Source organism: Phlebotomus papatasi, chromosome 2, assembly GCF_024763615.1.
Source record: "Phlebotomus papatasi isolate M1 chromosome 2, Ppap_2.1, whole genome shotgun sequence".
In the NCBI taxonomy this organism is placed as follows: Eukaryota; Metazoa; Arthropoda; class Insecta; order Diptera; family Psychodidae; genus Phlebotomus; species Phlebotomus papatasi.
Window position 1 is genome coordinate 65061851 of NC_077223.1, and position 144179 is coordinate 65206029.

At 32.9% G+C, this 144179-nt stretch overlaps 2 protein-coding genes across 41 annotated transcripts in view; both read right to left on the minus strand.

Annotated features, from left to right (window-relative positions):
- Positions 1–13816: 13816 nt before the first annotated feature.
- LOC129803875 (serine/threonine-protein kinase mig-15) lies at positions 13817–93627 on the minus strand. 40 transcript variants are annotated; one of them, XM_055850704.1, is made up of 18 exons: positions 93315–93627; positions 73164–73229; positions 60331–60775; positions 56127–56369; positions 52623–53167; positions 49725–49745; positions 48835–49124; positions 44805–44964; positions 43258–43974; positions 37561–37689; positions 28429–28923; positions 24482–24637; positions 24239–24406; positions 24000–24149; positions 19983–20117; positions 19842–19916; positions 19571–19740; positions 13817–14896 (listed from the first exon to the last, which is right to left on the minus strand). In XM_055850704.1, exons 1-18 carry the CDS (start codon positions 93378–93380, stop codon positions 14887–14889), a joined length of 4041 nt encoding a protein of 1346 aa, XP_055706679.1. In that variant the 5' UTR covers positions 93381–93627; the 3' UTR covers positions 13817–14886. The 40 variants fall into 40 exon arrangements, with proteins under 40 accessions (XP_055706679.1, XP_055706695.1, XP_055706677.1 ...); XM_055850720.1 differs by having other exon boundaries at positions 28429–28671; positions 43258–43980; XM_055850702.1 differs by having other exon boundaries at positions 43258–43980.
- Positions 93628–104760: 11133 nt separating this feature from the next.
- Positions 104761–144179, minus strand: part of LOC129803897 (calcium uniporter protein, mitochondrial) — a 178787-nt gene continuing 139368 nt past the window's right edge. Inside the window, exons 5-7 of the mRNA XM_055850773.1 lie at positions 122061–122162; positions 117949–118152; positions 104761–110266 (exon numbers count right to left, since the gene is read on the minus strand). Of these exons, the coding sequence (XP_055706748.1) occupies positions 109982–110266; positions 117949–118152; positions 122061–122162 (591 nt within the window). The 3' untranslated portion in view covers positions 104761–109981. The remainder of the gene's footprint in view (positions 110267–117948; positions 118153–122060; positions 122163–144179) is intronic.

Sequence of the window (144179 nt, forward strand, 5' to 3'; positions counted from 1 at the left end):
CTGTGCGATCTGCATTTACTTTTTATTGATTGCTAATGATTTATCGGATTTATCGTTTGTTGTTTGCGAAAAATGTATATAGCAAATGCAAAAAAATGCAGTTAGCATAGCTAATGATACGATCGACGATATCGCCGTTCGGAAAAAAATCAAGCCTAAATAATTCTCCAAAAGTATCGCGGAAGGATCAAATTAAGCTTTCTTTTAGTGTTTTCTTGCAAACTTTTTTCTTTAAAATCCCTAAATATTGCAAAAAAAGAAAATACCTAATTTAGGAATTCAATAGCCTTATTTTTAAGCTTTCTGGTTATAGTTTAGCCACAATAGTAGGTTTAACAAACTTAATTTTGGTGCCTAACTGGTGTCTTCTCTAGTGGATGACAATTTATGAAATGTGAGACAGTGAATGGAAAAGGAGTTCTTGATCATAAAATTAAACACGCCAGAGACAGTGGGAATTTTCACGATGAAAAATCCATAGAACAAAAAAAATGTAATGAAGGGAGAAAGAAAAGTGAGACATGTGAAGATCAAACGTTTGGGCACGTTGATTATTTTAGTAATTGATGATGGGGAAGTCATCGTTTCTCTTTTCCACCGACGATGTACACAAAAGATCCCAAAAAGCCACACGCATGAGACTCTGTGCCTTCCTCCTGCTCCCCCTCCAAAAAGACGTCTCGATCTTGTGTTTATATCAAGAAAAGTGGAGAGGGATTCAATATGCACCAAAGGAGATGATCACACGATCGCGCCTTTTTTCAACTCCCATGGAAATCTTTTATGCTGGGAGGAAAGGTCAATGTTTCGAAGCGATCTTACACAGTGCAGATGATCACATGTCTCATGATCTCTTTGACTTCCTGAACCGAAAGACTTTTTTTTCTGCTGTTTGTGGAAATTCCTGGATATCATAGTTAAGTGATTGACAATAACCTTCCGGATCATCATGCATATTACGGAGAAATGATTTTGATTGAGTTTATGGTTAAACATGTTCATGAATGACATTCTAAAAACTGATCTAAAATTATCAAATTTTCGCATGATTTCTCTACCATGGATTTCCTGGCTGCCACCGAGGCGCAAAAAAGCCCAGACACTATGTGGTGCCAATTCAGTCCACCAATGAAATCAAACTCACTTCAACTTCATCAAATCACTGAATATCTCTCTATTGATCGCGAGCCAGTATTTTTCCCGCAATTCCGTAATGATCAGGTGAAAGATGATTGTCAGATCACTCATGATCATACGCAATCTTATCGCATGATCAAAAATTCTAAAAAAAAAGTTGAAAAAAAATTGTCTCAAAAGCCAGAAGAGGAAGCAATTTTTCATGCAGGATCTTAAGTGGAAAACACCAAAATCGAGAGGCTTCTTGAGCCATGAATATTCCCTCAATTGCACAAAGTTCAGAGTTTTTCCTATATGCGTTAAATTGAATGTGTTGATTGAGACAAACAAGAGATGATTTAACATTTTATCACCATTTCACCTCGCATTGGAGTGCCGTTTTTCATCTCCATTCTTGACTACCAAATTCGATTATTTATCTTTCTTCGCCACACTTAAAAATATTTCTGACTCATTGGGTATTTATACAATTAGTTAATGAATTTTACCATTTATACATACGAAATTGAAATGGAGAGAAATAGTATTTTTCTCACTATCAAGAGATTTAATTGCCAAAATTACAGGGTTTGGAAGTAAATAAAATTTAATTGGCTGTTTTCTTTAGTATTCGTTATTGCTAGTTGCTGTACAACTTCAATAACTTCTTAATTTTACAAATTACCTGTGTATTGATAGAAAACCTTTGAAATGTACGGACTTTAAACGTACATAGGGTTTTTAGTCAAATGAACGTATCAGGCAAGATTTTTATGAATTTATTGCCTTAAGCGACTAAAGATTGATTATTAAGGGAAAACGGTCTATTTGATTTTGATAAACCACTAAAAATGTTTGTTATTTAGGATTTTGAGAGTCCGACCAGGCTAAACCTTCAGTTTAAAATCCGTGTTATACGGTCTTCAAACTAGAGGTTTAGCCTAGTTCCCGTAAAGTGGTCTTCAGACTACACGGTAAAAAATTTCGGCAGATATTTTTTCTAAAATTAGCTCGTCTACGGACACCCAAATTTTTGGGACAAATTTGTGTCTATTTTGGACAAATTTGAATGTATTTGGGATTAAAATGTCTTCTTCAGATACAATTTTGTTTCAAAAATATTTGTTCCAAAGTAAATTTATTCCAATATTTCGGTCAGTGGCCGAAAATTTTCACCGTGTAGAGCTATAGCCTAGTTCCCATAGGTCTCAAATTGGTTTTTGAGAGCTTAATAGGTTATTTATCTTTAACAATCCAATCCTATGTTAAACTTTTCCAAAAAATCATGATGGATAAGAAATTAGAGCAGTTAACCAATTTGGCTAACCCTTAAGTCTGAAGCCTATATAAGTCTCACCTTTCTAAAAAGCAAATAATTTTATTGCAAAATTTTGCAAGAAAAATTGAATGATAAGAAATTAGGAAAAATAAGTTTAGGGTAAAGTATGATATTTCAGGACATTTTTTTTTATCACTTTACAGTTTCAAACATCTTAACGACTTCTCAAATTATTTTTTGAAATAAATATGAAAAATGTATATTTCTTTATATTTACAATATCGCAAAAGATTGTGGAAACTGCTCTCTCTCTTGGAGTTCGGGCACTTAAAATGTCAAGAAGTAAAACTGGTATATTTCGGAACAAACAAAACTGGCTGTCATGCAAATATATTCCAATGAATCTGATTACTTCCTTTCGAGTAGAAGGTCTAAACTTCACTCTTTTATAATTTTTTTAATTTCACATGTAAAGAGGCTTAAATCGAAAAGAAAAACACTTAATAATATTACTTATTGATGGTCTTCGCCGATCCGGTTTACCATGTCAAAGTATATAGGGATATCATTTACCAAGAAATGTACAAGGATCCTAAGAGGATACTTGTAGTTTCAGTCATATTCAATAAAATGCAAATAGCGGTATTTTGCAAAAAACGACTTTGTGAAAATGTTATCTTAAAGTATATAATTCCAAAACCGGTTTTAGAGTAGTAAATTGTCGAAATTGTCTAAATCTGTTCTCAATTTATGTGGATAGAATCTATTTCGGTTCTGTTAAATTTTTTTATTAAAATACCTTTTTCACTAAGGAACGCAACGGTCTTTCTAAAGTTTTTATTAGAAAAGTACTTGAATAAAAATTATAATATGGTGCCTTAAGGTAATATGGCCGAGATCTATAAGATGGCATGGCCGCCATTTTGATTTGATATTTTTGTTCGCCATTTTGAATAACTGTCAAAACCAAAAACTCAACCGATTGAGCTGAAATTTTAGTATGTATTAGCTGATGTCAAGACCTTTTCAGAACAATATAATCCGACCTAGATCAAGGGACTGTCTAGATACAAGAGCTGAAAGTTAAAAATCTTGACACTCTCTTGAACACATAATTAAGGGGCACTTCCTTTATTGAGATCATCATAATAATGTCATAATAATAATAATAATCACAATAACAATCAAAATAACGTTAGGCGATAGGTCTATAATACAAAGAATGAGAAAAGAAATGTTTTTGCTTATAACTACTGGATAGGTATTATTTAAGGATCTGAAAAACTGTTGTTACATAGATTAAAAAATGATTATATATTTTTTCGCTTATATTTCTTTATTTAAATAAGAGAAAATAAATATATAAAATAAAAGCCTCAACTATTTTTAATGCTTACTGAGACTTTTCGTTTAGGTCTCAAATATTCAAAATTAAAAAAAATAAAGACCACCAAAATATGAATATTTCAATATTTTAGACTTTGAGCCTTTGTATCTAGGTAAATGCTTGACGTAGACTGGAACATAGATTCGGTCTAAAAAGGTCTTGACATCGGCTACAACATCCTAAAAGTTTAGCGCAATCGAATGAGTTTTAGGTTTTGAAAGTAATTCAAAATGGTGGACAGAAACTTCAAATCAAAATGGCGACCACTTATCTTCTCTATCTCGTGAATCTTACTCTTAGGTTTGAAGATCTTCATTTTAATCTTTTTAATAGAAATTTTAGATTTTTTAGTATTTATTAAAAAGTGCAGTCACCCCTATTTTATTCCAAACGCAAGCTTTTTTCTTAATTTTTTTTAATATAATAAAATTTTATAAAATAAATACTAGTGGCACAAAATCCATTCACCAACAACTGAATACAAATAATTTTACCCATTCACCTTTCATTTTAATTTTTCTGGCGTTAAAGGGGTTCGAATTGCATGCAGTGAGCTTCACTGCACTTGATTCCACGGGCATGGGACTGACGACCCCATCCCTGTATAAGGAAAAACAATAATGGATGTCCCGAACTCCCATTGTGGGAAGGCTTAGTTTCTCTATGGAACGTTGTGCCACCATTATTATTATTATTAATATTGTAAAAAAATTATTAAATTAATATTAACGACTTACCACTAGCCTCAACCTTAATTCCATAATCTGTAAAGTACTTTAATGTCAATTTTCATAAAATCTTTCGGAATGTAGAATAGATACTAATTTAGTGCTATTTAGACAAATTGCAGAGGACCTCCCTCAATTTCGGAGGGACGGCAGCAATTTACTCTCATTAACTGAATCTTTAGTGTAGAGACACACTTGAGGAGAAATGCGCATAAATTAGAGGATTCAAGAGGATTCCTCAGGGGAGGACCCAGAAAATCACTCTCTCTTGGCTCAAATATTGTGACAAATTGGCCTCAAATTTCACAAGAACGAGTCCCAAGGATTGGCGCCATTGAACACTCTGTGGCCAGAGTATCAAGTTCAATTCTTCAGGCCAATCTTGAGTGTCTTGTTTTTTTTTTATCTGGGCTTCCACAGCCGAAACGATCTGGGTGATTGTTGACTTTGGCAGAAATTACACATGTTCACAATGTTTTCGAGAGGGTGGTCCTGGGTTCAAAATTAATTGGCAATGAGTAGAAATTCCTCAGTGGAATTTCTCTTCGGCCACTGCCCGTAATTTTCTGTTACACTCCACAAATTTTCTTCTGGGGGGCCATGAATCTGGCTTTTCTTCCTTCCCCCCATCTTGGCCCCCCTCAAAAAATAAAACGATCCCATAGTGATCCCCTGCTCCCGTGAAAAAGCAACTTCATTTGCCACGGTACGCATTTGGCTCATAAAAATAAGATCGTCTTGGCTTTTGCTCCCGAAAAGTCAATGAGGGAAGCCTCTCTGGGATCGTGAAAAACCTGATCCTCCATCTCCGAGGAGTAGTACAGAGATCTGGTACAAGAAAAAAAAAAGATTTTATGGTGATTTTTATTCTCTGCACACACAAAACACATGTTCACGATCTCTTTTTTATCTTCACATCTCATTTACATGTGTAAGCCCAAAAAAAAAAAACACAGAAAAAAGCATCGATGATCTCGCCCTAATATCTCTCCTTGCACCCGAAATTATGAAAAATTTTGAAGGATGTTTGGGAGCACTTGAGAGATGGCAAAACGTCTGCATTAGAGCCTTCCCACCCAAAAAAGATTCCTTATCAAAATTTTGAAAAAGAGGAAAAAACAAGTCATTGGGAAGCATTTACACGCATCATTTATTCACTTAGCACCTCAAAAAGGCTTCCATTTGACTCAATTAATGAGCTGCTGAGAGACTTTCCTCGATAAATTTTACCAAGAGAAGCTCTTGAGGCACAGACACCCAACACAAAAAAAATCAGGGCAAATTTCACAAGCAATTACCAACTTTGTGGCCATTTGGAATTTCATCTCTTTAGAAAAAGAACATCTATAATGCTTAAGTATCTAACTGTGGAAAATCTTGCTTCATTTCTTTTTTTTTTAGTGGAAATGTTCGGCAGTTTGAAACGTTGAAAATTCATCAAAAATTACATAAATTATTTTTCTGCCAATAGAGTTTGAAAAATGTTGTTTGGTTTTTTAAAATAAATAGGTGAGATTATTAAGAATTTCACCTGAAAACAGACGTTTAACCCATCTTTTCGATCAGCCTCCACTTCTACCCAAAAACGACCAAGTAGGGTAAATTAAGCTAATTCAAACCCTGCTCCAAATGGAAATTTTTCACTATTCCAAATGGAGACGTCATGGTTTTCATAATAAATACAGTACTAAATGATTATATTATTATATTTTCTATACCACAATTTCATTATTTAGTTAATTTTGCTCCAAATAAAGCAAAAATCCATTCATATTCCAAGATTTTAATTTGTTAATTTCTCAAAAAAATTAAAAGTGTACATTTTCACCATCGAATCTTTCATCGATCGACCAAGTTTTCCAGTGAAAAACACAATAAATTGACTGTTGTTTATTCGTTTTGTTTAACATTTATGTCATATTTATGGCTAATTTTAGTTAAATTAAGTGCTAATATTTATTGTTAACGGTACGTGAAGTTTTCAAATGAAATAATTACCTATTTCGTGAACAAAAAGGGTTTTTCTGAAGTGTCTGCAAATGCTTCAATAGGAAACCCTGGAAATATATTTTTTTTGGAAAGATTTTCTTATTGTTTTAGATGGGAAAGTTGAAAAGACCAGGAATAAGAACAAATCCTGCACTCAGGAGCAACTCAACAGGGTTTTGGAAGCCTTTCGTCGCGGTTTCACTTACACTGTTTGTCTCCAATTAGAAAATTTCCCTTGTCTCCATTTAAATTAATTTATTTCCAATAGAAGCATTTTACACTCGAGGAGCAAATTTATGTAAATCTCTTCAGAAAAAATATGAACTTAATGTGTTGAATCTTCTGTCGAAGTTAAAGCGTCTGGAAATGGTTTTGTATTAGGACATTTACCCTATGCATTATCCGCATGAATATTTATTTCCCAAAATATTTTATTTAGTTCAATAGCCCTGCATTCTAGAGATAATTGTTAATGTTTCATCTCTGCGATTACGAATAAACAAAATATAGAGTAATATTTTCACTTACTAATGTAGGGGAGGGTAAGGCAGTTTCAATTCTTACTAATTTTTTTTATTTCTTTGAAAGGAATGAGATAAGACATTTATGTCACTAAAGTAGTACTTAAAGCCGCATGTTCAAAAAATTATTAATTTCTCAAAGCTTCTCGTTTGAGTTCTATATAATTGATTTTATAAAACAGCAACAACGAGAAATTTTTTGGAATATATTGGGACATAATAATGTGGATTTTTTGCGGAATTTCCGTGGAGTTTCTACAAAATGTCTGTAGAATTTCTGCAGAATATCAGCGAGGTTTCTGCAGAATTTCTGCGGAATTTTTACAGAGTTTGAAAATGCTTTCGCACACTTGTAAAGGATAATTAAAACTGATAATATGCCAAATATGGAGACACTGCAACTAGTATTATGACAAGTTTTAACGACCTGTCGGGGAGTTCTGAAACAGTATGACAATGTTAGAAGATAAATTTTGAAACTTTTATGTGGTAAATTTGGCAATAATATTCAAAACTGTGAGCCATATCAACAATTGAGAGGATTATAGAGCTGCTTGTAATAGCAATTCGATACTCATTGGCCTTAAATGTCGTCTTGCTCTTGAATTTAACCACAAAAATTTGTCATATGACAATGTCATATTGTTATAGAATTCCCCTACTAAAGTTGGTTGTACTAGTTCCTCAATTTAAAATCCGCCGTTCACAGATGGATGGAGATTAGTTATCTGCCTACAATATCTAGTTACAATTCCTAGATATATCTCAACTCAAAACTAGTATTTGTTGGATGTGCTATTTTACCACTTTAACTAGTAAAAATAAATCAGCAAAGCACGTCATTTGATTAAAAACGTGTATAGGGGAAGTGAGGGATGCTTCGCACGCGCGAGCCTTCGAACAATCCGAGTTTTCTCTTTGTTTGAAAAGTGCTAGTTCCTCATTTCTTAGGCATTAGATAGATAATCATAAACCTCTTCTTCATTGCAAAAATAGGCAACCTAGCCCTTCTTTCCTAGGTTCTAGAATCACGAATGCAAAAATGGCCTAAACCGTGTAAACAGACGGAATTCCCACGGGAATTCCCATGAGATTTTCCATTCCGGATGGGAATTCCGGATGGAAATTCCCATATTGAACTGTCAAATTTTTACCATCCGCTCTATGCGCCTCTGGTGGACTTCAAGCGCAACACAAAAATGCTCCGAAGATTTGAATTTCAAATTGTGTTTTTTCCGAATATAAATAACGGAATGTGTATTTAGAAGATATTTTACGTACTTTATTTTATTAAAGTGGCTTTATTATACCACAAGGATATTAGTAATATTATCTATTAATACATTTCATGGAAAATCTTTTAAAATTTCTCGAGAAATGATTAGAAACGTTGTTATAGCGTAAATATCTTGTCAAAAACCCTCAATTAAAGTGGATAAATCAACGACAGGCTTTGGATATCTTTGCTGATAGGACCTATTGATTAATTTTCGTTTAATTGTAGTGCTGATAATTTAAAATTTTATAAAGTGTTGGAAGAAAATGTATAAAATATCCCTGGGTCACCAAGCAGTCAATATATTCGGAACAGAGATGTTTACAAAAATTAGTTAATTGTATAATAATTGAATACAAATTGTTTTAAAAAACAAGAAGACTGTAAAATATTTTAAAATTTTATTTCCAAAAAAAAGTAAACAATAAAAAATATTGAAGTAATATTTTATATCCGAAAAGGCAGTTTATACGGTTTCTGGCTATAATTTTCATCAGTGAACTTCGATAGTTCTTACTATTCTTTGTATTTCCTTATCTATATTATTATATTCTTTACATTTTTTAATAATGGGATTTATTGAAAAAGATAAATTTTGAATCTGCCTTTCCAATCATTTAAACCTCTTCTGAAATGTTATTGATGAATATTTAATTTAATCCAGAAACACTAATCCTTTCAAAATTATTATAAATATTATTATTCGATTTCAAATTTGCTTTTAAAATCAATGTTTTGATCACTACAGGAGATCTTACATGTTTTTTTCATATATTATTTGCTTAAAAACACTCCAAATTAAATTTTCGGAATTCTCCGGAAGCAAAAAGCTATCTCGAGCGAGATAGCTTTTTTCCATTTTAGAAAATTGAATATTTCACCCTCCAACGGAAAATTTCCATTTGAAATTCAAAATATTTCAAGACATTCGGGCAGTTTCGTGCACTTTTGCAGAGGGCGCTTGTATAGCAAATTTACCATTTGCTCGTGGGAATTCCCGTGGAAATTCCGTCTGTTTACACGGAAAATGGGAAATTTTGATGACTCACATTTCGTGCGATTTCTCACAGTTAAATTGATTTTCAGAAATAAACACTTACAGCAATAGATGAAGGGTTAATCTGGGTTGATATTTACGTAATATTTTTTGCATCGGAGGAAAATTATTTTCCGAGTGGCGAAAAAATCCTAAATTCTACACTACGTATTGGTTCAACCACTGAAAGTGTTATGGTTCGCCAACTCATCAGGTAACTCCAGCAGCTTAAAATCACTACATGACCTCAAAGAGGAAAACAAAGGAAAAGGAAGATGAAAAAAAGACAGCTGATAAATTTTTAGGGTTGTCACATTTGAAATTTTCATATTTCAGTCGATTTTTCAACATAAATTTGCAAGAAAAACAGTGCTTCAGAAAAATTAGAAGAAAACTGTTTTAGATACCTTCTTTTAGTAACATAATGGTTTCCTTGGATTCGTGGAACTTGAATCTTATAATCGGTAAATAATTTTTAATTGTGAGCAAGAGTTATTCCAGGAAAAAATGCAATGACGAACCTTAACAACCCATCGTGCGAATCTTGCCTCCACAGGCAAGGTTCGCACAAATCATCATACTTTTTTCATTTTCCTGTCCAGGAAGAAGAACAGATTTTACGGCAGTGAATGAGGCACGCATAGAAAGTTAAAAGACCACAGATTCTTGTGGTGTAGCGCAATTGATTGTCCATTTTACCGTTCAGCCAGAAAAAAATCTTAAATATTGACTTCCAAAAAGCGTGCGAACCATCCCTCACTTCCCCTAACGAACAAGTTATCGAAAACCACCCAAGATAATTGATTAGATGCGTCATAAATGGCGATTTCCACGCAAAGAACAATCAAGGGCACCGACCTGGAGACGTTTTTGGATTAAGATCATAATATTAGCTTTCGGAGTCATTAAACATGGACTCAGTAAAATATTTTGAAACATATACAGGGGAGTTTAGGCATGGTTCGCACACGGTGAACCCTAAAACGATACAAATTTTCTCTTTGCAAAGAGCTAGTTCGGCATTTCTTAGCCATAAGAAATCTTTATTAACCTCATAAAACGAAACCAACTCTTTGCAAACAAGGAAAAAATTCGCATCGTTTGAAGGTTTACTGTGTGCAAACCATGCCTACGTTCTCCTACCATTGGAAATACTAAAATGAAGGAAAATGGGCGGCGCATGACTTGACTAAAAAAAAAAACAGACTAAAATTGAAAAAAAGAAATGTTTCCGATATTTTGGCGTTGCGGTATGAAAGAAGGATTTCTCAGCATCGAAGTGGTACAGGTGATGAGAAATGGCTATTGTTTTTCGAGTATCCTACACCCAAAATGTTGTAGCTCTCGCCATATGAAGGATCAAAATCGTGAAAATGACCAAATAACTCTAGAGAGAAAACAATACTCATCAGTTTGTTTAGCTAAGCAGCACTTTATCAATTTCAAGGAAATGTAAAATTGAGTGTGTTATTAGTTTTGATCCATGAATCACTACTAGGTGAGATTCTTAACAATCTGACCTCAATCCTACCAAAATTTCATGTTCTCTGATCGAGCCCAAACTTTGCCAAAATGTGTTTCACTTAGTAGCAGTTTTCCGAGTAAATAGGGTAAAGTGGTACAAGTTGGTCAGAATGGTACAATTTGGACGGGGCTTTTTGTCTTGATAAATTTAATACTTCATTTTTATTTGTATATTCTTAATGTTTTAGTTTTATAATTTGGTTCCTTGTGCTTAAAAACAAATTTTGTACTGTATTTATCAAGAGAAAAGCCATGTCCAACTTGTACCGGCGAATTGTCCAACTTGTAGCACTAATTCTAAATTATATCACTTTACCCCATAGCTTTTTATTCTATTTCTAAGTGGATTTTGACGAATTTGAACAAGTTTTACAAATACGTTCTCATGGACCTGAGTAACTTTTTACTAGAGCAAATTGAATTTTAAGCTTGAGAACAATTTCCCAAAACGATATTCTGACTTAGACCAAAATGCCCTAAATCAGAAAAAATCTTATTTTAATTTGATTTTGACGATGTTATATGGTTCGAATAGATAATAAGCAGCTTTGATTCGTTTTTCAAAAGGATTTTTTTTAAGGAAAAGGGATCAAGAGCAGCTTCAATTTTAATTTAATATTTTTTCTGCTTGAAATTCGTCATGAATTTTCACATGTGGGAAAAAACTCTAGAACGTCTAAAACACTTCCAAACGGGTTGTTCCTGGGTTGGAAATTCCGATAAAAAAATCTTTTCTATTTTTTTTAATTTAAAAATAAAATTTAAATTGAATTTTTCGGCGAATTTTGTAAGCTAAGAGCTTACTAAAACCACCAAGAAGACATTTCCTTCAAGAAAATAGTGAGAATTTGATCAAAAATGGAATGAAAAACATTCTCTACGAATCTCAGAAGGTTCTTGAAAGTTTCTTTCAAAAATTCAATGCTAAATCTAATTTGATTATTTTGGGGCCTGATGTACAAAGGCTTTAGCTACACTGAGAAAAAATGAGGGTGCGATTAACTTTTTTTCTCGTAACTTTAACACTTTTTAGGTGTAAAGATATATCAACATTTTTTAATATTAATTTTACACCTTTTAAAGGTAAAATAGGCATGAAAAAGGGTAAGTTTAACCCCTAATACACCTAAAAAGCGTAATATTTACACCGATTTCAGATCAATACTGCAGGGTAACATTAACATTTCCGGAATGTTATTTTAACATTTTCGGATTTCTCTCAGTGTATGTGCTTTCCTCAATTCTTCCGGTATTCGTCAGAAAATATTCCTCTTTCAAATCAAAAGAATCAGGTTTTTCTCCAAAGCTTTCGACCCTTGGTGTAGGTCTTCTTCAGTGGGTCAATTTAAAAACTTTCAAAAATTTGAAAAACGTCTATCGCCTAATTAACAATTACGCTTCGCCAAATTTGCTCTTAATTTCCCGGGGAAATTTACTATTTTCTTCATTTAATTTCTAATAATTTATTTTCATTTTTTTTAGACTTTATTTTTAAAGCATTATTCTTGGGTGCAATTTTAACGTGCGCACGCTTTATAATCCGCCACTGGGGATGGGTTAGATTAGAACTTTAGTAATGGTAAAGAATGTTACCTGTGATAATGAATGATAATGTTTCTGCGATAAGTATGAGTGATAACCAAAAGGAGTCCCTGGACAAACCTGTGATAGATTTATAGAGATTAATATTCGGCGAAAAAGACCGATTTTCACGTTCTTCGGTTCAAATATTTTATTTCACTTATAAATTAACACTAGGTTAATAAAATTGTAATTATAAATTAATTCAAAGATGCCTGATGGCCAAGATGATGTGTGATATCTTGTGTGAATGATAAAAAATGCGTGTTGATTGATAGTGAATGTGTTGAAGAGATTTTTACGGTGTGAAGTTGTCTTAATGTTGAAATTGGAACAGTGATGTGAAGTTAGATGATTGTGGTTTTTAAATATTAGTGAAAGTAAACCAAGTAAACTGATTCTTTAGTATTTCATGGAGCTTCGTTTCCAAGTAAAGAGAACATAACAATATTATGATTTCTGCTATGAAGGCAGAGGTATCAGAGATCATTTGCTTTTATGTCGTCCCTGTAGCTGTTTTATAGGACAAACCCGTTTCAAGTTCTTACCTTATAATAGCCTTTTACAAGGCTTACAAAATGTGCATTTTAGAACTTTAATTCTTGGGGAAGTTTCCGGTCCTCGAGCCCCTAAGAAAGGGTAATATGATCGAAGGAGTAATAATCTAGCTTGTGTAATAATCTAGCCTAGATTAAAAATAAAAGAACATTCTCAGACCATTTTTCCGGAAGTTTTCTTAAGATAGCGCGTGTTGTGTCTTTAGCTGTTTTTTAGGATGAAAAAGTGCACAAGTGCACAATAAAAAGACAATGAGAAGATACAGATTGAAAATCTTATCTCAATGTGCCGAATGAGCGTCTCGCACAGACTCTCTTCGTTTGTTTGTTTTCGCTGCAGACAAATTACAATCTCACATAGAAGAAATAATAAATAGTGACGATTCTGTGTTTGTGTCTTCCTCTCAAAATCCTCCACAATTGATTCTTCCACTCACACTCAATTGTCTGCATTTTCTCAAGTGCCTTCAAAGTTGGGAGGAAAATATGGCTTTTTAGCCATTTGGTCAGCGTTTTTTTTGGGTAGTGTTTAACAACAAAGATTAAATAAAATTGAAGAATAACAGGAGGAAAATTTTGATAAAGAATAAACGAATACTTGCAGAAATGACGGAGTCAGAAATCCGTTGGAGGTAATTCACTTTGAAATGGAAATTTGCCTAATTCCAGGAGTTTTTCGATGTATTCCCTGAAATTCATCGATTCTTCATGTGTCTCAGCTGTGAAAAAATAGAAAATTTTAAAATAAAAAAATAAATAAAAATAAAACCAGAAAAGAACAACTCAATGAATATTCTTACAGGAAGAAAAAACATACAAAAATATCCTTGAATACTTTTATTTTGTTCATCAAGTATTGCATTCATAACATTTTATAAAAAAAATCGATTTTAAATTAAATTCACCATCATAATACACTATTTTTATACTGTATGTTTTTTCTCATGTATTTTTTTCTTTATCATCTAAAAGAATATATATATTTTTTTTAATTATTATCATCAAAATACTAAATAATAAAAAACTGACTAATTTTTTTTAATTATCGTATAAATTATAGCAATAAAAAATTCAATTAGGAAAATGCGGTAAATACATTTTCAGAGAAAAGTATAAGATTTTTTCATTAATTTCTTTCACGTTTACACCAAAAAAATTGTTTTTTTTTTTTGTTAGCAATGTAGCGAATTTTTTCCATGCTTTTTTTTAATGCGAATTTTCCTTGCTCATTGCGTGTTCTTCCATTCTTTGTTATTCTCACCAATCTAAGTGACGTAATAATACGAAACAGCCATTGTATTTTTTTCGCTAATAATTTTTTGTTCTCGGTATAAAACACGTTCAATTCTAAATTGAATTGGGCGTCATTTTGAGGTTTACTTAAGAATTTTAATCGGTTTTTTTTTCACTGTGCAAAAGTTATATCTTTCTAGTTAGGGTTTTTTGTTCTAATAATTATTTTCTCTTTTTTTTTTAGAAAAAGTTTCCTCGTCCACAATATTTTTTTGTAGGTTTGTTACTATTATTTTTCACGTTTTTTTAAAACTATTTTTTTTTACTAGTAAATTTTACTGAACTGTTTCTTGTTTTTTTTTTACTATTATTCCTTATATTTTTTTATTTTTTATTTCTTTCAAATGAAAGAATATTTTTATGCGTTTTTTTCCATCATTATAATTGTTCATCCGGCAGTAAATAAAATACTTGAGCAATATTTCTACAGAAATTTACTTCATTATCTTTCTTTTTTTTTGATCTTTTACTTTAAAAATGCTTCTTAAAATTCTATTCAAATGATTTTATCAGTTTTTTTGTCAACTTTCAATGTGTTGAGGCTGTCTTTATAAATTTGAGTGTGTGGGAAATCATTTTGACGATGATCCGCCAAAAGTTTATGCGCACCTGTTTGAAGAGAAAAAGAACAAGAGAAAAAAAGAAGAATTTTAATTAATATGCTTCTCTCTTCTCTTCTAAAAAAAAAATATGAAAAACAAATAAAAATCACTTTAAATATGATTCTATTCTGTTTTAAATTGAAATTCTATGGCAAATGAATTCTTTTGTCAGTGGATGATGAGAATGATTTTTTTTTAAATAGAAAATGTAGAGATGCTATAATTTATTTGAGGCGGAATTGTGAGTTACATTCATTGCTCTTGTGCATAATGAAAAACAAAAGTTGCCAAATAAAATATAAGACAGTGAACAATAAATGAATAAAATTCTAACTTGGCAAATGTTGTTCCCAAATCAAGTGATACAACTACAAATTTCCTTTTACTTGAGAATTTATTTAATTTTTCTTTTTTTTCTTTAATGGTCTACTTATTAAAGTACGATTTTTCTGTAATTATATCTTTTATATTTCTTCATTTTGTTTATTTACACGTTTATAAAGAGGGGATAAATGCATTGCTAAATTTACTCTAAAATACCCATTTTTAAACTTCACAATGGAAACACATTAATATAGAACTTGAAAATTAGAATTTTTTTTTGGAAAATAGGGAACAAAAGGACCCTTTTGAGCCTATGTACTTGCTTTCTTGCCCAAGTCTACTCTGAAAAGAAAAAGATTAAGCGAACAAACGGATTTTGTTAAAATCTTATTTGACAATTTCACAATTTTTTTTAACATTTTGTATGGAAAAACCCCGTTTTGACAAACTTTTAACAAGATCCAGTTGACCGCTGTTTTAACAAAACTTTCCCATGTATGGAAGAATATCTTTTTGACAAACATTTCTTGTAAATTTGACAAAACTTTTTTCCTTTAAAGCACAAAGCCTTATCGATCTTTCTCAACTAAAAGAGTCGAATTGACCTATGTTTGAATGCACGGATTTTACTGAGTAATATTCATTTCGAAAATATTCTCCGTTATTTCGATTCAGGAACAGCACTGAAGCAGTTCTCTCATGAAAAATTGGCCACGCCCCTTTCAAAATTTTTGTTTGAATTACGTAAGGGAAACTCGGTAGTTGCAAAAAAAGGGGCGGTTTTAATTACTGCGTTTTTTTTTTAATTAGATATTATAAACTTCAGAGAACGAGACCTATATAAATTCCTAGATACTATAGGAATCTTTGTCCACTTAAGTTGACCTAAATTCAAGTACTACGGACCTAAAAGGGGGTGGCAAAGCGTCCCAGGCTTTGCGAAATGCTCGAACTCGTGACTGAGATGCTATACCTCAAAAATACTTTCGCATCATTATTATTCACTGGTTCTCAGCCGATTTTAACCGATTTATAAATCATTCAAAAGATCCTCCAAAATTGATTTAAAAATAAATAGAATTGATTTTCGTATAAAAATTATTTATCGGTTATGAACCGGTTCATTATCGATTCAAAACCGATTGAAACCGGTTCAGTTTTGTCGGAAATTCCAAGACCTTTCCAACGAGCCCAAACGTGAACCCATTCGCTTGATAAATGCGCTCTCTAGTGTCTTTTTAACCTTTGACCTTGAAAAATCGTTATTAGGAATGATTCAACGGTATTTTCGTATATAGACGAAATGTCCGCCTGGGTAATCTCTAAAACATATCCAAAAATGAAAAAAATTGCACTACACGTATTCAAACAATCCTAAAAAACATGGTTTTGGAGGGGAAAAGGAAGGGTGAGGGGTAAAATAAGGGCATGTTAACGATCCTTGGGTCGACTTATCCCTTTGAGAACGAGAAGGTCAAAATTTGGGGGTCAGAAAAAATAATTTTTTCTAACTTTTAAAAGCAAAATACAACTCTAAAAGGCCGTAGGAAGAATTTCATTTTTGGGTCACTGGTGACGCGGGTGACCCAATCATCCTTAAAAGGTTATGGTGGGTCCCCTGAAGGACCCAAGTCGCTATCTCTTACCGTTTGGCCTCTAGAGCTGGCGACAGCCAGACAAACAGCGTGGCGACTTTTTTCAGAAATCGTCTGATACGTGAAGATTTCTTGTGGAAGGTGGAAATTTTGGGAGCTGAAAAAAAATGAGGGATTACCTCTCTCTCCGTGGAGTTCGAGCAGTGAAATGTTTTTACTACCTCTAAAACTTTCATTCTAAAATTCTAAGCGTATGACCCCATTTCCATCATCGCATTTAATTGAGACTTGTTTTAGTTTTCATTTCACGTAAACGGCAAATTCAATATGATCCCTCGTATCCTATTGAACTGAATTTAATCTCCTATATACAGTAGAGTCTCGCTATAGGCCATCGCTCTATAGTCCACAATTTATTGACCGTTGATTTCAAAACACTGATTTTATGTTAGGTTATGTTTTTTAGTATGCGACATGCATAATTATTTTAATATTTTTGGCAAACTTTATTAAGTAGTTGTGATAATTGTGATCCACAATGAAGAGAGCAAGGACAAGTACCACAATCGCAAAGAAAGTGGAAGCCGTCGAGCAATTTCAATACTAAAAATCGTTGATAATTTTAAAAAATTACATGGACTATAGTGCGACCCAAGTGTCAAATTTGAAACCTAATATGGACTATAGCGAGACTCTACTGTATTCCAAAAATAGGGCTCAAAATTTCATTATTTTTTATTTTACATAATCCTTCATTTTTTCAATTTGACAAACTTTTTCGTTAAACTTTTGTAAATAGTTGATATTCTATTCCGAAGGAAAAGATCTGTAAACATGGCCAACTGAACCTTGCTAAGTTTTTCAAGAAGATTCTCGCAATTTAACAAACTTCCTATTGACAAACTTTGAAAAAAAATAGTGACATATCTTTTCATTACCATCTTGTTATGTTCTTTAAATAAATTACAAAATATTTCGGTAAAAAAATTGTCGGATTGTTACAAAAAAACAGATTTTTTGCCGGATTTTTGGAAAAGTTGCGTAAAAATTTTTCAAATTGGTTTCTAAGTAAACAAAAAACCATTTTTAGCAAAATAATTTGAAACTTTTTTGTAGTACACAGAAAAAATATTCTGTAAACTTGTTCGTAAATGTTTGTGGAATCTTTCTGGGAAATTCTGTGGCAATCTTTCGTAAGTCGGATAACTCAAAAAAAGTCCGAAAAAAATTGTATTTTTTCACAAACTTTGTTCGTAACATGATCACTTGATGAGCATTTTTTGTTCTTTGACAAACATTTGTTTGCAACAAAAAAAAAATTCTGAGTTCAAATTTTACTCTGTACAAAGAAAGATTTTCAGTAAATAGGCAATTTTCTTATAATTTTTTTAAGGGTGTTTAGGGGAGTCTGGGTAATTTTAGACAAGCACAACTTTAGAAACTCTTTCTTTTAGTTGAAAAAAATCTCGTAATAATGTAGGGAAATTGTGTTATGCATTTCCAATCAGCCAATACTCAAAGCGAATATGAAAAAATGTCCTGGAAGAAACTACCCCGTTTTTCCCTAAGGAATTAATATTGTCAATATTGTAAAAATGAGGCTAATTACTTTTTTAAACGTTATAACCTTTTCCGTAAGCAAAATTATCGTTATTTATGTTACTGTTTCACTATCTCAATAAATAAAATCCCATTTTATGTCGATGCTAAAATTCTATGTTAAGGTGTTTCCATTGTTAAGTAGCGAGTATAAAAGAGTTAAACTATTTTATTACTCAATTTATTCATTTCCTTTTCAGCTAAATACACCCATATTCACTGGAAAATTATTGTTTTTGTTTTATTTCTTGCGGTAAAAAAGAAATTTTAGCGAGTCTCCCTGATTTTTATTTATCTTGTCTAAAAAAGATATTCTTTTTTGTTCTTTTGCAAAATTTGTACACCAAAATTTCATGCTTTAGCAACTTTTCTAACCTCATTCACTCAAAAATTTTTCTTTTTTAAAATATTTTTATTACCTGCTTTTTTATTTTCTTAATTTCTTTTTCAAAAAAACAAAAAGAAAAACGAACTAAAATCCAATTTCACATGACTGGCATATAAAATAATTTAATTTTGCATTTTTTGTTTTTTTTTAATTAAATAATTAACATATACACAGGGTTCTCATTCCATTTTTTTTGTCCTTTCATCTTACTAACTGTACTTTATGGTTAAACATGTTCTATGCAAAAAATTGTAGTTAATTTACTTTATAAAATGCAGATTAAAAGTGATTATTGTGTTCTTTTTTTTTATACAGTGACATTCAAGTTTTAAAAAATGCATTATAAAAATTCTATATTTACGTTTTTTCTCAGTTTTTCTTTTCTTTTTTTCATTAATATTAGTTACTTATCTCATGCGGTTTGTTTTTTTATATTTCCCAAAATTGCATAGTATTTTTTGTAGTGTACTTTCCTAAATTTTATTATTATTTTTTTGTCTTGAGAAAATGCAGAAGGTTTTTCCTTGAAACTGATCAAGTAAAATTGAAAATTCAATGATAAAATCTCTTGAACCAAGAATTAATTTTTTGTGTATAATGTGTGAAAAAAAATGTTATGATATGAGAATATTAATATTTTCCTTTAAATATTATGTATTAAAAAAAAAGTCAAATATAGCAAATAAAGTGAGGGATGATGATCCAACCAAGAATGATTTTTTTTCTTTAATATTAAAAAGAAAAGAAATGTAATAATAATAAAGAAGATTTCTACCAGTTAGCCATTCCCGGTTTGTTCAGTGTCATAAAGTAAATTTGACACGACGAAGCACCTTTGGCACTGCTAAAGAACACTTTGTCGTTCCTTTCGCAAAGGAACTTGAGACGTTGAGCTTTCTTGTGCATAAAAACACCGTCCAAGTGTCCACTTTCCACTGATCGAATCTACATACACAAAAAACAAGAAAAAGAATAGAGAAAAACAATTCAACACTGTAAAAACAAATATCCTTAGACATATTTTTCTTTTTGGCTTCCTGACTCACTTCAATTGCTTTGTTGCCCCAGCCCATGATTTGTCCTGTTCCGATATAAGCCACAGAAGTCGGCATTTCTCCCCACTGAAAGACAAACACAAATGACTCAGCAGGAATGCCAAGACATTCTAAACAATCTGCACTACTCACTTGCAGAACAATATTCTTTGACACTTTCCCAATGGTATTCACATAGACGCCCTCATTGTCATAGCACAGAAGGAGTTGCATTCCATTCGAATTGGGGAGCGTAACAATGCAGTGTGGAATTATTGGGCCCTGAGTCTAAGTATACAAAAAAAATACAGAAAAAATTTACAATCAAAAAATTGAAAATTAAATTTCTTATTTAGGGTAAATTAAGCTAATTCAAAACCTGCTCCAAATGGAAATTTTTCGCTATTCCAAATGGAAACGTCATTGCATTCATGATAAATACAGTACTTAATTATTATATTTATATTTTTTCTATACCACAGTTTAATTATTTAGTTAATTTTGCTCCAAATGAAGCAAAAATCCATTCATATTCACAAATTTTAATTTATTAATTTCTCAGAAAAATTAAAAGTGTACCTTTTCACTATCGAATTTTTCATCGATCGACCATGTTTTCCAATGAAAAACACGATAAAGTGACTGTTGTTTATTCGTTTTGTTTAACATTTATGCCATATTTCTGGCTAGTTTTAGTTAAATTAAGTGCTACTCTTTATTGTTAACTCTCTTTACTCTTTATTTGTTATTTCGTGAGCAAAAAGGGTTTTCTGAAGTGTCTGCAAATGCTTCAATAGGAAACCCCGGAAGTATGATTTTTTTATTAGAGATTTTCTTATTGTATTAGATGGGAAAGAAGAAAATACCAGGAATAAGAACAAATTCTGCACTCAAGAGCAACTCAACAATTTTTTGGAAGCCTTTCGTCGCGGTTTCACTTACACTGTTTATCTCCAATTAGAAACTTTCCCTTGTCTCCATTTGGATTAATATGTTTCCAATAGAAGCATTTTACGCTCGCGTATTTTTCTTGTATTTAAGAAGTTTTCAAATTATATCTAAAGAATTTTCCCTAAACAGTAACATTCTAGAAGAGTTAAGGAGCAAATTTATGTAATTCTCTTCAGAAAAAATATGAACCTAATGTGTTGAATCTACTGTCAAAGTTAAAGCGTCTGGAAATGGCTTTGAATTAGGACATTTACCCTAGTGCTATTCAAATATTCAAATTCAAAGTTTTCACATAATGTTCATAAATAAAATAAAAACACAAAATAAAGCGTTAAATTTTAGTTAAACCTTAAATTGCAAAATATCAAATTTCTTTTAGTTCTCTTTGAACTAAGTTAGATGAGATTCCTTACAATCTCAGCTTTTATGGTCCTAGATGCAATCCGACCTCGTCAGATCGGGCCCAAATTCTAGATATACACGTGATCTATGAGATTGACACTCATAGATCACGAATATCATATGCGCTAAAAATAATTTTCGTGGACGTCTCGTCCCGTCCGTCCGTCCATCCGTCCGACCATCCGTCCGTCGTATAACCACTTCAGAAGAGAGAACGGAAAGAGATATCGACAAGCGGTTTTCGGCAAAGGTTAAATGGCGATGGGCGGCTAGAAGTAGGTGATATCAGATCCACCCCCCACCCCCTCTTACCACAATTTTGAAACACCACCAAATTTTGATTTTCTCAATAACTCAGCCCCTATGGCATCGATCAATCTCAAATTTTAGTATGTTATAGTTGGGCCTAAGAGCTTTCGATCAATATCAAACTTAAGGTCGCCCGACCCTCCTGACCCGAGCTAGAAGGGGTCAAAAATTTAATTTTCGAATGGCCATATCTTGGGTTCTAATTATCAGAACTTGAAAAATTTTAGTGTTTTGGAAAGCTCTCATTAAGTACTACAACCATTCTGATACCCCAATTTCATCCGATTTAATCGAAGGTGCGATTAATCGAAAATTCTATATTCGATTAATCGATCTCGAATATTTCGAAAACTAGAAGATGCTTTTTCTTTAAATTTTAATATTTTGTAGCTGAAGTCGAGACCTTTCCAACGGTAGATCGTTCTCCTCCTTCGATGTTTCCTGACCCGAGCTATAACTACAAATGTCATGACCGGACTGCATTTTTGGTGTTTTTGAAGCGATTTTGACAAAATTTTTTGTATAAATTATATCTGAGATCAAGATCTTTCTAACGATGGATCCCATCCGTCTTCATCCCAACCCACTGTACCCCGACCCTTACTATATCTATATGGACCGGACTCTGTCTCTAATATTTATTAACCGATTTCAATGAACTTTATTTTCTTTTGTTGGTCTTCCCCACTCAGACTATTTAAAATAGAAAATGACCAGTGATAAGCCCAGATAAGCTTATGGTAGCTGATATTCTTTACAGGTGACCTCGAAATGCGTGCAACTCGGGGTGCTTGCAACTCGGAATACGTGAAAATTCGATTGTGAGTTGAATTTTGTGGGTAAAGAAACGCGTCGAGCCAATTTTATTCATTTCGATCGACAAAAACAGTTTACTCGACGCGATTATTTACCCCCAAAATTCAGTTCACAATAGAATTTCCACGTATTCCGAGTTGCAAGCATCCCGAGTTGTACGCATTTAGAGGTCACCTGTAAAGAATCTCAGCTACCATAAGCTTATCTGGGCTTATCACTGGTCATTTTCTTTAAACGGCACAACTGGTTACGATTTTGTAATGTGCTGGACACACCTACGACTGAAGCCAAGAGACAGCTTAACGTAATAATCAAAATATTGATTAGACTACATTCTCATCAGTTTCCTACTAAGCCGCCTCTCAGCTTAACTCTTTCCGGACCATAACATGTCCAGAATTACAGAATTTATGTAATCTGTAATTGTTAGTTATCATACTTATTGGCCCCGAGAGGTTTTTTCTTATTCTGGTCTAAAAATATAAAAAAAAAAGTCAGGATATCTGCAAGAATATCTGCAAAAATATCTAAGCTCAGGAGTTAATTGGGATCCTGCAAAAAATATCCTAGATTTGGACATCCTTGTAGTTTGTAATCATCCAGAAGAATCGGATTTTTATCGATTCTAGATAGTCTAAAATAATTGTTGTTACCATGGGTACCAAGAGTCCCAAAGGAGACGAAAGAGTTAAAGTGTAAGGGCCTTGACAAACCTGAGGATTAGCCGAGAAACGGCTTAGCGTAATTATATTTGACATAATAGTTAAACTTCATTTCCATAATATTCCACTAATTTGTCCTTCGGCTTAAGTCGTAAGTGTGTCTAGGGCATAAGTCTGCCTAGGGCATAATAATGATACGACTTATTGGCCTTTAAATGACAACTGGATTAACATATGATAAGTTCAGATAAGGCTTAACTGCTCTGATATTATATTGATCAAGATTTTCTTTTTGGATTGGATTAAGGGCAAATGAAATATTCTGAAAAACTAATAAATTTAGTTGATATTCGAACATTAAAACCTTTGGGAACTGGGCCAAATCTCTGGTCTGAAGACCGTTTTAAGTCAATTTCGGAGATAAAGAAATGCATTGAGTTTCTGATCTGGACGATCAAAGTTAATAAAATTGGCATGGCGCAATTCTTTATATAGCCATGTAGAAAACTAACAAAAGGAAAAACCAGTAATAAGCCCAGATCGTCGAGCCAATGTTATCCGTCGCCGAGAACAGTTTGTTCGATACGATTCTTTGCCCCTAAAATTCGACTCACAATCGAATTTTCTCGCGTTCTAGGTTTAAAGGTACTCCAAGGTCGTCTGTAAAGATTCCTAGCTACTATAAGCTTATATAGGGTTCTTGATACCCTGAAGAAAGTCCTAAACAAGGACCGCAATGTCCGTCGAATAACAATCAAAGAACAGTAATAAAATACCGAAATTCTAAATTAATTAGAGGAAATTTAATTAATTAAAATTAAGTAGAAACACTTTGAAGAACCAAATAAAATTTGGAAATGATGGGAAAGTTTGTGTGAGAAATTTTATAAGTCCCTCATATTCTTCATATAAAATATATATTATAAAAAAACACTATTAAGATTATTAAACAAAACTTCCCCAACACACAAGAAAAGATCGATAGCAAACAACGCAAAAAAAAACGAAAGTAATAAAGACAAAAACTTACATGTTTAGGAAGATAAATGTCATAAACTGAAGCTGAATCCAAATCGACAGCATGGAAGCCTTCAGCAGATCCATATATCACTTTGAGACGCGATGACTCCTCAATAGTTAAGTCCACGAGTAATGGTCGATGATGGAGTTCTCCAAAACTCTGTTCATATAAAGTTTATTCCCATTGGAAATTTTCACATAATTTTCAAATACAAGAAAATGAATTTAGAAAGGGGAAGAGACACTTACCTTAAATGCCATGAATTTGTGATAGGGTTTGGGAGCCCATGCATAAATTTCTATCGAGTCTTTCAATGCAATCACTAAGAACTTGATTCGTTCATATTTAACGATTTTGAAATGAACAGCACCTTGTAAATCACCAACATTAATCCATCCATTGCGCCTCTCAACTTGCTGCAATTCCACATCAATGACATTTAAATAAATTTATTCAAGGACAATAAAAACAAAAAAGTATTGAAAACTTACATCTGAGAGACCATCTGTACGGAGGATCTTGGATTTCAGCCATGACAAATAGTAGACCCGAACACGATTCTTCTTTCCGGAAATTGTCACCAAGATATTTTGTCCCTCGAGCACTTCCATCTGCTGGAAGCGACGCCTCGAGATGAGTTGATAGACCTTCGAATTGAACAAATTATTTCTTTTTAAATAAATCCGTTTTTGATTCCTCCTTGTCGTCTACACATTGGTAGAATTTTTTTTTTAAAAAAATGCCTTTTTTAAAAAAAAAATCTGACGTTTCTACCTACAAGGATATGGGAAATTTGCTTTAAAAAGGCATTTAAAAAATATTCTACTAGTGAGTAGACGCCTAAAAATAGTTCGAGATTACATTTCCATCAGTTTTTGACTAATCCGTCTCTAGGTTTAGAGCCTAGAAACGGTTTAGTTAGTGGGAATGTGATGGGAATTTAGTCAAACCAATATATTGATTATAACAACGTTAAGCAGTCTCTGGATTTAAGTCGTAAGTGTGTCTAGGGCATAAAGCGTGTGCGCGAAGAGATTCCCCATCGCTTGACATAAAGTTTAACGTAGTAGGCTTTGGATTTTATTTATTTTCTTTATTGTCGTTTAAAGAAATTCTAATCAGCTTCATTTTGGTTAAATGCGTGTAAATATTGATTTGAGTAATTGGAAAAAGATGGAGAACTTTCGGAGATTAAGAGTTGACAGACAACTTAAGAATCCAAATGCGAATTATGTTGACAATGAGAAATTAACCGGGATGTGTGCCACTCTATCACCCGGAAGACTATAATACGGTTCTAAAGGAACTCAATAGTCAAGACTGTTGCTCAGAATCCAGAAGTATAAGGCCGAAAGCCTGGGATTCAGGTTGATAATCAGCTTTCTAAGCTCTTTATACTTTTGACTTTGAAAAACCGTTAATAGGAATGATTCAATGTTTTCGTATATGAGCGAAATGTACAAAAACATGTCCAAAAATAATGAATTAAATCACTGGAATGATTTCCATTAGTTTTGCATGTATTTTGGAAGTAGGTCATACGAATATGACCATAGACACCCATAATCGAAAAATTTTCGATATCGAATTTTCGAAAAGTTCAAAGTCAAGCCATTTGGGTCGGTCTGTTTCACAGTCGATTTGTTTAAATTTGAAAGTAAAGCGAAGTAAAGTTTAATGGACAAAAAATAGCACGAGAAGGTGATGCACGGAAAGCTCTATCAAGTGAGTTCGAGTATTCCGCAAAGCGGAGAAGCTCTTCCACCTCTTTTCTTCTTATTTCAGATATTTTACAAACCTTTTTGTTTGGAAATAGTGACAACTCGAATATCTCAAGACTCCTTGAGATAATTCTATATCAAAAGATTATAGAAATAATTGATTGGTAATTTGTAGGGGAAAATATTCTCCCTTCGAACGTTCATGCGTTCGAATAATGTGAATTTTCTTATAGTTTTTAAGAGACTTACACTTTTCCATTAAATATTAGTTGGCTTATGATGAATTGTTGATAATTCCGTGATAATTCAGTGTAAATCTCTTACGAAAAGCAAAAAAAAAAAACATATTCACATTCTTCAAAGGCATGAACGTTCGAAGGGAGAGCACTTTCCCCTATATACTATGAAAAAATTCTAATAGTTAAGGTATCGATAATGATTATTATATTTGTTTGTGCTGTTTTGGGAAAGAAATTACCTTTATTTATCTTTTATCCATCGCATCACAATTTTTAATTTTTTTGTGTATTTGCTATTTTGTTTTTCATTTTAATCAGATTTCCGATTCTAGTGAAAAAAAATCCTCTAGAAAAGTCCCAAAAACATGCTTAAGAGTGACAGTCCTGTGACCAGAAATTTTGAAATTTTGAATTTTTTAAGGTTCAGCCACACTTGGTGGACTGCCTATTTTCCAACCGATTTGATTAAATTTAGATGTTTTGGAAAGGTCTTTAAATTTACATCCTGGGTGCACCTTTTTCAAACGGTAATTAATCGGCAAAGTACCTACTCGTAATTGATTTATTTTAAATAAATATTTTTTTGTTACTTTTCATATATTTTTTTCGATCTAGAAACTGACCGGTGCCTCATATCAATTTCCGATCTTCCGTGGTCCCTCCCCCATAATCTATATTGCTAGAGGAGGAGTCTGTTTTCCTTTTTGTCCGCACCCCTGTCCTTCACTACACCAAAACCATGATTTTTTTTGGTTTTTTCGAAAATAGCTCTGACATTTTTTTTTTTTTTCATTTTTAGACATGTTTTGGAGATAGTCCAAGGGAACATTTCGTCCATTCCTGTCCGCAAAATTCGTCATTTTGAATTTTCGATAAGTTTTTAAGCTTTTGATAAGCTTTTTGTATGAGCTCATCAAAACAAAATCGAATTTAAACAGGATGATTTTTAAGTACGGTACAGTATTGGATAGATTTCAACTTTTCAAAAATTAGTTTTTAAAAAATGATTAAGCCTAAAAAATTAATGTAGAAAAACTTATAAAGTCACTGACAAAAATAAAAGGATCAAATTGATCCTTTTGCACAGGATGGATCAAATTAACATGCCCTATTATGATAAATGTGCATTCAGAGTTCGGAATTTGATCCATCCTTTGCAAAAGGATCAAATTTGGATCATTTTGATCCTTTTATTTTTACCAGTAGTGGTTCAATTTAAAGCCCTTTCTTCAAAAATGCAAATTTGTTAGTTGCATAACCGTGCTATCACACTAGGAATTTTTTCAATTTGTAAATTCAATTTAATTTTCAGATGAATTGTTCCTATGCGTTATTTTGCATTAAAAATAATTTGAATTAATAGATTTTCGCTTATTTATTGATATAAACTAATACTTGGACCACCAAAACATGTTTAAATATGCTAAAATAGCATAAATGTGGTTGCTCAAATTAATTTCAACTCAGCAAATTAAAATGTTAAAATTGCTCAACAATTCCAATTTTAGGCGATATAGGCACCCTCATTTTCGTTGTTTTTTTCTGCAAATGAGGTCTAACTGTGTGAAGTAGTTGCTCAAATTCTTCAGTAGCCATACAAAGAAAATTGTTGTGTCCAAAAAAATCACCAGTTGCGATATCATCATACATTTTTTTCAATGAATCCGTGGTCAGATCTCTCTTGGATCCATTTTCTGGCCCACAATCTCTTCCTTTTACCTTGAACCACATTTTTATTGAACATGTATCTTACATAAAGTACGAAAACTTCTTCCTCATCACTGGACTCAGTCATTTTTCTAATAATGTAACAAAATCACAAATGACAAAATAAAACAACTGGCAATCTGCGCGGCTTTTTTGAATTTAGCAAATTTCTCGCAGTGTGTTCTGGCTATGAAAAATTTCATGTGGTTCTCGGAATTTTAATGCTCAATTTGCTGAGTTGAATTTAAAATTAAATTGTGAAAAATCCTAGTGTGATAGCACTGTAACAGTAATTAATGGTTTCAAATAAACAAATTTGCGATATTATCTTGTATGAAAACTCGAATTATGACATCTTACGACCGTACGCACCGGTTTTAGAGATTCGTTATATTCGAAAGCTGAGATCAAATACATTAGAAAAACTATAATGGAACAGATTGTTCAGGGTAAATTCAGGACTTTTTTTTGTAAAAACGTGAAATTTAGCCATGAACAATACTAATTATCTCATACACCACACCATTTCCTTTTAATCCAAGACACTTTTCTCATCTCAAAAGAGGATTTAGCTACATAAAATACAAACATTATCTTGAAAAAAATTATTAGGTTAAACTTGTGAATTTGAACTCAGGACTATTTAAAACATCCACCGCGTGAATATGAGCTTTATCAAGGATAATTGACTTAATTACAGTATCACAATAAAAATGATAATGAAAGAATATCAACTAATTGCTTCAATGTATGCCTTTCAAAACTTCTTACCTTTCCCTGTCCGGATCTGTCAAGTAGCATCAATCCATTCTCCGATCCAATGAGCAAATTGACACCCCAGAGAGCAGCACAGAGGATCTCAGAATTGAAGCGTTTCTTGTACTTCCTGATTTCGGGCGTATCGCTGGCAGCATCATGTGATGTTGGCGTCACATTGACATTCACATGACTCTCGCGCCTCGACGGTCCCGAACCGCCAGCCCCAAAGCCAAATGTGAGAAAACTGCGCTGTTTCTGTTCCAACGCAATGGCATGGGGTGGTAAAGAAGGTGGTGAGAGATTATTTGATGAATTGCTATTGCTTATGCCACCATTCCCACCGCCCTGATGGTGATTTCGCACCATCGACTGACTCGGACTATGCTGCAAACCCTGACCGTGATGGTGAACAGAGGAATTGGACATTGTGGATTGTGGGGAGGAATTTGTGGTGGCAATAAAAGATTTTGAGGGTGTGGAATGAATTGAACTCACGGCTGCACGATACTGCAATGAGACAAGTCAAAATACAGAAACAAATATAAGTCACGTGATAACTCTGTAATCTGTAATTGGAATTTAGTAGGTCCCCAATAAAGTTGGTCTATTGCATTCGTGATATTACAAGATTTTTTTTGGATAATTGTATAAAATTTGAATGGTTTTTTTTTCTTAACTATACAACTTCAATATTTATAATGTATATCACATAACAAAATGTAAAGTGATGGAATAAAGTGTTTTAATCTTACCATGCACATAAAGAGTTTGCCCAAGAAAAAAGCCATTCGAAAATCTAAATCAAAATACACTTTTGTATTTCTCGTTTCGGCCGCGTAGTGGATCAAATATTTTCTGTGCGAATTTCGAATCGAGTCTCAATACACTGAGTGAGATCTTCGATATTCGGGTGATTTGGGCCGGGCCGAAAATGACAGATACACACGTGCAGAGATTTTTTTTGACTTCCAGTATTTGACAGCTAAAAAGTTAAAACAACTCTATGGCAGAGTTGAATTAACTCTACAAATATCGATGTAATTGTTACTCTTATTCGTTGTAAATTTTAGTAAATAGAGTTGAAACAACTCTTCGTGCGAGTTGAATTAATTCGGCGGATATCGATGTAATTATTACTCTTTTTCGATGTAAAATTTCATCTCGACTGAAGTATATGCTTAAGTGTTTTCGTTTTAAGAATATACTTCAGTCAAGAAGATTTTCGTGTGACAAATTTCATATGGAACATCAACTAGAAATATGCCTAACAGTGTTTTATGAAGGCATGTGCGTGCATTATATGTGATATTTCGCTCGAAACATAGGGAACTTGAGGTCAAGAAAATAATAATAAATTTATAAGATTAAAAAAAAACATAAAGTTTCAAAAATATTCATTTTGGGATTTGAAAGAGTTATTTTAACTCTAAAAACAATTTATTTAGCTCTTAAAATTAGTTATTTTAACTTTTAAAACGAGTTAGTTTCAGTCTTAAAAAGAGTTACTTACACTCTGTTGTCATGTAAATTTTAGGAAAAAAAAGTTAAAACAACTCTTCCGAATATTACACCTAAATAGAAGTAAAATCAACTCTAAAATATAGTTAATCGAAAATCAAAACGAAAAAGAATTAATTCAACATCGATTCGAGTAAGTTTTACTCGATTATTTTTCTGAGTGTAGCAAAATCGAAAAGCTGAATTTTGTAGAACTCTCTGTAACTGTTAGCGCTTTGTTTTTTTTTTGTTGTTGTAGGGAAAATCAAAGTAACAAGATTCTTAGTACATTGTGAGAAAACCGACGTTAGGGAAATTAGTAGAACGAAACCGGAGTTCGTCGGAAAGTGGAGTCACTCTTAGAAAAATGGCAACTCTTCCCAAAGCTTTCGGCTCGATCTCCAATCAGTTAAGTTTATCAGTGTTATACCCTGTAAACTTCTGGACAGATTGATATGACAAAACTATGGAAATTCCTTATTGATTCGACCACTGATGAAGGCTTGGAGACCGAGTCGAAAGCTTTGGGAAGTGTTGCCGTTTTTCTAAGAGTGACTCTACTCTCCGACGAACTCCGGTTCCGTTATTAGTACAATAAACTCTCTCAAATTCGGGCATTTGGAACAGAAATGTCAACCGAATTATGGAGAAATTCGAGTGTGGAACTCTTTGAAATTCAATGATTTTTGTTTATTTACATACATTTATATTAAATTTACACACTTATAACTGTTGTAAATTTCCTAAAAAAAAAAGAACCCTTATATTGAAAAATCATAATACAGGTAAGAAAAAGTTCAGGAAATACGAACGTGTATTTGCATCAAATAACAAGAACTTAACCACACCTGAAAATTGTCAACAAACTTTTTTCAAATGTAACTGCCGCCCAAATTGAAAAGGGGCCCGATCCGAATTATCGGGTCTGATGTAATAGTTCCCAGTTATAATTTCCCTCATGATCACTAAGGTCACTAAGTAATAATTTTAACAGGTCCCGATTAAAATTCTGAAATTCCTAATTACCGGAATACAAAATCACGAATAGGTCAAAATACCGAAAAACGAATATCCTGAAAAGGCCAATGTACCAAAACTCTAAATCCCGAAATTCCAATATCCCGAAAGATCAAAAATCTTGGAAGCCAAAGTCCCGAATGGGTCATAATCCCGAAAAGCGAATATTCTGAAAAGGCCAAAGTATCAAAAGCCCAAAATCCCGGACAGATCAAAATCCCGAAATTCTAAAATCCTGAAAGGGTCAAAATCCCGGAAGCCAAAATACAAAATGGGTTAAAATCCCGAAAAGCCCAAAGTACCAAAAGCCAAAATTCCGAATTAGTCAAAATCCCGAAAATGCGAAAATACCTAAAACCAAAATCCCGAATAGATCAATATCCTGAAAGAGCCCGAGAAGGGCAAAACACCTAAAACTAAAATTCCGGAAAACCAAAAATTCCGAATTCCTTAAAGTGTCATTCTTAATGTGATTCTGACCATTCGAGATTTTGATGTTCAGGATTTTGGCTTGCGGGATTTTGACACATTCGCCCAGTTTCAGTAATAAAACCTTTCGAAGAGATAAAGCCATTTCAAATCCAAGCCAAACCTGGCCAAACCTATTCGAAAATCTACCGGAAGTCTAAAGTGCAAGTTCATATACCCGCCAATTTAGTGCTGATTGTTCTTGCATTTTGAATTTCGATATTCTTGACACTTCAATCGTCAACAATGTGCAAACGTTTGCTGTAAAAAGTGAATTTTTGTGTAGTTTTGTGTAATTTCAGGATGGTAGAATGTTTTAATTGTAAATTTATTAAAACAAATGTCCTGTTGATGAACTTGCGTGTAACTTTTGTGTAACTCGTAGGTGTTTAAGCGTTCGAACTATTCTGCTGTTTCAGGACAAAATTGTCTTTCCGATATAGTGTCAAAAGCTCTGGAACCGTTTTTTTTAATTTTGGATTAAACCACCCCACCGACACTCACCGGAAGGACAATTTTGTCCTGAAATAGCAGAATAGAAGTCTCAACGTCGGTTTCACCTACCAGAAATTATAAACGTTCGAACTTCCAACGGGTTTTTAGGTAAGTTCTCTCTCTGATATACCTTCGAAACGGTAAAGGAAAAATCTCAACCGGAGAGATCTCTCAAATCGGGATGGTTATTACTGAACGAGAGGATTTGGGATTTTGACCCATTCAAAAATTTGGCTTGGTGGATTTTGGCTTTTTGGCAATTTGGTCTTATGGTATTTTGACCGGAATTCTGGATTTTCGTGATTTTTCCATAGGGGATTTCGATTTTTGAATTTCGATTTTGGGGATTTTGGTCAGTGCTGATTTTATCGACTTTTTAATGTGATTTCATAAACTTTCCCTACCTTGTGCGAAAAGGTTAATTTGAAAATTCGAAATTTACGTTTGAATTTTCGAACATCAACGACATTTTGTGCAAATAATGTTTTATCTGCCTTTTAGTTGGAGTATCAAACTCCACTTGCAAGCGCAAAAAATCAGAAAGGTTTATAAAGTATGGTCTCTTAAATGCAAACGTTTAGGGGGTGGTGATATAAATGACATTTCCTACTTCGCAAATTCAACAGATATTTTCAAAAAAAAACTCCTACTTATAAAAAAATATACACAGTATTCCATCACTTTGATATATGGTTAATAAGGAAAATTAACAGCTGCATGCTCTCCTCTCTTTCATCGTTGCAAAAAAAAAAATAATGTAACCTGGGAAAATTGGTGAAATTAATTAAATTACATCACTACGAGTAGCCTGTTAAAATTCTATTGATTTACACCGTATCAAAGTCATCATACAATAATTTTGTTATAATAATTAATTTATTATTTAAGGAGGGGAAACTAAAAAAAAAATAGATTAGTTTTTCCCATGTTATTTTGCCAAATTAATTTTCTACACTGAATAAAATTAATTATCTTTTTGCATTACCAACTAATAACAACTGATTATATTTTTGATTCATGCCAACAGAGTGGGTTATTCACATTCATTAAAACAAATTATTTTAAGGAAATACTGAAGAAAAGAAAATAATTTTAGTGCCTTAAAATAAAAGGTTAAAAAATGACAATTTCTGCTTCATTTTACAATTTTTTTAGAGGATGAAAAATAAAATACAGAATTTATCAAGACAAATGAATTCTTTTGCAGTAGCAATATTTTTCCAAATAAACCTTCTACTGTTACAATAAAAAAATGAACAAATAAAAATGTATTCACAGAAAAATTATTTTTTTTCAAAAGTTCAAAGAATAAATTGTAATAGCAATAGGAATAAAAAAAAATTGAGAAAAATAAATAAAATGTTATAGTCTCTCAAATAAAATGAAGTTTAAATTGAAAAATGAATTAGTTGTGTTTTTTTTTTTTTTGGTAAACCAAAATTAAAATAAAGAAGGAATATTAACAGAGAAAGTGTTTTTTGCTTTTCTTTATACGATGACATTAAAAAATTATGATGATGCTGAAGTAAATACTTACACAATGCTTTATAAAATTTTAAGAGCTAATACGTTGATGTACTTTTTATTTGAAGGCAGCCATCCGAGCTCATTCGATTTCCCAGGAAAGACAAAATACAATACAAATAACAGATTATATCTTTTCTTCCAAAAACGTTACTCTTCAAAAAACAATCTATCTATTGGCATTTTCATCTCTTTCTCTAAATATTACTGAAGTTATAAAAGAAAACTAATTTACTAATATAAAAAAAATACTATTTCTTTTAATATATCGAAAAACAAATCAAAGTTTTTTGCATTTTGTCCTACTTTTCAGAAACATTTCATCCCACTGAAATCTTATTGTTTTTTTTTGTCCCACTTTTGCAAGTCTGTGAATTAACATTTTTTGGAAGGAGTTGGACAAAAAAGTCTTAATTACTTTATTATACCGCAAAATATTCTTCGTCTACAGAAAGTAATTTGTATTCTCTTTTTTTTTGTTTTAGTTATAGATATACAAAGGAAAACATGTCTTTTAGTAAATGAGCAATATGCAAAAAATAAATAACAAAACTACAGCAAACAGTAATAAATGACAAACACAAAAGCCAAACTCCTTGGTAAATTATTTATTAAGAAAAAAAATGTTAATTCACACTCTCTGAAGATTATCGTTAGTCACAAATGTATCTTGAGTATAAAATTGATTTGACGCATAGAAAACAATTTGTAAATCAATATTAGCCTTTACAGGCAAATTCAACTTTCGAGATTTCTTGATTTATTAATTTTAAAATAAAACAATTAAAAAAAAAATACTGCTGCATAATATGCTAAGCACTATAAACTAGGCTTTTGAGTACGCAAGACTTCCGGACATGCATTATTATTTCTTCTTAAATACGAATCAAATTCGATCGCTTTCAATGAAAACATTCTGGATGATCTGAAAGAGATTCGACTCCGGTATACTTACAAGAACGAAAGCTCTTATACTTAACCCATTGTGTTGGGCTAACTTATAAAGAATTTACATGAGTAAGCCCCGCCGAAACCAAATTAGATTGAAAATATGGTCAAGCCCCCTTTACCCACAAAATAAATAATGAATAAAAATCGTTTAATTTCATTCAATAATTCAAACAGCATTTCTCTAAGTAACTCCTTGGAGCGTCGTTTATAATAGCAATCAAGGATTTCGGAAATCTGAAATAGTGGAAAATCTTCAATACAAACTTTTTGAAATAAAACCGGATTATAAAAATGAACAAAATTCTCTAATTCTGTAATAATCGAAAAATCCTTAAAATTGTGAAAGTGCGATATAATGAATCAGCATCAAATTTTAGTATATATTATAGCTCTGCATCTTATACATAAATATAAAAAAACTCATTCGATATTTGGACATGAACTATTGGGGTTCTAAGTAAATACATCCCATCATCATCGTTTTCTGTCCTTTTGGAACATCGCCAAATATTGTTCTCTCGATATTTCAGCCCCTATATGGCATAGATCGACCTCAAATCTTCGAATATTATGGTTAGGCTTAATACCTTTTGTTAAAAAAAAAAACTTGAACGCCCCTGAATCGGGCTATATGTCCTCTCCACACTAGAGAAATTTATATCCAAGTTGAAGCAAACTCCCTACGCTTGTGTAACAATAACTGTCAAATGTGGACATAAATTTCTCTACACAGAAAAAAAATATTTTGGAAAAATGTTCGTAAATGTTTGTGAATTCCTATGGGGAAGTTACGAAATGCTCGTAAATCGTATAACCCACAAACAAGTTCGTAAAAGTTTGTACTTTTTTTTCACAAACATTGTTCGTAAACATGATCACATGATCACATTTTTTGTACTTTTGCAAACGTTTTTTCGTAAATGTTCGTAAACACACAAAAAATGTTCGTAAAATTTTGTCATTTGTTCGTATTTTTTGTTTATCTGACGAATATTTTACGAACATTTACGAACAAATGACAAAGTTTTACGCATTTTTTGTGTGTTTACGAACATATGTTTGTATAAGTACAAAAAATGCTCGTCAAATGATCATGTTACGAACCATGTTTGTGAAAAAAGTACAAACTTTAACGAACTTGTTTATGGGTCATACGATTTACGAGCATTTCGTAACTCCCCCATAGGAATGCATAAACATTTACGAATATTTTTACAATATATTTTTTCCGTGTAGTGTGTAGAGGCCAATAAGGGGTCAAAAAGTCAATCTTAAAATTACTATAGCTCCGCTCCTAATTGACGGAATTTGATGATCTTGGGTGATTTGGAAAGGTCTAGTTAAATAATCGAAAATCGAAACTGTACGATCATCGCTAGGCACGCTAAAATCGAAAAATCGATTTTCCAAAATCTAATGTTTGATATCTCAAAACTTCCATTTCATTTTCGATAATTTTTTTGGTTGGTTGTATATCTGATAGTAGAGACCTTTCTAACGATCCTTTGTCCCAAAAAGTCAACTCACAATAATTGAATTTTAAAGCTCTCCGAGTTGCGAATAGTTTGATATCGAAAGTTAACAATTTCAACTTTCGTAGATTCGGGTGATTTTGCACCCTTGCTTTTTATAAGGTTTTCTTTTATTCTAGCACTTAGGGATGGTTTTTGCTCAATACTCCCCAACAATAGTTAGACTGGAACAGATTCTGATCTTGGGTTACCTTTTAGGTGAAATTTTAAATAAAATAGAACTTGTGAATGAACTTGTCCATTCAACTTCTTCTTGAATTCAAAAATCTTGAATTGAAATTGGTCTTGAATTTTGCTACCAGTTAGTAATAAAATTTGATGATTTTCTTGGCAATTCAAGCAAAAATTTTTTTGGTGCCTTAAGGAACTTTTCAGCTTACGAAGTACGCCAGATTTAGCAAGATCAGATTTACAAAAAAAAAAAACATTTCTAATTAACAGAATTTTCTCAATTTTTATTTCGTTTTCGTTGCCAATTTGTGCCAGTGAAAGCCAATTTGGAAATGTTTTAGAGAATTTGTGTGGAAATGTTTTCGTCTTTACAAATAATTTGTGATTACGAAAATCGTTATGGAAATGGAGTTAATACAGTGAATTTTTAACCAAAAGTTCTTGTAAAGTTTTGAAAGCTTTGCTTTCAATTCTTTTTTTTTTATAAAGATTACTATATTTGAAAAATTAATTAAAAAAAAGTGCTATCCAATACCACTTAAAATCATCAAAATCGGATTAAAATATAATTTATTCTGATTTTTCTCAACATTGTTCTTAAGTTTAATTGCGAATTCCTCCAACAAAAGCTACTCAGATCCATAAGAACGTTTTTGTGCTTTTGTCTAAATCCGGCAAAGATTATAGAAGTAAATTTCCCAAAAGGACAGTTCCGAATTGGAACTTTTTGTCCAAAACATCTAAGAGTTTTTTGATTTTTCAATAAGCTCAATTTCACGAAGAATGGATTAAAATTAGAATATAAGGTATTTTTCAAAAAAATTCTAGTGTTTTGCATTCGGAAACGGTTAAGTTTAATAGATAATTCTCTAAAAATATTCTCTGTAAATACCAACTGACATAATTTCAAATTTGGCCCGTCATTTTACCAAAATCCTGGTTACGCTTTTGGTTTACCACCGCTAAGACGGCGATGGACGTAATATAACAATTTTTACATAAACGATATTGTCACTATTGATTAAACAATAATTCAGAAATGGAAAAGTAACCTAAAGGTCTTTTTGGGCAAAGCTTACTCAAAAGTCAAATACAACCTCAATAATAAAAATAAAGTGCGGAAATTTAGGATTCCCACTTTTTTTCAATATCTTGAAAAATATTCCCATAATAAAAAATTAAAAACAAACTCTAGAAATATTAAAAAAAAATGAAATTTTATAATTACTCGCATGTATCATTTTCTACTGTAGAAATCTCGAAAATTGAAAATACCTGTTAGTTTAAAAATCAATTAATAAAAAAAGTTACAACAAAATAAAAATCTCTTTCAAATGCTTCTTGTTCTTTTAACTAAAAAATAAAATAATGAACCCTCCACATTTTCCGTGGGGGTTGATTGTCAGAGAAAAAACTAATTGTATAGTAAGTTATATAGCAAATCCTGGAGAAACTAACAATGATACAACAGAATAAGAATAAATCTTACCTCTTCACTTGATGATTTATCATGACGTGGGGGAGTTGCTGGTGAAGCTTGACTCAGAAGATCTGGCAAGACACTGCTAGTACGTGTACCAGGTGTTCCTAAACCTCCACTACTTTCACCTCCACGATTCTAAATGTAGAATAAATCACCATATGAGGTGGTGGAAGGAAGAAAAGAAGCCCAATTAGCATAATCCGAATCAAAAACAAGTATATTTCTCAAGATAATCTCAAAATTCTTTCTCTCTCTCTCTCTCACATTTTCACTCTCATCACAAATTATTTTTTCTTTAGCATCCAAAAGAAAGCCAAAAAAGAAATTTGTAATGAGATATCTCTATTTAAAATGATTATTTAACAAAGAAAAAAAAAGCCAGAAATCTATATTAATTACTTCGTCAAAATTCTTCTCACATTGCTTAATTTATTTTTAATCAGAATTTAAAGCAGATGCAATTGTATTAATTTTACTTGGTTAAAATAGTGATTGATGATTTATTGACAAAAAAATCTTGCTCAAAAAAGAACACGTGTTTTTTCTTTTAATTATATTCGGACAATTTCAAATTTTTAGACATTTTCTCTTGAAAAATCAGTGTCAAAATAAAACTTCTAATTACATAATTTTGATTTCTTTTTTTTTTATACAAATGGTGAAGGTTCGATTAATGAAGGGAGGAATAGGGAATTTTGTACTGCATGCCAAATCTCAGACAAAAATATATTTTTTTTAAACAAACTTCTACCAAACACATTTACATTTTCACACGCCTTATCTACAGCACTAAAAAAAAACAACAACATCTCACTATTGCAGACTCTTTTCACTTTCAACAAAGCACTTTTTCTTTCTACGCCACAAGTACTAAAAAAAAAACATGCATTCTCTGCAGAATAAAAAAAAAACTAAAATGAGTATCGTGCCTCACGCGACAAATTGCATTAAAAACCTACTTTATTTTACATATTGGCATGAATTAGAAGAGATTAAGGGTTTTAAGCTAAAGCACAATGTTTAAAATTCTACAAATAATTATCAGATTAAAGAAGACAAAAGCACAAATGTTTGTTTTTCAACAAAATATTGTACAATATGTTTAATTTATTTATGTGTTTGGCAATTTGATTTGTAAAATACAAAAACAAAATTTTAATAACAAAGTCTGTAAAATTGTTGGTGTTTTAATGTGAAGGTGTATGGATAAATAAATGTCATCACTACCAAGAGCAAAAAATTTAATTAAAATCGACAAAAAAAGTGAAATGAAAACAACAAAAAAATTAATTGATAAAATCAACATAGAAATTACGATCAAATAAAACTCCTATAAATAAATTTCTATTTGCAACGACTTTTTTTCAGTTAATATTGTTCCTCTTGTTCTATTTAACATCCTTTCAGCAATTAGAGGAGATGATATCATTAGAGTTCTCAACATTAGTTTCAATTTATCTTGCTAATGATTGCTGTTGAACAAATTCAAACTTCAAACTTTTGGCATACAATTAGGGTGTCTCTGAGGTATTACCCAGACAATCAACGCGACGACGTTGAGATGTGAATTTCACTTTGAAACAGCAATTATGGAAAAAAAGAAACAAATTTAACGTGAACTGACTTTTACGGCATAAAATAGCATCACAAACCGAAGGGGTGGCCTTTCCGATCGGTTTTAGAATTTTAGACTACTAAAATGAATTTTATAAAATACGAATAAAAGGGAGAGGTATACCGCTTGTCAAAATGACGATTGTCAGCAACGTCAGCAATCGTCAAAGCTTCAGCTACATCTCCAAATTTACGCCCCCTCATCGCAATTTCCAGAAATGTTCTCAATTCTTCAGTTTGCTTTATCATTGCATAGCATTGCAGAAAAAGAAGACGGCTTTGCTGTGACCAAGCTTAATGTCCTAGACTCACATACGACTTAAGCCGAAAGATGGTTTAACGTAATTATAATCAAAATAATGATCAAATTACATTTCCATTAGTTTCTGACTAATCCGTCCCTCGGCTTAAGCCGAGAAACAGATTAGTTAGTAGGAAACTGATGGGAATTTAGTCAAATCATTATTTCGAGTGGTGAGTTTCGAGTTAGTGGTGAGTATAATAATCTTCACCTTGCTTGATACGGGTAAATTCTGAGATTCCGAGAATACCGGAACCGTATAAATCCTAGGATCCCGAAAATTCAGAGATTCCGCAATATCTCAGGACCGAGTTAATTCAGGCATCCTGAATAACCTGAAATCACAATTTATTCCAGGGCTTCGAAAACTCAAAAATCCTCAAAATCCCAGGACTTCGAACATTCTAGGATCTAGAACATTCCATGATCCCAAATATCCCGGGATCCCGAAAACGTCGGGATCTTGAAAATCCCAGGACTACGAGTCGTATTCCGGTATCCTAAATAGGGAAAACTGGGGCAGCAGAACTTGGACTAATGTCGATTATTTATTCAGGAAACAAAGATCCCTATTCTGTCTACAAATTCATAAATTCTCGACCTCTGAAATTAAATACCCAATTAAAAACAGCGCAGTCTTTACAACTACCCCGTGTTTATTAATGACCCAGTTTTTCTTATCCCAGAATCTTGAAAGTCCGGACTCCGGCCCCTAAAATTCCCGGGATCTCAAAAACTCCTTAATTTTGAAAACCATGAGTTTCCGAATATTTCAGGATCCGTAAATCACAGGGTCCTGAAAATCCTGAGGTTCTGCCTATCTCAGGACCTCGAAAATTCCGGAACCCCGAAAAGTCCAGGAATCTTGTGATATTCGTGTCCTCAAAAGATTAAGATTTGTCTATGAGTTAGTTTTACTCATTTCAGAACCGCTGCACCCAGACCACTTATTTAGCCTCATTATGCCCTCCCCATTCTCCCTAAGGCGGTGAACCTGCTTTATATCACGGTACTCTGTATGCGTCCTGATACACACAATAATACCGTTTTATATAACGGTAGACCAACCCCGGATTGTGGATCTGGGCAATGAATGCGTATTTGTATTCGACTGAATACTACATGTCGAAACTCCTTTCTGTACCAACTTTTCTTTTTAAAAGGTTTCATTGCCAATTGCTTTTGGAATTACTTTTCTATTTAGTGGACAAATTCGAGACTTACAAGGAATCTGAAAAACCTGCAAGTGTCTAGATTCAAACCCGGGATCTTACAGTCATAGAGACACTACTCCATTCACTAATCTACTGGGGCCGCCGAAACCCCAAAAAATCCTGGGAAATCAAAAATCATGGGAGTCCGAAAATCTCGGTATCCTATGTGCTATTTTTTCGATATACATAAAACCGGTATCCTGAAATCTTAAATTTTCGTAATACCGAAATTTGGAATTAATGAAATGCTGAAATTTCAGGATTTCGAAATTTGGAAAACCTCTGAATTTAGGAAATTCTACTATGAAATGATATTAAGGATTTTAAACCCCTATGAACTTTGCAGTAAGTATTTCTAATAATTTGATGGACTGTAGCAGATAAAAATTAAAGATTTTGAGATATACTGTAGATGCAGATGATTGCAAACTTGCTTTTTGAACACCTTTTCTTTAAGTTTACCATTTAAGAATGATCTTTAGAACATCTTCAGGTGCCCTGTAGTCTCTGGATCATCCTTAAGTGCTAGAATTAAAGAAAAGCTCAGGAAAAGCAGAGGTGTAAAGTCACCCTCATCTATGGTACTTAACATTTTAAAACCCAAAGTGGCGTTTTACTCTAATTTTGAGTTTGGAGCTTCATGTTAAGAATTTTATTCAATATTATGCTAAAGCGATAACACGAATGTGTAGAGAATTTAATTAGCTTCCGTTTAGTCGAAAAAAATAGTTGACAACTTTTTTATTATTTAAAAAATAGGGAAAAAACCAAAAATGGGCGTAGAAGTAGAATACCAAATTGGCGTAAAATTTTTATATGGGGTTGACGTTAAAAATGGACATTTGAATAACTTGAAAAATGTGCACATTTTTTGAGATTTGCCACGATTCGAAAAAATCGCAAATTTTCGTGAAAATATTAAAAAAATTAAATAATATAAAACCTAGAATTGTTGTAAAGTGGAACTGTAGAGAAAAATATGGTGAAAATTCACTTTACGCCTTGTTTTTCTTTTTCGAATTCCTATTGGAATTTCACATATAATTTTCTTAAAAAAAAAAACAACGCAAACTATTGAAAATTTTACAGGAAAATATATTGATATTGGTCCTAAAATGCTTGCCAAATTGCTAGGAAAAATAAAATTCAATGGAAATAGACATTTTGCTACGAGAATATGCGAAAAATTCATTTTGGCATTTTTTGTCAATCTCATAAAATTTATAAGAAAATGGAAAAATATTTATTGGAAAATGAATTTATGAGTCCTAGAACTGCTGTAGAAGTCATACGGAACGAAAAACTATTGTAAAAATGCTATTTTTTTGTTGAAAATATCTGCACTGGCATTTTATGTCAGTTTGGTATTTTACGTGATTTTTTTGCTCGGATTTTAAAGTGTTAAAAATACAAGAGACCGTGGCTTCCTAGAGGAAGGTGAAAGGGCAACACCAGTATTTTTATTTTGACTTTCCACTACAATTTCAATAGAAGTACAGAGCACATAGTTTATATAGGTGGTTTAGGCATTGCACGCAATTGAATTTATAGAACTGTCTTTCCTTAAACGACAATAAAATTCCAAATTTTAATATTAAAATTTTTAAGCGTTACGTTTGAATTTTAGGTATAGCAGCACACATTTTATTCTCTACTTTTTCCCTCTGATACCAAGCTTTTTTCCTTTAGCTAGATTTTGTTGAATGTCTTATCAGTCTTTTAGAGAGGTAGGCGAAATTCTCTCATGGCATAGCCTCCTTTAGGCCCCGCCCCTTATCGAATTTGAGGAAGTAATTTATTTATTGTGTACCAGGAACTATCGTATAATAGGTCGTTTGGCATTGAATTTTAGGTAAAAGATGTTTAAAGTATTGTAGAGCACACAAATTGAATTGCATTGAGCAATTTCGCATTTTAACTGTAATACAATTAACAGCGAATGATGTCATTTAATTCAATTTAATTTAAAGAACATTTAATGGAAAACGGAATTCAATATCTCGAAATTCGCACGTTTTAAAAGAAAATATATATATTTTTTATATTTAGAGGAGTATGCGGAAAATGATTTCCCCGAAATTGTTCTTCGTGCCAGGCGAAACTGTACGCTAATCTTTACAAGAACAAACAGGTGTAAAGAGGGCGTGTGCTAATTCATTTTAGGGCAGGGCTTAAATTGTAAATCTATATAAACAAAACGACATGTAAATCTTCTAAATTGAATATGACTTTTTGCAATAAAGCTGTATAAACATAAAGGATACTTTACACAGAAAGCAAATTGTGAAAAGTGTATTATGTACAATGTTTTTTTTTTGCATAATGTTTTGAATAATATCAGTTGAGAAAACCCACAATACCATCTCATATCTTCTTCACAAACAAACAAATATACTTTTGAGAAAAAAAAAGGTCTTTAGATGGAACAGAGATGAAACAAAAAGAAAAATATCAACTGAGACTTTGTAAAAGAAATCAAAAGAAATAATAATAAAAATAAATATTTAAACAAAATATATAAAGGTCATATGTTTTTTTTTTAAAGAAGAAGAAGACATTGAGGAAATCCTTTACCTGCTGCTGGCCAAATAAAAGTTGCCGCGTGGCCGAATTGCGGATTATTATAACAGATTCAGTTTTTTCACGTCTCGGACGGAGAAAATCTAAGTGTCTTGATGGTGACGATGTTTTTGTGCTTGTTGTATTCTGTTTGGCATCTTTGGTTTGACTTTTGGCCGGTGATGACTCACGATAATCCGTGAGAATTGGTTCAGCACCAACTTTTGGACGTCTCTGAAAGATTCCACTTGATCTCTGAACAATACTCTGATCCCCACCACTATTATTGGTATTTCCACTAGCAATACGTTCACCCAGAATGGCTGAATGCCTCTTGGCCAGTGGGAAGAAATCTGTATTTTCACGCCTGAAGCCACGGACAAAGTTGAGAGAGAGCTTTGAATCACTATCTTGACGTTTGTGAGTGGCAACATTTTTGGTCATCTTTGCCAATGCTTCTTGTTTTGCCCTTGAATTATTGGCAAAAATTTCACTTTTCACCCGATCCTCCAGTTTCATCTTATTGGCATCATTTGTTCCCTTGGAATCATTTGACACATTTTCCAGGCACTTTTTCATCTCTTGCGGTTGCAGAGATATTCTATCACGTCCAGACGGATTCCCACCATTCTTACTCCTCTGCTCGAGTGTCCGAGAAGTTGGGAAAAATCTCTCAATATCCCATTCACGCAACAAGACTCTCTCCTCATTTTCCTGACCATCCGTGCCTTTCTGTTTCTATGCATCATGCCACATCCAATCCAAATGGCCACATTAGTGTTCATCATCACCGTGATTTTTGTTTTTTTTTAATCATTTTGTGAATTTTTAATTTTTTTGCAAATGAAGTGTGTGCAGAATTTGTGTAATAATTTGATTTGAGTGTTGTGTAACATTGAAAAGGATTTTTGTATAGACAGGAAAATTGTTTTTTGTTTTTAATAATATTTTTTTCAAGGATATTTTTTTCATATGTTAGGATGGTAGGAGTAAAAGAAAGAAAAAGAAAAAAAATACATAAAAATTAAAAAATGAACCATAACCATTTGTTTTTATAAAAAAAGCAAGTCTATATTTTTTTTAAATTAAAATTTTGGCGTATATTTCCGAACCGATTTTTGCTAACAAAATTCCGTCTCATCAAATTGAATTTTTCAAAATTCTACACATTAATAAATACAAAAGGAAAAAAAAATTATCAACATCTAAAAAAAACACCATATTTTGTTCTGTTTAGCCTAATCTAAATAAATTTTCCAACACCAATTAATTTGCTGGCATAGTGTAATAAATAAAATTGAAATTTTGCAATGTAAAACAATTAAAAATGTCAAATGTAAAAATTCCCATATTAATTGCAAGCTTTCTAACAAAAAAAACAATTATAATTAGGATACTGAGCAATAGAAAAAATATAATACGGACGTGTCTAACTAAATATATAGACATTATTTTGGGATATTTCGCACAAGACACGCATATCTTTCCTAAACACGGACTCACACTGAGAACTAGGAAGCAAATTGAGATAAACAGAAAAAAATAAATAAATTAACACTTACCCTCTTCATGATCAACGTACGATCACCCTGATTCTGATCATCGTCATCTGGAGTTGGTGGCAATGGCCTATTGGGTGGACCACCTGATCCATGACTTGGCACTGGAGCCGCAGAATCCTCCGAGAGGACACTCAAACCGGGCCTGTATGAAAATTCAGGACTAACAGAACCAAATTCACAAAACACAAAAAGAAACAATACATAGTGCGTTCCAAAGTAAAATCGAAGAATAAAATTAAAAATTTACATGAAAATATATAAAGCCATAAACCAAAAAAGTTTAAAAATTAAAAAATAAATAAATTTATAAATGGGATGAGAAAGAAAATGGTGAAAAATTTTGTTAGAATTTTCAAATTTATGTGAAATATGAAAAAATGAGTTATAGTACTCTATTTGTTTGGCTTTTATTCTAAAAATAAAACTATCTATTGATCTATAAAAAAAAAATAGGGATGAGTTTTCTAACAACTAACTCTAAAATAAATTTTCTAATAAAGAAAAACTTCTAAAAATACTTGTGTAATTTTTATAATATAATAAATTAATATAAAAAAAATAATATGAAAAATCTTACATCTTGCAAAATGCAAAAATTTTGTTTTTGATTTAAATTTAATTAAAAACACTTTTAAAATAAAATTGTTTTTAGTGATATCAGTATTCGAAACTTAAATCTGAACATTAAAAATTTACAAGTTATAAAGATATACTTATAATATTGACATGTTTTAAACGTTTTCAAAAGTCGTAGATTTACGAAAATATCTTTGCAAATTCGGAAGAAAATTATTTATTAATTAATTATTTCGGGTTAATAAATATTTCAAATATATTTATAACTAATTTAGAAAAAATAATAAAAAAAATAATTTTGAAATTTATTGTCGATCACTTTGCTAATTGAAATTTTTAAAACATTATCGAAAATAAATTTCGAAATTTGTCTGAATAGGGTAAGATTAGGTAATTCGGAATCATGTCTATTTTGGAATTTTGAGATTTTTTTTACTGTTTCAGATGGTTAAAGAAAAAAAGAAAATCACGAAGAAATACAAGACTTTACATCCAAGAGTACTTCTTAGCAGTTTTATTCACTTTGTCATCTAAAATTGTTAAAAAATCTTACTGTTCCAATTTAGACATGATTCCAAATTACCCCATCTTAACCTTAATCGTTTGAATCAAAAACATGTCAAAAATTTGTATTCCCAACCCCAACCTTTCAATTGAGAATTGAAAATCACAAATCGATGTTCTCTGTACAAAATACGAAAAAATAAAACTCAGTTCGTAAAATCTCATAATAAAATATTAAATTTCATTAAACTTTTTATAGCATGTAATTTCAGAAAAATATTGAGGTGTCTACTAAAATTATATTTTTAACAGATCATTTTTATTTTATTACTGTCTTAAGGGTTAGTTTTTACCAGCTAAACCTTTCAGTGTCTTTAGAAAATACATTTGCATCATCGAAAATCTTTTTCGAAAATTTATAATCTTGTGAAACACCATTATCACTTTTTTATACCGTAAATGTATCAGACATTAATTTTAATATCAATAAATTTCATAATTCTTTAAAATATATTATCTTAAATGAATGTTTTTGTTGGCTTGTGCAAACAATACGAAAATTCGAAAATCAAAATTCGAAATTGTCTTTCGAGTCTTTTTTTTAAGGTCTTTACAGATTTGAGAAAAAGTAGACAGATGTGTTTGTGCAAAATACTTGCTCCAAAATATTATTTTGTCGAAGACTTGTCAAAAAAATAGTTCAGCTTTATTTGAAAAATTGGTAAATTAGTTGTTTGTAAAAATTGGTTTCGAACTGAAATATTTTGTAAAAAGTTTGGTCAATATTTTGTCAATTTGTACTCTCATTCCCATTGATTATTAAGAGAAAATAAAGCAGAATATTCTTAATCTCATGATATGAGTTCTCAATTAGCGTACAATGCGGGGTAATTTTGAAATAAATCTATCTTTGAGTTTTGAGATTTCCTTATTGGTTCAGGTGGGCAAAGAGAGAACACCACAGGTATTTTTTTACCCATCGAAAACAATGAAAAAACCTCAAAATTCAAATTAGATTCTGTTTAAAATTACCAAAATGTACCCTGTCTTTATCCGTAAAAGTCCCAAATTTGTCTAAGAAAACTTTCAATGCTGCATATCCTTACAAGAATTTTACCCAATTTCAAGGAAACCAAAATAATTTTTTAAACTCCAAGAAAATTTCATAACATATTATATTTTTTAATCAAGACTGGAAGTTGATATATCTTACCGTTTAGCTTTACATTGAAAAAAAAACCAGTAAATAAAAGTTTTCCAACAAAATATGTCATTAACGAGTTCATTACCAATTGATTCCGGTGCAGTGGGATTAGAAATTTCAAGACCTTTTCAAAAAATCTAAATTTAAACAAATCAGTTGAGAAATAGGCCCTCTAGAGTGGTTTTAATTTAAGCTGCGAAAATTTGATGTCGAAAATTTTTTCGGTCATAGATGTCTATGGACGAAATGTTCGCCTGGACCACCTCCAAAACATATCCGCAAATAAAAGAAATCGCAATGTTGGTCAGGTAAACAAAAATTTACGAACAAATGACAACATTTTACGAACATTTTTTTGTGTTTACGAAGATTTACGAACAAATGTTTGTAAAAGTACAAAAAATGCTCGTCAAGTGATCATGTTACGAACAATGTTTGTGAAAAAGTACAAAATTTTACGAACTTATTTGTGGGTTATACGATTCACGAGGATTTTTACATTTTTACAAAATATTTTTTTCTGTGTAGGTACAAATTGATTCCAAAAAAATTTGTTCCAAGGAAAACTTGTTTCAATATTTTGGTCAGTGTCCAAAACTTTTTACCGTGTAATGTTTGAATCCAAGCTTGAACACCTTTTGACAAATTTTCATTTTTTGCGACTTGTTCTTAACAAAGTGGGAATGTACTGCAATCGTTAATTTAGTCATAATTATTCTGAACCGACTCTCAAGTTATCCTCAAGTCTGCACAAGCCTTAAAATTTACTAGCTCTCAGATTAGCTTTTTGTCTTATGACGTCTATATAGAACAATGAAAAAAAATTTGTAAAGTTGTTCGAAAATGTTTGTGAATTTCTATTGGGGACTTACGAAATGCTTGTTAATCGTATATCCCACAAACATTGTTCGTAACACTTCATTGTTGACTAATATTTTTTGTTCTTTTAAAAACATTTCTTCTAGATTTTTATTTGTCAGACAAAACTTTACGAATAAATGACAAAATTCTACGAACTTTTTTTGTGTGTTTACGAACATTAACGAACAAATGTTTGTAAAAGTACAAAAAATGCTTGTCAAATGATCATTTTATGCACAAAGTTTGTGAAAAAAGTACAAACTTTTACGAACTTGTTTGTTGTTTATACGATTTACGAAGATTTCCTAAGTCCCCAGTAGAAATTCACAAACATTTACAAATAATTCTACAAAATATTTTTTTCTGTATAAAAGCAATTTTCTAAAAAAATTCCTTTTAAAAAATAAATGTTTCTGCAGGGGCCTCTCGACATTTCATTTTTCCATACGTTTTTGCATAGAGGCACTGAAGACTATTGGCAAGTTTTTTCCTAAAGAGAATTGACTTATCAGTCTGATAAATTTCGAAATTGTGCATTAAAAGCTATCTAAAAATACATATTTCATAATGTTCGCCGAAATAATACAAGAACTAGGAGCAAATTGGTTTAAGTCGCGGTACAATATCTGCATAATTTTTACAAGAAAAAGTGAAAAATAGCTTCACTTTCTATTAGACTTGATGGGCCCCTGCGTTTCTGCCTAAATAGGTAGGGAATATTCTCTTTAAAAAAACACTTCTTTAATTGCTCCTAGTGTGTAGATGCCTTCAAAAATGCACAAGGGAAAGGGAGATCGGAACTACATTAATTAGGTAATAAAGTATTTAAACTTAGTTCCGCTTAGAAATTGGAAATATCACAGAAATCAATAGATTAGGACTTACAGTGGCTTGGGTGGATCACTGGCGAGGAGTGTTCCATCATTTCTGGTACCTCCATTGGCCTCCTCGGGTTCACTGTCCGTGTCCGAACTCTCAATCGGATCCAGCGGATTGACAATGGATTGTGCATGGTGATTATTGGGTGGCGCCGGTGCTGGCTTCGATGGCACAGATGATGATGAATTTGACCCCTGACGACTATTCCTTGGCGGTGCTTCTGGCTGCGCTTGTTGCTGCTGTGACTGTTGAGAGACGCCCAATTCATTTAATTGTGCTGCTATCATGTCCAAATCCTAAATTGTCACGATGGAATCCCCCGGTTGAGTGAATACAAAAGGTCTCCTTATTTTTCACATTTTCCAATTTTTAATGCAAGTATTTTTTTTTCTCTTAATTATTCTTTTTTATCAATGCAAAAGAATATGAAGCATTTTAATTTTGTTGAAAGTGTCTAAAAAAAAATAAAGCTAGAGACACTTTTCATGCAATTTTCTAAAAAAAAATCCTTCACAAAATGCAATTGTAGTATTTGTTTGTTTGTTTTTTTACAGAATGCTATAATTCTTGTTTAAGAAAATGCACCAATTTTTTTTATAGCGTTTTCCATCTGCAGCAGTATCATGAATAATTTATTATTTGACAAATAAAGAAGCAGTATAAGAGCGAAAATAAATATAGATTATTTCCGGTCATTTGTCACAAGAAGACCTTTTGATGCACAAATGTTTTATTTTGTCGGAAATTCTCATAGCAAAGTAATTTTTTTTGGGTAAATAAGAATGATAAAAAAGCAAGATAGAGATAGACTATGACTACATTAAAAAAAAATGCCAAGATAAAATTATGTGCAAAAAAAATTACATAAACATAAATCTAATTATTTGATAACATACCTCTGGTCGTCGTGGTGGAAGCTTTTGTGTATTTTTTCGTGTTATTTATCACAGAATATTTTTTTGACAATGACAAAAATAAACAAAAACGAAAATTGTGTATGTGCAAGAAAGGCATTCTCGAGCAAATTTTGTGTGTGCATAATTTTGGTTTAACAGCAAGAAGAAAATTTGTGAATGTGATTTGAATTTGTAATATTTTGTATGTGATATTTTTGACGACAACCACGAGATTTTTTTTTGCGTGTATGTGTGTTTTTTTTATCAATTTGTGCAGCAGGCAACAACATTAAAATATATTAATATTGTGGGTGCGTGTGATTTGAAGAACAAAACAGCCCAGGAATACATGGAACAAAAAAAAAAGACACAAGTGTAAAGAGCAACAAAATATGAGAAATAAAATTATTGTTCAAAAATTGTATACATCATAATTTATGGCTAACGTGAAAGTAATAAAAAAAAGAGAGTATACACAAAACGGAGAATGAGATTCAGGGAGAAATTCGTACACATTCAGTCTATTTTTTTTTAACCTTGTGCATCTATCAATTTGGTTCTTATTTCACTTGCATCCAGATTGAATTCAATTGCAATGGAATCTAAATTTTATATACTTGGAAAAAATATATTCATTTCCATAGCAAAATGTGTTTTGCATTTCGAAAAATATGGATACACTAAAAAAAACTTTTTGGAATATTCAAAATCGATAAAAACACGATTCTTTTGGATGATTCCAAATTATAAGGATGTCCAACTGAAGAATATTTTTGCTTGAACCCAATTAATTCCTGAGCAATTAGTTCGCTGAAAGTATTACGTTCCAGAATGGCACTTATAAAAATTAAAAAAAAAACATTTCCGAAAAAAAACTGAAAATATTTTTCTTTTGAAAGACATAGGGTAAGTGTGCCAAATTCCGGCCAGCTTGCAATTCCGGCCACCTTTTTTGTTCCTCGAATTTTCATGAATTTTTAGTTTTTACATACAAACAAAAAAATGTAGCTTCGACAAACGAGATGACGTGAAAAAGGCATTGGAAGAATTCCCGAAGGGCAAGAAACTATGAGTATGAAGGTGGCCGAAATAGGGCACCAACGCTATGTCTACATTTTTATTCATATTAAAATGTATTAAGAATGATTTTAGAGTAAATAAAGACGATAAACTGTCTACAAGGTTCTAAGCAACACTCCTTAAGTAAAAGGAATAAAAAAAATCAATTTCTATTAACCCATTCCTTACCATGGTATTATACATTATACGCAAATTGAGTGATTTTAGATTATTTATTCCTAGGCAACTGATACTCGAAATTTAGTTCTCGTAACTTTAGTTCTTCAATTACTTGGGAAAAATAGTCCGACAGAGATGGGAATACATTTTGTTATTGTTTTCTTGCTTCGCGGAAGGTCATGCACAATTTTTGCTCAAAATGGCGGACGGAAAATTCGACATCCCGTCGAATTTATTAAAATTGGCCTCTTTCCTCTATCCTGATTTGAATTCTGGTTGCCAATTTGTTTTCTTGGATAGTTACTCTATCTAAAGTAATAGAGTTTATAATTAATTAATGTACAGAATTTAAATTCGGTGACCGTTAAGACGTGTGTTTGACAGTGGCTCCCCGCGCCCCAATAATAGATAAAAAAAAATTGCTTTTCAAAAAAAATCATCTATTAATCAGTAGGAAACTAATTCCAAAATATAATATGAACATTCTATCTCAAGTATTTCTGGTACATTGACTGAATGGGTTAATAATTCCAACAATAAAAAATAGGCCACGCCTCTTTCAGAACTCGTAATAATATTTCACACTATGAACTTTATTCTTCATTAATATTGAAAAAAAAACTCGTGTGGGAAACTCAAGTCCAAAACTTACATTTCTTAATTTCTTCTATTTTGATATTAAATATTGCAGTGGGCGTGGTTTATTTTTGAAAGGCGGGGCTTAAAGACTGCACCTAAAAAACTGCATGTACCGACAAATCGTAGACTATCACAAAAGCCGATAATCTCACTTTTAAAATTAGAAAATGTCATAGTTAATTGTTCATATCTCATGAAAAACATACGGTAAAGGTAAATTAATAGGCAGGGCTAAATAAAAAGTCTAATACATGGACAAAAGCTAAAAAGTAAATAGGGGAAAGCGCGCTACCTTCAAATGACTCATGCTTCAGACAATTCAATTTTTTCTCTATGTTCCTTATGGATTTTACCCAAAGCTCTTTTCTGAAAATTTGAGGCATTGGACTAGCTATTACAATATAATATTATAATGGGCCAAATTCATTTATAACACATTGAAAAAAAAAATGATTTGTGCGAATCATTAATCGTCCGAATGTAGCGCAATTGCCCCTAAGTCTCTTTTAAAAGAAAAAAAATGATATAGACAAAATAAAGATGGTTCTTGCAGGCTTTCCAAATCGCTCTGCCAAGATTGTTCCCAACTTAAAAATATTTCTAATAATTATTATTGAAATTCATAAATTTGGTATATTTTATTCTTTAAGTCATTTATATAGTTGAAAAAAATTCTGAAATTCTGTTGAAATAAATCTAATTTATATCTGATTAAGATAATCCTTATGACTGAAAATTTCGAGTTCAGTTTCTGAATATTCCTTTCAATAAATAAATATTTATCTATAATTTGTCACAAAGAAAAAAAAACAATATCAAAGTGTTAGAGGCTTGTTTTCAAAAGATATCAACCATTTTTCCCCAAATATTAAACTTCTTTTATTTTCTCTCTCAAATATAATCCACCTGTGAATCTCATTCCCCTGAAATATCGTGCAAATAATACTTTGACAGTTAGCTCAAGACATAGTTTAGCAACAATTGAGACTGAGGGAAGAAAGTGTGAAAAACAGCACTCACCATTGGCTTAAACATATTCTGGGAATTCCGCTGAGCTTGCTGTGGCGTCTGCTGTTGTGCCTGTGACGAGCCTGAACTTCTAGGCGTGGGCGGAAGTGGTCTATTGGCATGCTGTGACCCATCCGGTACCACAATCAACCTCTGCGGCAGAGCGGGTCGCGAAGGCGGTCCAGGTTCCTCAATTGGCTGCTTCTCAGCCCCACGGTGCTCCCTCTGTGGCTTCTGATTGCGATTCGGCTGTGGCTGCTGTGCTTCCACACTCTGAGCCATCGTCCTACCTTCCTGAATCTGCTGGAAATTGCGCCTGAGGGTATCACCACCGGGCGCCTGAATAATTGACGATGGCTCCCCAGCTGTTTGGGGTTCTTCGTCATCATTGTCAGAGCCCGAGTACCGATAGTCCTCACGACTCTCCTGCTTACGCTTCTTGCACCTGTCGATATGATCCTTGAGCTGAATTCTCACTTGTCGCTCAGTCGGTTGCTCCTTGATAAAGGGATGCTTGAGTAGTTGCTCTGTGTAAGGCCGCTGATGATAGTCTTTCACTTTAATTGGCAAGCAACAAATAAAAAACACTCATCAAAATTGGACTAGAACTAGCCAAGATTTTCCTTACTATAGGACAAAATGGAACGATTCTGATAAACTTAATTAGGATTACATAATATATAATTATATATTTTTAATAATTTTTTGCTTTCTTCTGGATATTTTTAATAATTTGTAGACCAAGAAATATTTTTAAACGCCTTAAAATGCAAGGCTTTACCCAAATCTAAATTAAAATTAAATATGATTAAATGATGAACGGAGTTAATAGAATATAAAGAAAAGGATTTAGTAAATAGAGCAGCAAATAAATCCTTGCGGAATTTTAATCTATAGAGCGAAGTGCAAAATATTTAACCACACTGAGAGAAATCCGAAAAAGTTAAAATAACATTCCGGAAATGTTAATTTTACCCTGCACTGAGAGAAATCCGAGAACACTGAGAAAAAAAAAGATGGTGCGATTAACATTTTTTCATCAGAAATTTAACACTTTTTAGGTGTAAAAATATATCAACATTTTTAATGTTAATTTTACACCTTTTTAAAGGTAAAATCAACATGAAAATGGGTATCTTTAACCCCTAATACACCTAAAAAGCATAATATTCACACCGATTTTGGATCAATACTGCAGGGTAAAATTAACATTTCTGGAATGTTATTTTAACTTTTCCGGGTTTCTCTCACAGTGTACGGGGAGATGGGGCTACATTAATATAGGGGAAAGTGCCCATGCTTGATACCATTGAAAGCTTCGTAATGACTTATTTTTTCCTATGTTTCTCAATAAACATGACTCCGCAATATATTTTAAAAACTGGCCACATTTCCATAGTTTTAAAAATATGGTTGCGATGAGTCACATATATATTGTGAAAGATACAAAATATAATCATTACGAAGCTTCCAATGGTATCAAGCATGGGCACTTTCCCCTAAGATTTTTTTCTCAGATTCCTAAAGGAAACTTGGCTTTAACGTAATGTAATTTAGCTCTACAAAACAATTGTGCTAAATAAAAAATTTGTAAGGCACAGCGCGTCCTTTATGAATATGCGAAAAGGTTGTACGACAATCTAGCCCCACAGCTCAAAGTAGCCCCAACTTCCCCTAGTTCCATTTAAAAATAGAAGAAAAATCCATATTTCAAAGGTTCTCCAATTCAAACACTGAGAAAAATCGGTGGTGCGATTAACTTTTTTTCCTCATAACTTTAACACTTTTTAGGTGTAAAAATATATCAACTTTTTTTTAATGTTAAATTTACACCTTTTAAAGGGTAAAATTAACATGGAAAAGGGTAACTTTAACCCCTAATACACCTAAAAAGCATATAATTTACACTGATTTCGGATCAATACTGCAGGGTAAAATAAACATTTCTGGAATGTTATTTTAACTTTTTCGGATTTCTCTCACTCAGTGAAGGTAACCCTCTTCGCTCTACCTTTGGCCCGTAATTTGTATAAATTGACTTAAGGCATAAATTAATTTAATTTCACATAAATAAATTTAATTTTAATGAGAATCGCATGACTTTTTAATGTGAAATCATGTTTATGTTATCAGTCAATTTAAATCAATATTTGCGGGCCAAGTCTACCCTTTTATCATTAAATGGATCAAACACTAAATTTCGAATGATTCAAAAGCACAATTCACACATTTGAACGCACATTAGAAACAATTAATGTGAATTGCATTAATTTTTTAATTATCTTTACTATGGTAGACACCATTTGGCAAATTTTTAAATTTTGTAAAATATCCATAAATGCTAGGAGAATTTCTTGATCTGGAATGGAAAATATGTCATTGTCCTATTTCAAGTTCATTCATTGAGAATATTTTTAAAAGGTTTTAGCATTTTTCATTACATCAATGATGTCAGAAAACCCGTCATTTTATGTCAGAAAAAAAAATTAGTTTTAAAAACACTTAATATCCAGTTATCAGGCTAAAAAATGTGTCAATCTCTTCCATAAATAATTAAGAATGATATTTTTGCATTTTGGAAAATAATGTTGAAAAAAATTAAATTGAAGTAAGTTAAGTCCAATTTCAACAAATCCAAGTTAATTTTACAAGTAATTTCAATAAACACGACCTAATTTCGATTTTTTGGGTTTATCTGTTCAATTTCAGATGGAAATGTCTATATTCTAAATAATTCCGAAATCCCCTATATATCACATTTAATTTTAAGAACAGTTCAAATCATCATGTTTACAGCAGGAAGCCATAATAAAATTAAATTTGGAATAATTTTCCTCATCATTTCATTCCTCCTTGTTTGGATAATTGCCAAAAATTTTGCAACATCATCTGATAATAAATTAAATACAACATTGAATTTTTGCATTACAAAAGTATTTTCTAATTCAACCGACAAAATAATATTGCATGGAAAACTACTTAAATACTTCTTGTTCATTGGTATTCTTTAATTCTCCACGCTAATTACTTTATATATATTTTCTTGTCTCTCAAATTCCATTGTTCATGCTAATTAGTTACGATGAAAAAAAAAAACAACAAAACGACAAAGACAAGAAGTACAAATTAGCGTAAAATGAATTTTCTATATAAAATAATTTATAGAAAAAAAAACGCACAGTCTATTGGAGGAGTATTTTAAAATGGAATTGAGATATCAATCTATTCACATGCACTCCTTTTTTCTCTTTTTTTCTTGTTGTTGTTGTCAAAGAGACATTTCCAGTGAAAATAGTCAGTCAGATGAATCATCGCTTTCTGTTAATTGGATTAATTTAATTTTGAAAAAAAAAGAAGAAAATCATGTGAAATAAGGAGAGTGCATTGAAAGACTAGAAGTCAAGGTCTTACAAAAAAAGGCCATCAATCTGCACTCAATTACAGCCAATTGACCAATTTTTAAATGAAGAAATTGTCACTGAAATATATATTTTCTAAAAATTAATTTAAACTTACCAAGAACTGTATCGATGAATCCCTGAAATTTCTTTGACCACTTCCTGGACTTTAAACGTGGCGGTGAATTTCGTGGAATGAGAAAAAGTGCTCGCATTGGATGCAAATCACACAACGGTGGCTGCGATTCTGCCATCTCGAGTGCTGTTATGCCCAATGACCACAAATCACTTCGATTGTCATACGTTGCATCCGGATTCTCATCGCAAGCAATCACTTCAGGTGCCATCCAATATGGTGTACCTATAATAATTATCCCATCCCACAAATTGCACAAAATTCACCATTTCAAAAAAAAACAACAAGAAAAATATTTTATTGATTTACGAAACCTCTCTCAAATCTGTCTAAAAAAAATAAATAGTTCATTTTAGAGTGGCAAAAAAGTGCTTTTTGGTGTCCTGTAATGATATACTTTAAGCCAAGAGGGATTAGACGGAATTTGAGAAGATATGTGTGAATTTCAAAACTCACAAACACTTTTCCTGTGGTTTTCAAGCACCAGGACACATTCTCCAATAATCCCAATATAAATTTGATCTTTTTAATCCGGAAAATACTCTATGGTGTATGATATGGAAGTACTTTGCAAAAGGTTATATTCATGCAATATTTTATGAGTTTTTGGTCACACTTTGCATAAAAAAGACTCATTTAAACTTGATTATTCAAACACAAAAGTTATTGTGCTAATTTAGTTACAAAAAAACTTCAACAAGTTTCTAAATTTAATCAAAATATCGTAGAGTTGCAATAAAAGCATCAGAGGAAAATATTTTGTCGAACTTTTATTATAAACGTGAGATATAAGAAATGTATTTTCAATAGTAGAAAAAAATATCATTTTTTTGAATCATTAAAACATTATTCAAATGACGTAACTGAATCATTCGATTCAGTCACGTTTTGTTTTTTTTTTATAGTAATTTAAAGTTTTGTTTTTACTGTTTTTCTAAATTCGGAAATTTAGGAGAATTGTATCAAATTTCGGCCAGCTTGCAATTTCGGCCACTTGTTTTGTTCCACAAATTTCTATAAATTTTAAGATTTTGCATACTTTAGATATATTACGACGCAAAAAGAACAAAAAAAATGTCGCTTCGACGAACGAGATGATGTAAAAAAGACTTTAAAAGAACTCCGGAAGGGCAAGAAACAAACTATGAGAATCAAAATGGCAGAAATATTACCCAAAGTTATGTCTATACACTGAGAAAAAAAGAGGGTGCGATTAACCTTTTTTCCTCATAACTAACACTTTTTAGATGTAAAAATATATCAACATATTTTAATGTTAATTTTACACCTTTTTAAGGGTTAAATTAACATGAAAAAGGGTAACTTTAACCCCCAATACTCCTAAGAAGAGTAATATTTACGCCGATTTAGGATCAATACTGCAGGATAAAATTAACATTTCCGGAATGTTATTTTAACTTTTTCGGATTTCTCTCACTCAGTGTATATCGTCGGTTGCCTCAGCAACTGTGCTAACTGCATTTGCTTTGTGTCAGCATTCGTTGTAAGTAACACATTGCTGTGCGGCGTTTGCAACGTATGCAGACACAAAGCAGATGCAGTTAGCACAGTTGCTGACGCAACCCACGATATTTATTAATTTTTAAATGTATTAGGAAGAATCATTTTAGAGAAAACAAAGACGGTAAACTATCTACAATGTACTACACTAAGAGAAATCCGAAGTTAAAATAACATTCCGGAAATATTTATTTTACCCTGCAGTATTGATCCGAAATCGATGTAAATATTACCCTTTTTAGGTGTATTAGGGGTTAAAGTTAACCTTTTTAATGTTAATTTTACCCTCCAAAAAGGGTAAAATTAACATTAAAAAATGTTGATATATTTTTACACATAAAAAGTGTTAAAGTTATGACGAAAAAAAAGTTAATCGCACCCGCGTTTTTTCCGTGTAAGCAACACTCCTTAAAAAACGTAGGCTAAGTGTGTAAAATTTCAGCATAGTTGCATGCAAGCGCCAAAGTCAAAAGTTTGAAATGTAATATTTTTAATACAAATTTATTTTTTGGTTTAAGGAGTATTGCTTGGAATCTTGTAGACAGTTTATTGCCTTTATTTTCTCTGAAATCATTCTTATTACCTTTTAAAATGAATAAAAATGTAAACATAGCTTTGGTGGCATATTTCGACCACCTTCATTCTAATAGTTCCTTGCCCTTCCGGAATTCTTCTAAAATCTTTTCCACATCATCTCGTTCCTCGAAGCGACATTTTTTGTTATTTTTTGCATTGTATAATCTCTAGACAGTGCAAAAACTAAAAATTCATAAAAGTTTGAGGAATAAAAAAGTGTTCGAAATTTGGTACAATTACCCTAACAAAAAAAAAACAATTTATATTAAAAATTTTAGGTCCAGTAAAAAGTCTTGAACCTTTTTCGCAAGATTACTTTAGTGAACAATATCTCACGATATATAAATCGTATCGGAACATACTAAACGGTGTTTGCAAAGGCGACAACACTCTTCAAAACAGTATACAGTTTTGTGTTTGATGAAGCCTTTTGTAATTTTACACCTGTCCAAGATGAAGGCAAAACAAGAGATAAAATTGATATATTCTTTAGTACTATTACGACAAAAGTAAAAAGACGAAGCAGGCGATCAAAATAATTATTCTCTTAAGGCCTCTACACATTGGGAGCAATTTTCGTAAAAAATCGCATTTTTGACAAAATTTTGACGTATATACCTGCAACAGTGCGGACGATTTCCTTCAAAAGAGCAATTTTTAATGAAAACTGCTAACAATGTGTAGACACCATTAAGGACCCAATATAGTATCTGATGCAACAGCAAATGAATGGTTCAAAGGCTTCCGTTCTGGGAAAATGATCGACAAAGATGAACCACGGTCTGATAGGTAGGCCAATTATCGAAAATGTCGATAAAATCATGGAAATCGATAAGTCGGACTGACACAGTAACACTTATTTCATTGATCAAGAACTGAAGACTAGCCAGGAAACAGCTTGAAACCATTTGCGTCTCCCGAAAAATCCAGGTGTAGAGGGTGCCACACGAAAAGTTAAAAAAGAAGTTTTTGGACCGAAAAAATATCTGCGATTCTTTTCTGAAATGTAACTACGAAATCGACTGTCCAAATAATTGTCAAGCCCGGATTTTGGCCAAAAAGTCTTTGATGTGTATTTGGTGGGATTGGAAGGGAATCATCCACTATGAACTGCTGTTCAATGATCAAACTTTTAATTCGGAACTCTATTGCCAATAACTGACCAAATTGAAACAGGCGACCGACCAGAAGCGCCCAGAATTGGTCAATAGGAAGGATATTGTATTCCATGAAGAAAATGCCAAGCTGCACACATCTTTAATGTTGCTCCAGAAGCTTCGAAACCTTTGATGGGAGGTTCTATTGCACTCGCTCTATAGTCCAGATAAGCGATCATAACCTTTTTAAGTACTTGCAAAATTTTCTTGGTGGTACAAAACTGTTCTCAAGAAAGCCTTGTGAAAATGAGCTAGTCAAGTTTTTTACCAGTAAGGGCGAAGTGTTCTTTCAATCATCGAATTATGAAATTACATTCAAAATGGACAAAAGTTAACAAACAAAATGGCGCATATTTGATTCAAATCGGATAATCCTAACTATATTAATTTTATCTTCAAAAATTAAAACTTTGGCTCTTGCATGCAACTAAGCCGAAATTTAGTACCACTTACCCTAGCTTTGTCAAAAAAAGTTTTGTCAAATTGCTAAACTACATCCTTTTGACAAAATTTTAACAAAATCCTTTTGTCCGCTTATCAAAACTTTTTTTCGAAAGTATTTAATTCAAGTTCGAAAAATCAAGTGCAAGTTAGAGTTTAATTATAATGTAAGGCGTAGGTAAGGTTTAATTTGCAAAGATTCATTAAAAATTAAATATTCATCATTTGTACTTCAAGCTTACATAATACCCTCAAGAATAGTCCTTGAGGAACACATAAATATATCAAAATATTCGTCTGTACAATAGGGAACTTAATGACGGTAAATCAATTAAGAGAAGTTTGCAGATGGATACACCAATAAATCACTTGCCTGCCACCTTGATATTTGGTCGAATGTGCGTAAAAATCAATTTTCACCTAAATCTTAGTTTAATATTGAGAGAGAGAGAGAGAGAGATATAGAAAGAATGAGAGAAGAATTTACTCACCGATAAATGTATTTCGACGTCCTATCGTCCGATCCAATTGGGCAGAAACACCAAAGTCCACCAATTTAACTTCGGCATTGTCGGTGAGAAGGACATTTTGTCCCTTGATATCCCTATGTATCACTTTATTTGTGTGCAGGTAGCTCAAACCACGCAAAATCTCACGACAAATATACGCTATCCATTCCTCCTTCAGACTCTGACCTTTTGTCGATTTTACAAGATCCGTAACAGATCCTGCACCACAGTACTCCATCACGAGCCACAGCTGATCATCCTTCCCAGCTGGTGATTTCTTTATGAAGGCCCCATAATATGTGGCAATATTGCGATGATTTGAGTACTTTTTCAGTACATTTATCTCTAATTTTATCTCTTGCTCTTCTTCTTCAGTCACATCCATCACTTTAATTGCGGCCAATTGGCCAGTCTTTGTGTGACGACCCTGCATTAAAAAAAAGTAAGAGACATTGAAGGAAAAATTGAGACGTCATCAAAACAACATTAAAGAAATTCTTTTCCAAGCAACATCCCTGTTCTACATTTCTCTTCAATATTTTCACTGAAATTCCTATTTTATTTTGTTATCAAGCTGGAAGGATATGCCAAACACAAATCTATTTGGAGGAAAATCTTCCTAGCTAGAGTAAGGGATGGTAAAGCATCTCAGCTTTTGCTAAATGCTCGCATTTGTAGTTTACACTGAAAGTACTTGCACATTAATAAAATTCATTCGCAGTCCCACTAATTATGAAATGATGCATACGTTTCGAACATACCCATTACCTTTCTGTTATATAATTGGTTTTATTATTTACCGGTTTAAAAACGATTTTAACCGATTTATACCGATTAAATTCACCTAAAACTTTGTCTAAAAAAAACACGGGAAAAATACTATAGAATTTGTTTCGCGCTTGAGGTTAAATATCCGGTGCCAGCCAAAATCCCACAAGCCAAAACCACGAAAAGCCAAAATCTCGAATGGGTCAAAATCCCGAAAACCGAAATCTTGAATTTAACTTACTCCCGAATAGCCAATATCTCGAAAGGGTCAAAATTCCGAAAGTCCGTTGGCTTCTCGGGATTTTGGCTCATGCGGGATTTCGACCAATTCGAGATTTTTGCTTTTCGGGATTTTAGCTTTTCGGAATTTTGCCTCTTTCAGGATATTAGCTATTCGGGAGTTCGATCTATTCGGGTTTTTGGCTTCGGGATTTTGGCCGAGATCTCAATATCGGCTGATAACCATTTTATTTATCAACCGATAGGTTCCCATCAACTCATCGATCCACATCGAAAATTTTATCGGCATTACACCGATTTTACGATTTAATTTTGTCGTACTTTCACGGGTTTCTCGATGAACTGTTGACAGAAAAGTAAAGTGCGAGTGAAAACCGCGAGAGGCGCTTCTGCGCGTCAGTTGCTTTGACGTTTCAAGCTGAAAAGTCTTCTTGGTGTTCCTCTTGAATTTTCACCAATTTTCAGGGTAAGTTTTCATTTTTCTTTAAAACAATCTAGAGAAATATGTTACCATAAGCTTACTGATGTGTTTTGTAAAGCCACTTTAATTGTGTTGTGTTTTTCCTGCCTCATTTTTGCGTATGAAAAATACATGGAGTAAATTTTTGACATTTCTTTTATGTATAACTCATTTTGAACTGTTTTATGTATACTTCCAGAAAGTCATCAAGTCTGGAAAAGAAGGTGGAAGCAACTTCCAGAGAGGGTCTTTCGGATACTTCCAGAAACTCTTGGGCGCAGTCATTTCAACTTCCCGGATAGCGCCCCACAGAAAATCAATCCAGGACAACACACACACTTATTCTACCCATGTAGAAAGATTTATCTTATAAATAAATCAATTTAAATCGAAATAAAGTATTTTCCAAGTAATTTTGGGGCGAAATATATGTGCAGACAGCCTATTGAAAGTCTCAACAGATTTTCAGATGTCGTTTCGGCCGTTAATCGCAGGATATGATTCATAAAATCTGACGACATATCTGCCGACTTTTAGAACAGCGTCGTGAAACGTATTAAACTAAATATTAAACTCGTTCCGTTTGACGTTTTGAAATTTTCTATCCGTTGCATCACAAAAGGTGGTCAGAAAAAAGGTGGCCGGTATTTCACTCAAAGTGGCCGGAATACTACCCAAAGCAATGTCCTTAGTATTATTAATTTTTCAATATTTTAGGAAGTGATTTAAAGAAAACAAAGATAGTAAACTAGTTTTCAAGGTTCCACACAACCTTCCCGAAAAGGAAGTAACAAAAAAATATCAATATGAATTAAAATTATTGCATTTCTAACTTAGGACTTCGGTGCTTATATGCAACTATGCCGAGATTTGGCACACACCCTATCTAGACTTAATAATTTTAGGGAAGCTTTCTCGCATAAAGCAATAAGCAAAATAATTTACGACAGCTAATGACCCTATAAGTAGCTTTTTTCTAACCGTTTACCTTCTCGATACAGTACAAGGGCGTTGACAGACCTGAGGATTAGCCGAGAGACGGCTTAGCGTAATTATATTAGAAATAATGGTTAAACTACATTTCCATAGTTTTCCACTAACTAAGTCATATCTCGGCTTAAGTCGTAAATGTGTCTAGGCGTCTAGGGCATAACGATTCGGAACTTGTCAGATTTGCATAAGTATGTCAAAAATTAGGTCCTCGCGGGGTGGAAAGTGATTATTTCAATATAGAAAAAAATCAAGGTACTATATGTATATTAATATTGTCCCCTATGTTAGACTTAGAGCAATAATATACCTCAACATCACAACATTACAAGGAAATACAAAACCAACAATATCCGGAGTTTCAACCACAAAAACCAAAGCAGTGGCAGTCATAATTTACTTCTTTCAACCACCCATTTCCAATTTTCTCCAATATTTTCTCCATCACAATCTCCGTTCGCCCCTTTCCCTTTTCAGTTCATTTTCGTGGCGTCCCAAATTGAGGAAAAACACGACAAAATTCTATATGCTTACATCTCTAAACTGCGTGATTTATTTGCCTCTCCTTTCACACCGCGTAACATTTTATTGAGAAATGCGGTTGAAGATCTTTTTTTTATTTTTATTTCTTCTTCTTTTTAAAGCGAATAATACACCACAACGAGATCTATTATTATATATCTCAATGTGTTTACTAGACACTTTTATGACTGCTTTTTTTTCTTCAATAAGAACTACCTTTATTGTTTTTTCTACCTCTATAACATACCACCTCTATAAAAATTTATCTGATAACAATTTTCTCAAATCATTTATCAATAAAGGGGAACAATGCCTCTGATTGCATGAAATGAATTATCTGTGTACTGTACAAACGCAAAAAGAATGCGAATAAAGATTATAGAATATTTCTTAGAAAAAAAAACACACGCACACCCATTTAGATTTGTAATAAAGTTTGTAACTTATCATTTCATAGTTCAAAAACAATTTAAGATTACTATTTATTTCAGCTTTTATCATACTTGTAATAAATTAGTAGTAATAAAATAGTTTGGAAATAAAAATCAGTGTTCGGTGCTATCCCATGATCGGTCGTGACCCAATTTCCCCTAAATATTTATCTCATAGAAGATAATTTGTATTTCAGCTAAACTGTACGTGTAATACTTCGTGTAATACACTGAGAAAAAAAAGAGGGTGTGATTAACATTTTTTCCTCATAACATTAACACTTTTTAGGTGTAAAAATATATCAACATTTTTTAATGTTAATTTTACACCTTTTTAAGGGTAAAATGGGTAAAATTAACATGAAAAAAGGATAACTTTAACACCTAATACACCTAAAAAGGGTAATATTTACACCGATTTCGGATCAATACTGCAGGGTAAAATTAACATTTCCGGAATGTTATTTTAACTTTTTAGGATTTCTCTCAGTGATACACGTACTGTCCATTCATAACAATTTCTTATATTTTCGATCTGTTATCTCAAATTCCACAGAGAGAGCGGTATAATCCCTTGATTTTTTCACCCTCAAAATGTCTACTTTCCACCCCCTGAAGACCACTTCTCTTAACCTATTTTCGCGTTTAAGACGAAAATCCAGTTGAATCATTTCTAATGGCTCCGACACACCTTTTAGATTGGGAAAATTTTATAAAGTCAAAATTCACATACAGTCAAATTCCTCAAATTTGAACGACACGGTTGCATTCAAAATATTAAATATGAGATTAAGTAAAAGAAATTTTACATTGGAGTCCGAATTAGAACTATTTTTCTCTGGTGTTTCCTTAATAATATTGTCGTATTATATTAATTTCCTCAACAAATTCAACCTATTTAACAACAAATTCAATTGATAAAATTCTCTAAAGTTATTTTCCTTATTTTACGAAAAGTGACTTTTACATGAATTCCGCTACGTTTTTGAAAATATTGTTCAAATTTGAGGAGTGACAAATGTCATCTATACCCCTCAAGTGTTCAAATTTGAGGAACTCTACTGTACCTTTCTTTCCTAAAAATATTGCACATATCTATCCAACTCTTTCTCACTCCTCTTATTCTTCTTTTGATTATCACAACAAATTAAATTTAGTTCAAGTCCAATTTGAAGTCGAAAGAGTAAGATAAACTTATGCAAATCTTTTGAGAAAGAAAAGGACGCGAATTTTGATTTCATGAAATTTTACCGATCTGAAAAGTGTGACGGTTTCTCAAAGTCAAAAGTTAAAAAGGCTCTAGAGAGCGGTATTTCTCAGACGAATGGTATATGATGTTTGAGCTCGTTGGAAAGGTTTTGAAATTCTTGACAATCCTGGATTGATTATCCTGAATCGGTTATAAATCTGGATGATATATTAATCGGTTCACATCGGTTGTAAACCGATTATAAAACAATAAGTAATTTTTGTCTGAAAATTAATTTGATTGCTCTTAACTCTTTCCGGACCGCAACATATCCAGCAAACAAATTTCAGTAAAACTCATTTTATTGTAACTTCTAGTGTTCAAATATGCTACTTTTGAAGAGAAAGAATTTTTTCCGTCTCTGGGAAATTGGAAAATTCACGGGTACTCTCGTCCCCAAAAGAACCAGAAGGAGACAAACTTCAATTTTCACAAAGTGAATAATATCGATTTTGTGAATTTTTTTTCCATGTCAAAGGACTCCTTATGATATTGATAACTAAAATAGAAGAATTAATGACCAGTATCTTCTGGGATGTCCAGGAAGTGCTCAAGAAGGCACCAAATTGCTCCTTGCCAACAGATTCCTTATAACATTATTATATAGCGTACCCAGAAAGTTTGAGCAATGTTTTTGAAAATTTTAAGAAAAATTTATTTTTCAAATTTATGCAATTTTTAATTTTTAATTAACACACTTATTGGTCCCGAGAGTTTTTCCTTATTCTGGTCTAGTCTAGAAACATTAAAAAAAAGTCACAACATCTGCAACGAAGCAGAGATTCGAAAATACACGATTTTTGACCAAAAATATCCTAACTCAGTAGGGGAATTCTGTAACAGTATGACAATGTCATATGACAAATTTTCGTGGTAAATTCGAAATTAGAACCATATTAAAGCCCACTGAGCTTCGAATAGACATTTTTAGGAGCTCAATGAAGCTCTTAGTAACAGATATGTATCTGATTTTCGATCAGTTCATCCGCATTTACCAAATAAAAAAATTTGAATTTGTCATATGACATTGTCATAGTGTTACAGAATTTCACTACAGGACTTAATTGGGATCATGCAGAACAAACTCCTAGATTTGGACATCCTTATAGTTCGTAATCATCCACAAAAGTCGGATTTTTATCGAATATAAATAGTCCAAAAAAAACCTTTTTGCATGGGTACCCAGCCAGAGTCCCGGAGGAGACGAAAGAACTAAGACTATTAGGTGAGATTCTTAACAATCTCACCTACTATAATCCTAACAAAATTTCATGTCGTCCGATCGACCTCAAACTTGGCCAAAATGTGTTTCAGCACTTCCTGATCACGAATATATATGTGGCTATTTTACGTTCCCGGCCGGCCGGCCGCTCTTTGGAGCTTAATAGCTCCTAAACTAAAAAAGATATCGACTTGCGGTTTTCGGCAAAGGTTATATATCGGGTGAAAATTGCAACTTGGTGCATAGACCCCCCACTCCCCACCCCTCCTTCCGCCATTTTGAAGACCCCCCTTTTTTTGTTTTCTCAATAGCTCAGCCCCTATGGCATCGAGCGGGCTCAAATTTTAGTATGTTATAGCTGGGCCTTAGGGCTTTCCATCAATACCAAACTTAAGGTCCCCCGACCCCCCTGACCCGAGCTATAAGGGTCCAAAAAAAATTTCTTAAAATGGCCATAACTCCGGTTATAATTGTCAGAACTTAAAAAGTGAGGGCTTTTTGGAAAGCTCTCGTGAAATGCCACTTCTCCTTCTAACATCGCAAGTTCATAAAACCACCGCTAGGGGCGCTATTATTAAAAAGAAAATTTTTAAATCTTATAAGTTAAATAACTCAAAAATTCCATTGTGCATCGGGCTGAAATTTTAGTATGTTGTAGCCGTTGATTATACCTATCAAACAAAAAAAACCTTAAGTCGATCTAAAACCCCTGACCCGAGCTATAAGGGGTCAAAGTTCGAACATTGACCGGCCTCTATCTCCGGTTCTAACTAACATAGCAGTATAAATTTTACCTTTTTGGTTTCGTCTCGATGAGCACTTTCAGATGGAAGTTCAAAAAGTCACCACAGGTGGCGCTGTGATAGCGTCAAAATTCATCGAAATTCAAAGTCACTTTTCTCAAAAACGGCATTGTGCAAGTTAATGAAATTTTAGTATGTTGTAGTCCAGTCTAGGACGTTTCCAAAATGGTGCGTATGCGCGCTGTGGTTTCAATAGAACCGGAGATATGAGGGGTCAAAGTTCACGAAATTCAAAAAATCATATCTCCGGTTCTATTTGACCGATTTTGATGAATGAGGGCTTAAACGAAAGATCTCACCAAATGCTACAACTTTGTAGAATATTTGAACTTCGTGGGACCAACACCAGGGGCGCCACAGTCGAAAAACCAATTTCAATATCACATAACCTCAATTATCTCGACTGTCGCTGAACCGATTTTGATGATTACTTCAACATAATTGTAGAGGACATTTATCTCTACATTTCGTCCATACATCATTTTCCACTCAGACTACGCTATCACTCCGATTTTGCCGTTTAAGTGTGAAAAAATTGATTTTTCCCATAATAACGCTTTGAAATCACTCAGATGCCAATTTGACTGCCTCTACTCCACCAAGACACTTAAAATAGGGGTTTTAAATGGAAAGTCCCGCAAAATACAACAATTCTTTGATTTAGTTGAAGTTCAACAAATGACTACTTGGGGCACTCTGGATGAAAAAACGAGTTAAGAAACAAAAAACCTCGCTTATCTTGGCTTCTGAGTAATCGATGAGTTCAAGTTCTACGGCAAAATTATAGAGAACATTCTGGTCTACATTTCACCCATATATCACTTTTCTGTCAGTTCATCCAAATCCTTGACATTTTGGTTCAAATACAAAACTTGTATAATTTCACGAATTTGATTTAAGATAACTGAATGGCGTCTCCCTACTTCAGCACCAAATCGAATTTGCATGCACTCCGAGTTAGCTCACGTTAAGAATCTCACCTACATAAGCCGGTTAGGATTATCTGTCCCTTTTATGAAATGTCTTGAGTGATTTTGGCTGCCTCTGACATAAACTGACATACAGACAATTCTCTAAACTTATTTGAAAAATTTCAAAATATAGATTTATATCTATATGCAAGTGTAAATTTACTTTTCTCAAATCTTTAAACGGAATTTTGGGATAAAGAATGGATTGGAAATAAAGAACCTCACACGTCTGCTCAATATACCTAAATTTTAACTCATAAAAGTCACTAAAGTCAAGAATCTTATAAAAATCACATGACGAATATTTTCTTAACTACAAGAACAAAGATTAGTGAAATGCATAAAAATAAATTGACTTTCATGAGTGTGGAAGTAAATCAACATTAAAAGATGGTATATATTTCCTAAATTAAATTATGGCTACAGTAAAAAAAATCCACACACTCATTGATGACTGACATCAAATGAGCCATTGAGGAATTTCATGGTGAAATGAAAACTTAAGAAATAGAAGAGGCATCGACAAAAAAAGTGGAAGAAAGAAAGAAGCAAGAGAAGAAAAGCTCAACTCTCTAATTTGCAATTGAAAAAGAGAATTTATTCTCTGCCGCATTTTCAAGTCCTCTAATTAAAATCAATATCGATGAATAAATTAAAATTGTGTGATATTGTGATTAAACTGCCAGCAAGAGTATTAAATAAAATGGCAAACACGTTTGGATGCACCACGGGAGTGTGTGCTGATTCATTTGAAACAATTTTCCTTTATATATGTATATATACTTTCACTTTTTTACAGCAGTCATCTACCAAGAGCTCTATTGAGGAGAAAGAAAATAATCTTTCATTTACAAAATAGTTAATTATCCCTGAAGGAAGGTGTTGGTTTTAATCAACATTGCATTTTAGGCAAAATTAAATATTAAAAACAAATTTTCTGAATTAAAAACCACAGAGACATGTCAGTAATTACTTTAGCTGTTAAGTGGAAAAGACTGTTCTTCCAAAAGTTTAGCATCTGCCATCAAGTTTTTGAAAGCTTAGTATCCAAAAAGGTATAAACTTTACTAATAATTTGGAATAATTTATTGTGAATCACAATCTTATCAGTACAAACTTCTGGTGACTCTTGAGTTCTTCCATTGAATATTACTCACATACAATATCTCTCATCATTTATTCACCAATAAAACCTCATCATCGAAAGCATCCAATGACGCTGAAATTGCATTTTCAACCTCCGTAGCGACATTGTAATTCACATAATTTCCACAATTTCCACCGACGAAATCAAATCTCATGCTCCATCGATATAACCGTAAATGTAAAATTTTCGCATAATTTTTCTTTCATTAAGCTGAGACAGAATAAATTAAAAACATTTATTCTACAAATTGAGATAGAACTCCAAAAAAATACATAAGGATCTTCGAACATTCTGCAGAACTTTTTTAACTTATTTTTTAGTTTACTGACCAAAAAAGAGTTTTACAGTGATTTTCCATCAATGAAATCTCACTCTCTTCATATTTTCATATTTACTCAATGGTCAAACAAACACACACACAAAAAGTAAATGCAAACAGAAAGATACACAGTTTGACACATTCTTTTTTTTTTTAAAGAAATATACATATCAAAGTGATATGAAATGAGTTGATTGTTATGTACATTTTTCATGAGTAAAACTTTATATATTGCGAAGAGTGAGAAGAGATAGAGGCGAAAGAAGTGAATTTGTCAGTTGAAATAGAGTGCTTTCAATCAATTCATTTAACCAAATTTTGTGACGAAAGCTATTAGAAAATTAATCTGAGCATTAAATTTGACAAAATAAAACTCTTCAAAGATTTATACACAATTTTCAAAAAATATTGGCCATTATAGTCATATTAATAAAAAAAATAATTAATTGTTCAAAAAGTATCCTTATTTAGGAGTAATTCAATCTAAAATTTATTCTGCCTGACCTAAGACAAAAATCATTTAATTTATACACTGAGAGAAATTCGAAAAAGTTAAAATAACATTCCGTAAATATTTATTTTACCCTGCAGTATTGATCCGAAATCAGTGTAAATATTATGCTTTATTGGTGTATTAAGGGTTAAAGTTACCCTTTTCCATGTTAATTTTACCCTTATTAAAGTGTAAAATTAACATTAAAAAATGTTGATATATTTTTACACCTAAAAAGTGTTAAATTTATGAGGAAAAAAAGTTAATCGCACCCCTGTTTTTTTTCTCAGTGTAGGACAGTTCAAGAAAAGATGGGGCAAGGCAAAGAATGGCAAAAAAAGATAGCAAGTGTTTTATCATGCCTCTCTTTCGCGTTTCGCTCGAAAACTGACCGAATCACAGTTGGCACGCATGGAAAATTGCTCGAATTGCCTGTAATACGATTCAGAAAACAATTAATATGAACAGTAATATCTTACTGATCGTATTACTCCACTAAAGTGTACTCTTTCTTACACACGTGATTTTCTATTTGAAATTTTGCATACTATTCACCTCTCTTTCCATTTTTTCTTACTCTTAGTATTAATCTTACTGTTTTATCACACTTGCACATTAAAATTTTAATATGATTCACATTAATTGTCGCTGGTGAGAGTTCAAATGTGTAATTTGTGTATTTGAATAATTTTATATTTAAAATTTGATCTATTTGTTGATAAAAAGGTAGACTTGGCCCGCAAAATTTGATATAAATTGATTTATAGCATTAATGCGAAAAATTAATGCGATTTTCTCTTTAATTTTTTAATGTGAAAAATATTTATGCTTTAGGTAAATTTAAACTTATTTTGGCAGGCCAAGTCCACTTCTTTATCAATAAATAGAAAAACCCTAAATATTAAGTGACTCAAAGACACAAATAACATATTTGAACGCTCACAAGCGACAATTAATGTGAATCACATTAAAATTTTAATATACAAGTGTGATAACGCCGTTATATGTGACACCACGGTGAGGATCTAAGTCTGATATGATGAGATAGAGGACTAGCTATTAATTTATAGCCATTCAGAAGCTTCAAAATCTTCCCTTTTCCTTAATGTACTGTTTAAATTAAATTTATTTGTTTCAATATCTATGCCAAAATTATCAACTTCAGTAATTGATCGAAGTTTTAGGAGAAGTTTGAGTAATGAATTTAAATCGAAATTACATTTTACCGGAATAAGACTCTACAGGAGAGCCTCTATAAAATTACATTTTTAAATTCTGTTGATAGGCAAATAAAACTCTTAGCAAGTTTTTCTCGAAACTATTCTTCTGGCTTCCAAATTTCCAATTCATTCAAAAGTGAGTTTTCTAAAGGCTTTCTAAATGCAGAATTCCGAATATTTTGATAAATCTGACTTATTTTGTTAATAGATCGTATTTTTTTCTTACAAGTTTTCTTGAACCTGAATAATATTCAGTTACATAAATTTATCACTTTAATATTTTTAATTTAATTTAGTTTAATTTGAAAACTTCAATAAGAAATTAAGTTGATGTGTCTCAAAAATCCCCGCTTTCCTCTATATCATTAAAATTTTTTCAGTTTATTTATTACATTCTCGGCAAGTTTTTTTTTTTTTTTCAATAAAGTATAATGAATTATGAAAATTTGCAATTCAGTTATTGTATTTAATTCCATTTTATTAAATTGATTATTATAAAATTTTGAGATAGGGGGAATTGAGTCCTATCGTGATATAATTCAGCTTTTTAATCTGTTTGTGCAGCTAAATCATATCATGATAAGGCTCAATTTTATTTAAAAATAGGTGAAAAATCCTATTTTCAAAGGTGCCAACTTCCCCGTACTTATTAACTGCAAAGATAAAGTTCAAATTTCTGATTAAATCTCCATAACCTTTTCTAATTTATTGAAGAATATTCATTGATTCATTCGCAGTTCATTGAATTCATTATCAAATCTAATGTCAAAAATTTACTCATGAAAATGCAATGTAATTTAAATATTAAGAAATATTTTTTATCAACGCAAAGAAAGTAATAAAAAAGAACGGCATTTTTAACATTAAAGCCGGTCTTTTTTTTCCTTTCTCAAACCATTCCATGGACAATCGTCACTTTTTGATGCAATTAAAACAAAACATGATGTTTAATCATTTGGGAATACATTTGATGACCCCAACAAGCAAACATCACTCTCTTTCTCTAAATTGACTCACTCATATTTTCTCCAGATTTTTCTGTGTGTCTCATTTAACTCTGTCGATTGTAAATGCTAATGACCTTTTCCATCTATATAATTGTGCTAAGGCGCTTGACGTCACAAAATTGCACTATTACGGCCTTTTGTGATATGTTTTTGATGTGAGGTCAGAAGCTATCTCTGATGGTCTCTCTCATTTTCATGATATTATATTTATTGCACAATAAATTAGTTTTAGTTTGGAGGAAGATGCAATTGTTATTTGTTATTGTAGAAACTCGGTAATATATTCGAAAACCACAACTTTCCGGAAATTGTCAATAAATTTTACAATTACCAAGATTTTAATCTCTTTACCTCAACGTCATTTCTTACTTTTTGTGGAATGTTAAATACTACAGTCTCCAATAAGCACCAATATTCCACGTAAAGGATGAGTAATATATACCCCATCTAAAGATAAATGTGCTAATTTGGAACTATTTCTATTGTTGCCCAAATTGCGAAAAAGAGATAAAAATGCATGGAAAAAATATAATAAATTTTAAGAAATAGAAGAAAAGATATTTTAAAATGCAACTTCTCTTATATTTTTTTTTTACAGTGAATGTATAAATTATTAATTATTTTGCATGTAAAATCACAATCACACGTTCTAAATAGCTTATTGTGAAAAATTTTTCTCTCTCACTCACACACTTGTGAGTCTTTTGCACATTTTTTTTTTCTTCTTGTGTTAACAAGTTCGTTTATTTATTTGATGTTATTATTTCTTTTCTCACTCTCTGAGAAATAAATAATAAATGCAGAGCAATATCTTTCATAATGACTCAATTTTTACCTCAAGTCATAAATTAAATAGGAAAAACTTTCATATCAATTTACATACAGGGAAATTAATGTTGCTTTTAATATGAAAAGAATCATTTTTAATATAATGAAACAAATAGAAGGAAAAAAAAACAAGAATTAAACTCACCTTATAAACTTGGCCGTATGTTCCATTTCCTACGACTTCAATCAATTCAAATATTCCGGCTGGATCCTAAAAAAAAAATGGAAAGAGAAAAAAAGAATGTAAATATTTGAATGACTTATCACCTCGTCGTTTGTTAATAACAGCCACGTGTATACAGAAATTAAAAAAAAAAGAACTCCAAACTTTGTCATATCTTGTAGCGCAAAAGAAAGTTATTGCTGAGTTTGTTATACTTTTCAAAGTTCCTTCTCTGTTGTCTCAAATTGATAAAAAATTGCAAAATATACATAATCTCATCACACAACATTATAATATGGATAAACAAGTACTTTTATCCTCTTCCATGGTATTCGCAATGGACAAAAAAAAGATAAAGTGGAAGATTGCAAATAAATAACATTTAAATATGATCCAATTTAATCACTTTCCATTCACTATCTCAATAAGCCTTCAAAGCAACTTTTGCGACTTTGCTGATTCTCGCAGGGGAAATGCTAAGATAATTTTATATAGATTCGATTGTAATATCTCTCCTTTTTATTTAATAAAAAATATGGTAAACAGATTTGAAATAAATCGGATAAATCTTTTGATTTTAATTGTTTAAATCAGCCTTTAAAAGTTGATTTGTGCCCTCCAATTCTGAGATAAAGAAACCTTTAAAGAAAAGTTAAATATTAAGTGTCAAAATAGAAGATTTTCTAATAGTAAGGTGGGGTAACTGGATCGTTTTTCGAAAAGTGCTACTTAAACGCTTGTTTTTGGACTGATGAAATTATTTTTTACTTCTTCTAAATAAATAGAATTATTCACTGTTTCATTCAGACACATAATATAAAAAAAATATCAAAAATATTAAAGAAAATTTATAAAATAATGATAATACTGAAATAAGTCAGCATGCACTAACTGGGTCGCCTTTTCGCTAATTCACTTTTATTTAAACCTTTGGATTTAAAGTACTTTTTTCACAAGGAAAAAACAATAAATGTTTTCAATCAACCAGCTGTCATTAGCGAAAATATCACTGCTAGAAAATTTTTAGTGAAGAACCCAACAACTGGCACAAGATTGAAATGAGTCGATTACACTCACTTACAGTGGGTGTCAAAAGTTTGTTGCCTCATGTATGTTAGGGAAACCAGGTGCAAAAAATGATAGAAAAAATTACTTTTTAAAATTTTTCTTTTTGCAAATTAGTAGCCTGTTATCCGTAGATCTTATTTATATATTTCGAAAAAATTATTGCATTTTATTTCATATAAAAAATTATTGTTTTACAAAAGTTGTCCATTTTTAAAAAATCAAAAGTTTGTTGCCTCATTTGAAAAGTTACTCAAAAGGGTCAAAAACATGCAACTAACTTAAAATAAACCGACCATATTTTGAGTTTATGTCATTTGAGAGGCCAATGGTGCGTTTGGACATTTCTAAAGTTGTATATGAAAAATACATGTGTTTAAAAGTGATAATAAATAACAAGAAATAATCTATTTTTTGATAATTCATAAATTAGGTTAAAATGGCATGTTAGACGGAGTTAAAAGATGGGAAACCATCCAGAGATACTGCCGGAATGAATCTGCGTCGTTAATTGCCAAATTTTATAGAAAATCACTAAAGGTTATACATAAAATAATCAAATATTATAATAATGAGGTACGAGTACATCTGAAAAACGCTACTGGCAGACCTAGGCTATCGACCCAGAGGGGTGATAACAGCATTGTAAGTATCTCTGATAGTGCCCCAATGATGTCTGCTTCATAAATTAAAAGATAGTTGGTTACTGAAGGAACACAGGTCCCTACAGTTACAAAAACGAGCTCATATTGAAAGAAAATAGTAAGAATATTTGGGTGGCTCTCAATATTCCATTGGTAAGCAAGACCAATCTGAATAAAAAGTTGTAAATTTACTTGAAACATGTTAAACAAATAAAACTACAATATTTTATCCAGATTAAACTAGCTAACCAATGGAATATTGAGAGCCACCCAAATATTCTTACTATTTTCTTTCAATATGAGCTCGTTTTTGTAACTGTAGGGACCTGTGTTCCTTCAGTAACCAACTATCTTTTAATTTATGAAGCAGACATCATTGGGTCACTATCAGAGATACTTACAATGCTGTTATCACCCCTCTGAATCGATAGCCTAGGTCTGCCAGTAGCGTTTTTCAGATGTACTCGTACCTCATTAATATAATATTTGAATATTTTATGTCTAACCTTTCGTAATTTTCTATTAAATTTGGCAATTAACGACGCAGATTCATTCCGGCAGTATCTCTGGACAATTTCCCACCTTTTAACTTTTTGTAATTTGCCATTTTTAACCTAAATTATAAATTATCAAAAAACAGATTATTTCTTGTTTTCTATAATCACTTTTATATACATATATTTACCATTTACAACTTTAAAAATGTACAAACTTACTCAAATGACATTAACCCAAAATGTAACCGGTTTACATTAAGTTGGTTGCATGTTTTGAGCATTTCAAATTAGTTTTTTAAATGAGGCAACAAACTTTTGATTTTTCAAAAATGACCAACTTTTGGAAAACAATTATTTTTGATATGAAATAAAATTAATTATTATTTTTTAAAAATATAAATAATATCTACGGATTACAGGGAACTCATCTGCAAAAAGCAAAATTTGTAAAAGTAATTTTTTCTATAATTTTTTTCACTTGATTTCTCAAAAATGCATTAGGCAACAAACTATTGACACCCACTGTATTTAATGGATAAAAATATTATTTTTGCTTTTTCTCAAACTTGAATAGTTATATTATGTTACTATAGTGACTATATTACGGAATAAAAAATAAAAATCTTATTTTAAGTGGATTAGTCATAAACGATCCAGATAGCGAAGCGCCCGGATTAGCACACTTGACAATAATGTCAAGAGAGAAAATTTTCTATTTTGGGCTAGAGGTTAATTGATGCTACATCTAATCTCATCTTACTTCAAAATTTTACGTATATAAGGACTATAAAGGGTTGCTAAATCGTTCCAGCCTTTGCAAAATGCCTGAACTCGTGAGTTAGATGATCTACCTCTCAAAAGTATTTTCAAACAATTTATTAAATAGATTGAGTCACTCAATAGATCGCCCAAAATAGCTTAGGAGTAATACAACTGATTTTCTGATAAAAATCACTTATCGATTATGAATCGATTCATTATCGGTTCAGCACCGGTTGCAACCGGTCAAGTTTCATCAGAAATTTCAAGACCTTTCGAACAAGCCCAAACATAACCTCATTCAGTTGAGAATGATTCAAGGGTGTTTTCCTATAAATCCTAGTCCGTGCATCGATATCTAGGGGGGGGGGGTCGGGTGAAGATCACATGTATCTATCTCGAATCGTTCAGTCTATAGAAGTGGTAACATACGGACAGACAAAGTGGTCCCCGGATGCGGTAATATTGTGAGGTGAAAAAAAATCGAAAGATTGTATGTATACTGCTCTCTCAATAGAGTTCAGGCACTTTTTCGCACACTTCTTCTTCGTCTTCTGAACACCACAAAAAAATCAATTTAGTTCAAATTGAATATGAGTGCTAATGTGTAGGATAGGCGTATGCAAAATGTTTGAGAAAAAAAGATACAGATTTGGACTACATTATAAAATTTTCTTATCTGAAAGAAACGTCAAAGACACAAATATTTAAATTTACTTTTAACGCTTCTCATAACTAAAAGTTATTAATAACTCTAAAATGTAATTTTTAGATTTACTTATTTTTCGTATGCAAGAACGAATGAAAGTGTTCCATTAATATAATAGTAAGTATAAATTAATAAGAAAAAAAATCTCAGAAAATTGCTCCTAATTGAAATCACCCTATTTTCCCCTATTTTGTTTGTAAAATGACTCAATTTGATAATAAATTGCGTGGGTGATGCGCTTATTTCTCTTTAAAACTTTCTGCTATACAGTTCCTCTGCTATTTTCCATGTATATTCCTCATCTCTTTCTTCCTTCTTTCTATCTTCTTTCGTGCTATTCAGATTCAAATTAAAGAACATACAGACCAGAAAAATGTCCAAAAAACACAAAAACGTAACCTTTGTTGAGGTCAAAATTCTCACTATATCGCAGTCATTTTATACTTGTTTTGGTTAAGTCAAACAAAAAAAAAAACTCCAAATATCCGTGCAAAAAAATTGATTGTACTAAAATCTTTTATCTCTTTAATGTTCAAAAGAGTATCCAAATGAAGGGAAAAAAACCGAATTCATGTGAATTTTACCGGTTCACGATGTCACTGACATCATTGCAAAATTGTCCATAAGCTTCATTAAATACTCATTGAGAAAATATTAAAGTTGTAGAATAAATTTAAACATAAAATGAATCTTTAAAGCTCCAAAAAAATATGCATAGAGAAATTTATTCCGCATATATAATTCTCTCCCCGCACAATTCATAAAGAATGCTAGAGAATTTCCTCCTTTTTTCGGGCGTGTCACTTTCAGCATAAATATAACCAAATAAATAGAAACCCCAGAGTGATTTCTATATAACCACTTATTAATTATTCAACATGTCTAACTCTATCATTTTCACATTGTCGCGCTTCCTTTTCATATTAATATCCCAAAAGTGTCATTCCGTTGTTAATGTTTTCCCCAGGACCAAACCCTCTTCTGTGTCGAAAACACAGATTTGACAGTGATGAGAGACTCCTTCTAAACAAAGAAATAATCACCCTTCTACCTCATCTCTAAATGTATTATAGTATATTTTCATAACAGAAAAGAATTTTCTTCAAAATTTTTAGACACCCAATATGTGAGGACTTGTAGAATTCTTCCCCTTTAACTTATTTTACATTGCTACAGTTGATTATGCTAACCATTCAACTCGACATATTGCATATATATGTACATAAAGTACATATAAGTTCGTGTAACATCGTTTGACTTCTAAATTCGATCAGAGTTGAAATGTTAAACAAAACATTTTCCTATAGATAAGCAAAAATGTCATAAAATAGAATGATTCTGTTTAAGTAAATAGTATTACGGCGTTATCACACTTGCACATTAAAATTTTAATGTGATTCACATTAATTGTCGCTTGTGAGCGTTGAAATATGTTATTTGTGTCTTTGAGTCACTTAATATTTGGGGTTTTTCTATTTATTGATAAAGAAGTGGACTTGGCCTGCAAAAATAAGTTTAAATTTACCTAAAACATAAATATTTTTCACATTAAAAAATTAAAGAGAAAATCGCATTAATTTTTCGCATTAATGCTATAAATCAATTTATATCAAATTTTGCGGGTCAAGTCTACCTTTTTATCAACAAATAGATCAAATTTTGAATATAAAATGATTCAAACACACAAATTACGCATTTGGACTCTCACCAGCGACAATTAATGTGAATCATATTAAAATTTTAATGTGCAAGTGTGATAACACAGTTAAACTTCTTGTTTAATCTTCACATAAGAACAATTCAAGGTTACGCCCCCTTCAATGTGTAAACAAGAGATACTTGGCAAACCAAAACCTAGAGTTACGTTCATAAAATATAAATGCCCCCGGAGTCTAATTTCTGGCCCTTTAATAAATTAGCCACGCCTTTTTTAAATATATATATTTAATTAAATATAATTAAATATAAATAATAAATTTATATTTAATTAAATTAGAAATCTCGGATAATTAAATATATATTTTTTAAATATAAATCTATAAGAAAGTAAATTTGATATGAGGAGCTGTGAAAAATCTTGGTATTTCCACGCCCGTTCATATACAGGCCGCCCTTTGATATACAGCTCTGCGCTATTCATATGATAGATGTCAAACACTCGTCAAATTATTTTAAAAAAAAACACTTAATAATGATCTTATCTGTCATTATTAGTATAAATCATTCGAATAACGGACCTGTATTAGGATCCTGGTCAAAATTCCGAACGCCAAAATCCTGAATTCTTATGTGTCATAACTACTCGCGCTTATTACCTGCGCTTAATAAAAATAATAATAATGGTGGCACAACATTCTATAGAACTTAAACCTTCCCGCAAGAGGAGTTCGGGACATCCTCTATTATTTTTCCTTATACAGCGATGGGGTTGTCAGTCCCATGTCCCGTGGAATGAAGTGCAGTGAAGCTCCCTTAATGCAATCCGAACACCTTTAAAGCCAAAATCCCAAAAAGTCAAAATCCCGAATGGGTCAAAATCCCGAAAGAGCCAATATCCCAAAACTCAAAATACCGAAAAGAAAAAACCTGAACGTCAAAATTCATAAAAACGAAATCCAAAATTTTTAAAAGTGTTACAACTACACCCACGATTGCTGTTGGCAAATTTTGGATCTTTCAGGGTTTTGGGTTTTGACCATTCGGGATTTTGGCAATCGAGATTTTGGCTGCCATCGGCTGAATTAAATTAGCATAAGCCAAATTCTCTTGTTATTTATATTTCAATCATAAATCACAGATATTACAATCTTGATAAAGAACATATTGGAAAATGTTATTTTTGAGATATTTTGCAAAATCGGCAATATTAGCTAAGATTTTAAATCATACTTCTTTCTTAGGGATATGGAAATTTTTTTCAGTGATCGAACCGCAACATATTAGGCCTTGTCGAGGGTTGATTTGGTGACGATGGGGTATTTGACAATTTCTTACTTTGCTTTACTTTTGTGCTTTGCTACATATACTACCTAATTTTATTTTATAATTTTATTTGACTATAACCTCCAGAGGAAACGTGACCTAAAATCATTTTTTTTGAGCTGAGGGCACTATAGACAAGGGCACTCAATGGGTCAAGTGGTACAGCACTCGCTCTATGTTGCAAATGTCCCGGGTTCGAATTCCCTTTAGGTCACCAGGAATTTTTCTAGCATTAAAGGGGTTCGAATTGCATCCAGTGAGCTTCACTGTACTTGATTCCACGGGGCATGCGACTAACAACCTCATCCCTTATAAGAAAAAATAATAATGGATATCCCGAACTCCCCTTGTGGGAAAGCCTAGTTCCTCTATGGAACGTTGCGCCACCATTATTATTATTATTATTATCATCACTATAGACAAGATTTAAAAAGTTTTAAATATAAATCCTTGCAAAATACTTAATGTACGACGAAACAAAGATTTTAGTATTGCTGTCAAACAAAAACTTGTAAACTGTAATAAGAATATTACTTTTAAAGTAAGGGTATGAAAAGATTCCACAGAAAAGCTATGCAAGCCATTGTGAGGAAGCCTCGACTTCGGGGCAGGCCTAGGACAAGGTGGCTGAATCAAATTCAGAATCTTGCCTTGTAACGCCTTGGGATCGAACTCCAATAGGGATAAGCAGTTGAAAAAAAATGATGATGAGTAAGTGTATTAGTATAAGTAAAACGTTTCATTATTGCATTATTCATGCAAATCTTTTTTTTTTTTTTTATCAAAATAGAAGTCTCAAAATTTTGTATTGTAGATCATTTTTCAAACACTACGCGACTTAATTTTAAACGTGATTTAAACAATTGTGACTGAAGAATTAACCATTGATAATAAGTGACTCCAATTTCAAAATAACAAACAAGAGAACTGAAATATAACAATCTAAAAAATAAATAACCTTTCTTAAGCTATTTTTGGCAAAAATTTCACCAAATAACTCGTCTAGTTTGAAATTATAGAGGTTTAATCAAGTAGCTAATTTAGATAACGGAGGCTAAATCTAACGTATCTACACGTACATAATGGTCAAGATACATAAATTAAGAGATAGTATTATTTTTTTTCAATTAGTAAAAGTGACATACGTTACATTATTAGGGGGAAATCTGGGATTAAATGTCTCAAAATTGATTATTTTAGTTTTCACTAGGTCATTTTTGTAGAGAATTTAGTATTCTATAACTTTGCTGAAGACAATTTACCACTATCGAATGAAAATGTGCTTTTCATTTTCTAAGTTGATTTTGTGAAGATTGTCTAAATTGTTCAAATTTGGTGTTGTAAATGAAAAAAAAAACACCCAATTGATATATGAGCCGCTCAGAAGAAGAGTAAGTAAGTAATTTTAATAGGGAAATTCATATAACGATAAGCCCCGTTTGCTCTGAATATCTCATATTTTGATAGGAAATTTATTTTGCTCCAGTCTCCTCCATTAATTATTATGCTAATAATTTATGTAAATTGCATTTATTTTTATATCGTACCAGCTTTATGAATATTATTAATAAAAATATCACATCCTGAAGTTCGACTATATTAAGTAAAGTAAACTATCAAAATAATATTTTACAACACGGAAAGATGATCAACCAACCATTACAATCTATCAAAAACTTTATTTAACAAAAAATGGAGGTCAGTATTCACAAAAAGCATATTTGTAACTTTCAACAGCAAAGAGTTTATATTTCCTTTATAGTTTAATATTATATAAATATTACACTTTTGTGCATTTTTAATTACGAGAAAGAGTAATGGAACTTTTGACAATGGATCATCATGTCTTGACCATTTTTCTTCTCATTCGAATTGCATCACTCTCTTTTTTTTTGAATCTGTCTGACTTTCACTGTTTGTCACACATTGCAAATTAAACCAAAAGAAACAGAGAGAAGATTTAGATACATATTTGATTGGGCAATTCTTATCTTTAATCTGTACCATTCTCAACTCTTTCCCACTCTCACCACAGAATACAATACAAAAAGAAGGAATGAAAACGACAAAACCCATTTCCCAAGATGAAAAATCAAAAAATTTTAGAACATTGAAGCATAATATACACCATACTGTGAATATGTGTTCATGCGTCTGTTATCAACAATGCCAGAAGAATTCATTTCACGGAACACTGGAAACATGTCATCAGCTGAATAAATAAATCTCAAACGCGGCTTAATTTATAAATATTTGTCCAAGTAGAATTGGTTGTATCAATTTTGAAAAATGTCAAATTGACAGTTGATCTATTTTAATCATTTCTCAACCCATTTTCCATGCATTTTCAATCACTCAATATGTCTCCCAGTCAACATCTTTTGTAACACAAAAAGCGACTGTTTTGATATACAAGAAAATGTCTCTATCTTTCTTGTTAATATATGAAATGTGTCATATACCATGTGGAAAATTATGATAAACATTGAGTGCATTGTTCAAGGTGAAAATTAAAACAGGTGCCACTCCAAAGTAAAATGAAAAATCAACTTTCCACGGAAGGCGCCATACAGCAGTTTGACGATTCACCTACGCACTCTCGCAACACCCCTGTGGTATTACATATACCGAAAAAAAAATCCATCGTCTCTCCTATCAAATGGCGCCAACACCAATCGATTTATGTCGTGTATATATACGAAAACTTATGAAAATTCCACTTTTTCAATCTCTAAGCCTTTCTCATATCGCAAGAGAGAGCTTTTAGCTCCTCTTTGTTCAATATTTGCAACCAAATGCATCAATTTATTATTGACAAAAAAAAAATATCTGCAGATTACTTTCACATCAGTCCTCCCTATTAGTGGGACACAAAAAAAAATAACCCATCCCTAACACGAAGAATGTTCAACAGAGGAATATAAGAGAAAAAGAGGTTTATTGTTTTGAAAATCACTGTGCAAAAGCATAAAATCGCCACATAAATACATACATTTTTTCAGACAACACATATAGTGCAATTCCCTTCTAAAATACTTAATAACACCTGGAAACATCATTCTCCGCCCTTTATCTGTCACACATTCCCGACACAATGTCTCTTTGGCAACCACTTTTGCACCAACATTAAACACAGTTCTTTTTTTTTTGCAAAAAGGAAAAACAAAAGAAAATGGGTTGAATTCAACAGGAAAATATAATTTGACACTAACAACGAAAAGTGGAAATTTTGATAAGATATAAAATCTCGCAAAGAAAGTCATTTGAGAAGAATAAAAATTAGGGAAGATTCTTTGTTCGCGATAAGAATGATAAATACATGGAAGAGTTGTAGTGCGTAAGAGCTTGAGGAATTTGTGATTCTTTTGCAGCTACTAAATATTTTTGGATTTCTTTTCGATCTTATCGACTGTCGATTCTGAAGCATTGTAGCGATAACTGCACTTTTTGTAGCGAATATAAATATTTATCAACAGTTACGTTCTTTTAAGAATGCTACAAAAAATAGTCCATTTATGCAGATTTATCGATACTGTCGATTTGATAGTACCGAAATGTTATTTCACCCCAAGATTCTAATAACTAAATCACTTTATAAATTTAGTATTATTTATTAAAAAAGAAAAGTTTGTTAGATTTTTTTTCAAAAAGTCTTCAATTTTAAATATCGAAAAGAAATATATTTCGCACTTTCGCGATTTGAGTGGCACTTTTAGTATCTGGATGTTTTGAGATAGAATCCGTCAAACAATTAATTATAGTTTTTCATATACAGTTGACTTTCGTTCAATCGGTTTTCCTCAGTCGAACGAAAAATTTTGTTGACAATTTTCACGTTCTCTGAATGTCAAATTTCAATTTATTTAGAAAGAAAATAGGACAGTATGCCCTCTATATAAAAGTTAGTTCTAAACATTTATGATTGTGATGTTACTTGACGAATATAAGTGAAAGCCACATGTTTCAAGATAAGCCCCCTATTTTGCTCCCTATGAAGGAAGTTCCAAAGAATGACACCTTGCACAAAGAGAGAATTGTGAAAATTGCGACTACCTGAACCGGAGACACGAAGACGTGGCAGAAGATCCAGGAACTACGAGCACCGCAAGGTACCGGGGCCTACCGGCGCAAAGAAACCGGAAAATTATGTCCACCACACGAACTTCAAAACAGGAGATCAGTGGTAGATCCGGAAGCGTTACGCAAAAGAATTGAAAACCAGCTTCAACCGATTTTACCTTGACACTAGTACTGAAAAATAAGTCCGCCCCATAGGTGAAAAATGGGATTATCAAATCCCTAACAAGGAGGGGTCTAGCCTCCCTGGAAGTAAAGGACTGAAAGCGTCGCAAAGTGTGCAACGTAAATAAGACCTTACGGCAGACCTCACCCACATGATCTGACCAGGTCAGTGCAGTGTCTCATTAAATACGACTCCCAGATTCTTCACCAAAGGAGAGATTGGAATCTCTTCATCCGAGAGAGTTACAGGAAAAGTAGTTAGGTGCATACCTCTCGTATGAATGAATAAAGCCTGACTCTTCCTGAGATTGTGAACCAAGCCATTGTTCAATGTCAAAATGGCAATCCTTTCAAGATCATCATTCACAGCCTCAAATATGAAAGAAGAATTAGTTGGATCACCACAACAGAAGATGTGTAGATCATCTGCATACAAATTTGGGTAACTGTGTGGGGTCATTGATGAAAAGGGGGAAGAGAATTGGACCCAAAAGGAAATCTTGAAGACAATCATGGGTAAGGTCAAGGGGAGAAGAGACCAAGTCACCAGATCTGAGGACGCATCCAAGGAGTACCAGGATTATGCAGAAGAACTTTCTTGAAAGGAACTTGAGACTTAAAAAGGGGAGCACAAGAGACTGTTGAAAGATACAGCACGCTCATCGATCGTGAAAACCTTCAGCACAAATTCTTCGAAATAAAGTAGAAATTTAAAAATGTACAAAATGCTGTATCTAATTCGAAAAATTTTACAAATGCAACTAAAATAGCGGGAGTGCGATATTTATATTAACTCGATTTTTTTCAACCCCCAAATTTTCCATATTAAATCATCACTTTTCTCAACATATCTTCACGTTTCAGATGATTTCTGAAAAATATGTCATGCTGTCTATTCGTCTTTTCATTCGATTGACGACAGTTTTAAGGGGCATACGGTTAAAGACAGATACTTGGTATCCTTAGGGACGCATCCTAAGTCGACTCAAGGACTAATTCTCCAATACATGTCGTGCGATTGTTCTTCATTTTTAAATACGTTTTGCATGGGTGAATATTTCGCTCATATACGAAAATACCGTTGAATATCATTCCTAATAGCGGTTTTTCAAGATCAAAGGTTAAAAAGGCTCTAGAGAGCGTATTTCTCATCCGAATGGAGTCATGTCTGGTTTTGTTGGAAAGGTCTTGTTTCTGACAATTTTGAATCGGTACCAATCGGTTATGAATCGATAAGTATTTTTCATCCAACAATATATTCTTTTACTTCTAATCTATTTAAGGCGATTTTTTGAGTGATTTATAAATCGGTTGAAATTGGTAGTCAACCGGTAAAGAGTATATGATGCAAAACTGCTTTTAAGGTATACCATTTAAATCATGAGTTCGAGAATTTAGCAAGGCATCGGACGCTTGGCCACTCACTTTTTTTTTTTGACAATTCAAGCAAATTTTCCAATTGAATAACAAACGTGCTCAGTATGACTTAAGTTTTATAACATGAAATCGTATTAACGGTAGCACTATAAATTTTATGGCAAACCCTATCAAGAAATTTGCATTGCCATAAAGAAGAGATTTTAGGATTTCTTTTATTAAGAGTAATGAAAAATTCTAAAAACAATTGCAATATCTGTGATTATTTTTGGTTTGCCGGGAAATCTTCCTATAGCATTAACACTTATTTTATGTTAAAGAATGCCATAAAATCGACAAAATAAAAATCCACTAAAATAAGGAAAGGAAAAGCCCTGAAATCCAAACAAGATCAACATCTCTAATTTCCTCCAATTATTCTCTCATCCGCCAGTTAAATACAACAATTTGAGAGTCTCTTTTCTTATTTACGTGTGTGTGTGTTGAGGAAAATTTTATAAATAACTGATTAATAGTTAGGGAAATACTTCTTGTTATGTTTATATTTATAAAACTAACGAAAGTACAATTGTACATTTTGTCGTTACAATTCCAAAATACATGATGTGAAAAGTCTACGGGTGAATCACCAAAGAATTTTGTAAAAAGAGAAAAAGAGAGGGAGACTGCAGCATAGACCGGAAAAAAAGAACAACATTTTGTAGAGCTTATATAGAGAGAAAGAACATTAAAGAGAAGGAGAAAGTTAAAGAGGAAAATCCTCAAGAGAATTATACCAAATACCTCCAAAAGTGAGAAGTTTGTGGGCAAGAAAAAAAGGAAGAAAATCTTGAAGTAATTCTAATTTTGTACAAAGTAAACAAAAAAAAAAACAATTTAACTTATTCCTCCTTGACACCGGACTTTTCGTATTTATACCCATTTTTTCCCTCTTAATTTACATAACAAGGATACTTGCAATAATTTAAATTCACCCCAGCCTAAAAACAATTCAATCGATATCGTTGATCCTGTGTAAATATTTACCCACAAAAGACAAAAAAAAGAACATACAATCAAAAATATGTTAAACACAGACTCTTGAAAATCTCGTTGACATTGCAAACATTGACCTTGGATTTTGAAGAATTTTTTTTTAATATTACAATTACCAGACCAATTAGAGAATTATTTCATGAATTATTATCACCGGTTAAACTTGACAAAATTAAATTACCGCGCAACCAATTCTTTCTTTTTTTTTCTAAACACATGTTTTGCATATTTTGTTGCCATTAGACTCATAAAATTGCTCTACACAATGGTTAAAATGAGTGACAAATTTTAGAGTCATTTCACAACCACTTCCTCATTAGATTGCTTCTTTTGGATATTTTTTTTTTGTTTTTGTTATCACATTAGGTGAAACGGTGTGTGATGTCAACCGAAGACCTATTTCTGTTCATATATAACAGCATATTGAAGTCATGTTGGATTTTTTTTCACAAATTGAAAAAGAAATAGGTGAATAAACTTATCAGTGGCACTTTATCAATGGAACTGTCAATAAACCCACGGTAAAGTGAGAAAGTATAAAAATAACAATAGATAGCTTTTCTTTATCTAAAGAGAGGTATTAAGTATATTTGGATCTTTAGAATTAAAACAAAAATGATCTCTTTACTGAACTATTTCGAAAGTAATATTGGTTACAAAAAATATTATTTAATAAAATTATCGCTTATTTTTGTAAAAAAAAGAATCATTTAAATATTTTTTTAAAAATAAAATAAATACATAATATTTAAATTATCGGCAAATTTTTATTTTTATTTTTATATCCTGGCTCTGTACACCTTTTAGGTTAGAAAAATTTCATGAAGTCTAAACTGGCATCCCTTTCTTTCTCAAACCTATTGCATATGCCTATCCCATTCTTTCGTAGTCTTCTTCTTTCTTTGAACGTCAGAACAAATTCAATTTGGCTCAGTCGAATTTGAGTTGCGAAAGAATGAGATATGGCATAAGCAAAAACTTGTGCAAAACGTTTTAGAAAGAAAGGGATATAAATGATGTGAATTTCGATTTATTGAGCTGTAATGGTCCTTATGGTGCTCCCAAATTTTGTGAAATTTAATCAATTGAAGTTTTATCTCTTATTTTTTATTCAAACAAAAAATCAGATATAATTTTCTCTTTCTGTCAAATAAAAATTGAAATTTCATTTTCAATTTAAAGAAAGAAAACAACTATATTTAATTTCTGCCTGAAAGATCAATGGCGCTGGCACACCTTTTCAATTGGCTAAAATTCAATCGATTGATATTTCACTTCTTACTCTTTCAAATGAAAATCATATACAGCTGTCTCTTTCTGTTAAATTAAATTTTCAATTGAAATTAAAAATGAATTTGAAATTTGAATTTTCATTTGATAGAAAAAGATAAACATATCCAACATATCTTATTTTCGTTTGAAAGAGTAAGAGCTAAAATTTCAATAGCATGAATTTTACTAAATTGAAAAGGTGTGTCAGGTTAGGGCCATAAAAAAGAAAATTCCAATTGATTTGTCACGGCTTCGACATACCTTTTAGATCAGGAAAATTTCCTGAAGCCAACATTGTAATCTTTTTCTGTCTCACATCTCATTCTTTTGCCCTCTTCTTCTTCTTCTTCTTTTAGACATTATAACAAACTCAATTTAGCTCATTCGAATTTGGAGCAAAAGAATGAAACAGACATAAGCAAATCGTGTAAGAAAGAAAGGGATGTGAAATTTGATTTCATAAAATTTTCCTGATCTAAAATGTGTTTTGTAGCAATAAAGGTTCAGGTTTTGTCAGAAAATAAAAGATCTTACCACCAAATTCAAAATTAAATTATTCTTTTAATTTATTCTTTTTTTGAGAAGGTCAAAATTCGGGGGTCAGAAAAAACCATTTTTCTAACTTTTTAGAGCAAAGCACAAATTTAGAAGATTGTAGGAAAAATTTCATTTTTGGGTCCCCGGTGACCCAATCGTCCTTAAAAGGTTAACCTTGAAAAAACCATTTTAAAGAATGCTTCAAAATAGTTGTCGACTACAGACGAAAAATCGAATAAAATAAGCTTCAAAAATTAGAGCAATGTACATATCGCTCTTTGGAAATTACAAAGAGCAAATTAATTTTGAGCAATATTTTGAAGACAACATTAAAAATTTGAATTTGTTGCCATTTGATGTCTGGACTGAAAGAATTTATTTCTTTTCTATTTGTCTAAACATCGAAAACTTCAAAATGTTGAAATTTTCATATTTTTGATATTCAAATTAATGCATTTTTTCCTAGTTAATCTCTGTGATTCTAAATAAAGGCAGAATCACATTGACAATAAAATGCTCGCCGTAGCCTCACCGTATTTCGTTAATTTACGCATTTTTATTGCAATTCTTACGCAATTTCTCGATTACCGTATTACCTTATCTCAAACTCGGTGGCACTACGTGAAAATAATATAAGAAAATTGAAGAAATAAAACGAAAATTCGATAGACGCGAGCAAAGAAAACTAAGAGAAATTAATCGTAGGGGAGACTGGGGTAAAAAGTCACAAAACGGATATTTTATTTTTTTACCAGCTACCCGAGCACCATAGAAATTTCTAATTAATGCAGTTTTATAGGAAATTTAATGCTCTACAACTTTGTGAAAGTCATTTCTTTCTATTTTTTAAGGAAATACATTTATCGAGCCGTTTTCTAAAAGGTAATTTTGTGACCATTCTCAAAATTGCTGGGGCAAATAGTATCAGGCATGGGGCAAAATTATCACATTTTGATACGCTTTATTACGAGCTCCCGTAAATTTAATAAATACCTAGATGACATATTTTCATAGAAAATTTATTCCTCTACGCCTTTAAAGAACAACAATTTCTTTATCTGATCAAGAAAAGAGTTTTTCAAGTTATTTTCCCAAGGCTATTTTTGGCAAAGAAATTCTATTCAACCATTCTAAAAAGGCGAAAATGGCGAATTGAGCGAGATGCACTTGACGAAATCTGCCGAAGATTGTCGAGTAAATGTCATTTAAGTGCAGAATAAAAACAAAACAGAAAATAATGGAAGGAAGTGTTTTGTGTTATTTTTAAACTAAATATCTTATGTTCAGTAAAACTTAGCAGAATTTTTATCCTCCAGAATGTACATTGGGCTGTGCGTATCATTTTTTCCGGATCTTTATTACCATCACTCTCTTTCTATTGGCTGACATCGAACTATTTTACCTCACAGTCCGAGAAATTGAAGTGGTTTTTTTGGCCCTTGAATTCAATTACTTGAACTTCTTGCCTTGTAAACCTTCCTCCTGATGAATCACAATGCACCCTGATAATACACAGTTTCTCGGACAATGCGGTTCTTCAAGAGCTTTAAGGTTATTTATTGGAGCAGTTTGAGCATGATTTGGAGACTGTGGAGACTTCTTATTCTTCCGGAAAACTTATGTGGACTCATAAAAAGAAATCTAGCCACTAGTTTACTTTCCCACCTGCAAACTAAAAAGGAACGATCGAAGCAAGAAAACACGTCATATGAAAAATAAACAAGCGGCGACATGGCAATGACGTTTCTTTTCGCCGTGAAGCATCATAAATTACTTCGGATTTTGTTACTTTCTGCCCCATACCTTTTGATACTTTTTACCCCAAGTGGTCATTTTTAATAAAAGGATGTCTGGAGAAAAGAATCCTTGGAAAATGCGAAAACGGATAGTGACTTCGTATTCAAAGAATCCAAATCATTTTGGAAATACTCACTAGAGCATCAATTTTGGGAAATAAATAGGTAAAAATTGATATCTGCTGTAAGGAAAATATTTCTAAAACAGGACTAAAAATTTCAATATTTTATATTTTTTAAATTCCTTGTTCGAATTCTAAGAAACTTACGACATTGAAGAAGGTCTATGGAGGCAATCTATGGGAAAAAAATAAAGCCTCAATCTTTTTTATGTTAAAAGATATTGAATTATGAAATTTTCGATTTGTGACTTTTTACCCCAGTCTCCCCTACAGTTTTTTTTGCTCACCGTTTATCGCATTTTCGTTTTATTTCTTCAATTTTCTTAAATTATTTTCACCTAGTGCCACAGAGTATGAGATAAGGTAATACGGTAATGGAAAATTTGCGTAAGAATTGCAATAGTAGGTGTAATGGTACTGGCGGAGTCACGTTTATTGAGAAACATAGGAAAAATTTAGTCACTACGAAGCTTCCAATGGTATCAAGCATTGGCACTTTCCCCTATGTCTATCCACATACCCTGAAAGTCAAAAATGATACCCAATAAAAGTGCTTGAATACTGTGTAAAATTTTGGTTTTAAGATTTTCAAATATATAAAAACGATAAAAACGGTTTTTGAGATTTCGGTAAAAAGCTTAACAGCTTTGTAAAACTTCATAACCCAATTTTATCAAAAATTTAGACAATTTTAAAAGAAAATCATTTTTTTTTTATTATTAAGATTATTAAAATTTATATCTGCATGTGCAAAATAAGAAGTAATGCTTAGAGGAATTTTTGACATAGTTTCAAACCATTTCTAATAACTTTTATATAATTTACTAACCAAAACGAAATGATTTATTATTGAAAATAAAATATTTTATTGACCATTTCAATTTTTTTTACTAACCCAGATGTAAATAAATGCTAATTTATTGACCAAAACTGTAAATGTTTGTGCGTAAGATTGGTCATTTAAAAATCTTTCTGACTGCCCTATCCCCAATGAAATATAAAACATATTATAAAATCCGTAACATATAACCAGAGAAAGGACATTTCCACCGTTTAGTCCTGTAGGTTGGAATCATCGCTAGGACGGCGGTGGTCGCATGGGGGGGGGGGGGTGGGAAAAATCAAGAATGAGATGAAATAAATTCAAATTCAAAATTTGAAAAATTCTAACCTCGAAAATTAAGTGTTATAGCTCGGGCACACCTTTTAGATCAGAAAAATTTCATAGTCAAAATTCACATTCCTTTCTTTCTTAAAAGCTTCGCATATGGCTATCCTACTTTTTTCGCACACTTCTTCTTTTTTTGGAACATCACACCAAATTAAATTTAGTTTAGTCCAATTTTGAGACCGAAAGAGTGCGATAGACTTATTTAAATTTTTTGAGAAAAAAAGCTGCGCGAATTTTGATTTCATCAAATTTTACCGATCTTAAATGGCTCCGGCACACCTTTTAGATCAGGAAAATTTCATGAAGTTGAAATTCGGATCCCTTTCTTTCTCGCATGTTTTGCATATGTCTATCTCATTCTCTCGTACTCTTCTTCTTCTCTAAAACATCACTCCAAATTCAATTTAGCTTAATCGAATTTGGTATGTGAAAGAATGAGATAGTCATATGCAAAATATGTGAGAAAGAAAGCGTTTCGAATTTCGACTTCATAAAATTTTCCTGATCTAGAAGGTGTGCCAGCGCCAAGCGCGGAATTAGGATTTTTCAAGGTCAAAATTCAAACTTCCTTGGCAGCCACATTTATGAATTGATTTGGATAAAATCATAATTGTTTGAAAGGTCTTGAGTTCTAGATTAGAACGGGCAGGATAAAAAAAATATAAATAAATAAAATCAGTTGTGAAGGAGTTGGAGAGATAAAGGACTTCGCAACATCCTTAAACTTGACGTTGGCATCTTTAATTGATTGTCAATTAGGTCCAAATTCGAACGGTTTTTCAATTTCCAACAATCTAGAGATTGTTTAATTGACTTGAAATCCAATAAATAAGTCAATAAACCCCAAAATGATGCTTTTTCACCCAAAAATAAAAAATTTACAAAAGTTACTTTAGAAAGATATTCAAATTGTTGAATCATTATTCAATTGACCTTTGAATAGGGGCTTCTCTTTCTCTTTCATCTATAAATCTCGTGTGACAAATTCGATCCAGTTGGTTGTCTTATTGGCTGCGAGGAGACTCAAGTCTCTTCAGCTGTTAGAAAATGCCCATGTTCAACTCTGAATCACTTCTTTCAATCTCCGCGAGTGAGAGAGTGAGAAGACTGCATAAATTATTCAGCGAGAAGGTAAATAGCTGAGGAATTGACTCATTCCATCGGTGATTGGAAAATACATACAAGAAATCCAAGAATCTCAATTGGAGACTGGAAGAATCTTATGCCTGATCTCTGGCATTATATTTTTTTCATCTATTGGGAATCTCTGGGGACTTTTATCAGAGGATTTCGCGAATAGAAAAAAAAACTTTGCATGTGGGAAGATTTCACCCATTGTCTCGTGCATTCATTTTTTTTTCGGAATAAAAATCATCTTCCCTTTTGGGCAATCCACACAATCTCCGGATGCGATTGCGCAGAAGGTTTCCTCAGTCGCCGGCTGAGGGGCTTCCTTCCCATTCCCTGATTTTTGGACCAATTTTTTCTGGGGGCGCGCGTGCCGTCCGGGGAAGCTGTGCTGGAGAGTGCAAGAGATGTTGCACCTCCGGAAGCCACTGACACACTCTCTCGTGCCCCAATGGCAGTGTGCGTGTGAAACAAAAGCGAGAGAGACAAGGAAGACTCTTCGAGTGGCAGATTGGAAAGTAAAAATGAGCCTCAATGGGTGATTTTAGTGGTGAAATTGTGGGAATTTCGTGCAGCTCTGCCACGCGAACTATCTATTCCGTGTCTCCGCAGGGCCCCCCGGCCGTGGGCACAGTGCAAACAGGCCCCAAATGAACAAGACAAGAACAGGGGCCCCCATCCGGGCCACACCTTCTTTCACATCTCTCACGACAGGGTACTCTCTCCCTGGCCATCAGAGGCATGACCCGATGGGGGAGCCCCTGTGATATCCACCCGCCCAGCATCCCGGAAATTACCTTGAGAGCATTCAAGTCGATATCGTCGAGCGAACAGTTCACAGACGGGGCCATTTGATGCGCCATTTTGCGACGACGACACTTTTGCCCGACTCACAAAACACAAGCAAAAATCCAAGCACTCCGCCACTTTTCGCGTCCGCCACGTCTTTCTGCACACACTACCACCCCACTTGAACACCTAAAACACCATCAATTGTGGCCTGGGCACGCTTCTGGACACTCTTTTCTGCCCTTTTTCACGCACCTCACTCAACTTTGCGACTGTTTTTTTTTTCTTCTCTCTTTCCGGACGTCTGACAATCCAACTGTGTGGTGAATTGAGTGGGGAAAAAGTGGGGAGTTTTCATAGAAAACCAATTGGACTTGCAGCGCCACTTTCAGTTCATATTCGATATTTTGTGTCTTGGCTAGGCTTTCGATGAAAACGATGCAAATTGCCTACTCACAGGCGAATATTTTGTTGAAAACCTACTCGATTAAAAATTCAAATTCTTAAAAATCCGTTATATTAGAAAGTGTTGTTTTGTAAAAATGTCCTTTAAAACCTTTAAAACAATTTAATAAACCTTAATGTTACTTGAAGGTCAAATTAATATTGCAAGATATATTGGAAATGTTTAAGTAAAATGCTTTTACTTTTAATAACGTCATGTATTTTTTCTTTATCTTAAATGCAATTTGGCAATGCCTCGTCTCCCTCGTCTTGATGTACAGTACACTCAGTCCCGGCATTACCCAAGAAACATTTTTTTTCTCAATAGTCTTATAGAATTCCCGAATCACAGCTTACCAGAAAGTCTCAAAGAACGATTTGCTTAAATAACGCTTGTAGACTACAGTAGAGTCTCTCAAATAAATCTCTGAAATACAGTAGACTCTCACTCAATCGGCTCTTTTTCAATCGGGCGACAAATTTTGTTGACAATTTTCACGATTAATTATGAAGCTAATTCGCTCGAATTCGCCGCAGTTCTTCCTATTTCATCGTGATTCTTTACAATTGAGCACTTTTTGTGGAATTTACAAAGGCTTTGACGCTCAATTCTATCGCTAAACCGGATGACATTTTGCCCCATATTCCCGATTGAGAGAGAGTCTACTGTAGTCGTTGAGACCTTTATATACAGTAGACTCTCTCAAATTCGGGCATATAGGACCGAAATGTCAGCCGAATTAGACAGAAATTCGGGCAACAAAGTTTTTTAAATGCAACGATTTTTTATTCATGTGCATGTAGATATTGAGTTTACACACTCATATATAACGTAAATTGCATGAAAATCCCTCAATAATGCAAAATCACATCAAAATTAAAACAAACCATGCCAAATTTGAGCATATTTGATTCATTTGACAATCATAATCAAACTTGAAAAATGACAACAAAGCTTTTTCAAATGTAACCGCTGCCCGAATTAAAAAGTTCCCCGATCTTAAAAGAGCCGAATTTGCGAGAGTCTACTGTATAAAAGTGGCGCACCATTAAGGGGCTCAAGTGACTCTATAAGCATTATACTGTGAAAGGAAACTGAAGAGTTCTATGAGACAATCTTATAAAACATCTATATTTCCTCTGAGAGAATGCTTATACAATACTCTAAATTAAATATTATAAAATTATATAAATTTAATATTATAAACGGATATGAACCTGTTATAAGACCATAATCAGAATAATTAAAAAAATCACAAAAAAAATTCGCTTTTATACATACTTATCTAATTCTATTTTATGTAATTATAATTTTTTAATGTAATTTTATCACGTTTAGGAATTTATTAGTTCACCATTACCGCCATTCCACGAAAGTCCATTTTGTCCCTGTAAATAATCTGCTGAACGCGTCTTCTTTTTCCTTTTTAATATCAAATCGGTATATGAAGAAATGCCTCCCAACTTCGTCTCGACTGAATTTTACGCTTATTTGTAAATTTTTAAGACTGTTATAAGCATGCTACAAGTCTTCATTTTCAATAGATCCAGGTCAAATTTAAAGGGAAATGAGGGGAAATCAAGGGAAGTTGTTGACATTTTGCGTGCAGCGTTTTGATTGTAAAGCATTTTTCACACAAATTCATTCAATAAGAGTAAACTTGCTGTATTGTGCTAATGTTTTAAGGTGAAAATGTGCTGTGGTATAGTGATAACGAGTGTATAATCAAGAAATAAAGAAATTACTAAGTTTTACAGCATCTTCTCACATTCTTTGTCAGTAATGCTCAAAGAACTTTCTGAGCACTTAGTAGTACGCCACATTTACATATAAGGGTCACTGAGACTCATTCGGGAGTACTGCAAGCGGTGTTTAAGAAAAGCAGAGTATCGTATTTTGAGAACGGTACAAGCCAAAATGAAGGAAAAAAATACTTCTTGGACGTTCCCATGGTATTTTTTATAAATTGAAAAGGTGCAAGTGCCACTGTAGGACAAAAAATAAAAAAAATAATGGTACAAACTGATAAAAGTGGATTACTTTAATTACTGCTCGAACTCAAAGAGAGAGCAGTAATATAATCGACTTTTTTTCAACTTCTTACTGTTCTGGAGCTTAAACGGTAAGAGATATCGACTTTCGGTCTTCGATGACCCCTCCTCAAATGACATTATCTCGTACCCAGCCTCTTTACTTTTCCCCGCTCCCCTTTCGTAAGTACCCTATCCCCCAAAAATAGGTCAAAATTTAGGTTTTTCCAATTTTGCAAAAAATTGGCCCAAGCTTTTTTTTTGGATGAGTTTTAGAGCTTGTCCTGGCAAACATTTCGCCCAAACATACCTATTACCGGAAAATTCGCCATTTTGATTTTTTGAAGGTCAAAGATCAACCACTTTGGAAGGCTCATTTTTCAACTGATTTGGTTATATTTGAATTTTTTGGAAAGGTACTACAATGTCGAACCCGGCTGCATCGATAATGAACCGATTAAGTACCGATTTTTGAATAATTTTACATCTTTAATAATTGATATTCCCTAAAAGTAAGGTTTTTTTCGATTTTTCTCAAAATTGGCCCAAGCTTTTTCAATGATTTTTGGATATGTTTTAGAGCTTATCCAGGCGAATATTTCGCCCAAACATACCTATGACCGGAAAATTCGCCATTTTGAATTATTGAAGGTCAAAGGTCAAACATTTTAGAAGGCTCTTTTTTCTTTTTGGTTAAATTTGGATTTTTTAGAAAAGTATTGCAAATTAGAACCCAGCTGCATTGGTCTTCATCGGTAATGAATCGGTTAAGTACCGATTTTTTGATTTCGAAATACTTTTGTGATTTATGAATCAATTTGATCTCTAATAGATCAGTTATTCCAAAAGATGATGCGAAAAGCTAATTCACGGTGAGCTCTATCTCGTGAGTTCGAGCATTCCGCAAAGCTGGGACGCTTTGCCATTTCTTTTTTTTTTTGTGGAAATCATGGTATTTTTCACGTGGAAAAAAGTGTTAGTGTAGTGAAAGTCTAAGATTCTTCTATAAGACTATTTGCAGAGCAAATATGAGAATCTTATAGCAGTTTTTAGTATTCTTCCATATTGTACTCATTGCGCTCTTCTATCCTAATAGAAAACCCACAGCGTAATTGAGAGGCTCAGAGCAAAAGTGGACCGTTTCAATAAGGAAAGGCATACAAATGAGACCACTCTTGCTCTGAGCGTCTCAATTAATCTGTTTTCCGGTTTTATTTATAAATTAGGAAGTACCTAATAGTTGCAAATAAATGACAGCAGCCTCTAGAAAATATTGAGCAAATCGATAAAATAGGACTACTTTGATTTTCATTAAGAAAATAACTAATATTTTCACGTGAAAAGAATTGCACTGAAAAAAAGTCTATAAAAAGAACTTGTAGCACACCTTGAAATAAGATTTATAAGAAAATAGTTCTTAAGGCTTTTGTTCTTATTAACACATACTTTGAGCTTGATGTAAGTAAAGTATTATAGAAGATATTTTCTTGAGAAATATTATCTTATAAAAAGGGTTTCGTAGGATTGTATTACGCTTCTTATGAGACTTTTATATCACTATCCTATAATTCTGCTGTCAGCTGTTTAGAAGATCATTATGAGATCATTTAAAAGTATTTCGTTCTATAAGGCAGCTAATTTGCTAGTTGGGTATGCACATCGGGATTATACAACACCTGACGAGGTTATGCACATACAATTATGGAAGTTTGCCTACTTTTAGGAGTCAATTTCTGAAATCATTTTTGAAATACGCCTCAATGCATACTATTTTGTGACTTATTTTTCAGTATGAAACTTTAATTTCTTTTACTAAGGAAAAACTTTATATATTTTAGCAATTTGTTGAAGAACTGTTTGTTGATACTGTTTGTTGATGAATTTCTTTTAAACAGTTGAATCTTTTTGTTTTAACTACAGTAGAGTCTCGCTATAGGCCATCGCTCTATAGTCTACAATTACAATTTATCGATCGTTGATTTCAAAACACTGATTTTAAGTTAGGTTATGTTTTTTAGTATGCGACATGCATATTTATTTTAATATTTTTGGCAAACTTTATTAAGTAGTTGTGATAATTGTGATCCACAATGAAGAGAGCAAGGACAAGTACCACAATCGCAAAGAAAGTGGAAGCCGTCGAGCAATTTCAATACTAAAAATCGTAAAAAATTACATGGACTATAGTGCGACCCAAGTGTCAAATTTGAAACCATATATGGACTATAGCGAGACTCTACTGTACTTTTACTCCACGCGAAATACGTTCGATGGCCGATTCATTCAAAAGAAATTGCCTGCGAGTATGCAAATTTTCTCGATGCATAAAGCCATTTCGCGCGTTTTTTCGGTCCCGAAAATGTGCATAATCCCGGGACTGACTGTGAACACTAATCCAGATGTTTTAAGTGCCCCATCCCGTAGATCACCTACGTGGTGAATGCCCCAGAACAGAACAACCCGCAAGGGTAGAGCAAAATGTGTGAACTATGAGGAATATCATGCCACCAACTGCTGCAAGGAACCAGCCGTCAGAAGATCATCCAAAGTGTTCATTTTCAGCTTCAGTTTATCGCATTTTAGAAGTGCAGTTTTTAGAGCCGACCAGAAGTCAAATTCTTGAACGTTTGGATCGTTTGGATCAATTCAGAGATTCAGCTCTTTACTGATTACACACTGATAAATCTGAATTCCAATTCAGACATCCTAGCTGATTACTGGCTTACAGGGAGGGAGTTCCGGCTTAAGTGAAGACGGATTGAAAGAATTTCATGCCTACTATTGGGAGCCATTTATAAAATAATTTTTGGAATGCCCCTATTTTGATTTATTGAAGGTCAAAGGTAAACCAATTTAGAAGGGCCCATTTTTCAACCGATTTGGTTAAATCCAGTTAAATCTAGATTTTTTTTCGGAAAGGTCTTGGAATTTACAAACCGATTGCATCGGTCTCAATCGGTAATGAATCGGTTAATGTTAATAACTAATCGTTTTTAAATATTCCTTTATCGGTAATCGATAAAGTAAAGTAAAGTAAGTAAAAAATCGGTAATAGCCTTAATTAAAACATACTGTTTTTGCATTTCTTAGTCTTTTGACCCTTTTGACAAATATAAAATTTAAACGGTAAAAGATATCAAATTTCCGGTCTTCGATGACCCCTCCTAAAATGACGTTATCTCGAACTCAACCTCTTTATTTTTCCAACTCCCCTTTTATGCGTTCCCTATCTCCCAAAAATAGGCAAAAAATGAGGTTTTTTCAACTCTGTAAAAAATTGGCCCTGACGATTTCGTTCATTTTTAGATATGTTTTGGAGGTTGTCCAGCTTGACACCTTTCACCGGAAAAATCGCCATCTTGAATTATTCAAGGTCAAAGGCCTAATTTTCACTCGATTTGGTCAATTAATTAATTAAAAGGTTAATGATTTTATTTTAAACCCTCTTCTTGAACAATTTTCAACTTCAAGATGGTTTTGAGGTGATTTATAGACAAATTTAATTCGACAATAATTTTATATGCACCAGAATAAATTGCGAAAAGAAACATAAGGCAGAGCTCTTTCTCGGGAGTTCGAGCAGCTCGCAAAGCCTCAGACGTTTTGCCACCACTTTTGTGCGTAAACTTGTTACCCATATAGAGGCGAAACGGTAAGAGATATGAACTTCCGATCTCCGGAGGCTCCTTTCCCCATAAGTCGACCCTAAGAACATTATTATGAGTTTTATTTTCCCCCACCCCTGTTCATCCCCTCTAAAACGTTTGTATATTTTTTTTTAAACAAAGTTTCGCTTAGGAAAGCCCATTTCAAAATTTGTTTTTAGTAAGAACAAATTTTTTATTATCGAACTTACAAATTAATTAATTCAAAAATTAAGGTGTCAGTCAGACACCTTCATTGTATTGCTGTGTTCTGACTTACCAGTGTGATTTGGAAATTACTTGGATCATTCAATAATGCTGATTCCGATGATCCTAAGTCAATTCAAAATGTAGGAATATTTCAATCCATTCTGTAATACAATATTCACACAAAAATTCCAAAGTTCTGCAGATAAATAAAACCAAAATATTCATTTTAATCTCATGCTATTTATCATTTCATCATTCTTGTATATAAATTACAAGTAAAATGTTTGAATCTATATAAATGTTCAGTATTCATCAAAATTATGCAATGCGATCGTCTTTCATAAAACGCTTGGTATTTATAGACAAAAAAAAAGATTAAAAATTAAATAGGAGCTGAACAAGTTTATCCATTTGTTTTCTGATAAAAGTCACAATTTTGATTAAATATACAAATTTCTATCTAATATTTCCTAGTAAAGAACTTAACAACCGTCTTCAATCATCAAGGAATTTTCCTTCAAGTTCCCATTTTTATTCTTTTCCTCAATTTTTTTTTCTTTTTAGAAAATTCGTTGATGATTTTTACAAATATATTTTATTTTATATAAAATTCTTCTATAATTACTAACATAGTTTTTTTTCTTGTAAATATACTTGTTTTAATAGTTGTTTTTATGGTATCTTGTCAATTTTTTTTCATTACGTTAGTATGAGGTTAAAGGTAAGAAGCTTAAAGTCTAGAGTTAAATCACTTTTATCTCACTTTGAATTTTTTTTGGAACTCTTTTACACTATGAAAACGTTTTTTAAATTGATTTGAAGAAGCCTTTGGCAGTTTCGCCCCTAAATTATACTCTCAACCACCTCTTATTAATAAACAAGTAAATTTTATCTATTATAAAATATTTTTAATTGCAAACCCATCTTATTATTTTTTAAAGTTTCTGCTCAATTTTTATCCGTTTGTCAAAAAAAGGGTTTAAAGTTTCCCAAACGAAATCATACTTGCAGAAAGTGACTAAAAATTACCAAAATTTCTTGATATTTCTTTTTGAATTGAAGTAGTTTATAACAGAGAAATTGTTTCCTGAATATTTGACAATTTTATTAAATCGAACTGATATACATATCTTTGCGAAGATCGTGCCGATCTCTCAATTTTTTTCAAAAATCGTACCGATCTATCAATCTTTATTGATCGTGACAATTTAGCAAACTACCATTCAGATTTACTCGATCTGCCATTCTAGTAAAAATCGAATGGATTAATCTGGCGGAGTCTTGAAAAATCATACCGATTTTATGGATCGATCTTTCCAAAGCATTGTAAAAACTTCCGATTGCCAAGAACCGTGCAGATCAGTGACCATTATAAAAATTTTATCGATCTGATGATCATTTGCGAAAATCATACCAATTTATCGGTAATATTTGTAAAAATCAGGTCGAGCATAATTAGCAAATCGAGCGGATTTATCAATCCTTACAATGGAAATGTAGGGGAAAGTACTCTCCCTTCGAACGTTCATGCCTTCGAATAATGTGAATTTCTTTTACTTTTGCCAAGAGACCTACACATAATTACTACATAATTGTCAATAATTGATTATAAGCTAACTAATATTTAATGGAAATGTGTAAGTTTCTTAGGAAAAATAAAAGAAAATTCACATTATTCGAAGGTATGAACTTTCGAAGGGAGAGCACTTTCCCCTAAGTATTTTTTCCCAAAAAACGTGTTTTTTTTCAATTTTTGTGAAGATTATATCGACTTGTCGAACTTTTGAAAAGATCGTACCGATTTAATAATATTTATAAAGACAGTGTTAATCTCTCGATCTCAACAAAAAGCGTGCTTTTCTTTCAATTTTTATTAAAGATCTTATCAATTTTTATCAGCAAAGATCGCGTCGATCCATCCAAAAATCATGCTGACCCATCTTTTCAAAATTAAATTTAAACTCTCGATTTCTCCAAAAAAACATTATTTTTTTCAATCTTCATGAATCTTATATCGATCTACCGATCTTTTGAAAAAAAAATGTATCAATTTAACACTAAACCTACCAAGACCCGGTCAAACTGACCGGTTTCAAATTAACACATATTTAAACGAGACAATGTCACTATCAAATTTTATGAATTTCTTAAAATATCCATGTAATATATTTTCAATGTTTAAATTTTAATTTTTTGCTCATTTCCAAGACAAATTTGTTGAGTATCCTACCCTACCGCGACTTGTCATTGACCGAAAAACTACCAAAAGCGGTCGGTAGGCTTAGTGTTAACGATCTTCGTAACGACAATGCGCAATGTCTTTCAATCTTTGCTAAAGATCTTATCGATCATCGCCACCAAAAATCGCGTTGATCTCTCCAAAGATCGTGCCGATCTGTCGAATTTAGCAAAGGCAATGTCAATTTCTCTTTTTCTCCAAAAAGTGTGTTTTTCAATTTTTGTGAAGATCGTATCAACCAAATTCTTTTGCAAAAATTTTACATATTTAACGATCCTTGTAAAGACAGTGTTAATCTTTCAATCTCTCCAAAAAGCGTGCCTTGATTTCAATTTTTCTTAAAGATCTTATCGATTATTGTCAGAAAAGATCGCGTTATCTCTTTAAAAATCTTACCGATCTATCCTATCTATCTTTGTAAAAGAAATGCCAACCTCTCGATCTCTCCAAAAACATGTTTTTTATGCAATCTTTGTTAAGAATCCTATTGATTATCATTAAAGATCGTGGTCTCTACATAAATAGAGCCATCCTATCCATCTCGCGTGAGATTCTACGGTCTTTTTAAAGATAATGTTAATTTCTCGATCTCTCGAAATAGCGTGCTTTTTCTTTCAATCATTGTTAAACATCTTCAGCAAAGATATCGTCGATCTTTCTAGAAATCATGTCGATCTACCCGTCTTTGCAAAACCAATGTCAACCTCTCGATATCTCCAAAAAGCATGTTTTTTTTCTTTCAATTTTTGTGAGGATCGTATCGGCTAAATTCTTTGGCAAAAATCTTACGGATTTACCGATCTTTGTAAAGACAGCTTTAATCTTTCGATCTTTTCAAAAAGCGTGCCTTGCTTTCAATCTTTGTTAAAGACCTTATCATATATCCTCAGCAAAGATCTCATTGATCTCTTCAAAAATCCTGCCGATCTATTCTATCTATCTTTACAGAAGCCAAGTTAACCTTTCAATCTGTCTAAAAAGGACGCTTTTTAATGCAATCTTTGTTAAAGATCTTATCAATTATTGTCAGCAAAGTTCGCGTGGATTTTTCTAAAAATCGTACCGATCTGTCGATCATAGCAAAGACAACATTACAATCTTTCCAAAAAAAAACGTGCTTTTCTTTCAATCTTTGTTAAAGATTTTACCGATCACCATTAGCAAAGACATCGTCGATTTTTCCAATTATCGTGTCGATCTACCAATCATTGTGAAGGCAATATCAACTTATTGATCTCTCGAAAAATTAGGCCTTTCTTGCAATCTTTGTGGAGATTCTCAGCAGACACCAAAAGCTTTTATTAAAATTAGTAAATTATTACTAATAAACTAAAAGTTAGCGAAATTATACTAAAAAATTTCTAGTTTTAGCACTTGGTGTTCGGTAGGTAATATCGATCTGCCAATCTTTCAAAAAGACAATGAGGCCATTTACATCACCGTATTAGATTAGGATTTATTTAATTTTTCTCGATATAAACGACAAATCCAATACGACCCCTCGTATCGAATTGGATTGGATTCAAATTGTCCCAATTGTCCCAAACATTTTCGGAGCGCTCGAAGCGAAATTCGGAGTTGCATTTGATGTTAAAACTAACCTCACCATTTGTGTTGTTTTGGAAAGGAAGTCGCACAAAATAAAATTTTCAGGACTTTTTTTTTGTGTATTGTGCAAGGATATGGGCAACGACAAGTTTAAAAGAGATGGCAAAGCAAGGAGACTAAGCTCGTATTCTAAATTGAACAGCAGAAGGAGGTTGTTGTGACGATAGACTCTAAAAAAATCGCAATCAAGAAGTTTTTGCAGAGTTCCTTAAACAAAGATATGAACGTAATGTTAAGCAAATTGTGTAGTTAAATTTAAGAATCTTAAGCTGAAAATCCAACTTAAAAATCGAAAATGTTATTTTTAACCTAACAAAAATGGCATCCCGCTATAAATCCAATTCAATCTAAACAGTACAATGTAAACAGACAAGATTGGATTCAGATTTTGGGACAATCCAATCTCAATCTAATGCGACGATGTAAATGGCCTCAATGATTATCTTTAATAATTTTTATTCCTTAAAAACCGTGCTTTTCTTTCAATCTTTGTGAATGATCTTGTCGATCTTCTAATCACAAAGATGGAGCCATTATATCGATCTATCAAAAATCGTACCGCTATATCGATCTTTGTAAATGTTAGGGGGAAGTGGGGCACCTTTGGAAGTGGGGAACCTTTGAAATTGCGACTTTTCACCTATTTCTAAATAAAATTGAGCGTTATCGTGATATAATTTAGCTGGACAAACAGATTGAGAAACTAAATTATATTACGATAAGGCTCAATTTTAATTAAAAAATACATGAAAAATCCCAATTTCAAAGGTGCCCCACTTCTCCCTATGGCTACTTGTCGATCTCTCCAAAAATCGTATCGATCTACCGATCATTTACAAATATCGTGGCGATGTTTCGATCTTTGTAAAAAAAATTGTGTAGACCTCTCCAAAAATCGCGCCGATCTGTCAAGTTTTTCCGTTCAATTTTCTATTTTCTCTCACCGTTTATTTCAAACATTTTCCCTGAATTATTAAAGCAATCAACCAAATGGATTTAAAATCGGATTTTACAAATTTTTAAGCAGAATTTTGGATTTTAAAATTGGATTTAAAAAATTAATGATTTTTACTCGAATTTTTAGTCATTCTTTGATTTCAAAAATTACATTTTTAATTGCAGAGGCGCGACAGAGTTCAAGGGCGGGGCTTAAATACTTAATCAAGTCATCAAGTACCAATACCATCCATCCAATCAACGCAATAAAAAAAAGTCTCACAAGGTAAAAGAGTTCCAATTTTTATCAATTTCTCCTCATTAAAGAAGCAATGAAGTGTATTTTTGTTTTTTTTTTGTTTTGAAAAAAGTTCAACTATTTTATGTTCTTTTCTTTTAAGTAAATTTCATAGTCTAATTTTTTTTGGTAAATAACACTAGTGATGAATATTTTAATGAGGATTTTAGGGATTTTATTAAAAGTGTTTTTGTTTTTGCTCAAAAAGGGAGAGTGTTAAAGACTAGAAGAGTAAAATTTTGAATTTTCGTAATCGATCGATTTTTTTTTTGTAAATTTTCTTTTTTAAAATGAGTGAAATTCAAGCTCGAATTCCATAATTTTAACATTCTAGGGAAGTTTGTTAGTGCTAAAAATTTACTTGCAGATTTTCGCAGTTTTTTTTTCTTTTACTTTCTATATTTACATTTAAAGATTTTTTTTTTGTTTAATTCTTTCGTCTTTTTGACTTGCTTTCAATTTTTTTCTTTAAACTCTCTTGCTCAGTTTCACATGAAATTTAAGAAGAAGAATATTAAGGACGGATTTGTGCATTAAAACATTTTTTTTTCATCAAGAGAGGATTTTAGTTTTTATTTTTCCTTTTTTTTAAGATTCAATGATTGATTTTATTTTGTTCCATATTCATGTGAAAATTTGTGCAGAATTTCAGCGAAAATCAAGTCAAGAAGCATTTAAAATATCAATTCAACTTTGTGCGAAGCTCATAAAAATGTCAAAAAATGCACTCAATCTCACTTAATTTGTATAGTTCTAGTTCTTTTTCTTGAAAAAAGTCATCACATGAAGAATTTATGATATGAAGTGATTTTGTTCTTGAGTCTTTTTCTTCAGAAATCTCAGTAATTTTTCTACATAACATAAATTAAAAGAAATTTATGAAGAAATAGAGTTATTTTTTTCATTTCAAATGAACATTTTCGATGCTTTTGATGAAAGTTCTAACAATCTGAAAGTTTATATAATCTTTTGCAAAAATATATCAAATTTTATTATCATTTTTATATCAACAAGGAATAAATTTTATGTAATTTTTGCTTCGTAATAATTAGTAGAGAATGCGCAAAATGTTCCAACTACATTAGCGAAAGGATTGGAACAATTTGTTACGTGATTGTGAAGTTAATTAGCCTCCATGCAACCCTCCCTAAAAAAAACCATGAGAAGAACTTCTCATTTCTCAAGCAAATATTTTAGCAAAAAGGAAATGTTGTAACAAGATTCCATAACAAGATGATGTTAAAGTTATATGTTTTCATTCTAATCTAATTAGTTTGAAGTAGTTTTGTGAAGATTCTCATAAGTTGGCATCGAAGGAAATCAAATATTGGAGTTTATTATTTCGATTACTTATTATTACTGTTTTAGGATAGTTTTTTTTCATACTTTTTTTAACACTAGGGATGAGCTTTCATATGGTTCTACGGATTATTTACATTTTAGGTTAGAATAAAAACAAAGACAATTTATACCTAAGTGATAGTTTTAATAAAAAAGTGAGATTACATGGGCTTTAACCTATAAAAATCTGGTGTCACAAAACGTCAATATATCCTTCCTGCCCTTTCTAGGAGAGGTTCATATCAATAATTTTTGTCATTTAAGAGTTAAATAAATTAATAAGGCATTGTTTATCTTCATAGCCACTGCAGATGACATATATTACCTGAAATTTAGGAAAGGATTTTATTTTAGGTTATGTCATAATTTTCTTCTGCTTCATATGGTACTTTCCAAAATAAAAAACAGCTTTTCATTCTGAAATACACCCAACAACTTCCATGATTTATTTAATAACGAATATTAAACAAGGCATTCTCTCTGAATTGAATATCAAATTTGTTAGGTTATGTAATGCTCAGCATTCTTTTCTTCCCTAAACGATTTGACCGCTCTGTCGATTTTGATCCTTCGTCGGATAAAAGTGGCGACATTTTTTGTTTGGAACATTTGGACCATATTCATTTTCCATGGTCTGTGCCAATTTAATATTGAAAATTCTTTCTTTCATATACATCAGGCATGTGCTCGTTAAAAGTCATGTAATATCGGAAAGTTTGTGTTGATTGTTCTAATGGAAATTGCAGATAGCCGTGCTGGTAATTCTATCACGGTGCCATGATGAATATTTTTGCGTCAAAGACATAATAGAAAGAAAAACTCTCATAAAAATAAATTGTCTTCTTGATATCTTTGTCGGAAGACGAATAACTGTTCACTCTAAACACCCTTTTCCTTGAATCTTGCGGAAATATGAAGAAATTTAAAGAAAATATCATTTCAAATGACAAGTTTCCTAAATCGCGCGCAATTCAACTCGAGAGAAAGATAGAGAAATCCGAAAAAGTTAAAATAACATTCCAGAAATGTTAATTTTACCCTGAAGTATTGATCCGAAATCGGTGTAAATAATTATGCTTTGTAGGTGTATTAGGGGTAAAATGTACCCTTTTTCATATTAATTTTACCCTTAAAAAGGTGCAAAATTAACATTAAAAAATGTTGATATAATTTTACACCTAAAAAGTGTTCTTAGGTGTCTAATATTCTTCTTAGGTGTCTCAAAATACAGGATAGTTTTGAGAAAAACCCTTTTGTACAGCACTATTTTGATTAATAAGGAATGCAAAAATACGCATTACGAAAAGATACACGACCTGCTAATAAGCATAAATAAGAAAGTAAAATATTTTGTCACATTTCAGAGATTTTTTGCAACCGCAGCGCCGCCAGACGTTTCCCAAGTGAGTTATTTGTGTCTCTACACTGAGAAAAAAAGGTGTGATTAACTTTTTTTCCTCATAACTTTAACACTTTTTAGATGTAAAAATATATCAACATTTTTTATGTTAATTTACACCTTTTTAAGGGTGAAAATAACACGAAAAAAGGTAACTTTAACCCCTAATACACCTAAAAAGCATAATATTTACACCGATTTCGACTCAATACTGCAGGGTAAAATAAACATTTCCGGAATGTTATTTTAACCCTTTCGGATTTATCTCAGTGATGTTTTATCAAGAATTATTTCAATAGGTTAAGAAATAAATATATTAGATATTCAAAGCTTATTGTAAATAAAGAGATGTGAATTTTGACTTCATGGAATTCTTCTCGTCTAAAAAATGTACCGAAGCCATTACGGACCTTTTACGAAGAGAGACTAAATATTTTAGAATTGAATGTTATGTACGATCTAACCTTAAAGAAAATAACACAGTCTAATCTCAATTTGTACACTAAAGGGTTTTAATCAATAAAAAAAACACTGAAATCTGCTCTACAGAATTCAGAAATACCCATGAAGTGCAGGAAAAATTTTAAATTCTCAATTTTTGTTTTGTTTCTGAGATTAAAAATTTTATATTTTTAGATTATTGAAGAATTTGCAAATGAGATTTGCTGTCCAAGCCAAATTATTAATGAAAAATTCTTCTAGACGAAAAGGCAAAAACATTCTGTAGTAACTGTCACTCAAAATAAATATTGAATTTTGAAGGTTAAGTTTAACTTAACCCAAAAAGTTTTCAAAAAATGAATCCCAATATGTAGAAATTTCAGCTTCAAAAGCCTTAAGATCAATTGATATTATAGAAAAGAATTTTAGTAAGGTTAGAATCTATGACTAAAAATCACACCATGGATTTTAAATTTTAAATTTTAGTGTTATTAATTTTCCATTTTGAAAAAAAAAATGATTGGCATGAATATTTTCTTTTAGAAGTAAAAATAAAATAAACTTTTTACCAATGATTAATTAGGCCAATCAATGGATATATTAGAAAATATTTAGGTTATCTTAAGCATAACCTCAAAAATTCAACACATTTTTTGCAGAATTTTTTGTTTTGAAGTCCATGACAAAAACCAAATTAGTTCCTTATGGGACCTAGAACAGTTTTTCAATTTAGTGAAATTCAATCGCTTGCAATTTTGCCTTTTACTATATTAAACTGAAATCAGATTATCTGTCATTTACTGTCAAAAAAAATTGAAATTATCTTATTAGTGAGGTTAGAATTTACCACATTTTAGATTTAATGACGCTGGTTATAACTGTCTCTTTCTGCCAAATGGAAATTAAAAACGAAATTGAAATTTCAATTTTATTTGACAGGCAGTCAATTATATCTGATTTCAATTTGAAAGAGTAGAAGGTTAAATTTTAATAGATTGAATATCACTAAATTGAAAATGGTATGTCAGCAAAAGTAAATCAAAATCTCATTTCTAACCTCATTTAATAACAACACAGATCATGACAGTTTGAAATGTTTTAGAGTGATTACCAAATTTCAAGATATAAAAGATTACATACCTTAGAATAATAAAAGAAAATCGCTTGTAACATTGAACTTGAAAATTTTCTGTTATTAGATTTTTTTTAGGTTAGGTCGTAAGTAACCTCAAATTCTTGTATATAATCTATTTACCGAATTCCGACAGAGTACTACTCGCTTTTCTAAGAGTAAGTCCAGAGTTCAAATCCGTTTTTCATGACTAGAATGCCTAGGTGCTGAGTTAACTTATCTTTTGTTGTCATCTATCATATAATTTTAAATTTCACCCTCATGTTTCGACGAAATTAATTCATTTATCTCTCAAATGACAAATTTGTAATTTATCTCCGCAACATCTCAGTTTGTTTTTTAGGTTAGGACCAATGTAACCTTATTTTAATAAATAAATCCTTGACGCTCAAAGAAAGACGTCAAAAATTTCATAAATGTGAGGTTATGTTCCCAATTTTTGAATATTTTCTACGTTAGACTCTTTTCGAGAAATTTCGAGAAATCTTTCTGCGCTGAAACTTAAAGCCATCAAAAGAGGTTAATCTAAATACTAAGTAAGAAAATATGAAGAACAAAAATGCTAAAAAGTTGCCCATCCCCATATTTCCATCATCACCATTCTTAGTCATTTAATTTTTTTTAAAAGTACATAGTCCATTTTCTTAAAGCATACATCAACATTGTTGACTTACAAACTATATCGAGTTGATTTTCGTTGACAACAATAAATTAGAGTAGATAACATAGCTCTCCTTCCCTTCAATCAATTTTGATTTAACATTTCAAACAAGGTGTAAAATTTCAGGAGATACAACGAGGTAAAAAATCACTTTTCAACAGGCTATAAGATATTAAAAAATAAAACAAAGGCAACACTCAATATTTCACAAAGAAAAAAAGTTGTAATAAAAAAAAACACATATGATGGACCAGAAGTTTCGTTTTCCCTTCAACTCTGCGCGCGATCATCCTACTTTTTAAGTCTTTTCGTAGCAGCACTGAGAATGCTCCTGATCCTGTCTTTCGTACTCGTGGCACTCTCCTTACCATCGGGGTCAAATTCGTCATAGTACTTCTTGGGCACTGCGGGTACATGCAGATGGAGCGGATCCCGAAGACGCCTCAAATCCTGCTGCACATCCGCAATTTCTCTGCGCAGTTGATTGTACTGCACCAAATCCAGTCCCTGCTTTTTCGCACGCTTGTGCATAGCAATGAGGAACTGTCGATCTCGTACGTCCTCCAGCACGTATTCCTAATAACAAAAGAAAATTCAGTTCAGTAGGGTGGAGTAACCACTTATCGCCACTTTTAGGAAAAACTGAAACTAATTCAATTATAATTTTTAAACCCTTATTATAAAGTAACTGAAATTTGACACAAATTTGCTTAGATATGTTGTCTTTAGATATATCAAACTAATAGTCCCTCAATTTAACGGTGGATTACATAAAAAAATATATTTTTGTTAAAAATCAAAAATAACCACTTTTCGCCACCTACTTGAAAAGGCTTAAACTCAATTATTTTGGACAATATTATTGAAAAATATATTCAGCGTTGCTTTTCTCCCTGATATCTCTTTTATTACTCGTATAACATGGTTTTTCTTCGATTTAACTATAGGTGGCGAGAAGTGGGTCACTGGCGAGAAGTGGTGACACCACCCTAATAACCACAGCAAAATTTTCACACACTCTCTTTCTCTCTAGTTTAAATTGCAGAATGAAAGAGCTTACTCTTCCCTCTCATATCCTGGAGAGCAAAAAAGTTTTGATTGAGCAAATTTCAGTGAGGATGGCAGGAAAAATGGAGACAGAAAAAGTTTAATTGCTTGAAAGAGTCTCTGCTGTTCGCTATACCTCGACTCTAAATCCCTCACCAAAGCATTTTCATTGTAATTTATGTCTGAGAAATCTTCGTGATAGATAAAAACGAATTTTAAAATTGATTTTACTTGTGTTTTGAATGCGACTTGGGCACTCAACCGAAAGAAAGCTTTCATCCACAAATGTCGGAGGATTTTAATTGAATTATTCTGCTACAAAAACCAACAATAAAAGTATATGTGAATTCTATACACAAAACCAGTGGCAGCCAAAATCTCGAACGCCAAAATCCTGAAAAAGCCAAAATCCCGAAAGCCAAAATCCCGAAAGCCAAAATCCCAAAAAGGCCAAAATCCCGAAAAGGCCAAAATCCCGGAATCCGAAATCCCGAAAGCCAAAATCCTGAACGCCAAAATCCCGGAAAGGCCAAAATCCCGAAAGCCAAAATCCCGAAAAGGCCAAAATCCCGAAAGCCAAAATCCCGAAAAGGCCAAAATCCCAAAAAGGCCAAAATCCCGAAAGCCAAAATCCCGAAAGCCAAAATCCCGAAAAGGCCAAAATCCCGAAAAGGCCAAAATCCCGAACGCCAAAATCCCGAAAGCCTAAATCTCGAAAAGGCCAAAATCCCGAAAAGGCCAAAATCCCGAAAGCCAAAATCCCGAAAAGGTCAAAATCCCGAAACGCCAAAATCCCGAAAATCCCGTCATAACAAAGGTTTATCAATTTTGTAAATTGTTTAGTATGGATAAAATTTGTAAGATTAGAGACAATATTGGGAAATGAAAGAAACGACAAAACTTCCTAGCTTCTTGAAATGCTAGAATTAGTGATTTCCGGCTTTAAAAAAAAAGTTAAGTAGGGGCTAGGCACTTACAGCTGAATGTTGAATCGAAGTATAATGATAATTCGAGGATGATCCACCGTTTTCTAATGTTTGAACGAGAAATAGAATAAATTTAAACAGTGGATTAACGCTTAAGCCAAAAATTAGACCCCCGATTTCGGAGGTCTAATTTTTGGCATAACAATGGAATAAGAGCTGTCAAAATGGCGCAACAGGAGCAAACAAAGGTATTGCTAATAATTTTGTTTTTAATTGAATTTTTTATAAGAAATATTTTATTTTCTGTCCCATTTCAGAAAAGAAAGCGAAGCAAAAATTTCTCCGAAGAGGATAAAGAACTGCTTTTTGCAATCGTCAAACGATTTGAGAAGATTTTGGGCTCCAAGAAAACAAACAGTAGTACAAACTCACAAAAACTCCAAGCTTGGGAACAAATTTGCACCCAATTTAATGCGTCTGCTGAACAAAAAAGGACTGTACCACAACTGAAAGCAGCCTGGAAATCAAAAGTAGGTGTCATCAGAAAGAACTTGGCCAGTGATCGTCTACAGCGAGTTGCAACTGGAGGAGGTGCTTTTGTGCCTCGAACGAGCGATCAAAATTGCTTTTTATCTTTCATCCAGAAAAGCGTCCAGCCTTTGCACAATATTGATTCCTCAAATGACGTGTTTCCAATGGTAGATGTGTGCCAAATTGGAGAAACAGTCTCCTCGAATTTCGACAATGAACCAAATTCTATCAATCGTCCAGAGACACCGGATGTACCAATCGAAGCCTACTCAGACGAGGAAAGTTCCGTGGAGTGTGATGTTCAATATGACGTTCCTCCTACAACCGAAGAACCAGGTAATCCAGAAACTGACACACGTGAACCTTCTCGATCGCAGATGAATTTTCCTGTACAAAATCTTCAAAATCCTGTTTCTGGGAATTTTAGACGTGAAAGGGAGAGGGCAATTCAAAGCGAACGTGCAAGAAGGCAAAACAAGATTGAAAGGGCAAAACTTGAGGTATTTGTCGAGTTGAAGAAAACTACGGCTGCAATGAGAAAAGCTAACGAAGAAGAATTTAAAGTCAATATCGAAGCGGCAAAGAATAAGGCGGAGGCTTACAAACAGAAAAAAGACTATTACAAATTGAAACTGGAGCTTTTGCAATCGAATTCTGCAGGATATTCATAGAAAAAATAAAGTCCATTTTCTACGTGAATTATTAAATTGTATTAATTATTACATTTCTTGTTGAATTGTCTGGCAATGCTTCATGCAGGTTTCTCGCAACTGGATGAATTTCTTGATACAGAGCTGGTAGTGGTATTTCCGGGGGTGGTGGAGATGGCTCATTTAAATCCCTTGCAATATTGTGTAAAATAGCGGTAGCTGTAATCACCTTCAAAGTATTTTTCAGTTTTTGGCGAGACTTCGTTTGTAAAACGGGAAATCTTGTTTTCCACACTCCAATACAGCGTTCGACTAAATTGCGAGTAGTCTTGTGTATCCTGTTATATTTTCTTTCTTGTTCCGTGAGTGGATTCGAAAGTGGAGTCAGTAGATAACTCTTGTTAGCATAGCCATTGTCCCCTAACAAAAAATAACGGCCAAAATAATTTTCCTCGCACTTCATTTTCAAAGTTGAAAAATTGAAGATAGTTTGATCGTGAGCTGATCCGTGCCACCTGAAAATGGTTATTTTTATTTCTGGTTAAAGAAAATCGTAAGAAGAGTAATAAAAATATTTACCTCGCTACCAAATCCATTATTCGCATATCAGCGTTGCAAGTCACTTGACAATTGATTGAAAAATATCCTTTCCGGCATCGAAACAATTCAGCATCAAGCCCTCCAGGAGATTTGCACGGTATATGCGTTCCATCAATGAGCCCAACCACTCGAGGAAATCCAAATTTTTCGTAAAAACTTTCTACGTATTGTTGTTGCTGCTCCGGAGTTGGAAGACGGACAAAACGATGAAATAGTTTGGCGATTTTCAAAGAAGTTTCGTTGATTGTTCTACATACTGTAGATTGGTCAATGTTTACTAAATCTCCTAACACTCTTTGGAAGCTACCCGTGGCATAGAATCGCAGTGTTATCAACAGTTTATCCATTGAGGAGAGAGGATCTCCTCGAGTTTCTTCAACATCTTCCTTAATGAGACAATTTATGTATGAAACACTGGTCTTCATGAATCGATACCTCATCCAGAACTCGTAGTCAGAATAATATTCCATCGGATGAAGTCTTTCACGGAAAGTTGTAGAAGGCTTTCTATTTTTGTCAGCCAACACTGCTACTTCGAACAAATTATCAATTTTAATAATTTGCGACATTTCTGCCTCACAAACTCTTTGGAACTGTACAAAATACACAAACATTTGTTTACATTTTTGACATTTTGGTCACGCTATAAATGCCATAAAATAGGGTTGCCATATAAAAAAAGTGATTTTGTCAAGCTCTTATTCCAGGTTTGAACATACGAAAAAATATTTAATCCAGACCTAACTTTAACCCTAGACTAGCGCTAATCTGTGGTTCAACTTTAATTATTCTTCGTTTCAACATTCAGCTGTTAGATAAAATCATTGTGATAATTTGCAAATTTTCTTTCACGGGCTGATTGAATAAGTATTCCAATAAACCCTGTGTTGTAAATAAATTGATAAAATAGATTTCTTGAAAAGAAATTATAAATTCGTAAAATTATCACTCATTAATCGTTAGATCGCATGATTTTTAATCAAAAGTCGTAAGATCGTATGATATTTACAATATTTGTGATATTTATCGTATGATAACTAACTTTCCACTCCTTCTGGTCTAGGATAGGGAGGTCCATGCTGTGTGAGCATGATTAAACCACAATTGACTTCTCTCTAAACGAACATTTGCGATCTCTTTCTAACGATGAGAGATTATTGACAACTTTCAAATATTGACCGTTACAATTTTAATAGAAGAACCGAGTTCTACAAGATAAAAAAGTCATCGAGTTTAATACAAGTTAAGGCGGAAAATTAGTCTGCTTAATATTTTTTACTTTATTCTTTCAGTCAACGTTTCGTTACTGAACGCTGGGACCTTCTTCAGGGCAGCAAGAATCTGGGACTATAATGATCAGGGATTTATTAGTATCACTACTTTTTACTGATTTGCCTTTTGGTTATTCCACATACATCTTCCACATTGGTTTCCCACTGGTAATTGATAAGAAAGGGTCAATAAGAGAATTAGTGATCCCAATTACTAGTGATCCCAATATTACCCTAATTATTGTTCTCTCAAATTTTTGATGCTCTGAAGAAGATTGCATCCAAGATCCAGGATACATAAACCAGACAGAATTCTAGCCTTGATTTTTAGCGAATGATAGACAAGACCGGAACTTTTGTGGAACACTATTGATCTCACTAACGATCGATACCACTGTGACCAGTCTCATGGAAGCATCCTACCTGTGGGTACCGGTTTTTCGCAATAGCACAGCCAAGCGATACAAAATGAAAAGGAAATTATACGGAAAAATATGATTCTCATTTAGGGGAAAGCGCGCTAACTTCGGACAACTCATGCTTGGAACAACTCAATCTTTTCTCTATGTTCTTAATGGATTTGACCCATGGCTCTTTTAACCCTCTATCGCTCTTGAGTCACTCCAAAGTAGCATTACTAAAATCGCATTTCCTGAGACAATAAAGATTTTATTTATTTAAAATTGCTTTAGTACCCTCACTCATAGTCTTACTAACATTTTTTGAAGTTTTGAATTCGAATATTTTGGATCAATTCAGATCAAGACCTTTCCAACGATAGTCGCGCTCCTTATCAGGGCCATTCCTTAATTTCCCAAGAATCAGTGCTTTGACCCATTTTGATTACATATAAGTTACCTGTTTCTTCAGATTCTTTCTTGAAAACCTTCTCAACTAGTATACGCTTTTATAGACTTTTTACTGTTTCTTTTTCAATAATACACAAAGCCTCAAACGTTTTGCAAAATTCTCGAACTCGTGACTTAGATGCTATACCTTCAAAATACTTTCGCATCGTTTACCCTTTACCGCTTCACAATTGATTTATATAACAGACTGAATCACTTAAAAGTTAAATAAAAATGGTATAGTAGTATTACAATTGATCGTCAAACAATTGTTACTTATCGATTTATAACTGATTTGAATCGGTTCAGACTATCAGAAATTCCAAGACCTTTGCAAACGAGCTCAAATTGACCCCATTTCCTTGAGAAATACGTTCTTGGGAGTTTTTTGAAACTTGGTCTCTGAAAAACGCTATTAGGCATGATTCAAAGGTAGTTCTTCGTATTTTTTCGTTTTTTGGCTTTTCGGGATTTTGACCCATTCGGGATTTTGGCTGGCACCGATCAAAAAATGAAAAACTTGCACAACGCCTGTTTTTTCAAAGACTTTTAGAGAGGAAAAGGAGGAGTGGAAGAAAGTTTAGATCATGCTAACAGCTATTATGTCGACTTATGAGATGGGGTCCCATGAAAGGTTCCAGATTGTTATCTCCAACCGTTTGGCTTCAAGGTCTGGTAACGATCGGGAAGACGGGCGAACAACGTAACACCAAAAAAATCGACACTTCAAATGTCCAAAATTCTACCAAAATAAATCGAGGAATCATTTCAAGCCATCTCTGTGGAGTTAGAGCAGTAAAACATTTTTAAAATAACTAACAAGGTTAATCGGATCGGAAATGAATCGGTAAACAACCAGTAATTTGAATAATTGTCAACAAATGCAATTTGTTTAAACATTTTCAACTCTTTTCAATTGAAAGAAATCAATATAACTAACTAAACTTACTAAGCAGATCGAACAATTCGTGATTTTTTTCAGTATATTATGTAGATTGTTTTATTCAAAGTTTTTAGAAAAGGTTAAAAATCATCATAAACATATTTTCTCTCAACGTTACAGAGATTGAAAGAAATAACATTTCACAGTTTTGCACTAAAACCATAAATTTTTCTTTTATTGTATGTAGTTAAAATGGGTTGTTGAATGCTATTGATTTAGCATCAGATCATCAACCATTGTCTAATGAAACTTCACATATTTAATAGCTCAATTTATTGGGTATTTGAATGTAACATAAAATCAGTTTTTTAATGTTTAAATGCTTTAAACTGAAAGCCATTATTGATATTTAGTTAGATCGATGGCACTTAGATTAATTTAATTGTTTGACGTGTTTTCTGGCACATTAAACACAAAAGAAAAAACGGTCTAAACGGATAAGTGTATAACGGACGTTATACACTTACGGACTACTGGCTATAATCTTGATTTTTTCTGTAAAACAAATTTGGAAAAATACCAAAAAATTGTAGATCATATCATAAAATTCTAATTTTATGATTTTTGAAATTTGTTTTAGGTAAAAATTTAAAAAACTTCTGTAAGAATTTTATAAGTATATAACGTCCATAAGTAATGACTCTATTCTAGAGTTTTTTCTTGGAACTTTATCCATTTATACGGTTTATACACAATTTTATAAAGATATTTCTCAATACAAAAAAATCTGGATACAAAAAAAAAATATATATATATATATATATATATATATATATATAAACAGTCAAAAGAGAGGTGAAGTATAATTTGTCTGAAAATTTAAAAATTGCAAAGTTATACTAAAATGTTATATCTTAAACACATAACTCAATAGATTTAATAGTTCAAGCTGTATTAAAAAAAAACTTTCAAACAAGATGAACTATAAAAAAAAAACTAGAGTCAGAGACTGCAGCCATAAATTGAATTCATTGCGGAATTTATGGCTTACGATATTTATTGATTGAAGTTATTTTTACGTCTCTTATATTGCATTATTTCTCTTCTCAATTCCTTATCATATTATATTATTTTTCTTCTCTGAAAGACTTTTCACAAGTATTCTTTCAAAATTTATTCATTTTTCTTTTAGGAACTCGAAGAGGAAAAAATTGAGTGAAATCTTGAGGAGTTGAAATGTTTTAAATTGATAAAGAAGTCCATGAAGACGAGTTTTTGGGAGTGAAAAAAAATAAAACGAGAGAAGTGTATGAGTGAATACTAAACCATGCATACATTCCTTTTCTTTTTATTAGAAGCAAGAAAAGGCAATTTTTCCTGGCTTCATTTCTTTTTTTTTTGGTAGATGAAGGGGATACTCTCTGAGTCATATGAGAATTTTCTGCAATATGATGCTTTTGGGGTAACAAGAAGAAAACAGCAAAAAAGGAAAGGATACTCACCTGTTTTGTAATACAATAATAAGCGTACGCTGCCATGGCTGTGCCATATGTGACAAAATATGTGACGGGCTCCATAATATCCCATGAGTATTCCCACCAGGTCAATCTGGCGATTATTCCAAATTGAACAGACATAAATCCCAGACCAACCCACGTGAGAATGTTAGTTCTTCTCACAGCTTTCATCTCCAGTTCGCACTTTTTCTACAAAAAAAAACCACAATCAGCAAAAAATAAACGAAGATAACAAGTGAGTAAAAGGTAATTTTGGGGGTAAAAAAATTTAAAGGATTTTCAAAATCTCCCGAAACCCCAATATCTGTCCCAAATCTCTAGGAAATAAAGGTTTTAGACAAAAGACTAACAACAACAAAAACAGACATTGAAGGGAAAACACGCATCGATGAGAATAAATATTGCATAAGGGGAAAGAAGAAAACAAAAAGAAGCTCTGCAAAAGAGCTTTTCCTCCCCTTTTTGAGGAATTGAAAACATTCCATGAACCCCTCATACATATCAGCAGTGATTCTTTCATAATCACAACTATTGTAAATCTGCATTTAAGTTAAATACCCCCGATCAAGCTCTTATTCACAAGGTTTCATCTTAATTCCACTCTTACCCCTTTAAGGACGAGAGGCCGAAAATCGGGGGTCAGAAAATATCACTTTTTCTGACTTTTTAGAACAAAACACAACTTTAGAGGACCGTAGTAAAAATTTCATTTTTGGGTCACCAGTGGCCCAATCGTCCTAAAAATTCCAAAAAATAGGGGAAGGATTTCAGGTTTCGTATAAATTCTGGCTTCAAACACTCCATATTTTTCCCATCAACAACAAAGTAAAAATAGATACATTTTGACCTTAGAAATTCTACAAATTCCGCACAGGAAAAAGTTTTGTCACCATACGGACAAAACGAGAAGTAAAAATGTCATTTTTTTCCTTTACTGAGCCTCGAATTTTTTAAACTCCAGCTGTGTATGAAGAAAATATATAATTTTAGGTGTCTTAGAGGCTCTAAATCAACAGACACTGGTAAAAATAAAAGGGTCAAATTGACCCTTTTCCAAAGGATGGATCATATTTGACTCTTTGAGAGGGTCACCAGATACCCTTCGAAAGGGTCACGGTTTTGACATTTATTTAATTCCGGAATAAACGAATAAAAAAACAATGAAAAAGTGATCTTTGGTGTTCGCTCAGATGAGAGAAATATGATATCAGTAATAAGTTTACAATAAAACATGATTATTCGTGATAAATGTGCATACTAAATTTCAAGAGATACAAAAGTGAACCTTTCAAAGGGTCAAATACGATCCATCCTTTTGAAAAGGGTCAATTTGACCCTTTTATTTTTACCAGTGGAGGTGTGCAAGAACCGTTTGAAACCGAACAAACGTCAAATGAAACTTGTACGTCAATGCGGTCAAAACGCTAACTGAACAAACTTATTTTGACATTTATTCGGTTTCAAACGGTTATTGCACATCCCTGCTCTAAATCGTCTCAATCGATTTTATGCAACCCCCTGCAAAACTATTCCTAAATCGAAGCCGTTCCATATCGTCACACACGTTCCTATAAAGGTTCTTTTGAGGCTGAATTATACTCAGGGGTACCCTTGAGAACATTAACCCACAGAATTTGGCAGTTAAGTTTTAAGTAAAGGAAATGTCTTCAAAGAACCTTTAACTCTTGACCCCAATCTCTCGATTTACGATAGATTGGGATAATCCTTTACCGTTAAAGTTTACGGTATAGATATTCTTGAAAATTAGCTTATTATATAGTTTTCTATAGCAGTTTTCCTTTTTCTTCTATATTAAGAATTTTGTCTTCTTGAAAAGTACTGTAGAAGCGGTAAACCTTGCTCCCTGCTGTTAGTAAGCTTTTCTTTAATTCTATCAATAAAGGATGGTTTTCTCCAATCAGACATGATCGGTAGGATCGGTGAAGAGTATCCTTAAAAGGTAGAATTCAAGAAAAGCTTACGAAAGTTTTTTTTCTTTAAGTTTGAAGCTGGTTGGGAGGACATATTGGGTGTAAATACAAATAGATTTTGATTCTCCAATAGTGTCTTGGATAAAAGGTAAATGCAACTCTATTTGCACAAATAGCCGTTGATGTTCGAAGAATTCAAGTTCACTAAATTTTCGAACAAGGTGCGGAAAATTTATCAAATATCACACTAAAAGGCTCTCAAGAGAGTTAAGATTTAAGATTTGTCTATGGGTCGGTTATATTCCTTGCGGAACCGCTGCACCCAGGCCACTTATTTGGGCCCATTATGCACTCCCCATTCTCCTTTTCTATCTTAACCCCCAAGGCGAGTAAACCTGCTCCATATCACAGTGCTCTGTGTGCGTTCTGATACACACAGTACCGCTTTATATCACGGTAAACCAACCTTGGTTTGTGGATCTGGGCAGTGAATGAGTATTTGTATTCGACTGAACTCTGCATGTCGAAACTTATTTCCTATACCAACCTCTCTTTTTAGGCGGTTCATTGTCAATGTATTGGCATTACTTTTCCATTCATTCACTGGACGAATTCGAGACTATTACAGCAGCTGAAAAATCTGCAGCTGCCTAGTCTCGAACCCTCGACCTCACAGTCACAGAGCCACTGCTCTATCCACTGATCCACTGAGGCCCCTCTCAAGAGAGTTACTCAGTGATTATACAGTACTCTCGCTCAATCGGCTCTTTTCCAATCGGGCGAAAAATGTTGTTGACAATTTTCACGTTTAATTATGAAGCTAATTTGCTCAAATTTCCTTTAGTTCTTCCTATTTTATCGTGATTCTTTATAATTGAGCGCTTTTTGTGGAATTTACAAAGGCTTTGACGCCCAAATCTATCGATAAACCGGATGACATTTCGCCCCAAATGTCCATTTGAAAGAGAGTCTACTGTAAAGTGATTAAATAATGGGATAGGAATACTAAAACTAAACATCGTTGTGTTGTTTTTTTCCCCACATGCAACCGACACATTCTGACACTGCTTGAGCACTTCGAAATTCGAACAGGATGTACCTCAGCCACTTTGCGGAATTATCAAGAAGTAAGAAAGTCTCTTTTTTGGCTTTACAAATAGATTTTCCAATTTTTCAAGATCTACCTGTGGATAGTAAGATTTAACAATAAGTACAGAAGATTTAGAAGCAAGATTTAAATATACAGAAGACTCTCAAATTCGGACATTTGGGACCGAAATGTCACCCGAATTAGAGAGAAATTCGGGTGTCAAACTGTTTGAAATGCAACAACTTTTTGTTCATCTATATAATTAGATCAAGTTTACATAATATTTAACTTGAATTTCAGTATTATTACTTTCTAATTGCGGATCTCAGTGACGCAATAGGTAAGACCGTTAGTCTTGGGCGGATGAGATCTCTGACTCGACTCTTACAGTTATGAATTCATCGTATCGAGATACTTTATTTGCTGTTGTAATGTGCCCCATGTTGGTAGAATCTGCTGATTGTAGATCGCTCAGGAACGCCTTCCCCGTAGTGAATGCTACTTCCGTGCTCCTGAAGTCTTTTGGGCAGAGGTGGTTAATTTTATTACTTTTTTATCACATGTGAAAATGTCTTTTTTCTAGACATTCAGTTGCTTGAACCGGGCGGGACTGTCGAGTCAGGGATCTCACCGCCCAAGAGCAAACGCTCTTGCCTGTTACGCCACTGAGATCTCCAGCATCATCCCTTATATAGTCCGGAATGAGCTTCACAAGTCTTAAAGATAGTTTTTCGTTTAAAAGATTTCGTCGTGAGGTCTTTCCAATTTCATTCGTTTATTGTTGTTTTTTTTTTAAATTCTATTCAAGCTTGAACGGCTTGATGTAAGTATTGTACATAAAGATACATCCTGCCAATTTATTCGACTTATTATCCATAAGGCAAATTACTCATGAAAGAATCACAACTCCCATAAGTTAATACAGACTTATTACAAGCTTTTTCTGAGTGTTTGGAAAAGAAAAGCTTTCTAGTGTCTTCTTTTATCCTTTCATTTCTTCTCCCTTCCTTGAATGAAAGACTATTTTTCCCAAAAAACACTCACTCTTCCCCATTTATTATCTGTTTGTGCCTTACCTGTTCCAAGGGTGTAATTTTACTATTCAACTCCTCGAGCTTTTCATGCAATTCCCGTTCTTTTTTAATCTGATGCTCACCAACATTAAGTGCCTCATAGAGCTGTTAAAAAAATTTATGTAACATTAGTTTCAAGAGAAAAGGACATAACCACAAGAATAACAATTGAAAGGAGAGAATTTCCAATTCCAATTTATGTAAAGGACACTTAAGTACTGTAGGACACATGATTGCTTTTACTTTAATATATTTTTACCAAGATATAAAAAGCATTAGAGTAATACTGAAAATGCATTTCACTCGTAAAGTTCCTTGCATTTTGACGTGGACTATCCAGGTTCCAGTATTCTGTAACTAGATTTTTTTAGTTAGCCACCCTTTTAAAATATTTGAATTGATTATATTTTTTTGAAAAAACTAATTTCAGTTAGTCCCCTTATCAATTATTTGTGAATACGATTTTTTAATTATAGTAGGATTTCAAGGACAACTTGGAAATTTTCCAATTGTTCAAACTTGAAAATTCATTTGAAAATATCATTAAAAAGCACATTTCTTGTTCAAATAGTAGAAAATGGTCTGTGACAAAGCTTTAGAGGTATTAACAAACCCGTAAAAAATTCTTAAGTGAATTCTTCGTTCATTTTACGAAAGCCCGTAGAAAGCGAATTAAAATGCCAAAAAATTACATTTCTCCCAAAGTAATTTTGAAAAGTTCCTAAAATAAACTTTTAAAGGCTTGCTCGAAAAGCGCATTTCTCTTCGAGTAAGAAGAAATTGTTTTCTGCAAAGTTGTGGAACGGTAAATTTGTTTATAAGAATGTGGTGATTAATAAAAAAAATGCTTGGCTTCGAACGTTTCAATCTTCGAATATTTCAATTGTTGTTCTTTTATCCCCCTAAAGCAAAATTCCTATTCTATTAGCCCTTTAAATAGTTTTCCATAACATTCACAATTCCTCCAAAAAATAGAAATTCTAGACTTTAGTTCCTAGATGCTTAATCGAAAAGAAATAAGGTTTTATTGATGAAAATCGGAGTTATTATAGAGCTCTCTGAAAGAACGATAACTCTTTATGATGAAGCTGCAGTGTTTATAGAAAAAGGCTTTTAGGTCTCATACTCTGGATTCGAACACTTGATAGTTTTTCCGTATTTCTTTAATGAATCTGACCTAATTTTTCCAGGAAATGTGTGACTTAAGACCAGCTTTTAAAATTACCATAGATTAGGCAGATTCATTAAAGAAATATGAGAACAACTTTGAAGTGTTTGAAGTCAGTGTGTGAAACCTGAACGTTTTCGCCTATATCAAGCTTATCAAGTTCAATAAGAATTATTTGAAATATTTTAAATTTGCACAGAAATATCATTCTCAAAGAACACTTTCTTGTTCTTTCTAGGTTTCAATAGAGAGAGTGTTTCCATGATTCTAATGGACAAATACAGGTTCGGATCTGAGCGCATCTACAATATGGACGAGACAGGACTGAGCACGGTCGTGAGGCCGCACCGAAAGTTATTACACGTAAAAATCTAAAACAAGTTGGACTGTGTGATACCAGCCAGAAGTCGCAGCAGAAGATTTTATCTCGTCGGTAATAATTCCCACGTAAACGATCCCATCCTAATTATAACTAGGGTAAAGTGGTACAAGTTGGACAATGCAATGGTACAATTTGGACAGGGCTTTTTATCTTGATAAATTTAGTACTGCATTTTTATTTGTATATTTTTAATGCTTTAGTTTTATAATTTGGTTTCTAGTGCTTAAAAACAAATTTTGTACTGTATTTATCAAGAAAAAAGCCATGTCCAACTTGTACCGGCGAATTGTCCAACTTGTATCGGCGAATTGTCCAACTTGTAACACTAATTCCAAATTATACACTTTACCCTACTTAACCAAAATTGGTGGTTATTTTCAATTGCTTATAAGTATATAACGTCATGAATTTATTCTTCAAAATATTGAAGAATATTAAGGATAATGCCTGTACCTGTGTGTATCTATGGAGAATCCTATTTTACCATTTACTCATATTCGATAACCATTCCTCATATTCATAGTATGGAATATGACGTTGGTTGCATCAAGAACTATGCTAACTGCATTTGCTTTGTGTCTGCATTCATCACAAACACCGCGCAGTGAAGCGTCACTTACAACGAATGCTGACACAAAGCAAATGCAGTTAGCACAGTTGCTGATACAACCGGACGATATGCTAACCCTCCTACCGCATACAAGTCACAAAACACAGCCGCTCGATCTAACTGTGTTATCACACTTGCACATTAAAATTTTAATATGATTCACATTAATTGTCGCTGGTGAGAATCCAAATGTGTAATTTGTGTGTTTGAATCATTTTATATTCAAAATTTGATCTATTTGTTGATAAAAAGGTAGACTTGGCCCGCAAAATTTGATATAAATTGATTTATAGCATTAATGCGAAAAATTAAAGCGATTTTCTCTTTAATTTCTTAATGTGAAAAATATTTATGTTTTAGGTAAATTTAAACTTATTTTTGCAGGCCAAGTCCACTTCTTTATTAATAAATAGAAAAACCCCAAATATTAAGTGACTCAAAGACACAAATAACATATTTGGACGCTCATAAGCGACAATTAATGTGAATCACATTAAAATTTTAATGTGCAAAGTGTGACAACGCCGTAAGCGTGTTTGGTCCGTTGAAATCACACTGCGTGTAACTGTCTTAGTCGAGCGGACCAAAGCAAAGGGAGGCAATAGAATCACAGTGCATAATATAGTCAGAATATCAGCAAGACTTATAAAAAACTTTTCGCCAAGTAATATCAAGTCAAGCTTTAGGGCGAGGAAAAATTTTCCGTTGGACAGACAAAAATGACTTAAATTCTTTCAAGATAAGGAACCTTATGCTACATCTAGGGAAAGGATTTTAAGCTTCGCACGCATTTTGGCTTCGAATATTTCATATTTTTCTCATATTCCTTTAACGAATCTGACCTAATCGCAATACATTTTAATAGCTAATCTTACAACATATAAAACTAAAAATAGTTTAGATTTATTAAAGGAATATAGGATAGATATGAAGTGTTCGAAGTCAGAGTGTGTGTGAACTGAAAGCCTTCCCCTACTGTTGATCATGTGGCACCGTATGCATCAGATTTTGATCCTGCTGATGATACTTTTGAAGCTCTAATGGCTATGGAAAATGGAGATGTAGCAGAAAAAGCTTAACCGTCGCGGCATTTGAATTGAGCGACTGAGCGTCGGATTCTGCAAGGAAAACTTTTGTAAAATCTTAAGTGTCGTAAAAAAAGTGTGACTGACGAAATAGCGGAAACTGATTGGTGAAACAATAAGTCTAGAATAAAATTGCTAAAACTCCCTTCAGGATTATATTTTCATTGTTAATTTGTTATCAAGTATAAGAGTGATTTATGAAGTAAAGAATTTAGGAGAAGACATTAGGTTTTACTAGAGAAACGTCCCGAAAGTCTTTGGTTCGCATCCAGTTGACAATTGCGATAAGCGTCCCGCGTAAAGGGGTCAAACTATGCTTCTGTCGGAGGTTTCTGGGCTTTTGAGTATTGCAGGAGAACCCACAGGATTGTAGTCTATCGTGGCGACTCAGCAGGAATACAGCAACCTGCGGAAATTGGTTCTTTCGACCGGTGGTGAAAATAGGAGAGTAGTGTTTAACTCTAGTTAAGGAATCTTTTAAAGAGTGAATTGAGACGCTCAGAGCAGAAGTGAACTGTTTTAATGGAGACCACTTCTGCTCTGGTGTCTCAATTATTCACACAGGTAAAAGCCTATAATAGATTTCACTGAAAATAATGTGAATTTTACGTTCTCATGTGACGATGACAATCTTGAAAATAATCCTTACTGTAACAGTTTCATCTCAAGACTCTGCTGATAATCCTTTCATCCATAAGGTTGAATCGAATTCATCTAATGCATTATTTCTTCAAGCAGAATAAATTCTTGGCTTTGTAAACAAACTGCATTCCTAAGAAGAGCTCAGATCAATGTCATCGGCAGAAGTTCCAGACCTCTCCTTATCGTCTACGAAATGTATAGATGAACATGAAATGCACCCATGCAAGATCCACCTATGCATTGCTAAATACACTATTAGATCTCTCAATGATTTGCATATACTTTATCTACCAAGGAAATCATTGAGTCGTTACCAAATCTTCATTTGAGATATAATTCCAAACAAAGTATGGTGTCAAGTACTGTCACTGAATCACCACAGTTCAAGCGAAAAGAAAAGATGGAAAGGAAAAAGCGCGCAAAGGAGGAAAATAATCCAATCAGAGATCTTAAGAAAAGTATCAAGGAGGGAATCTAGAGAAATCAAATTCTTAACACAGAGATACTACTTCTCTCTATAGAGGACGACCAAGAAAAAATTTTCCCCATTCGGAAAACTAAATTAAAAAAAAAATAGTAAAAGTTGGCCTCATAAATAAAGAATTAAAAAAATACAGACAAAAACTCTTTTAATTCTAAAATCTTTATCTGAAATGTAGCATGTTATCTTCTCAGTAAGCTAAAGCTCATGGTGAATTGAAGCTTTCATTTTATTTTCCATTCAAAGACAGAACATACTCTCCTCTAAGCATAAAAGCTTAAAGAATTCAAGTGGAGTAGGAAATATAGAAAATTTTATAAATTCCATAGATATGTCTCCTAGATATCTATCAGCTTTTTAAAAACTCGTGAAAAAAAGATATTCTTTTGTAATATTTTACCCCAAAGTATACTTAATTGTATCACAATTAAGCTGTTTAAAATTTTAATTAATCTGCATAATTATAATATTATGTAGTAGTGTATAAAACATAAAATGAAAACAACATTCTCTAAATTTCCTTGTTCACAAAATTGCTTTAATTTTCATCCCGTGTTTTTTCATGTAAAACTCTTTTAAATAAACTCCCTATACTCATTTTCATCCACTTACTAAATAGTCCAAATGCAGAAAAATACGCTTCATTGTTTAATTTATATAACTCACACGATATTTATACGTTTCATTAACATACAGTGTCAGAGTCTGTTTGCCGTACTAATAAAAGTGAATTTTCAGCAAAATTTTGTTTTATGGCGATATTCGATATTGAAATATTAATCTCACGTACAAGAGCAAATATATTGCAATTCCATTCAGGGTTATTTTCTTCTTTCCGAAACATAAAAATTAAATAACTGCAATTGTACAGTTTAAATTGCTGAGTATATTGAAGAAAAAAAAACTTTACTTTTAAACTCAATTTGTTTCAATGATTATGCAAAGAAAATAGAAGAGATATACTTGTAGGTACCATCTTCCGTTTTCATTGCAAAAACTCATCTAATCACGAATCTATTTACGCCTCAGAGCAAAATTATCATCGTTACCATCAGTAAGCAAATAATTATGCGTCATAGATACAAAGAAACAATGGAAAATAATTTGTTATTAGATTTATTATATTTGAAGATTACATATTATATAAGTAGTAAGGGTGAAGCAGAGTACTGTTTTGTGGGCGTGGCTTTCCGTGGAGCACGAGACTGTTTTGTGACGCCACATCGATAACTCTGGTGGGTGGGCTACCTGCAGGTCGGTTTTCCCCCGCTCCCCGCCCTCCTCTCCCCGCCCTCCTCTCCCCGCCCTCCTCTCTCCCCGCCCTTTCCGGCTACTATTTTGCGTTTTGGTTAACTATTTTAACTGAATATGGAGCACAATACTGATTTGTGGGCGTGGCTTGTCTGTGGAGTACGATATTGTTGAGTGGGAAGCGATTTCATTGGCTGTGGAGCACGATACTGTTGAGGGACGCATTTTCATTGGCTATGGAGCACGATACTGCTGAAAGAAGCGTTTTCATTGGCTATGGAATACGATACTGTTGTTTGAATGTGAATCGTTTCAGTCGCCATATTGGACTTTTAAACTGTAAGCTTTAGACGGCCATCTTGAACTTTTTAGAACTTTAAAACTTTTTGATATTGCGCTTTTAGATGGACATTTTGAATATTTTAAATTAACGGAAATTACTTTGATGGACTCTTTCTCATGCAATTTTTTTCTCCCTATACATTTGTGTGTGAAAAGATCTGCCGTCCATGGGAATTGATCACGGGACCTCTCGGTTGCGAGTCCAATACCTTATCCATTATGCCACTCGTGGCATGATAGAAGATTTGTCAGAAGTCTTTCCTATGCAGTGAATGAAATTTTAGGTGATATTCTTCATAATCTTTTTCCTCTGCACTGTCCAAGTGTGGAAAAATGCAATGCAATATGAGACCTTTCCGCGCGCTCGCTGTGGGCAAGTGTGTGACTATCGCTGAGCGCGAGAATTTGATTCCTGCAGACGGAGGAAGCAACACAGGAAAAAAGTCTTGGGTGTGCGATGCAATTGTAGCAACTCAATGAAAAATGAAGATCACCAACAAATGATCATTGAAAGAAAAGAAACACATATTTTCACATTTTATAAATTCTTTATTGGCAGACAAAAATTTATTCTAATGCATATTAGCTTATGACAAAATGATATTTCTATTCTTATCAATTTCTAACTTTGCATCATATTCTGCATACACAATGCAAGTAATAGTTTTTGGAATTGTCTCAGAGAAACGAGCTTCTATGCGAATAGAGCCCTGATCTAACAGAGAAAGGCATCCACCTGAATGAGCATCAGGGTTCAGATCATATGCCAAGATGAAAAATCCATTTTTAAATTCTTCGTAAGTGATGTCATGCCCTTTGTCATCATAGTGAATGCCTGTTCCTGTAAAGAGAGTCTGGTATGCTTTTGCATATTGATCTTTAGGAAAATCCATGTGAAGAGGATTAATTGGATATGGTGTGCCATTTACAAGTAGGGCGAAATCTGAGATATTATAATGCTGAAAATTAAATGGATCTTGAGATTTTTGTCCATTATATGCAGAATTGTCAACCATAGCAAAAATTACTCTGCGAGGCAAAATTCCATGAAGAATATTGTCCAAATTTATGGAATTAGACCCTGCGGGGACAGTGAGTGTCTTAATTTCAACTTTTTTATAATGATATTCTGCATTCTTGTGCTCCAACACTTTGTTATGGGCAAGAAGAATATTTGGGTTTAAAGTTATCTGTTTCATATACATTGTTGCATCGTGTATGCGAAATTGTGGATTATGATTATCATTGCAAAGAAGAAAGAAAGATGATTTTTCAAGAGTAATAATAACCCTTAGGTCTACATTGTTAATTAAGAATATTGGCTGATTGAACATATCACAATGCAGCCGACCCAAAACCTCAATTACTTTGCTATTTTTAATCAAATTATTTCTTTTTGATTGATCTTTTATCCATCCAGAGTTGCGTAGGAAAGTATTTTTGGCATCTTGTCCATAAGACAAAAGTGTCTCAAAATAGCTCCTGTAATGATAATCTCCTTCACTCTGGGAAATTATCCTTCCATTGAGTGAAACAGACACCGATCGTATGAGTGAATGCAGGATGTTGTTTACAATTCCTGGTTGTTCAATATCCTCATCTGTGTATCTTTCTCCATTTTCATTTAAGAGTTGAATTTTAAATTTCACGTAGATTGAAGATAGATCTCGATAGCAATCTCCATTGGATACAGAGTAAAATTCAATCACTGATGAATTATCTAGACTGGCAAGGGGTTGATAAGAGATTTCATCGGCTCTGAGAATAGATGTTTGCAAGGGTGGAGATAGAAAAATGTCCAGTTCGCTCTTCATACATTCTGTATATTGAGCCATTATGAAAAAATATCCAAGACTCTAGGTTTTTTATTTTGCTTGGCTTTGACCTTTTTGAGCTTTGATCTCTTTTTAATAATCTTTTCCTGAATTTTGTTAAGAATATTTTTGGCTTTATTCTTTTTCTTCGATCTGGACCTCACTAAGGATGATGAGGGAATAGAAGATCCTCTCTGTGGACTCGTATATATACCTTCTCCAGTCATAGTTTTGAATTTTTTAATAGCTTTTTGTCTTAAATCATCTCGAGCTTCTCTACCCCGCTCCAGAAGAATATCTTTAAGGGGTTTTGTACCAATATCTGTTAAAATTTCAGCTCCTGTTTTTGCAGCTTGTGTTTTCAATGCAGACAATCCTCTAATAAAAAGTGGTTTTAAGAATCGAATTAGGCCTCCAAGAACTGAACCCAGTCCTCGACCTCTTTGTACGCCATAGAAATCAGGAACATAAACACTCCCGATTTCTCCACGGCCAATTTGTCTCATATAATATGAAGTGTATAGGTTAGCCATCTTTGAGATAGTGAAGAAATCAATAATAACAGGTGTATTTATATCTTTTTCATAACATCATTTATTTCTCTTAAAATGAAGTACTAACATTGTTGGTGTTGAGCTTGCTTGAAAATTGTAGGGTTTCCCATTTTGGGATGTGATTAAAATTTCAATCGTATCAAAATCATTTTTTTCTACAGGAAAATATTGAATTCGCTCAAATGACTTATAAACTTCATTGTTCTGAATTAAAAGTATGGTCCTTAGGCATCTTGCAAAAGTATTGCTTACAAGTTGAGGCCTAATTATATCAGTGTACACAAACATTAAGTCCCTGGTGTGGCTTGTTGTGAATGGGGCTGGAGAAATTGATGGATGCAAAACTGATGAAACAAAATCATCCCTGTTCACATCATGTATGATTGGAGGTAATTTTGAATGTTCTAAAATTTTTAAAAGTTCATCTTTGTTGCGTGCAGATTGTGGAAGAGATGCAAATATTGTTTTCATAAGATCATCAATAGATTCATAATTATCTCTGTACAGTGGAATATCAAACATTGTGTCATTCAAATACATGTTGATTGTGGTCAAAGGTTCAGACACCTCATCAAAAGATTGTTTTACAATTATATCAGCTGGCTCGCATTGTTGTTTTGGTCTTAGAAGAGCTGCGAGTTTGGCATTTCCACTCATTTCACTCATCTCCACGTGCTCAGTGTCATATGTGCACTCTGTGCATTCCTCAATAAGCTGCTCGAGTTTCATTTCAATGTTGAATACCTCGAAAGAAGATCCCACAGTTGGATTGTCCATTGTAGAATTATGATTATAAGCATTTTTCACCAAGTAGAGAAGACTTCTTAGAGGTGTTTGTGGTGTGTAAATGGGAATTGTTATCGGCTTTCTCGCTCCCTGATTATTTATTATGGTGATGGTTTTTGGCTTTACAGCTTTAGGTTTTTCCCTATCACCAGATGATTCTGCCACATTAAATGATATTTCAGCAAGTCCAACAATCCATTCACCGGGCAAGAATATTTTTGTTGGCAATTTGGTGTAAAAATTTGCCAGAGTGTTATGAGGAAAATATCTCTGAGAGGAATTGCTCAACAGAGTCAAGTAAAAATCATTTTTCATGTCGCTCGATGCCATATTGATTTAAAATATTGGCCTGATTTATCCAATGAGATGTATCATCTCCTTTGAATTTTACATAATACTGAAGATTTTTTCCCAATCCTCGCGTTTTTATAATCTTTTCAATGGGAGGATGACCATCTTTAATCTGTACCTTTTGCAATTGCTGTTTATAAAATCTTCCAGAAATCGGAGTATTTTTGTAATCGCGCAAAATGTATATTGGGAAGGGTTTTTTGTCGATTATTTTGTCTATGTGAAATTTTTCGACTGTCCAATGTTGCTGAAAACCTCTGTCAAATGATGGTTTAGATTTTGCAACTCTTACCAAATCATCAACTTGAAGGTTTTTGACATTCTTTGAATACTTTGATAAAAAATCCAAATGTTGATCTCTATATCTTTTATTTAAATTTGCAACATCATCATCTGTTACATCGTTAGGTGTCATTCCTATAGTTCTATGATGAGAATTATTATAGACAAAAATCAATTGATTCAGAACATCGATATATCTCTCTGTCTTTTTATGTGTAAAATATCTAAACATTTTCTGTTTAAACGTTCTGTTGAATCTTTCCACGACGGCACATTTAATTGATGGGTTATAAGAAAAATTTTGCTGAATATTTTTGCTTTTTAAGTAACTTTTGAAAATTGAGTTTTTAAATTCTTTCCCATGGTCAGACTGTACTTTTTCAGGAATTTTCCCACTCTCTTTAATAATATCGGCAAAAGCTTTAGTAACCTCTTCTGCAGATTTATTCTTAAGTGGGCGGACAAATGCAAATTTGGAAAATACATCAATCACGGTTAGAATGAAAGAGTAATTGTCATTATGCTTTTTATACTGTCTCATATCAACCAAATCAATTTCCCATAACTCATCAATATTTGTAACTATATATTTATTTTTCGGATAATTCTTTATTACAGGATGATGCAAAGTATACACATCTTGTTTTTGCAAATAATTTGTTATGTCTTTTTTGCTGACAATATTTTTCAAATTTTCAAACAGTTTCTGTGGTCTGGCATACAAGTTTTTACTGTTTAAATTCAAATATTCCTCATCTAAGGTACTGGAGTCCATGATAATTTCTTTTGCACAGGAAAATTGATTTCAGATTGACCAGAGCCTTGTGGCATCTTCCTTATATAGCTTCGAGTTCGTTTCGGCGAACGTGGTGTAATTTTTCTGGCCCTCTTTGGTTTAGCAGGTGTTTTCTCAGGCTCATCTTTATTTGTAGGCACACTGTATACATTTCCCTCATTATCCTCAATTGTTATACATGCTGGAATGCTAGATCTTTGAGATGGATCTCGCTCATATTTCGACAATTTTTTTAAGAGCTTTTGTTGAGCACTTCTCGGGAGTCCATCAAAATGTTCATCATCAACAAGATTAGTGGTTTCGAAAATATCCTCTTCTCCTAAATTGATCAGGGAATCTTCTTTTTGAGAAAGTTCATTTTCTTGAACAATATCTTGAATTTCATCATCAATGAACATATCATCATTTTCAAACGCAGTTGTAGTAGATTTATCCAACGTTGGTGGTCCATTGTATCTTGTTTGGGTACCCACTGAATATGTTGGTAAAATTTTTCTCTGCTTTTCACGATGCAAATTGATAGATCGAGGAAAATTTTGCTTTTTGCGTTTCAATTCTGATTGCTTTGCAAGAGAATGTCTGTATCTGTACCATTTCTCAACATTGTTCATTTTTTTGTTAGAGAGAATTTTATATATCTCACGATCCAGAGATGTCAAATTTTTCTCAAAATTTATGAAAGGTTTTAATTCATCAAACAACTCGGGTGTGACTACTACATATCGTTGTAGAGAATTTTTCTTCCTATCCATTATGACCCCAAAAATTTTCCAATCGCTCCTGATAATAAAGTTGAAATTAGGATTGGTAAAAATCCTGATCCTCTCTGCACTAGTAATTTCCTCCTGGAGCACTGTGATGTTTTTGAGCATGCAATTTTGCGGATCTCATTTTTATACTTTTTCAGAGGTCCAATACGCTTAGGCTGAATTTGAAGATTTCCATTTAAAGTATTTTGTACGATTTCTTGCAAAGCTTTGATAGTTGATTGGGAACAATTTTGGATAATAGATTTCCTCATTGCTGGAGATGCATCTTTAAGCACATACAAAATATGCTTGTTTTCCTTCAATCTCTTGAAACAATTCCTGGGATTTACCTTCTTCTTCTGTTTCATTTTTGGATAGATATTCGGGATTAGCAAAACACTCGCAAAAAGATTTATTGAAAATATTGGATCGATATCTAAAAATATCTGGTGTCTCCTGGTTTAGATCAATCATAAGATAGCCAAAAGGTTGTTCAGTGCACTCCTTATATACGTTCAACAAATGTCCAGGATTTTCTGGATGCAGTTGACGAGCGAGAGGAAAAAATTGTGATTTATCACGCACATTTTTGAAGATCACAAGATACTTTGCATTAAGAGAAATGGTTCGCGAGAATCTCGATTGATAGAAAATGTTTTGACAGATAAAAATTATTGAAATATTTCGATGATGTGATTCTTTGATAAACATGTCACATATTCTCTGCTCATATTTTTTGTCAGTCATCATATCATCAATAATCACCAATTTTGCATTTTTATCATTGGAACCTATTTTATCGGGAATGCCTTGGCAAATTTTAAGATTTTGAATTTTCGGCAAATTGCCAACACTCCCTTGTTCAGAGAAACACCAATAAATGTTCTCAAAGTCCGTATCTGTGAAGTCTCTCAAGTTTCTCAAAAGATCGAGAGCAAAAGTTGTTTTCCCACACCCTGATGGCCCAGCCAGAATTATGGAGAAGGGCACTCGAAATTTAAACATCTTCTTTTCAGGAATGATCAAATGACGAAAAATCTGATAGAGACCGGGGTATTTATACATTTTCGCATTAAAGTGAAAACGGAAAATGCAACCACAAAGAGAAAACAACCCCATAGAAAATTCCCAAGAAAAGAAGTTGAGTAGATTTTTCAAAATTTTTATTTTTCAAACTGGAAGAGTTAAATCAATTACTCTTCTTTCTTACATCCAAGTTAACAAAGTTGTAATTTCCCACAACTTCTTTTCCAAGATAGGCCAGTTCCCACATATCCGCTGTTGAAATTTTTGTCAATTCATCTCCGTTCATCCGCTTTGTCCATGATTTTGGGAGCCAAATGCTGATATTCTCTTCCAACTCAGCAATGTAGGCGGCTTTCCCAAACTTTGTGTTCACCATCCTTATTCCATGGATATGGTAATATCTTCCTTCTGTCAAGCTGCTTGCAGTAATAGCCTTCTGCATTTTAACCTCCTTCCTGGCTTGATTGAACATTTTCTGAAGATCCTGTAATAAAAATAAAGAGCAATATAAGTTTTGATCATATTTAAATAAATCACTTAATAAATTCTTACCATTTTGGTTTGAGATTGATTCTGTAGATGTTAGTAAACGTAAATGTTGACACTCTGACTTCTGAATGTAGAATAATTAAAATTTTAAACGTTCGATTGCATTATATACTGGCAAGAAGTGCACTGATTAAAAAATTATCCCACGGGAAAATGAAATATGATTTTTCATCATAAGAAAATGCAAAATTGTGAAATAAATTCCTGGAAAAAACATCACTCCAGATAAAAAATGAAATTTGACACTTTTCCTCTTTGTCTGCACTAGAACATGTTTCGAACATGTCTGGATGACGCTATCAAAATGCATTTTTGCGTTCGCAACTTTTCTCGGAAAAAAATTCCATTCCCACCTGAAATATGATCCTCTGCACACGTGCAATAAAAATTCTCATAGAAAATGCAAAATTGTGAAATAATTTCCTGGAAAAGCATAATTTGCGAAGAATGAAATTGGACACTTTTCTTCTGCATGGACTAAGCTTATCGCGAAGACACTGTTGAATTTTCGCGATCGCGACTTTTTCTTGGAAACAGTAAATTCCATTCGCACCTGAAATATGATCCTTTGCACACGTGCAATAAAAAGTCTCAGAGAAAAATGTAAAATTGTGAAATATTTTCTTGGAAAAGCATCATTTTGCGGGGAATGAAATCGGACACTTTTCCTCTGCATGGACTAAGCGTTGAAGACACAACTGAATTTTCGCGATCGCGACTTTTTTCTTGGAAAAAGAAATTCTACACCCCCCCCCCCCCCGTGCAATTGAAATTAGAGATTTTTGTCTAGACAAAGTTTGTCCATTCTGTGGGAAAATGCATTTTCCCGATTGAGAAATGGGAGTATAAAAACCCATCGCAGAATGCAATTTTGTCACAGTCGTTGCAATTTTAGTGATTACACTATCTCGTGCTCTACAAGTGAAGAAGTTAAGTTTTGGTGAAAAAATGAGTGGCAGCAATTTCGAAATGTCGATGGAGATTCCTGCCGAGGAGGAGAAATTCGTGAAGTTTCTTCAGAAAGTTAAATCATTCAACAAACGTTTTAACTCTACGCAACTTGAATTGAGCTTTGAGCTGAGATGTCCTGCTAGGAACACCTGTAGAGATTGGCTAAACAAGGCTTTCAACGAAGTTATTGGAGCAATTCAACAGGAGGGAGATCAGCATGATAAAGTTATCCTCGAGATATTTCTTGAGGATAACTCGATCAACAAGCCAATATTTTTGGGGATTCGCCCTCTTGTCTCTTTAACAACTGATGCCATATTTTCCGCTCTGGAGAAAGTGCATCAAAGCACAATAGCTTTCAGTACAGCTGATGTCTTAGGTGTTAAAGTTTATCTACTTCATCAAATGGAAGGTGAGTAATCTTTTGATTATCTTTTTTGTCATATCCGTGTAAATAACCACTTAAATTGTCAGAAAAGCAATTTAATTTTTATAATTTTTCGACAGGTCGGGGAAAACGTCATAATCCAGTAAGGATGACTCTGTCGGAGATGAAGAAATATAAGCAGAAAAGCATAATAGATATCTCCGGGCCATCTAATTGCTTACCAACCTCAATTTTTGTTGGTAAGTGTCTATTAATAAATAATCAGGAGGAACGTAAAAAGAAATTACACAGTATTAGACGCTACCCTATCGCCCTCAAAAAAGAAGTACAAAAATTAATTAAAAATGTTGGGGGGGCTGTTAGTGAAGAGGGTTCATACGGGCTTGATTTTGTCAATAGATTTGACAAAAAATTTGGAAATCAGTTTAGAATTAATATTTATGATGATGCGCGAAATTTTGAAAGTATAGCGTACAAATCGCGGAGGACCAAGGACAATCAGAACAATGTAATAAATTTATTCTATGATAAAGCAGAAAAGCATTATTTTTGCATTAAATCTGTTAAAGGGTTTTTTGGCTTCAATTATCAATGCTGTATTTGTGATACTATATACAATAAGAGTCATATTTGCCCAGAAACATGCAAATACTGCACAAATACCCCACCATGCCCCTCTGTAAAAGATATGATCCCATGTATTTCATGCAATCGATCTTTCAGGGGTATTCATTGCCTTCAACAACATATTAACAATGGTGTATGTAATCGTATGAAAATGTGCGATCAATGCTTTATCATGTATGATCCCTCCGCCCCTCACGACTGCGATTCACGTTCTTGTGATATCTGTTATAAAGTTTGCACACTCCCCCACTATTGCTATATGCAAGGGTATAAGAAAAAAGCTTCCAGAGAATATACTCTGATTTTCTACGATTTTGAATCAGAGTTTGTAGATATAGGAAATGGATTTTCAAAACATGTTCCAAATCTCTGTATATCATACACAGTATGTCATCTGTGTAGTAATTCTTTAGATTCTAATTGTCCTAATTGCAGCCCCGTGGAACATGTTTTTGAGAGCGATAGCAACAGGTCAGCGGTAGCAAAATTTGTAGATTATGTACTTACCTTTAGACCTATGCCCACTATTGCTATCGCTCACAATGCTAAAGGCTACGATGCACAGTTCATACTCGAAGAATTGTGTCAGAGGGAAGAGAAGATAGAACCCGTTTTACAAGGTTGTAAAATACTGTTTGCAAAAGTTAAGGGAGTCACATTTCTTGATTCTCTTTCCTTTATTCCCTTCCCCCTGTCACAATTCTCAAAGAGTTTTGGACTTCCCGAATGCGATAAGGGATATTATCCCTATAAATTCAATACCACGGAAAACCGCTCTTATATTGGAAGTTATCCCCCAATTGATATGTACCCAATTGAATCCATGTCCTCCCAGCAATATGCCGAATTTTTAGAATGGTATGAGCAAGTCAAAGAACTCCCCTTTGACAACCGCAAAGAACTCATCCATTACTGCCGCCAAGATGTCAAAATTCTAGTGAAAGGATGCCTCAACTTTATGCATTCCTTCATTGAAACTACATCCTTGAATCCCTTCTTGCAGGCTATCACCATAGCTGACGCTGTGATGAAAGCCTACAGGAAAAAATACCTTACTCCCAACACCCTTGCCATTACCCCCAAAAACAATTATAATTCCAATTTCCTTCAAATGCAGAGCAAAATTTCTCTGAAATGGCTCGTGTATATGAAGGAAACTTCCCATCCCAACATAAAGTATGAGGTCAAAATTCGCGGATCTCGATATATTGCTGATGGATATGATGAGGCTTCTAACACTGTGTATAGTTTTGAGGGTTGTTTCTTCCATGGGCATACATGCTTTTTAAATAGAGGGCATGCATTCTCAAAGAAGCCCAATGACAACATGCAGAGTCGTTATGAAAGCACTCTAAAACGATTGGATCACATTCGTCAATTGGGGTTTAATCTTGTTTCAATTTGGGAGTGTGAATTCCGTCGGATGTTGGATGCAGACCCTGTGCTTGCGGAGAGATTGAACAATCACCCTGAAGTCGTAGACTCAGGGTTTGATTTGCGATCAGCGGTTTACGGGGGCCGAACCGAGGTTTTTCGCACATATTACAAATGTCGTCCCGGAGATAAAATTTATTATTATGACTTCACGTCTCTTTACCCGTGGGCGAACAAATATTCGAAGTACTTTGTCGGGCACCCAACAATTATCAAAGACATCCCAAGTCAGGAGGATGTATTGAAGCATGACGGTGTGGTGAAATGCACTATTCTCCCACCAAAAGGTCTTTACATCCCCTGTCTTCCCTTTAGGTGCAATAACCGACTCTTCTTTCCTCTTTGTCGAAAGTGTGCGGAAGATCTCAATACTGATCGATGTCTCCATTCAGACGATGAGAGATCCCTCACAGGAATATGGTCCATTGATGAAGTCCGTCTCGCTGTAGATCATGGCTACGTCATCACGAAATGCTTTGAAGTCTGGTCATACAGAACTTCACAATACAATCGCGAGACAGGCGAACGTGGGCTTTTTGCTGATTACGTCGATAATTTTCTCAAAATTAAGCAGGAAGCTAGTGGATGGCCCTCGGGAGTTGAATCCGAATCCGATAAAGACAATTATATCCAAGAATTCTTTGAAAATGAAGGAATACATCTTGATAAAGAAAATATTCGCGTTAATAAAGGTATGCGTTCACTTGCAAAAATAATGTTGAACAGTTTGTGGGGCAGATTCATAATGCGGGAGAATTTCACGAAAACTACAATTTGCAATTCTCCTGAGGAATTGAATGAACTTCTTTCATCAGAAGCTATTGAAATTGTACAATTCCACCCCGCAAGCGACAACCAATTTATTGTTTCATGGAAGCACATTCATGATTCTGAGCCTCCATCGAAATATGTAAATATGGGTGTCGGAATCTGCACCACAACTAATGCAAGGATCAAGCTGTATTCTATCTTATCCAAGATAGGACATAATATCTTTTATTGTGACACGGATTCAGTCATCTACGTAGTACCTGCAGGGGAAGAGAATCCTCTTTCCACTGGTAAATTTTTGGGAGAATTAACCGATGAATTGGCTGATTTCGGTGAGGGAGCCTTCATCGAAGAATTCGTAAGCACAGGGCCAAAAGCCTATGGCTTGAAAATCTACTCCCCGTCTACAAACTCTTACTCTTACAAAGTAGTGTGCAAGGGGATATCACAAAACAGGGAGGTTGCAAAAGATGTAAATTTTGACAGTTTAAAATCCTTGGTCCTCTGCGACGACAAAGAAATTAAAGTAACTTATCCCAGCAAAATTCAACGTCAGAAACATTTTAAAATCATATCTGGACCCTCTTCAAAAACAGCCCAATTTACTTTAATAAAGCGTCGTTGCATTGAAAATAATGATACACTACCATTTGGATTTTAGTTTTATATATGGAATAAGATTTTATTTGTAATTTTTGTAAATAGATTATATAGGTTGAATAATTATTTTATATATCAGTAGAATAGGGTATATACTTTTAAATTTTGTTTAATAAATGTTTTTATATTGAAAATAAATATCTTTCAATGTCCACTGAATTGCAACGTTGATGTTTTTCCACTTTGAGTAGTTTACGATGTGAGGAAAAGACAGCAAGTATAAGAATATTTTTCTTTATTTTTAAAATCATAAAATTACATTTTATCCTTATCCAAATTTGTGGATGAATAAATTTTTTCAATATAGAAACTTATTTCGGTAAATAATCTGAAGTAATTTATCGGTGAACGATGTTCTACAGGAGGTGAAAATGAAGTAGCTTCGAGTTTATTTACTCCTGCTATTTTACATGTTTGTATATAATTCTCAAAATATTGTTTAATATAATTCTGAATTGAATGATTGTAAATCAGAGTAACATTTATGAAATATTTTAAATTCATGAGACAATCAAATTCTTTTTCGTTTAAGAGAATTGTATTTCCATTTTGAGACAGCATTATTGGCTTCATATTTTCAACTTGAATGAAATTAAATTCCAAATTTTCAAATCTTGAATTTATATATCCAGCGTGCATGAAGTCTGTTTCTCCATTCTTTAGGATTTCTCTGATATTCGCCTCGCTGGAACACAGCATATTCCAAGACTTTTGGGTAAAATAAATACTGTCAGATCCAAGCCAATAGTTTGTTGCAGAAATTTTCACAATCGGTGTAAATTCATGTGTCCAAAATCCAACAGTGACAAAAGTAGTGTTCAAATCATTTAGAAAGTACGTGTATCCATTTAGAATTGTCATCTCAGTCAGTACTTTAGGTTCTTTTTCCATAAATGGTCCAATGTCCATGGAAGCTGGCTCTATAGTTGAATTCTGATTTGAAGTTCCTTCTTCTACATGTCCACATTTTTTATTTGGAGAATGTTTCGGTGGAATCTTTTTTTCATTTTGCTTTTTAGCAACTTTTTTATTCATTTTCTTCTCCACAATTTTTCCCATCTTGGATTGTGTATTACCCATTACTTCACTCTTTGAATTCTAGTGACAAACTGACAAAAGTCCTTATTTGATTTTATTGATATACGTTTTCAAAGAGTTTTCGTATTTTCCGATCATTTGCATATGTATTTGTGTCAAATATTCGGAGAAATTCGGCCATAGAATTTCCTTTAGATCGAAAATACGCATACATACAACAATATTGTCCACACACTGATGAAAATTCAGCCTGAAGCTGTTTTTTATTATAAATAACTATTCTGTGATGAACATGTTGTTTAATAAATCTAGTCAAATATTTATTTCTTAGAAAACGGCCATATGAATCAAAAATTTCAATTGCATTATTATCTGAAGGAAGATAAATTGCAATCCAATGTTTACCGGGATGATGAGAAGGGGCCGTGTTGACGATTATTATAGAAGGAAATTTAACATATTTGGGAAGTCTGTCTATAGGGTAAACTCCACCAAAAAATTTTCTTGTATGGATGTTACCAAGCAATTTAGCCCTAATTTGGAGAGTATTCATGGTTAAATAACTTATTTCATTATCAATATCGCCTATTTATACTTATTGTGAAATTCACCAAATAAGATTTTCAAAATATTGTGAAATTCCACTCATCAGTCAAATTGCATCGCACACCGTAGACTTTTTTCCTGTGTTGCTTCATTCATCTGGTGGAATCAAATTCTCGCGCTCAGCGATAGTCACACACTTGCCCACAGCGAGCGCGCGGAAAGGTCTCATATTGCATTGCATTTTTCCACACTTGGACAGTGCAGAGGAAAAAGATTATGAAGAATATCACCTAAAATTTCATTCACTGCATAGGAAAGACTTCTGACAAATCTTCTATCATGCCACGAGTGGCATAATGGATAAGGTATTGGACTCGCAACCGAGAGGTCCCGTGATCAATTCCCATGGACGGCAGATCTTTTCACACACAAATGTATAGGGAGAAAAAAATTGCATGAGAAAGAGTCCATCAAAGTAATTTCCGTTAATTTAAAATATTCAAAATGTCCATCTAAAAGCGCAATATCAAAAAGTTTTAAAGTTCTAAAAAGTTCAAGATGGCCGTCTAAAGCTTACAGTTTAAAAGTCCAATATGGCGACTGAAACGATTCACATTCAAACAACAGTATCGTATTCCATAGCCAATGAAAACGCTTCTTTCAGCAGTATCGTGCTCCATAGCCAATGAAAATGCGTCCCTCAACAGTATCGTGCTCCACAGCCAATGAAATCGCTTCCCACTCAACAATATCGTACTCCACAGACAAGCCACGCCCACAAATCAGTATTGTGCTCCATATTCAGTTAAAATAGTTAACCAAAACGCAAAATAGTAGCCGGAAAGGGCGGGGAGAGAGGAGGGCGGGGAGAGGAGGGCGGGGAGAGGAGGGCGGGGAGCGGGGGAAAACCGACCTGCAGGTAGCCCACCCACCAGAGTTATCGATGTGGCGTCACAAAACAGTCTCGTGCTCCACGGAAAGCCACGCCCACAAAACAGTACTCTGCTTCACCCTTACTACTTATATATATAATTTAACTGTAATTATATTGGTATGTTAAAATATCTAGGAAACTTGTAAAGCATTTTGTGCAAATTTGTAAAAGCCTCGCTCTACCCTGTAATTAAGCCAGGATATTCTGATTAAAGGTTATTGAGTTTATTAAATTACCCAAATCAAATTATTCAGAGTACTGAATGCTGATGGGGCAAATTAAATTCATTCTCAGGTTTTAGAATATCTCAACATGGAATAATTTTGCTGTTGAAGAAAGCTATAGCCATGTCTAAAACTTTTAATTAGATTCCCGAAGGTAATTTTATTGTTCTAATAAAATATTCTATTTGATAAAATCCTTGACCATCTCATCTACTATAATTTCAACAAAAATTCATACCCACCGATCAGGCCCAAACTTTGACAATATATGGTTCGCCACTTCCTACTAACGATTATATGAGTGGCTAAGAAACGTTCCCGGCTGCGTTATACTGGGTTTTGACCTAAGACTTAGCCATATGGATTAACTTTTCTAATGATAATTTTGACTTAGGATTGGATAATCAGAGTACATGATCCATTAGATTCTGATGAACCGATAAAATTCCTTGTTGCTTAGGATTTTGAGACCTTCGGTAACTGGGCTAAACCTCTAGTCTGAAGACCACTTTACGAACGTGACCGGTATAAATGGCACTTGACTTTAAAACCCGTACTATTTTTTAAAACGATAGATGGCATTTTTGCTTTGTCGTAAAATACATTCAATCGAAGTTGAAAGTTAACCTCATAAATAAGTTATCCACAGTAAGTGCATGATACGTGTATCGAAAAAAGTACTTTTTCTTTGCTTTCACTCCAAAAGATCAAGAATTTCAAATGTAGGGGAAACTGGGGCACCACCAAACACGGGGTACCACCAAACACTAATTTTTATTTCTAAAGTACTTGGACTATCTCGACCATTCCTTCAGTGGACAAGCATCCCTATAGTGCCTATAAATTCCTATAGCTCTTATCCTCTGAAGTCGAATAACCGATTAAAAAATCGCAGTGTTTGGTGGTACCCCGTGTTTGGTGGTGCCCCAGTTTCCCCTAGTGGATAAATTTTTCAATTTTCATATCATATGACTCTAATTATCTTGATTTCCTCTTAACCGATTTTTGATGGTTACTTCGGCTAAATTATAAAGGACATTTATGTCTATATTTCGCCTTGTTTGCTCAAACTGTTTCAACTGTACGATTTTGTTACTTTAGTGTAAAAATGTTTTCTTTTTCATAATAAAAGCACGCAAGTCCTGATAAGGAAATCGTACTAAATTTGTTTGATTCCAAATTTCACGAGTATTGTTTGGAGCCTTGTAGATAAATTATTGTTTTTGTTTTCTCTAAAATTATTCTTAATGCATTTTAAAATGGACAAAAATGTGCATGTTAGTTTGGTTATTATTTCGGCCAACCAGATTCTTACAATTCCTTGCCGTTCTGGAACTCTTTTAACTCTTCTACTTCTTTCCACATAATCTCGGTCGTAAGAGGTTACAATAGTTTTGTTTTTTTTTTTTTTTTTTTGTAGAAACTCTAGAGACTGATAAAATATGGAATTTAAAGAAACAAAGGAAGTAGCCGAAATTTCAATTTGGCCGATATTTTGTACATTTCAATTTTTTTTCAAACTTAGAAAAGGTTTTAAAGAAGTCTTTGAAAGCTCAGCAATTCTCTGATAGTACAAGTATGGCACATGGACAAGGGTGCCCTGATAAAAAAAACGAGTTTTAAAAGAAACAACATCAATTATATCGGCTAAAGATCAAGTTTTTTTACCTAATTATAGCGA

What these genes read in the sequence shown, in the direction of transcription:
- LOC129803875 (XM_055850702.1), bottom strand. Translation starts at nt 93,380, where the DNA reads ATGGCGCATCAAATGGCCCCGTCTGTGAACTGTTCGCTCGACGATATC. An exon ending in CATACGGCCAAGTTTATAAG is followed by an intron (nt 60,776 to 73,163) that starts GTGAGTTTAATT and finishes TTTTTAATGCAG; the next exon opens with GGTCGTCACACAAAGACTGG. An exon ending in ATTCATCGATACAGTTCTTG is followed by an intron (nt 53,168 to 56,126) that starts GTAAGTTTAAAT and finishes TGCCAATTAAAG; the next exon opens with TGAAAGACTATCATCAGCGG.